We start from the raw sequence: 128,531 nt of genomic DNA, 5'->3' as shown, positions 1-128,531 counted from the left end.
AAGATAAAACCTGGAGAATCCCAGAAAATAGTGGCCATCACCTTTCAAGCCGATGTGACAATATTCGCCTTCTTCGGAGCAGATTCTCCGGATGCAGTCTACTGTTTCGACTGTTCTTTGGTGTCTGGTGTGTACAAGTGAATCCATGTTTCGTCGACGGTCACAAAATGACGCAGTAACTCGTTCATATTATACGCTTTAGCAGCTTCAAAAAGTGATCTCACGTACGTGCTTGTTGTCCGGAGTGAGCAAACGTGGTACCCATTGCGCAGAAAGCTTTCTCATACCCGAAATTTCATGCTGGATATGACCCACGCGGCATTTTAAGATGCCTACTGTCTTAGCTATCTCACGCACCATCAGTTGGTGGTGTGCCAGTACGAGGTCGTAGATTTTCGCCTTGTTATCGGCTGGGGTAGCTAATTACAGGGGCGAGGCTCAACAAAAACTGACTTGCGACCACGTTTGAACTCGTTGAATCAATTTTCGACGGTTGCCACCGAAGGAGAAGATTTACCGTAGATGGCATACGGTCGCTGTTTGATTTAGCTGCACAACTTCCCTTCCAAAAACAAGAATCGAATCACCGACCGATATTGCTTTCTTTTCATTCTTTAACGGCACAGGAAAATCGTCTGCTTCCTCAAGCGGTCAAAACAAAACTATGTGCCCGATTCGTCTGGACCTCTGCGTGTGTCTCCCTAAGAAAGCGTACTCAACGTCAGTATATCTCTCATGCGATAGCCTCGTGCTCTCACAGCGAGGTTAGGTACTTATCGGACCACTGTCGTATTTACTGCGCCCTTATGGCAAGTTTTCATAGGCATTGAACGGGAAAAGTTAGGGATAAGAGTTAAGGAGAGTACCTAAGTAACATGCGCTCCGCCGATGACGTCGCATTGCGGAGTAACTCAGGGGAAGGATTGCAAACCGTGGTTACTGAATCATACAAGGAGAGCAGAAAGGTTGGTCTTAAAATTAATCTGCAGAAAACGAAAGTAATGTACAAATACCTTGGAAAAGAACAGCGCTTCGAGATGGGTAGCCGTGCACTGGAAGTTGTAAAGGAGTTCGTCTAGCTACTTAGGATGGGTAGTAACCGTGGAGCCGAATCACGAGATTGAAGTAACTAGAAGAATAAGAATGAGGCAGAGCGCATTCAGCAAGCATTATCAGATCATGGCTGGTAGATTGCCACTATCCCTCAAAATGAATGCATGTAACCGCTGCATCTTGTCGGTACTTACGTATGGATCGGCTAATACTGGAAGAGGATAAGCGCAAGGGATTGTCGTAGCTGTTGGAAAGAAGTGGTCGGTGATTTCTTCTGCCAAAGTTTGCAAATCGATTCTATTATTTAGCTGTATTACTTCCAGGTCGTTCTTTCGTTTGGGTTGCCCGAGCAAGGTGTGAAAAAGGGACTATGCTGTGCTCGTGTGTAAGCTGTTGCCTGCGTGCTCACAAATATCCAGCCAATTGTCGGTAACTAATTTTTCCGCATACTCTTGCCCTTCTCGCTTGATCTCTTCTATGTTGGACTTGAGACGTTTGCTTAGTTTGTTACGTTTGCATCTCCTAATTAGTGCATGCCTTTTGTTCCAAAGCGCTACAAGGTGTCGAGCTGTGAATGGCTATCAGCGCCTGTAAAATGCAGAAAGCGCCTGGCCCGGATAGCATAAGCAATAAGATGTTAAGAAATTTGCCCGAAACACAGCTGAATTTTCTTCTCGACAACATCAACCAAGATTGGGAAACAGGCAATATACCCGCAGAGTGAAAAATGGCCGCTGTAATTCCCATTCCCAAGCCCAATAAGGCATCAAACGAAATTGGGAACTTTCGCCCGATTTCACTGACATCGTGTCCAGGTAAACTGATGAAGCACATGGCGCTAACGCGACTACTCCTCTGGCAGCAGGACAGAGCCTGTCCAGTTGACCCGCCCGTCATTGGTTTCCGAAAACACACGTCTACGCAATGTGCGATGCTTGCTTTGCAGGATGTGTACACCGTGCACAGCTCCTCGCAACTGCCCGCTGTAGTTGGCCTTGATATTAAGGCTGCGTTTGACCACGTAACCCACGCAGTGGATCTTGAGGGCCTCAGGGTGATTCGACCGGGGCAAAAGCTATACAATTACGTCCAATTTTTTTTTTACCGACCACACAGCGCCATGCAGGTAAACGAAGTAAAAGCACGCACGTGGTACTTCCAACGAGGCGTTCTGCAAGGGTAAATTCTGTCACCGACACTCTTTTCCCTCGCTCCCAATCGTCTGACGCGGGAACTCAGATCTATACCAGACCGTCAGTTTACAATATATGCGGATTACACCACCCTCTGAGCCGGAAGGGGTTCCCCATCAGAAATACAGCACACGCAGCAATCGGTCATTAATCCGACTGCTCGATACCTTGAAGAAAGAGGGCTCACTCAATCCAGTGTCAAATCTGAGTTTGTCGTCGTCACAAACGGGGAGCTTCCAAACGCTCAGAAAGACCGGCAACTCGTTACGATATCAATACAGAATGGCCCTAGCTATTCCCAGGATGCCCTGCATCAAAGTGCTAGGCTTCTGGTTGCAAGATGACGGCAAGTCGAATGAGTGGCTCCGACATACAATACAACAGTCGCAGCAAGTACACAGTCTTTTGAAACGCACAAGGCGCAAGTTGAGATGCATTAAAGAACACCAACTCAAGCACATGACCCTAGCTTTAGCCATTCCCCGCGTCATGTATCAATATCCATATATTGACATCACCAAGACCCGAAAATCGAAGCTCGAGACCCTGCTTCGTCAGATTTCTCGCACGATACTGAGTACCCCTCATTATGCAAATTCTGATAGGGTTCAAGGAACTGCGATTCTACCAAACCTCGACGAGTTGGCTCAAATTCACCGCGAATCACAATGCACGTACCTCAAACATTCTGCACAAGGATACGCCCTGCTTTGCGAATTAGGCTACGACATTTCTCCACCTGTCGCATTTGAGGCAACCCGGCCCCCATGGGCGACGTTGGACCAGATCACCGTCGAACCAGTACCGCAGCACATGGATCGAGATACCCAAACAGAAAGACGTGAATCACGAGTGCAACATCTCCAAGAAACCACAGGAGAGTGGATCTTGTACACGTGGATGCATCTCCGTTTCATACCGGTGAGGGCTTTCGAACGGTAATAGCTTCCAATGGACTACCACTGTCATGGGGCTTTCATTACAACCTTAGTATGCAATTCATTGCAGAAATATCGGCCATAGTAGAAGCAGTTATACTATACTTAACACGAATGCCCGTAATTTACTCATAAGCACAGATAGCCAAGCAGCCTGTCGAGCCCCCGCGACAGGTGATATTCCAAACGCGCATTACAGCAAACTTACGAAACACTTAGCTGACCACCCTTCGTTGAGTGTTCGTATAGAGTGAATACCTGGTCACTCGGGGATCAGGGAGAATGAAGTGGCACACGCAATGTCCTTCGTAAATCTCCCAGGCTCTCCTTTGTGGTGCTGGATTCACTGAAGCGCACCGAATTACTTGCTATGACACGTTTAGACAGGCGCGAACGTTTAGATGAGATGAACAACAATCGCAGGGTTTACCCCGCTCCTCCTCACTCCATGACGAGACGTGAGGCAGCCCTCATAAGGCGAGCCCAAACTCACTCTTTATCGACACCACACATTCAGCACTACATACAAGGCAAGGACGGGTCTCCTGCTTGCATGGCCTGCGGTGGCTTCCCGGATAATGCTCACGTTCTGTGGGACTGTCTGGGTGGTCGCGCAGCCATGGGCGAGAACCTCAAGCAAATACCTATAAACCGAAGACCTGCCACACTGGAGGAGTGGCTGGCAGACTCCTCCCCGTACGTCATGAAGACACTGTTCCAGCATTTGCAACTTCGAGGCCTGTCTGATGGGTAGGCCTTTTTTTTTTTTAGTAAACCCGGACTGGGTTCTTTTAATTTTCTTTTCTTTTTTAAGGTCCTTTAGGTTCCCTTCTCTCTCTATGGATCAGAAACCTAAAGGCTTACAAAGAGGGTTCAGTTGAAATTGAGGACGACGGAACGAGCGATATAAAAGAAAACGATCCATGGGCGTAACCATGAGAGACAAGAATAGAGCAGAGTGGGTCAGGGAACAAACCAGGGTCAAATATATGATAGTTGAAATTAAGATGAAGAAATGAACATGGGGTGGGCATGTAGCGCCTAGGCAGAATAACCGATCGTCATTAAGGGTAACTGGCTGGATTCCCAGACAATGTAAGCTGTTTATGGGTAGACAGAAATTTAGGTGGGCTGATGAGATTAGGAAATTTGTGGGTATAAAGTGGGAGCAGCAAGCACAGGACTGAGTTGACTGGTGGAACATGGGAGAGGTCTTTGCTTTCAGTGGGCGTAGTCATGCTGATAATGAGGATGATGATATAGAAACCATATTGATGGAGTAATATGGTAAGTGTAGTCAACGCCAGTCATTGCGTTGCTACGTCGGGGTGGTTAGACTCGCCAAGTTTTCTAACAGCCGAAAGCAAAATACGAATCTGAGCCTTTCCTTGAAGATATTTTGAGCATTCTGCGATGACTTAATGAACAAGGTAGGATAACGCGTCACACGGGACATATTCGAATCATTGTTATCAAATGAAACAAAAACGCGTACGAAGTATCAATAGTGGAGGTTTATGAAACATTAGCAAGCTTGAATATCTTGAGGATCGCATCCTCTGGTGTCAGACGGCGTTCAAGTTAGTGACAGCAGGAATGCCATTCCCGGCAGATTACACGATAAAGTACATTACGATAAACCTCTCTACGCGAATGGAAGTTGTGTGTTGGCATCATGAGCTCCTTTCTGTAAACGACATGCTAACAACATGTCTGCCACCCGAGAGCAAGCCTGAACTGTGTTCCTATGCAATTTGAAATACGAATACCTCTCCTCCCGCTTTTGCTATCAGAACATGTGGTAGTCTTCCTGCAAGATTTTATTATTTTTTAGAGGGAAGGGAGCTTTTGGATGCCACGGTTTTCTTGATTATAATGCACAAAAAACTTCTTTTCCCTGCTCCTTATCTGCATTTTGCTTTTTAATTGAAATATTTGGGGAATCCTTCAGCTTTCCCTTTAAGAGTTCAACGCAAAAGCGATATTCTTCTTATTATTACTACTTATTATTATTGCTTCGTGGCTTGCGGATGATGGCCACTGCTGCTTTTCCGCCATAAAGCCTAAGACAACCAATTGCTACCCACTTTGAGGCGAAATTCCTTTATGATCGACCGTATATGCGTGATGTTTATCGCCAGAGGAGACAGACACTCCAGCATTACGTACTTTTTTCAGAATAAATGTCGGCTCTGGAGAAGCTTTTAGGACATTCATTTTCAATTTGCGTCAGGAGACCCCAGTGCGATGAACGCTTCACTTCGGAAAGATTGTCTACAGACTTCAGCTAAACCGTTTCAGTTGTTGCTAAGACAGCACATTTACTGGGACTCATCCGTTGCAGAGGTCACGAAACATGCCCTATAGGCACACATGCGGGTGCACTTCCTCGAACTACACGTTAAGTATTCCGGCCCAGAGCTCTACACTGATGAATCAATGTCACCAGCGACTGTCCTGTGTGCAGCGCTTGGGCGAGTTTTCTGAATCCGATGCAATGCATCCGGAAATCGCTATCGTTATGTTTTAAGTGTGTGCAACATAATATCAGCTCTGATTCAAACCAGAAAAACGAAAATACAAAAAGTCGGCATGCTCACCGGCCCTCTAAGTGTTCTGAAAGGTTTGAAGGCATTCTGTAGGTTTGAATTCATTCTACAAAAGTAAAAATCCTGTGATAATCCATATTTATTCAGTGCACACATACATGTAAGAGCACCATATCACATTCTGCTGGGCTCTTGGAGACAGAGGCCTACAAGGTAACGTGCCGGCCGACCAATGTGCCGAAACAGTGACGACGTGAGGCAAACGATGCGCTATAGCTCTTTTTTTTACACAGAATTAAAACCGTGTACACGAAAAGGGTTTAGAAACAACGGGGAGTGTAGTGGGGCACAGCATCACAATGTAAGGCAGCCATAATATATCACTTCTACCACCCGGGAATGGTGTGCGCTCACCTGGCATATTTCATGGTCTGACATATTAGCTCTCCGAAACACCCCACGAAAGCACAGACAATCAAGTGTAGGTGATTTTGATGCTCCCGCAAGGGCCAATTGTGGTCCAAAGTGTGCATTAGTGCCCGGAATCGACAACAACAGACAAAATGCATATATTCTTCATTGAGGAAGTAAAAAAATAATTCGATATATGCTCACTTGACAGTTTTTATCAGAATAATTTTTCGGAGGGGTAAAGACACTTAGTGGCACACATGCAGAAGGAGAGATGTCCAAGAACTCAAGCTGTCCGTAATATTGACCAATATTGTCACGGGGTTGTGAAGTGAACAGAAGAAGAAGATTTGATCTTCAGATGAAACTTTTCATTCGGCCGAACTTACAGCTTTCGGCAGAACTTCCAGAACTGATCTTCGCGCCAGATCTGGAATAATTTCAAGTATTCGCGTCTTGCTGGCGATCTTAACAAAACGATCTACAATGTTCGCGAACGTTCTCGAACAATGATGCGCAGTTCACGCTGAGCATTTCTGATCCAGGTTTTGTGGGCGAAAACCGAATCAAACAAAAGTGAAAATAAGAAACGCGCGTGGCAATATGCTTGATTGCAGCCAGAAATCCATGGATTTTAAGTAATTGGAATCCAGCTAGACTGTAGTGCTGCGAACATTTTGTTCTACCTACACGTTGCTCATACGTTGTTGTTTCCTAACACACGCTTTCGGAGACATCATAATCGCTGTACACGTCTGCAAAGTAACACTTTTTGCAGCTGTCTGCTTATGTTTCCCCTAATGGTTGTCGCGATTAGAGTGGACAAGGAGCAACCTTTTTTTTTAGACCTTAAGATTAATTCGAATTGTCTCCAAGGCACCTGTTTTCTGCCGCACTAGCACAAATCTCAAAAAGCTCATGCTTGGTGAGCTTCGGGTGAGTTTACCACCAGACTTTGGTGTCTACACATCTAACATTAAAAAAAAAATGTATAGCGAAATTTTTAAACCGTGCTCTGTAAACGTGAACATGTGTTATGTGTCACAAAATATGCTTTTATAATGCTACACGTCACTTCCAAACAAAATGCAATGAATGTGATGCCCATCATAGACAAATATATGGTGAAAAATACCGAGAGCTCGAACACTTGCGAAATTTTCTCTTTGTTCTCGCCGCTATAAGGAAGGCCCATTTTTTCTACAGCGCAACGCTTTCTCTTATCATTGAATGGGTCGATCGCTGTCTCAAACATTCGCTGCAGCAGCTGGCGATAAGGTTTAGCGAGACGGTGACACTTCCTGACAGGTGTAGTCATAAGAACCATGTTCAGTGGATCTCTTGACTCTGCGTAGTCGCGCCTTATCTCATCTGAAACGCAATAGTCGGCACCGCGTAGGAAGCAGGCAAAACCGCGTTCGCCGGCACATTTGAGACACTCGGCTTGACGATCGAATACGAGGCGACTAGTTTTAGGGCGGCGGTTGAAGGCTCTCTTCAGTTTCAAGTCCAGAGAACGGTTTCCGTGCGAATATTCACCCGCGAGCATAGCGTCCAAACAACCATGTTTGAGAATACAAGGCTCTATCTTATTTTCATCCAGAGCTGCTTCCAGTTCTTCAAGCGTATCGACGATATCTGGCAGGACCTGCACACTAAGACGAGAGGTTAGTTTACTCCGGTAATAAGCGCTCAGAGGTAAAATGCCCAGCATCCAAGTGCCCAATATTATTTTACGCCTCAAACTGTGCAGGCTTGGTTTCTCATTTCTGTCTTGGTTTCTCATTTCTGAAATGGTTTCTCATTTCTGTCTCAATGGGCGCAGAGGTGGCAAAAAAGGACGCAACCAGGAATGTTGCCGAGTCTAGCACTGCTTCCATGCTTGGGGCACCGCAATTTGCACAATCGCCCAGCGTAAGCGCTGCCCACGCGGCAAGCATCGTGACTAGGAGAAAACCGAATGCGCACTCAGACTGAGACAAAACGACGAAAAAATCTACGCCTATTTCGCGGTCGTTTTTCGACACATAGAATGTTTCGTAAGTGTAAATTAAAGGGTGAGCATATGATACATAGCTGAAGGTCTGCTCTTCCATCTTTGCGGGCACGAGGAAGATGTCAGCATCACCCCAGATTATGGAACGGAAGGCAGTTATTAAATTCTCGTAATACTTATACAGCAGGGTCGAATTAATTACGTGAAGAGCGTGCAAAACTTGGATAAAATTATTCACTCCGCAACTATTTCTTCCCTTATTAACGCTGTCGGTGATGCAAGCGATCATAACATTCTGTCCGCTGAAGGCAGAGGGGAACCAAGTGCTGTGTTCTTTCTTAAGGCGTCCCTTCATTTCAGCTGAGAACGTTGCCCCCTTAAAGAACAAACACTTCTTCCCTGCTTCGTGGAAAGGTGTCCTGTGAGACGTGCGTATGCACACTTCTGGTACCTGCCTTGACGCGACAGTGGGTCCTAAACTCGAGTGATTGTGTTCGGTGGGAACGGTGATCCATTGCGTCATGTAATTCATGAACACGCCTCTGGTAATGACCTTATTGCAGTTTGGCTGTTCCCGCGCAGAGTCTACAAATACGAAGACTGCCGACTTCACGTTGAGGGCAACGTTCCGCCTTAGCAGGGCGTGCAGCCCTGAACATTCGCAGGACCACCACGTCGCCATTTTGGGAAACGCCTCCGCTATTCGGAGCTGCTGCATCATGGCTCTACCGTTGGTCGAACAGGTCACGAAGGTCAAGTCGTCGTGATCGTCAATCCAGTACTGAAGTGGCGTCGAGCCGTTATGTGAATATTCATGCGAAGTGACGTTACCGATGTCATGTGTGCCGTAAGCCAGCAGTACAAGGCGAAGTACAAGAACTGACACAGGGCTGATCATGGCGGAAATCTAGAAGAAACGCTAGAAAACAAGACAAATTGAAAAAGAAAAAAAACGCCAACAACTGTTGCAAAAACGATCACAAAACGAAATTAGCACTTCTTAGATAGTCAGATTCTTGGTCTTCCTAAGAATATCAAATATGTAATAAGCAAAATATCGCCGAATAACATAAGGCACTAAAGCCCTCGATTGAAAGAAGATAACAGAGATGAAATAATTGAATTAAGGTGCTCGAATAGAGTAGATGGCCCAATTAAGAAAAAAACCTAATTCCAGCAGAATAATGTAAATGTAACACACGACTCCGATGCTCGATCAGAGTGAGCTACCGATCTGACAAACCTCGATGTATACCCAAAGCAGTTGCCTTTTTCGCTGTTCTTCGCCGTTTTCACTTGTAGACACAGTCCTTAAACAGCCTCACAACCAATCACTGGATACGCTCCGTTATCTCCTGCGAGCTTGCCAACAAGACTACTTTTCGCACTAAACTTTTACGATGTCTTTGACTCCACGCGTATTGCTGAAAACACATCCATCGCAGGCTTTGAAGAGTCCAATTTTTACACGATACACAAAATGCGCGCCCTCTAGGATGTACCAGAAAGACAACTCTCGTCTGTACACCGAAGTACCGCATGCAGGTGAGAAGATCAGCTTGCGGTGAAAATTGGCGCGCACATGCTGCAGAACTCTTGCGATGCGAGCGATTGCGTGAGATGGCAAGTGAACTGTGAAGCAGGTTGCCCCCAAAAATGCGGCCTCAGTCAACAACAACACCGTCGCTTCTTGCGCATTCATTTATTTGAAAGGTTTGGCGATATTATCGCCTGGTGTGCGAAGCAGTGAGGACGTCATATATAGCGCGTGACAAGTACTTTGTTTTGATCGAGTATCTATTGTTTCATTTCGCTCGAGAAACAATTTCAGTATTCGCGGTCGCTATGTATAAAGCGCACCAGTTGGAACCAACGAATTCGGATGTGATCGAAAATCGCCCAACAAAAGAGTTCAACGAAGTGTTCGCATAATAGGGCAGGACAAAGCGGGCACGGGAAATATCAAGCTGCGTGTTTCACGGGTGCACCGTATAATCACGAGAAATTTTCATTTGAATGAGGTGCACGTACTTTTTCTTGTTATTTTAATGTCTGCTTGCTTCCGAGGCCAGCTGAAGCAGAATCACGCAACACACAAGAGCTGCTCACCAACAACGCAGCCAGATCCACACTCGACACTAATGAAGTTGCATTAACGACATTACATTAACTAAATAACTTTTTTTGTGGTAATACAATCATACAATAAACTACCTTTGTAGACTGGTAATTTAATAACGTTGCATTATTTCCCGCCTATTGTTCCAGCCATTTCGACGATAATCTTAAATGTTCCCGAACAAAAAATATTGTGCTAATTTATTGCACTTAAAACAGTGAATTGCAAGAATACTACAAAAATTAAAAAAATGATCACGTGGGGGCGGGGCTTCCGAATGTCGCAGAATGTTGTCTGTGTTATGTTTGTTTGATGTTCGCATTTTTTTCTTGTAAAACTGTGAAATATGAATAACGAGTAGTCATTATATACCTTATGTACGACATGTATATCTCGTGCTGAAAATATTTCCAGGCTGCTGAAATTGTAAATTTTACGCAACAAAAAAAAAACGGAGTTGTGAGAAAATCATTTTGGTCCACACGGGGACAGTCTTTATAACATGCACTGCTGCAATTAAAAACAGGCTTACATTTAAACCAAAATTGAACTATATTTAAACAGAAAACAAATAAGTAGTTATTGTAATATATGTAAATTTCAACACTAAACTTTCATTTCAAGCAAAAAAAAACATTCTGAAGCACGTTGCTGGTAGAGCTGGTTCAGATTCCTCAAAGAATCAATCAATCAACCAATCAATCAAAAAGGAATTTTATTGCAGTGTAGAAAATGTGTACAGAAATATTTGGACCCATAGCCCAAGCTGCTAGCGAAGGGTCCGACACAGAAAGGTTGTAACAAAAAAATAATAGCTGTCTTTTAGGAAAAAATAAACAAATGTGAAAGCATCATACTTGAGTGATCTAGTACTATAAACAAAAAAAACAAAATAAACGACAACGGTCACATAATACAGCTAACACACATGATTGATTGATATGTGGGGTTTAACGTCCCAAAACCACCATATGATTATGAGAGACGCCGTGGTGGAGGGCTCCGGAAATTTCGACCACCTGGTGTTCTTTAACGTGCACCCAAAGCTGAGCACACGGGCCTACAACATTTCCGCCTCCATCGGAAATGCAGCCGCCGCAGCCGGGATTCAATCCCGCGACCTGCGGGTCAGCAGCCGAGTACCTTAGCCACTAGACCACCACGGTTTTTTAGGGGCGAAGCTCCTTAGGGCGTGGGCTGTGCGTCCCCTGTAGCCCGTATGTAGCCACCTCTAGTTTAGTTCTTGCAGTGTTCATTAGATGGCGGTACCGTCCCCTGTATGTAGCCACCTCTAGTTTAGTTCTTGCAGTGTTCACTAGATGGCGGTACCGTCTCCTGTATGTAGCCACCTCTCGTTTAGTTCTTGTAGTGTTTACTAGATGGTGGTACTTGTAGCTGATGATGAAAAGATGCAAGATGTTATAAACTAGAAAGCGGTACTTGTAGTTGATGAAAGACGCGAGATCTTATAAAATAGGAATGATGTCACATATGGCGCGTGTCATTGGTTGAAGGCAATCGTTCGATTTAGTGCGGCGACGTACGCTAGGGGGAGCGATGTAATAAAATCGAGTGGGCAAAATGTACAGAGGATTCATGGTTTACCAGGTTTACCTCCGGAGCTTCGCCCACTCATCATCATTCACTTCGTGGATATGGCGGAAGGAGTTTTTTTTTCTTTATTGCCCTAGACCACCACGGTGTGGCAGCAAACACACATGAGAACAATTATAAGAATGCGAGAAATCTCAAGAAAAATGGGTGGTTAGCAACAGAATATCGTTTGCAGCAGATGTCAAAGCTTCTAGCGTATTTTGTTTCCAGAGGTAAACTGTTCCAAAGCTTAGCACCATAAAATTGTATTGATCTCTCACCGTATATGTTTGAACATAAAGGAAATCTAGGATTATTAACGCTGGCGTGTCACATATTTAGCAACGAATATGTAAAAAAGGTGTGGTGAAGAAACGTGTTTGTGTTTATTGTTTTATTTACTAAAGAGGAAATCTTGTAGCTGCGTACGTCTGTAAATGGCAGTATACGCAGTCTCTGGAATAGAGTACTTGAAGGATAACATTGTGACAAGGTCAGACAAAACAAACACACATATACACCCACACGCACCCAACCATACCTGCAACTAATTGTTTTATTTGCGATCACACATGCTACTTGTACAATAACAACATATTACTAAAACTGAGGCAACAGCATGCAAATATACAACACAGAGCGCACGCACCTGTCATCACTACTTGCTCGCATCTCTCCCATTCGTCTCTTCTATCTATCTATCTATCTATCTATCTATCTATCTATCTATCTATCTATCTATCTATCTATCTATCTATCTATCTATCTATCTTCTATCTATCTTCTATCTATCTATCTATCTATCTACCTATCTATCTATCTATCTATCTATCTATCTATCTATCTATCTATCTGTCTGTCTGTCTGTCTGTCTGTCTGTCTGTCTGTCTGTCCGTCTATCTATCTATCTATCTATCTATCTATCTATCTATCTATCTATCTATCTATCTATCTATGACTCCACTCAGGCCTGTGCGCTCTCGCGATCACTCCCTTAACTTGGCGTTGTTACGAATGAGTCTGAAGGAGGAAGTTCGCTGATGGCATCCCACCGCTGCCACCAGTTGTTAAGGTTGAAAGAGGAGGAAACTAACGCTGACAAGAAGAGGATACGAAAACAAACAGGTTTATGGCACTATTTACACGTATTTACAGAAAAGAAAGGTTAGGGGTTTCACAAACCACGATCGTGGTGGTTGAACCGTTGCAAGGTTCAGAGCGACGTCCAGCACTCTGCGGCATCGTTTTAAGCCCTGTCGGGCTCCTCCTCTCCGAGTGGAACACCAATCACACACACACACACACACAACAGGTGAGGGGGACGAGCATGCACGGTCCACGTGCACGTCCAATATTCAGTCGTGATCACTGCACTGTAAGGTGGCGCCAGCAGGGCTATTCTTCGTCGTGTGTGTGCCGCTAGTCGAGAGGTCCCACGATCCTGACAGCATACATCAAAGGGTCCGCCGATTTGTTCGCTTAATTAGCGGGGCGATTTGCGGTGGCCGCCACCGTCTCTTCCAAGGAAGATGCTGTCTTTGTTGTCCTCTCTGGAACTGTTTACGATGTCGTGGCGACTCGACTCCGGCTAGCAGGGACAATGCCTGGCGGGCATAGGCAGCCGGCCGGTCGGCTACGTGATTGAGGATTAAAAGAGCGCCGCTCCCCTGTCAGCTCTGGCACCGGTGACAACAGCTTCCCCATTGCCAGACGAGTCACCGAGGGCATCAGTCACCGCTTCTGCTCGAAGAGACGACGAAAGGGTCCGTAGTTGAAAGTCAGGAACTCGCCTTCGCTTGCCACATGGTCTGGGTAATTGTTCAAATCTTCGACAGCGTCTGGCAGATTGGGCTGCTGCTGCTGAAAAACATTTATTTACAGATGTTATTTACAGGGAGGGTGGGAACGGTCCTTAAGTGGCCGCCCCGTACGAACACTAGGTGGGCTCCCTCTTACGGGAGCCCCTTGGCGTTGGCCGCGGCCCGGGCACGCTCGACCAGGGCCCGTTGGGCCGTCAGGTCAGAGCAGCCGAGCAGGGCTGCCTCCCAGTCCTCCCGCGAAGGGTTGGGTAGTGGGGTAACGTTTGGGGTTTTTTGGCATGCCCACACCATGTGGAAAATGTCAGAGGAATTTTCCTCACAATGCGGGCACTTCTCCGTGCATGCGGGGTCAAAGTGTTTTATGATTGCCGGGCACAATAGAGTTTTAGTGTAAAGGCGAAGGAGGATTCGCTCCTCCGCTTTCGTGAGGCCCTTACGGGGTTTTGGATAGACGTTATGGCCGGATTGATAAAATTGTGTGATCTCCTTAAAGGTGTAGGCAGGATTGGGTTCGAGTTCCGGATCGGTAGGGGACGAGGATGGTGCCCGGAGAGTGAGCGCGCGGGCAGCGGCATCGGCCGTCTCATTACCATCGAGGCCCGTGTGAGCCGTAGCCCATATGATCGTTCGGTGCGCGGGGGCACCTAGGTAGCTGCTGTTCTGCAATATTTTATAAGCACGGTACGGAATGTATCTCTGTTCAATATTGCGACAGGCACCCCTTGAGTCGGTGATGATGACCCTCGAGTCCTGATCTGCGGCGGCTAGTGCGATGGCGATCTCCTCCGCGTGCGTAATGTTATGTGCACGGAATGTGAGTCCGTTTACAACGGTGTTTTGGTGGACGACCGCAGCCGTATACCAACCACCGTGGTGCGGGCCGGAGGCGTCCACGTAGAATACCCCGAATTTGTGGCCGTAGTGTCGAGCCAAGGCTTCCGCCCGCGCGAGGCGTCGGCCAGTGTAGTCGTCTCGGGTCATGTTAGCCGGAAAAGGCCGCACGTGCAAGGAGTATCGCCAAACTTCTGGAATACGTACGCGCTCTTCCGTGTGTATTGAGTGATTGATGTGTAGCCGGGCAAGGAGGCGGCGACTCGACGGTGTTTTAGAGAGTCTAGTATATTGGTTTGTCAAGTGCGCCTCTCTCAGCTCCTTGAAGGTGTTCACCATTCCCAAGCCCAAAAGGCGCTGGTTTGAGGTGCTGACAGAAAGGTCGAGGGCGCGCTTGTAGATTTTGCGGAGAATGACTTCGAGTGCATTCTCGTCAGATTTGCGTAGGGTGGAGGTATGGAGCCGAGTACAGGACTCGGCTGGTTACGAATGCATGCGCCAGCCGCAAGGCATCTTTGCATCGTAACCCCCCGCGCTTGTTGGAAACCCGGCGGACCATCCGGCCCACCTGGTCCCCCACCTTACGCAATTTGGCCAATGTTGTGTCTGCTCTGCGATTTTTGTGTATAAAAAGCCCCAGTACTCTAATCTCATCGCGTTCGGGTATTGGTCCACTGTGAAGGGAGAGGTCGATCTTTGCGGTGCACTTTGGTGAGGGGCGTATGTGCACGAATTCCGATTTGAACGGGGAGCACTGAAGGCCGCAGCGACGGGCATAGTCATCCACGATGTCCGCCGCTTGCTGCAGGCTTGCCTCCATGTCTCCTGCCGAGCCGTGTGACGCCCATATGGTGAGGTCATCGGCGTACAGCGCATGCTGTATGCCTTCGACTTTCGCCAGCTGAGCGGGGAGTCTCATCATTGCCACATTGAATGGGAGGGGCGAGAGGACCGCTCCCTGCGGAGTCCCTCTCGTGCCTAATCGGTAAGGGCCGTGTTCAATGTCCTGAATCCGAATGTATGATTGTCGATCAGTGAGGAATTGTTTAATATAGTTGAAAGTGTTTTTGCCGCAATCCACCTGTGAGAGATGTGTTAGAATAATTTCGTGGGTCACGTTATCAAAGGCCCCCTTCAGATCCAAAGCGAGCACAACTTTGTCATTCAGGGGATACTCGACTGGATCGAGGATCTCATGGTCGAGCTGAAGCAAGACATCTTGCGCGGACCGGTGTGGGCGGAACCTGAACATGGTGTGTGCAAATGCATTTTTGCTCTCCAGGAACGCGGACAACCTGTCGCGCACCATCGTCTCCATTAATTTTCCCACACAAGAAGTAAGGGAGATGGGGCGGAGGTTGTCCGTGTTAATGGCTTTGCCCGCTTTGGGTATGAAGGTGACCAGGGCGGTCTTCCACTCAATTGGTAGGCTTGTTTTCCCGATCCAAATGGAATTGATGTAGGCAAGGAGCATGGTGTAGGCCGAGTCAGGAAGATTGGCAAGTAATTTCACGGTAATTTTATCCCTTCCCGGCGCCGTTCCTCGCCTCATTTTTGCTAGGGCTGCCTTCAGGTCGTGTAACTGGAACAGTTGATCCAGCTCCGCGTTCTCGGTACCTGCATACGAGTACGCCGGCCCTTGGGAGTCCTGCTGAGTGCATAGATATTGGTCTCGGAGTTTACATGCCAATTTGGCTGTGTCTCCGTCGAAGCTGTAAAATGCTCGTTGCAGATGCTTTTGTGTCTCTGTTCGAGTTTGGGTCGGATCAATCAAGGCGCGGAAGAGGCGCCAGATACTCCGGCTGGACATTTGTCGAGCGGCCGTGTTGCAACGGTCCACCCAGTTAGAGTCAGCGAGCTGGGCCGCGTACTCTGCTGCTCGCTGGGTGAGCTCAGCGATGCGAATTTTGAGCTTTCGGTTGTGTTTTTGCCGGCGCCATCGGCGGACGAGGCTGCGCCGGGCCTCCCAGAGGTGAAGGAGATGGTTATCCACCGCCGGAGTCGCCTCGGAGAGTTTAATTTGCGTTTCTGTGGAGCGTAATGAGGAAACCAGTTGCTGGGACCAAGCATGGTATACTTGCTCCTCAATGGGTGTCTAATTGGCGCTTATTTGCCGAAACTTCGTGTAATCGGGTAATTTTGCCTCTCCGTAGGGTCTTGCCAAAGGGTATGTGCGAATGGTGGTGTTGAGTATGCAGTGGTCGCTGCCGAGGGTCTCTTCAGTGTTGACCCAATCCGCATACTGAATGTTTTTTGTGAGGGTAAGGTCCGGACATGTGTCCCGGGTCACGGAGTTACCCACGCGAGTTGGATATGCAGGGTCGGTGTGAAGAGTTAGGCCCAGCGTGGACATAAGTTCCGCCAATTTACGTCCACGTTTCTCTTCACGTGCATACCCCCAGAGTGTGCTGGGGGCATTAAAATCACCCACAATCACCAGAGGGTCCCTGCCCGCAGCCTTTAAAGCGCGGCTAAAAAGGTCTGCGAATGTAATGTTGCTTAGTTTCGGTGAGCAATAAATGTTTAGCACGTGCAGTGGCGGGTCCTGTTTACGCAGCGGAAGGAGTGTCACCATCACGTACGAGAAAGCTGGCTTAAGGTCGAGATCAACTAGGTTGGCCGTATAATTTTTGTGCACGCAGATGCAAGATAAAGGGTCCTGCTGAAACGTAGTATAGTTTGTGAGTGTGGCAGCACTCCCTGGCTCCTGGAGGGCTACCACAGCAGGAACGTTTTGAAATACTGCGAGGAAAAGCCGGAGGTTGGCGCGCTTAGTGTGAGCCTTAAAGCCCCGACAATTCCACTGGGTGATTTGGATGGGAGTGGCCGTATTGGATGGCAGATTGGGCGCCGAAGGGATTGAGAGCCTCCCCAGTAGATCGGCTTACGCACAATGGCGTCTGCCCAGACGAATTTCCAGGCCAAACTTAACAGCGTAAACCAGAATTTGTACGGAAGGGTAAGGCGGTTGAACGAATATGACGCGCTGGTCAAGACGTGAATAATGTCAAAATCCTGTCACGTGCGTCGTCAAAAAAATGGCAGCATATCCACGGAGTGAATGATGGAGAGTGGGCCAAAGAATTCGTCCGTCCATTTGTTCTTGCTTCCGTCCATCCATGCGTCCGTCAGTGTGACCGTCCATGCGTCCATCAGCCCGTCCGTGCGTGCGTCTGTTCGTGCGTCAGTCCCTGCGTTCGTCCATGCAGCCGCCCCTGCGTCCGTTCATGCGTCCATCCATGCATCTGTCTATGTGTCCGTTCGTCCATCTATTCAACACTCCAAGTACCACCGTCTCGCATCTTTTCATCATATATTCCCCATATAGAAGCACCGTCATCCAGCGGACATTTCAAGGACTAAACGAGAGGTGGCACACGCACACTTTCTTACGGCTTGCGCTTCGGGTCCACTTCCCTTCTTTAACCACCTCGAGTTCATGGTATATACTAGTTCACTATATTCATGGCACTGCGGCCGAATGCTCGCTAAACCTTTCGAAAACCAAGGAGGTTACGCCCAGCGAGTATGACGTAGCAAACTGTTTCAGTCAGATAGTGCTCAATGTACATGCCACAATGGCTGCTAATGGGAAATGAGAGGCGGAGAATTCGGCTTTTACTTTCTTACGGCTTGCGCTTCGTATCTACTTCCCATTTTTAACCACCTCGAGTTCATTGATGGTATATACAAGTTCATTGTATTCATGGCACTGCGGCTCAACGCTCGCTAAACCTTTCGAAAACCAAGGAGGTTACGCCCAGCGAGTATGACATAGCAAACTTTTTCAGTCAGATAGTGCTCAATGTACATGCCAACGGCTGCTAATGGTAAATGAGAGGCGGAGAATTCGGCTTTTACTTTCTTACGGCTTGCGCTTCGTATCTACTTCCCATTTTTAACCATCTCGAGTTCATTCATGGTATATACAAGTTCATTGTATTTATGGCACTGCGGCTCAACGCTCGCTAAACCTTTCTAAAGATAAGGAGGTTACACCCAGTGAGTATAACGTAGCAACGCTTTCTTGTCAGAATGTGCTCAATGTACATGCCAATGGCTGCTAATGGTGATCGCAGCCTGCGCGTTAACTGAAAGCCGAATGCTCCTGCCTCTCATTCCCCATTAGCAGCCTTTGACATGTACATTGAGCACTATTTTTTATTGTTCAACAACGCACAGAAGATGTCTCTCACCGGCACCACCTTGGAGGTCAAAATGTTATACTTGTTACATGCTACGGAAGACGAACGGGTGCCGCTATAAGGAGCTTCGCCCTTAACACTTTCCGCCAGATAGTGACACATACATGCGGGCGGGTATGTGCCATAGGTATGCGGGTATGTGCTGCAGGTGATCTAAACTTATCACCTACCCAGGAACGACGTTCACGTGCTACTTGATGCCAAACAAGCAAATAAAGAGTGTTCCCCACTCGCCACCATGACTACTGGCAGCGCTGAGTGACGCTCCCATGTTTAATGTACATATATACCTCATAACGTGGAAAGGGGGATATCCGTCATGGTAGTTGAGTTGCGGTAGCGCTCGGACTCGTTATTTAGGGGTCGCAGGTTCGGTTCCTGTCCCAGCAAGTTATGTTCCCGTCCACTTTTATTTCTTCACATTCACATTACAGGTACTTCTAATAACATCCCCTATATTTTTCTTGACATGACTGTCTGTTAGATCTACGTTAGATCTAGAAGTACATTGTGCAAAGCCTGCCCTCATACCAGGAAGGACTCAGCAATAATTCATTATCGTTAGTGACAGATGAGAATATGTTCCACTACGTAGTGAACTTAGCCAGCAATAACAACCATAGTCAAAATATGTGTGCCGGCTTACTGATAAAGATCCACCACGAAAAGTCATACTAAAAAACACAACGAAGAGGACTAGGCCGCACGGAGTGCTGAATCAAGAATGTTAACCTTCCTTCAGGCGCAGGCGCCTCAAGTGAACACCTGAAAAGAAATAGAAGATTAGTAGATAATTTGTTATCTGATTTCTTGATGTATTACGCACCATAACCTTGACTGCAGACCTAGAATACAACAATACTAAGTCGGTTTGGTGATGGAAGGTCAATGATTGATATGTGTGGTTTAACGTCCCAAAACCACCATATGATTATGAGAGACGCCGTAGTGGAGGGCTCCGGAAATTTCGACCACCTGGGGTTCTTTAACGTGCGCCCAAATCTGAGCACACGAGCCTACAACATTTCCGCCTCCATCGGAAATGCAGCCGCCGCAGCCGGGATTCGATCCCGCGACCTGCGGGTCAGCAGCCGAGTACCTTAGCCACTAGACCACCGCGGCGGGGCCATGGAAGGTCAAGGTGTTTTCTCATTCACCTGTGATGTCCATGACAGCTCGATCCCATTGACCGAACTTCACCTGAGACAACATGAGCACATTTAAGGTGATGACTGTCAAATACCCTGTACCGGTGTAAATGTGGGCATAGGACAGCTAGCCGCTATAGGGTAGTGGAGTTGGGAACTGGCACGTGCACGAGTACCTTAGCTGATATATACTTGCGGACAGAATAAAGGCTAAGTTTTGTGGAGGAATATTGGTCGCTGGGACGGACGGAAGTCAACACATTTTCACTTAATGTCCCCTTGCATGGAGGTGTCCAACCACGAAGTGTATTTGCAGAATACATATACCGAAAACAGGCCACTGCTCTCGGGTCAACTTCTGTCCTACCTTTTTTTTTTGAAAATTGTGGTGTTACCCGTGCATCTCAGCTGGCCCGTTTCGTCTTTCTCTGTCTCTCTTACAACAAAGCAATGTGCAGAGCAGTCAGAGAGCATGGCACGGAAGGTGGATATTATTGAGTTGATCGAAGCAGGTGAAAAACTTTTCTCAGAAGGTGCGTAACTTAAGGCATGGCCAGAAACACAAGCAGAAAGAGTATACGTGTCGGGAGGGCACACGTACATGAACTTATATGCAAGGCGCTTATTGCTGAACGAGGACTGCTATACATTCACCACACGTAGCGTCACTACCATCGCTCCGTTAGAGCGGCGGCCATTTTGCGTGACTTTGTTATTGCGCTCCGCATCATATACTTTCAACACGTTCGTCAAATTGAAGTTTTGGGGGAGTTTTTGAGACCTTTTTTGGGCCGTGACGATCACTGCAAGTGGAGGACCCCTTCTGTCCTGGTACTACAGTGACTTAATTTATTGGATCGGCGCGCATTCTATATGAAGAAAAGGTGAGAATGTGCGACGGAATCAATCCGCACACGCTGCGACCGTGCACCGACACGACGACGGACATCCGAACACTACCTGATGTGACTCACGGAGATCTTGTGAACTACTTAGTGTACTCTTCGAGCTTCGCGACTATTGAGGAAATGAAAGACTTCCGGTCCCTTGAGGCACATTATTATTCCACAAGCGGCTTGGTCAAGAGCTTATCAATGAAGTGGCTCCAAAAAGGAAAAGTGGTCCGGTTCGGGAAGGCAAGCGCAACGCCCACGTATTAAATGCTAAGTCACTAAACGTTGCATGACCGACAGTGATATATCGATGGCTCACGGTGTCCTACTGCTGCATGCGCGAGATTGCGGATTTCGAACCGTGGTTGCGACGACCGCATTTTGGTGGGTCAGGAACACGAAAATGCTGGAATGCTCGAATTTTGCATGCGCTTTAAGGAAGTCAGTGTCGCCAGGAGCACCACCCGGCCCCGAAAGCGTTTTTCACAACATTCGTAATGTTGCTTTGAGCTGTACGTTAAACGCTATAAATCCACAATGAAGTCAAAGTTTCAGCTGCATGGCTGAATGCAGCTGTGGGCACTACCTGTCGAAAGTTTTGTAGCATCGACTGTTGGTGCTCCTTCTTGTCGTTATAACGCTTTGTACGTGTTACTGTCTTCTTGACCCCTTGATTGTGGCACTCCTGTGAAGTGTTTTTGTTCATAAACGCACGAGGGACTTGACGTGACAGGCAACGTACCATTCTGCGCGAGAGTGCTATGAAATGACAATGCGAATGAGGCTTGTACATTTACCTGCTTGCTCTCGTGCTAGTAGCGCCTTATATAGGTGCCGTGAATCAGAGCTAAAAGTAGTTGTTATTCCAAATAATCTGTTCTAGCTTTTTGAGACAGTGTGTTCTCTGCGTATACATAGAAATTGATCATGTTTGTACTATCGTTGCAGGTTAACCGTTCTCAGAGATTAGGAGACCACCCATGGAAGGTGTGGGCGCCATGCAAGGCAGATGGCGTTGTTCTCACTACCCTTGCACCTGCAAGGCAAGGGTAGGAGAAGCGTGCTGGCACATTGGAGCGTGGCTCTTTGCCGTAGAGACTAGGTGTAAAAATGAAGGATGTAACATGCACCGAAAAAGAAAATGCATGGCTGCCTGCACATGTTGAAAAGATACAGTTTAGACGTTTTAAAGACGTCTTCGAAAACATGAAAAAGGCTTATATATATGGCAGCCGAGCTGATGTCCAGAAGAGCAAGCAAAGGATGGACATCCCTTCACGCTCACCGGAGGAGCTACAGAATCTTTATTTTTCAATAAAGCAAGCGGGAACAGTACCTGCTGCACTCTTTATATTCCCCCAGCATTGTGACGCATTCAAATAGCCTGAAGAAATGCAGGAAGCTGACTTCAGAAGCTTACTTTGCGAAAAATATGCAGCCTGCTCCTACGATCGATGCAGTTGTACAAAAGGCAGAGATCTTTCTGCCGAGTTATGTGTTGATTGATGACACTCTGGAACGCGCCGAACTTTCCACAAAAGAGCAGAACAGCTCTCAGCAGTGGTTTCTGCACAAGGTCGGCAGAGTGAGCAACTCAGTAGTGAAAAGGATATATGTCACACAAATGGGGACAAACCCATTTTTCGACGTCCTAATCCATGACGTAGCTGCCACGCGCTTATTGTGGACTTGCGCAGGTCCACAATAAGCCTTCATTGTCACCTTCGTGCAACAGCCCTCAGGCCTGACCGACCACCCGTCTTTGACCACTGGATTTGGAAACCTCAGCACTGCTCCTTATGCAGGCTTTGTACTCGAAGCAAAAGTCGCATTTGTATTTTCTAATCAAACGTCTTTCAAAAAAAGAGCACAGGATTATTATTATTATTATTATTATTATTATTATTATTATTATTATTATTATTATTATTATTATTATTATTATTATTATTATTATTATTATTATTATTATTATTATTATTATTATTATTATTATTATTATTAACATAATAAGGAATGAGTGCGGTCGTAGTGAACCTTCGAAACCCAGTTTTATTCACTAACATCAGAAGTCTTATACCCAAATGCGACCTAGTTTCATCCTTCCTTGATGACAGCTCTCCAAAGGTCGTAGCACTTACAAAGACTTGGTTGTGCCTTAATGTCAGGGACAACGAATTGGTGTTTGATAAGGACTACACCATTTATAGGCGTGGACGTGCACAAAGAAGAGGTGGAGGGTTACTGCTGGCCATTAAGAACGGCATCGCATCATTCGTAATTGATACGTTCTCTGATCTGGAAATAATATGGGCAGCATGTAAGGCTCACACCAAGAACATACTAATAGGCGTTTGTTATCGTCCACCCGATGCTAGTCCGCTATTCCAAGATGATTTGCGAAAGAGCATCTCGGCCAGGGATGTCCTACGGATCACGTGTACCTTTTCGGTGACTTCAACTTACCCAATATCGACTGGCCCATATATCATCGCCCTGCCAACTTTCAACTAATTTCATCAACCTTTCGTTGGATTTCAACTTTTCACAAGTGGTAAATAAACCCACACGTGGTACTAATATTCTTGGTGCTAACCACCGCCCCTGATACGATAGGCGCAATCGAATACTGTGATGGTTTTTGGTGACCACAATATCCTACAACTCGCCATCCACAAACCGGTACCAAGTATATGTTCCATGGCTACGAAGTTCATTCGTAACTAGAGTAAAGCGGACTACAGAGGCATGAACAATGAATTAGCGGTCTTCTTCCATTAGTCTTTTATACAATCTTTCTCTCTGCAGTCTGTGGCTAAAAATTGGCTTGCATTTAAGAAAAATATCAGATTTAGTGGACAGGTATGTGCATCTTATCTCTGTTGCCCACGATAACAAAAATCTCCGGTTCAGTTCATCACTACGCAAACTGCGAAATAAAAAGAAGCGCTTCTACACAGCATCCAAACATTCATCCAGCGCGTCTTCCTGGGAAAGGTACAAGACATGCCTGAAAGAATATTCATCTGCTATAAGTTCCGCGAAAAACAAGTACTATTCACATGACCTAGCCTCCCTGTTACACTCAAACCCACGAAAGTTCTGGCAAACCATATCTCCTGTAAATGAATCGCGACAAATCTGTCTTTTCAATGACGACAACACAACACTAACGGATAAGCAATGCTCACACGAGTTCAACAAATTTTTCTCGTCGGTATTTACTAAAGAAGATCACCTAAACGTGCATTATGTTCCAGATTTAGGTTACCCTTATATGACACCAATAACGGTCACTGAAGACGGAGTTGCGTGTCTCGTAAATAACCTTAATCTATCAACATCGCCGGGTGCAGATAATTTAAACGTTAAGATATTGAAAATACCCTACCGCCTTCAAGTGAAATACTGTGCAGAATATTTAATCAATCAAACCGGACAAGATTGGAAAGTTGCCAGGGTTATTCCGGTATTCAAAGATGGAAATAAAAAACAACCAGACAACTACCGCTCCATTTCCCTAACTTGCATTTTTTATAAAATGCAATAGAACACATAATTGCATCGCACATCTACCGTCGCCTGGAGACTAAAATTTCTTTGTCATTATTCAGCATGGATTTTGTAAAAATATGTCATGTGATACGCAACTGCTTGAAGTTACTACTGACTTGCACTTTAACATAGACAACAATTCACAAACCGATGGCATTTTTCTTGACTTTTCCTAAGCTTTTGACCGGGTGGCTCTCTGTCGATTGTTTTCCAAATTAAATTCCTTCGGACTGGACTCTGCTAGCTTATCTTGGATTGGAAATTTCTTATCATCTCGCCAACAACTCACCGTAATTAATAACTGTGTTTTTCCCCTAGCTGATGTAACATTTGGAGTCCCTCAAGGTGGCGTTCTAGGCCCTTTACTCTTCCTTATTTACATTAATGGCCTGCCCAATACCATTTCCTCAAATAGTAGATTATTCGCCGATGACTGTATTCTTTATAGAATAATAACGACTCCCGATGATCACCACATCCTGCAAAATGACATTACCCTTATAAATGTGCGGTGTCAAAAATGGCTCATGGTATTGAACTCTGTAAAATGTAAACTCATTTCTTTCACCTGCAAACAATCGAACTCTGATTTTTCCTACGCCATTAACAACTCTGTCATATCTCGTGTTCAGTCATTCAAGTATAGGAATAAACTTGACTCACAATCTTTCATGGCACCCCCACATTTCCCCTCTCTGTGCTAAAGCACCACAGACGCTTGGATACACTCGTCGTAACCTTCGTAAATTGCCACCTAACATTCGCAGGTTAGCGTATTTTACCTTCACTCGCCCGCAGTTAGAATTCGCGTCATATATTTGGTCCCCTTATCAAGATTACATAATTACTAACTTAGAGCTTTTTCAAAACCGTGCCGCTCGTTTTATTACCGGAAATTACGGACGAAAACCCAGTATAACTAAAATAAAGCTCGAACTTTCGCTGCACCCTCTTCAGGTTCGCCGGCGTGTTATGCCTGCTTTTATGCCTGCTTCATGGATATGTTCAAAACACCAGGCCTTTGAGAACCATACTGCGCATATCTAGGTGGCTCTATAACCAGGGCAGTTTCGAGCGCATATTCGGCAATACAAGGGCGTTTAATTGTTCTGTGCTGCCACACGCCATCCAGCTTTGGAACGATCTCCCTGGCGATATCACTTCGATCACAAATCGCAAATCCTTTCACTGCCGCCTACTCGAACATTTCATGCTTACGTAGTTATTTCTTATTTATTCTCTCTAGATGTGTTATCTCATGTTTTAAATTGTTTAACGTTGTATTATGTCACATTGTAGTATTGCAAACGCTGCCAAAATTTTCTTCATTTTTCAACCACTGACTGTCCATGTTAATTAAGTTCATGTTTTGTGCACGCTCTTCCTTTGTTTAGTTTATTTACTGGGGTGTTAGTATTGCTTTTCTGGCAGTCGTTTACATCCCAGTGCACTTTCCAGATTGTATTGTTTTGATTTCGTCTTTGTCTATATTTATCACATGTCATATTTTACCTTGTATCGCCCCGCTTACACAATGCTCCGATAAGGAGCCTGTAAGGTATTGTGAATAAATAAATAATGTTACAGTTCCGGCTGTACGCATGGTGGAAGATGTGCGCGTAGCGCCTAGTTTAAGTCAACGAAGAGGGAAAATATGTGAAGTACTTTTGCGCAGCTGCCGTTCATTTTAACCGGGCGGAAAAAACTCGTGTTAAACTTCCCACTGGTCTGTTTCAGGCCAGGATGTTGCTGCGCAATGACATGGGTGACCCCAAGGAAGAGATCACGTCAGTCCGCAAGCATAGTGCTTATGAGGGCTTCCACAATATCTAACGAACAAGGGCAATATGCTGCGCCAAAATGCAAGTGTGTTTTTACTTTCTCTTCCTCCTCATCTCTGCTTTATCTTTCACGGGATTTCCTAACCCTCGTCCAGACTGCATTTTTTTCGATGTATCTTTTCGACCAGTGTGGTCACTGAAAACGCCACAGATTTCAGGAAGCTCGAGACGGCATGCTTCAAGGAAACTCGATGGGATGAAACGAAAAAAACTTTATTTCTGTCCTGTAGGACGCGCTTAGCGCGTAGCGGGCGTCTCCCACGTAGGGACCGACAGGGAGTGCCTGGCGGCCGCTTCGTGGGCCTGCTGGACGGCCCATTGCTGGTCGGCGAGAAGTGAGCTCCTGAGGGACCTCTCCCTCTTGCTTGAGATAGAGTCGGGAGGAGTTGTTCTACACTCCCAAAGCATGTGTGCGAGTGTCGCTGTGTGTCCACATGATGGGCATGTGTCGCTGGGGTATGCATCGCGATAATAAACGTGAAGTGTGGCAAGGTTTGGGTACGTGTGTGTCTGTAATAGGCGTAGGGTTAATGCCTGCGGTCGGTTAAGTTTCGGATGTGGGAGTGGAAAAATGCGGCGTTCCAGGTAAAAGTGCTTTGTAATTTTATTGTACGTAATTAGTGCATCCCGATTGGTATCTAAACCAGCAAGATTGCGTTGCCCTGTGGCAGTGCGGTTGGTAAGTGCGCGCGCTGCATCAAGGGTGATCTCGTTGAGGTTGGATAGGGCACCCGGCACGTGGCCGAGATGGGTGGGGAACCAGATGACAGTGTGGTGCTTCAGGGCACTCGGGTCCGCATTGTGCAGGATACGTAACGCCTGGTCGGAGATGACTCCGCGTTCGAAGGCTTTGATGGCCGGCCTGGAGTCGCTGTAGATGAATTCCCGTTTGCTGTCGAGCATAGCTATAGCTATAGCTACTTGCTCCGCTACTTCGGGGTTTCGGGTGAGGATTGTGGCTGAGTTAAGAGTCTGCTGCGCGGATGATACCGCGACCGCGGCGAAGGCTTGGTTGTTGCGATAGGCAGCGGCGTCCACGAACGAGACGTTGTCTGCTTCCATGTTTATGCGCTTGAGAATGGCGGTCGCCCGCGCAAGGCGCCTGCCTCTTTGTATTCGGGATGTAGATTTCGTGGTATGGGAGCGATCGTGATAAGGTCGCCGATTTCACGGGGAATTAGAGCCAACTCTGGGGGGTCCCTGGACCTCGAGGAGAAGAAGCCGAGCTCGCGCAGAATATGGCGGCCCGCCTTGGTGGTAGTGAGTCGGGTCAATTGCACGCGTTCCTGAGCTTCGGCGATCTCTTCTAGCGTGTTATGTACGCCAAGCTCGAGGAGTTTGTACGTTGGAGTGGTGATAGGGAGGCAAGGGCTCGTTTGACCACCTTGCGAATAAGCGCATTGAGTTGATCGCACTCAGCACGTAGCCATTTGTGTATAACGGCAACGTAGGTAAAATGGCACAAAACAAACGCGTGTACGAGACGCAGCAGGTTGTCTTCTTTGATGCCATGGTGCCTGTTGGCTACTCTGCGTACGAGTCGTATGGCATTCTCAGTCTCAGTCCTGAGCTTGTGTACTGTTTGGGTGTTGGTTCCGCGGGACTCGATGATCATGCCGAGGACCTTGATGGTGTCTACCCTGGGTACAGTACGACCATCTCTGGTGTGGAGGGTGATATTGCGTTCCGCCGGAGGTTTCCACCCTTTGGGATTGGCACCCCGGCGTTTGGGCAAATATATCAACAGCTCCGACTTCGCAGGTGAGCACCTGAGACCGGTGTGGTCGAGGTAAGACTCGGCGGTGTCGATAGCCTCTTGCAGGGCGGGCTCAATGAAGCCATCCGACCCTGTGGAGCACCATATGGTTACATGATCCGCATAGATAGTGTGATTTAGCCCGTCGATTTTTGAAAGTCGTTCGGAAATCCCGATCATCACGAAGTTGAAGAGCGTGGGCGAGAGGACGGATCCCTGAGGAGTGCCCCGCTGTCCGAGCTCCACTTCTTCCGACACTAGGTCTCCTACGCGGAGGACGGCTCTGCTTCGAGTGAGAAAAGAGTGGATAAAGTAGTAAAATCGATGACCTAGGTCGAGGGCTGCAATCGCTTTAAGATTGACGAGTTCGTTATTGTATCGAAGACCTTTTTTAAATCGAGACTGAGTATTGCACGAGTGTCCCGAGTGTTTCCGCCATCTAGAATTTGATGCTTTAGGAGTGACATGGCGTCTTGAGTGGATAACCCTGGTCGGAAGCCAATCATGTGGTGCGGGATGCAGTCGTTATCTTCGAGGTATCGACCAACCTTGTTGAGGACGACGTGTTCAGCCACTTTGCCCACGCACGACGTGAGAGATATGGGGCGTAGGTTATCTAGGCTCGGCACCTTTCCCGGTTTGGGTATGAGAACCGTGTGAGCTAGTTTCCAAGCATCGGGTACCTCACCCTTTTTCTATACCTCGTTGATAGTGTCGGTGAGGTAAGTGACGGAGGAATCGTCCAGGTTGCGTAGGAGCTTGTTGGTGATGCCATCGGGCCAGGGGCTGAGCGGCCATTGAGCTCATGGAGAGCTCTGCGCACATCTTCAATAGAGATGTCGGCGTCTAAGTTAGTGTTGTCGCTGCCAGAGTAATCAGGGTGAGGGGTCACAGGGCCCGTGGAAAGCGGGAGATAATTTTCCACGAGGTTCTTGACAACATCTTTCGGTGACACTGTCCGTTTAGCTTGATGAAGTATCTTAACGATCAAATGACGCTGATTTGTGCAGGTGTTGGTTTCATTGAGGAGGTGTTTGAGTAAGTTCCACGTTTTGCCATTTCGAACCTGACCATCAATCAAATTACAAATTTCGTCCCACTGCTGTTTTGAAAGGATGCGGCAGTAATTCATCATGGTCTTGTTCAGCTGAGATATGCGTTTGCGTAACCTCCGATTAAGGCGCTGGCCCTTCCACCGGGCCAATAGAGACTGTTTGGCCTCTAGTAGGTGGGCGAGACGACTGTCCATCTTTTCGGTTGGAAGGTCTGTGCTGATAGGTTTGGTTGGCTTGTTTACATCAGCTTTGAGCTGGGCCGTCCACGTCTCGAGGCTCGGTGGAGTATCGGCAGGAGGTCGTTCTGCGCGGGTCTCACGAAGGAGGTCCCAGTCGACCCACGTGTACGACTTGGTCTTCCTGCTTACTGTGGGGAGGTGTATGGCCAATATGAAGTGATCGCTACCGAGATCTACCACGAGGTTGGACCAGCGGGCGTCGGAGATATTCTTGACGAAGCATAGATCCGGCGTAGTATCTCTTCGCGTGGACGTACCAGTGCGAGTGGGGAAGGCCTTGTCCGTAATGAGAATAAGGCACATGTCATTCGCATTTTTCCAAAGCTCGTTACCTTTGGGTGTGTCGTACGTGTAGCCCAAGGCGCTATGCGCGGCGTTAAAATCGCCTGCAATAACTAGCGGGTTAGGCCCCGCGAGACGGACAGCTTTCTGGAACAAGCGTGTGAATCTTTGTCTATGGTGGCTGGGACTACTGTATACATTGAGCATGTATACGCTTTGTTGTGATTTGTTGCCAGGGAGAATTTCGGCCATAACGTGTTCAATATCGGGCACATTGAGACTGTGCGCTGTGCAGGTAATCTTGTTAGCGACCAGGGGGGCGATACCGCGTCCTCCCGAGGGGCCGGGCAACCACTGGTATCCGGAAAACGTGGCGGTTGGTACTACGGTCTCTTGTAATAGCATGAATCGAGGTCTGGCTTCGTGGCTACGGAGGTATTGCTGCAGGAAAGCTTTCTTGTGGGTGAAGCTCCTGCAGTTCCATTGCCAGATTCACAACTCGTCAATTGGCCTGGCCATCTTGAAGCATTTAGGAGTCGGCCTGAGCACCCGGCGGGTGCATAAGGGCCGCGTGACGCGGTGGACTGGGCATGGCTGCACGTTGCGACAACGGCTTACCCGCGGCAACGGCAGGGGCGACGACGTGATCAAGATATTGCTCCACTTGGCCCAAACGATTACCGTGTACTGCGAGAGTAGACTGCACGAAAGCCATGCTTTCGCCAAGAAAGCGAAGGCTTTCCTTAATTGCTGATAGCGTGCTCTTAATGTCGTCTAACTCTGCCTTTAAAGCTGGCTGATCGTGGGCGACCGCGCGTTTCTTGGGTGCGCTCTCGGCGTCGTCGTTACCGGCGCCTACGGGTTGCGGCTGCAACGGGGTCACTGCATTGTCGTCGTTGTCGGTTGTGGGCGTAGCAGCACGTGCGTTTCTGTCAGTTTTTAGTTCGGCAATTGCGACTGTGAGTTTGCGTATTGTTTCTTTCATCACCACAATTTCGTGCTTTAAGATCGCTATCTCAGATGTGGTGTGTGTAACATGCTCTGGGAGTGAACCCGACCCTACCTGTGATGTAGTGTTTCCTTTTCTCCGGACGGCGTCTGCCCAAGTAAGAGATCGCCGCTTATTCTTGTTGGCGTTGCCTGGCGATGGTGGTGCCGATGGGCTCGGCGATCGTTGACGCGAGACCCCGGTGAGACTGGGATGAGGCCTGGAACCGGCGTGAGGCCCGGAACCAGAGTGGGAGCCGGAGCGTGACCCGGGCCGGGAACCTGAACGGGAACCGTGACGTGAACCAGAACGAGACCTGGAGTAGCCTCGCGATGTAGATCTGGTTGGGGTCCCACTTCGCGAGCGGCGGGAATGGGTCCGAGGGTGGCTCCGGGACCTCGATACACGCATGGTGCGGTTCCTGGGACGACTCCGGGATCGGGACCGGGATCGGCTGCCATCGGATCGACCATCTGTAGAAAGCTTCGAGGCCTGGTGGTCATCAGCGGTTGCGTTTAACTCGGTCATTGCTTCAATCTGCTGCCGAATTTTCCATGGACAATGGCCACAGATCTTTTGATTCGTGACATCACCCAAAGAGGTCGGTTGGATCCCCTGGGTTCACGTGGCGAAAATGCGATTTTTCCTGAAGGCGCATGTGTTTACATGTGACCTCTATGATAGAGTTCGATTGAGATCAAAGACAAACAATGCTTCTTTTAAGCACCCATAAAAATGAATTACTCGATTAAAACACCACGTTGGAAGCAGTTAACCGACCAAAGACTATATTAATAAGCGATTAACGATTAATCGATTAGAAATCGTAATATACCATCCCTATAGTGGTCACATTACCCCAAGCGCCAGCGTCGCTGATAGGATAATCCACACCAGATATAGCTATGCGTCCCCTGGCTTAACTCCGAGTTCTTCACTTGCGCTCGCCCCGCGCAAAGTCGCGGCCTGCCAACGGAAAGCCAGGACGCACATTGCATTTCCCTTTGCTCGGGTAGTGGTGTTCAATAACTCCAACATGCCGTGAGTATGCGATCTCAGCCCAAGTTCGGCGTCCAATCAGCAACGCTATCTGACTGTCACATCACTTTCTTTGGCTCCGCTCTCGCCAGTAACTACTACAGATACCATAAGCGCCCGTGTCCACAAATGATGGACGTTAGTCATCGGGATTGAAACGTATGACAAAGCGTCAACGTTGATGCATACTCGTAAAGCGGGGCTATAGCCGTCAAACATCTCTATAGACATTTCGCAAGCTCTCTTTTGTCAATATGTGGTGAACATTAAGTTCGTTCTGTAAAGACTCGTTCTCCTTTCGTGTTTTGCCGATTTCTAGGGCGGAGGGATCAACCATGTTTATTACGATGTGCGACCTGTGTGCCTAGTGGACTTTGTCAGGTAGGTTGTAAGCATGCGCTAGGGTGGAGAATAGGGGTTTATAGAAGCGACTTCTGCTTACCTATCACCTCGAACGTTTCCAGTTAAGTAGCAGGCGATGCCGAAAACAAGAATATGAAAACGTGAAAACAAAGTGCAGCTGACTCATAAGTTGTGACCCTCATTGGTCGATGCAAAGGGTGTTTGGAGAGCCTGCCGGCGACCAATATTGCAACGGCTGCTGGTACTGGCCCTTTGTTCAGAGGTAAAGGAACCACGCAACGTCAGACAGGCCATACCATGCGCTTTTTCATCCAGTGGTTGTGCATAGGGTGTCTTAATGTAGCCGTGCCCATACATTGACATGGTAGGGAAGGGGGGGGGGCGAAACATACTTGTGTCGTGCATGCAATGTCTGTAGAACACTCAGCGTCATTCTCGAAGCAGCATGCAAGTTGAGCACGGCTTGCTCCGAGCATTACAGCGCGTCACAAGAAAGTAATAAAATCGGTCCCCATGAACTGAAAGGAAACGAGTGCGCATCCCATTATGAAAATGGGTAAAACATCGAAATAGAAAAAGCTGAATGTAGGAACAGCGCAACCTAGAAGTAGTTACTTCGTAACTACGGAAGTGAAAAAACAAGGACAGAAAAGAGCGCTGACTTTCAACAAAAACAAAAACTGTAAGACTAACACCAAATGAATATAAAGTATAAGTGAGCGTTGCATGCTCGACTGCTAGGTCACTCTCACCACCCAAGTAACCACGGATATCCGTTAGGAATACGTCGGGACGTCCGTCTCGGATATTGCGGACATCCATCAGATATCCGCGGACGTACAATGTACATCCAATGGACATACTGTGAATGTACAAAGGTAACAAATTTGTACGTTCGCTCGTCATCCGTCTTGGACAGCCGACACGGACATTAAAAGGACCATCAGGGGATATATAATACATATACACAGGTACATATATGTTCATAATAGATATGTATATTGATTTCTTATTCATTGTGCATAAATAATCTACCCCCTAATGGTCCTTTGAATGTCCATGCGGCCTGTCCGAGGCTGATGTTGAGTGAGCATAAATACCTAGCTATATATATATATGTGTGTGTGTGTGGTAATATCGAGGGTCCTTGAGGTTTTGTGCACTCTCGCAATCGATGCTTGAACGTCTTTCACAATAACGCTTTTGCTGCAGATTAAATATCAAAACGCTAAAATTATTTCTGGTGCAATGCTAAATTAGAACAAGATTCATGGACACAAATAAGATGACGACTAGGGATCCGGAGTGCCAATTACCAACTGTTTATTGATGGTATAAGCTAGAAAAAACTTACAATCATGCACAGGGACGTGAAAGAGTACAGCGAACTTTCATGCCACTGTGCATGCTTAGAAGCTTACTTGTTTTCAAGCTTTTACCATCGATAAAACAGAATAACATATGTTTGGCAAACTTAGGCATCAATTGCCCAGGAACAAGTGCTAAAGCGTAAGAAGATTGGGCTCACACAAGGTCTCATATGCAATAAAACGTTTATTATCATTAGGTCAAATCATCTACTCTGGTAATAATGAATAAATAAATTAAGCAAACACTAATTAAATCAAGTGCAATGTTCAAGTTGAAGTGTGAACACAATGATGAGAATAGAAGCACAGCTCCACACATTTAAGAAATTCTAGCAGTGAAGGTAATACAATGAAAGAAGTTAACTGTGGTTATTTCATTTTGTAATATCAAAATTGAAACTTACAGGGTCATAAAGACACAAGCTTTGGTACAAACAAAAAATGTCAAGAACATTTAGCAAGAAATAAAAAAGGTTTAAGTTAAAAACTGACAAAATCCAGTATGATGCAAAACACCATTCCAATACAATACTGCAGAACAGGCGACAAATATGACTGTTGCAAAAATACAAAAACAAACATGAAATGGTAAATACCAAAAAAATGTACAAGACAAATTCACATCATGGAAAGCACAGGGCTCAATTCCATCACACGCTGAAAATGGGTGACACAGTTTTATTGTTTATTAAGTACAATAAACATTAATCATACATAAAACTGTCATTCGCCCAGAAGCATTTTAGAGCTCTACATAGAACAATGCAATGGGACAATTAAGATACCCTTATGACATGGATATCTCTTAAACACTATGAACAGTAGTCATATAGACATCAGTTTTAATTCAAGCACAACCAATACACCTCTTTATCTTTGGAAAATGTGAATGTTTATTGCACAATAGTGGCTGTTTCGTTTCACTGCTAGCACAATATGGTGACCAAATAACTCATATTAAAGGGGTAGTGACACCATTTTTTTTGAAGGACAGTTTACTCTGCCCTACAAATCTCCTGTGTACAGAGATAGCTCGGAGCAAGTGTAGTACAGCAAATGCCGAGATAGATTATTTTGGAATTAAAGCCAGAAGGGTGTCTTGAAGGGCCAGTTGATACACGATTTGCATGAGCGCATGACTCAAACTATGTACCTAAGAGACGACAAAAATTTATTGTCCTTCCTGTGTTGAGCAAAGCACCAGGAAACACCCAGCACAAGACAAAAAATTTCCGCCATTCCTTACGCACGCGGTGCAAGCCATGCACTCAAGATCGTTAGCAAAGCAGGCGGGCAGCCTATGCGAAAAAGTAAAGTAACCCCGAAGAGCATGCGCGCATAAAGAAGCACAGGACACAGTACGAAGAATGCATTGACAATGTATTACGACATTCCGTTGTCATGTGGCTACACCTATGCTGGATAGACCAGTCAATGTTTGAACGATCACCTGAATGAGCACCCGTTCAATCTCAAGACTTCAACAAGCAGCATCTTAGCAGCCCATTGTTCCTCGTGGAGCTCCACCCAGCTCTTCCATAATTGAAAGATGTTTTCACAATATCGTAACAAGATCGAGTGCGAAATCAACGAAGCCTTCCATATTAGGAAGAAAGTACACGTGTGTCAGTGAGCCTCCACTTGCCCTCCTCGAAAAAGAGAACATGTTTCTGAGCTGTTAACTTTGGACATTTTGACTCGTGAGAGATTCATCTTGCTTTTCATCTTTATGAGCAAGTGTTGTAGTCCTATTTGTTTTTGCAGCTCTATATTTTCCCGTGTAATAAACACACACACAGTTGTTCCTCAGTTTCATTGTTCCTCAGTGTTGTGCGGTCATTTCTTCATCCCAATTTAGTGCTATTTTTCCCTCAGTACTAGTAAAGCCAATTTTCCCAAGGTGCACCTCGCGACATCGACACTAGCTTGACGTCAGGCTACAGTACTAATTCTGGCGACATCATACAGGATACTCGCCTGGCCATGGGAACGTCACAATTTCTTGCTCCAGCATGTGAAGAGCTCATATCGCGACTTGAGAGTACAGTAGGAACCAAGACTAGTTTTTAATAACATGTTGTAATTACTTTTTCAGAGAGCACTGACACCTATTTTCTAGGATCAGCAGGGCTTGGCTTAACATTTAACGCAACGGTGGTCTAGTGTCCAAGGTACTCGGCTGCTGACCCGCAGGTCGCGGGATCAAATCCCGGCTGTGGCTGCTGCATTTCCGAAGCGGAAATGTACGCCCGTGTGCTCAGATTTGGGGGCACGGTAATGAATCCCAGGTGGTCGAAATTTCCGGAGCCCTCCACTACGGCGTCTCTCATAATCATATGGTGGTTTCGGGATGTTAAACCCCACATATCATTTAACGCAAGAAAACAACAAATTAAAACTTTCATGTAACAACCACTTAAAGGGGAACTCCGGCGTTTTTTCGATATTAACTGATTTCAATAAAACTTTAAACATGTGTTTTCATTGGTACCGTGATAATATGTGCCAAATTATGCACCCTAAGTCATTCAGTTTCTTGGAAAACAAATTTTAAAATTAGTAGCCGATTCTGCAATCACACTAGTAAACGCAGGCCACCCTGTGCATGTGACGTAAGGGCCTACTCTTTTTGGAAAACCCTGCATTTCCCAGCAGACAGGTGCAACGTGCGCTTTCTTCTACGAGGTGACAACGCTAGCACAGTTCAGTTTTGTCAGCTGTATACAGCGTGTTCGTTATCGTTGATGTCGGTCTTACAATATTGAGCAACAAGAAAATTGATTCGGGGCATGTCAGATGCTTCACGCGCCGGCGGGTCGAAATCAAAAAGCGATGCTTCTGCGCTGAGATAGTAGCTGCAATCATTGCTGAACTTGTCACTAGTAAGTTCAGACGCTCTGGCACAGCTTGCTTTTGCATCGATATCGCCAACTTGCTTTTTGCGCATCAGAAGAGGATTGTGAGCTATGTGTGCGCCCTGGCAAGCCGTGGCGGGGTGTAGCCGATCTCGTGACGTCATCAGCGACGAATTCTCGAGACGTCATCTGATACCCACCATGGATGACAGAGCAGCTTCCCGTTTTGGTCTTTGTTTTGACTTGTTGCTTATTGCTTAATTAAAATTACTGACGAGTGCCTGGGCAAAATTAACCATCTTAGCCTTTGCAGGATTGTCAATACTATTTGAAAACAGCATTATCTCAGTATGATCGAAAATGCACCGGAGTTCCCCTTTAAGAAAACAAAGCATCTCTTCATAGCAAAGCGGTGTGTCAAAAACTGTTGAAGGGTAATCTATCCTAAATGCAATCAATTCTTCTTTTAGTGCTCTCAAGACAGATGAAGCAGTGGAATAGTAACAAATTTTCCGTGCCAGGGTAACCTAGCAACCTTGCGTACATTTCTTAATGGCCAACATTTAACACCAGAAATCTGTGAAACCACAAAAACATCAATGGTGCCAGAAATAAATGGCTTCTCATACAAGTTTACTTTTACTTTGAATTCGCGGCCAATGATGCAGGACACCTGCATACCTCTCAATTTTGCAAAACTCTCTACAATAATAACAGAACAGAACAGAACAGAAGGTTTATTGTGCTAAATGAAGAAGAATACATGTGCATGATATACAGAAAGAGGTCCCATAGTCAGAGACTGCAAGGGGACCTCTTAACAGAAGAATCTATCATGCAGCAGCTGTTAGGAACCTCTACACTAAGCATGAAGCTATCAAATGTAGCCTGTTTGTACAAGGGTGGTTCACAGGCAGGTGGAAGGGGTACATCTGAATGTTATTTTGAAAACTTAATTTTGTCAAAAGATGGAAGATCAGCTACCTCTCCATCTCGCTCCTTCAAGCGATTGTATAGTTGGGCAAGTGGAGTTTTGTGGCTTTTCAGAAGCCGCTTGAGGAACTGCATATTGTTCTCGAATGGAAATGCACTGAAAGTGTCCAGGGGTCCGTGCTTGCTTACATCATTTCCAAGATGTAATAAGCAGTGAATATTATAGGAAACCTGATCACTTCCATACAACTTTGCAAAACCTTTTACAAAGTGCTGTAGAAGGGACTCTGCATAATCAAGATGCTGCTGGCACAGGCTGGCATTTGAAACAATATAAGTTGCACAATGTAGTGCCATGAAGTTCCTGTAAAGAGAAGGAGCTAGAACAGGTCTGAGCACTAGAGGCCCGCTATACAGGAGGAGGAGCCTGAATTCTGTAGCTTTCCAGCGGTCAGCTTCAGATAAACTTCTTGGCTTGCGAGCAAATTCTTTCGGCACATATGGTGCTAACAACACATTAAGGTGAGAGAATTGTCTGCGCTTTGCAGGCCCAAGGCGTTATGTCTAAAGGACCACTTAGCCAAGCATTGAGCAGCTTTTTCGTAATCCCCAAACACAACAGGTGCATATAGTCCAGTGGTGCAGAGGTCACACAGTCTATGGGCAGTGATGTTAATACTGATGTGCCCCGGTGATGGTCAGAGTCAATCTGACGCCTGAAAGAATCATCCGTATGCAAAGTGGATGACGTAGTAGGGAAGCTGAGTCGACTGTTTCTGTATGTGCCCTCAGCTGTGCACTTAGGACACCCAGAATAACCTGTATGTCCTTTAATCTGAAACACAAATGATCGTGCTGGGGCATCCAAAACAAAACACTTCAAAGAAACATCAATTAGGTGCCCATGAAAAATCATTCCTTGGGAAAGAAGCTGTTGCAGGTCACTGACAAGTTTGTTGAGAAACTCATTGGCTGAAGCAGGCTTTCCTGGGCCTGCGAAAATTCCAACTACAAAGGGTGGTATTCTTCGATCTTCACGGATCATGCACTGTATGGGCCACAACTGCATGGTGGAGCTTTTGGAAATTGGCAGCCTGTCAATGTTAAAGGCAAGAGAAACATGACTGCCTTCATAACGTGCTTTTGACAAAGCATTCTCGAGGCTTTTCTGTAGCCCAAAGTGGCAGTAATGTCCCGGTACCATTCAACTGACAACAGGTGCACGCTGTGTATCTCTAGGCGTAGCGAGAAGAGTATCAGCGTCGCTAGGCAGAGATGAAGAATCGAAAGTACTGACCTTGAGAATTTTTAGAATAGCGGACAAAGCTGTATGAGTAACATTTTCTTTGATGGCCCAACTGCGCAGTGACACAACAAAATCTTTGTGCTTAGACAATGCATCAGTGAAAGATGAACAAACAGGTACCTCCAGGACTCCGCTTACAGGAGAAGGCACATCGCTGAGTTGCATTGGCGAGCCGTCGGGTTCAGTGTGCGATGCTCCCCTGGACGAACAGGGTGAACATTTTGTGGGCGATGTGTCCAATGAGTCACTTTCGGTGACGCAAGGCGAACTGCCCTCAGGGGGCGCCGAGCTGCAGCAATCCGCCTGAGTAGCTGCTGATGTAGCCGCAGTGTTTTCGTCAGCCCCAGGCACGCAAATGCTCGCACACTCACTGGCACAGCATGCGTTACTGCATGCGCGTAGTGTACCACACGCACTACTGCATTGTTCGAAGTTCCCGATTCCTTCAGACGTTGACGGCTGGCTGCCGGCTTGAAATCCGAAATCCCGAAATATTGCCTTTGTTTGCAATGACGCTTTCTTGCGCGTGTAAGACTTTTCCTTCGCTTTAGGCATGCTGGCACCTACGACGGAAATACATTGTAGTACTCATATGAAGTTCTGAAGTCTTTGACTGTATTCTTAATAAATAAATAAATGTAGCTATCTTACCTCCGTAGCTGGGGAAGAAAATACAATCGTATCTGCACTGGCACTGCAAGCACGCCGCCATTATCCACAGGACTAACAGAACGAATCCAGTGGCTTGGCTTGACTGGGCGATGGCTCGACAAACAAAACTTTTTTTTTCTCCGCTGTTTGGATAGATCACCGTCTATATAAACAACGTCGTTAAAGTAGCTTTATTATATTTAACAATTAGGCGGTGTATTACAACCGTTTTTGAGGATAATTATTATAAAATAACCTAAATTTGAAACGCCATTTTTGTGACTTGTTTCAGTTTTTGAGAGAGACATTTGCGACGCGGCAGCAGTGTCATCGCTAGCACCGTGCGTATCACCTTCCTCCGTGGTGTACCGCATGTAAATATTACATTTGTCGGGTTGTCGGGTTGCGCTCGCTCCGTGGCATTTATTTACCTAAAGTATTCTTACACGTGATTTGTAATAAACGTTCAGCAGTGAAAAGTTAGTCTATTCAGTGATAGATTTAGTGTATGGTTTCATTTTATATCTGTTGCTACAGTAGTCAACGGGATAAAAAAATTGAATTGATTTCATGGAACAATTATTTTTAACACTGTTTGTCACTTTCGACTGACAAAAACTAGCAAGATTAGTGCACGATATACTACAAGCAATGCACAGTATACAACATAAATTATACGAGCACATATATTTTTAAACCTGACAAAAAGTGCACATGCCTTAAAAAAACCCTGAACTAGATGCTATATTTTTTTTTGTTTAAAAATAGGATTGATATGTGGGGTTTAACGTCCCAAAACCACCATATGATTATGAGAGACGCCTACGTAATGGTGGGTTCCGGAAATTTCTACCACCTGGGGTTCTTTAACGTGAGCCAAATCTGAGCACACGGGCTGACATTTCTGCCTCCATCGGAAATGCAGTCGCCGCCGCCGGGATTTGATCCCGCGACCTTTACGTTTCAAATAACCGTCGCATTCAGTTCAGAATGCCTTGAAAATTAAAAAAACAATACCTCATGCTTGAAGGACTTTCTGGTTTCCCCAGCGTGTGTGTTGGCCTGGGCATCGGCATGCGAGTCAGCTCATGCCATTTACGGAAACTGTCTGCTCGCAGATACACACATTCGCCACTACTCCGGCCGCTATACAAGGAGAGATGAGCTCTAGATCTGAAAGCAGATCACTTGTGGATCACCATACGCAATTAAAGCCCCACTATTATCACAAGATTTAGAAAATTTCTGATGACTGCGAGCATAAGATATGCTCATACACTGCAGTACTCCAAAACTAATTTCAATTCCCATGTGTTCTTTGGGGCCCTTTGATGGATAGCCAGTGGACATTCGCAACTGGCTGTCCCACTGAAATCCTGTTCGGATATCCACCAGAAAGCCACCTAGTACATCCCGTCAATGGACCTTCCTTGTACGTCCAGCGAATGTCCGTGCTGTGTCCGCTCTGGATATCCGAATTTTTCGACCTTTGGATTCATAACGGACAGCCGACGGATATCCGTGGTTACTTGGGCACTGATCAAGAGGGTTCGATATATCGTACCGCTTCAAGCAAGTGAATAGAAACTAGAACGCTTGACTCACCATGAGTCGTCAGTATTTCACTACGCCGTCTGTTAGAACTCATTCTCTTGTTTTCGGACGTTAAGCGAGTTAAGCGCCCAAATTTATGCATTCAAATGTTGGTGAACAAACGTCTAATCTAAACATACCACGCTTAGCGCTGTTATTGCGATTGCGCTTGCTTGGTTTTGTAGAGCACAAAGACCATGCGGCCGTGACGTATTTTAGGCTTGCCAAATTGGACTGGGTGCTTTCGAAAGTGTAACGCTCGGTATTTGTAGCAGCATAAGTATAGGTTATAATTGGATTAAAAGAAGCTTTGTTCATATGGGAAGTAATTATCGAAAAGGTCCAGCGGTGCGCCCTCCTGAACATTAGATAATCACATTTAGGACACTAAGTTTTGTTTTGTAAAACTGTAAACAGTAAAATATTTGCGAACACCCAAAAATATATACAAGGACAGCGTGTCTAAAATTTGGCAGCCTGAACGTACTTCACAGGCTCCAATAAACATAGCCTTTGACATAAGAAAATGTCACTTAGAGTAAATTTTGGTGTCTGGGTTGCATGTTATGATGCGGATATAAAAAGAGGGTGGGAGCACGACCTTCTGTATTTTACTGACCTGCCCAGCGAGCGAAGCGCCAGCACGCCCTTTCTGGCATTAGCGCCTGCCGCTATGCGCCCTGTGGTGCTGCAACTTACCTCATCCGCATCATTAAGAAGTCCGCACTAGAAATCTATCGAACTTTTAAGCAGGAAACAAGGAGGATACATAAAACTTGCTGGAGTGGAAGCCGCCTATGCTAGGCCCTTCTAGCCACCCTACCTATGCGCCGCTACGGGAGAGAGTGAAGCCGCGCCGAGCGTGCGGCGGCCATGTTGCCAGTGGCGGAAAAGAGCCGAGCGCTGCAAATTTAATGCTTCACCGCGCTGCGGGTGAAGTTACTCGTGTGTTTATAAAGCAACGAAAACAAGTAACTCTGGTTGTAAATGTTTATTGCGACTTGTACGCAGCCAAGTGGCATGTAGAGAACTCAATTAAAGTGCATATGCATCAAATCGCGATGCCTAAAGCAAACACATAATCGAAAACATAGGTGCCCTACTGGTGGTTGAAAATTATTGCCCTTGTCAAAAGTGGTCCCACCTTACTTTTGACCGATTCTCGGTTTTTTTTTTCCTTCGTCATGTGTTGTATCCTCACTTTTACGTATTGTTCAGCGATTTGCCTGCACAAAGTGTAAACCTGATTATCAAGCGTATCAAAGTCTAGGACGTGCTGCTCTAGTTTATGGAACCAGTTTTTCTCGGAGGAAGCTCATAGATTTTTCAGGATGAGGTGTCTTGCTCTTGACTTCACCGTTGTGATGGAATCACATTCAGCCTGTAGCCACCTCAGTCCTCGACTTCTTTACAGGGGCTAATGACATCTCGCGACGGTGAAACAAGACCACCTCGCCTCTTACATTTAATTAAAGGTGTGAGCTCATCTGAGTGCATGGCTGCTATGCACTCTTCACAGGTAGTTGCAGTTTGACCTTTCGAACAATGAAGCCTGCTATGTATGGCACCACGGAATTGACAAAAGCAGAAAAGCTTTCGGGCTAGTCAATGCGATGCGTATTGTCGTGGTCATCGAGCTGCAGGACTGGGGCCTAGCGCATGTCAGTGAGATTGCTTTTTGGATGTACCATGGCTGCAGGAGTCGTTGCATTCAATACGGAGAGAACATCTTGGGAGCAGTGTCCAGAACTTGAAGACGTGACTTCCGTCTGAACCAATAGACGCTTGTATGCAGCCATAAACTGCGAAGCTGTTGGATTGTTGTTATGGCCGCCTCATCCACGTATTGATTCAAAGAAGTTTTCGGCATAGTCTTGACTGAGTTTGCGTGTCAGTAAGTATTTCAGCTGACCCTGGCTGACAAGTCTGTCAAACATTCTTTCGGTGCTTGCCATGCATATCCAAAAACCAATGAATCCATTTTTTTAGTCCTTCTGTCACTGCCGGATCTCTCAGCCCGTTTATGTACGTTCGAGTCTCCACACACAAAAAAAAATAATGACTTCCAGAATGCTTCGTTCCCTTGCCGAAGGGGCGCTTTGTACGACCTTGCCAGCGGGTTCCTGGAGTTTAAGATGTCAAACAAGCCATCAAAAGTTCTAATAAACGTAGATCTTGTGCTGGCACCCTTGAATTGTGGCAGCTTTAGCTTTTGTTCGCAGAAGTCCAAAGCGTCGGCAACTGAGGCACTCGTTCAGTTGTACAGCATATCACACCTTCATTTTCTTGCTTTTCCCATTGGACGTGGACTTTCGTAAGTTTGTTTCCGAGCCACAACCCTTCTTCACGTTGAAGTGCCTTCAATGCCATTTCATAACCCTATTTCACATGCTTCCCTTCAATGTCAAAGAGGTGGTCAAAGCACTCTGGCGCGAAGTGCACAGAGCGAAGTGATCTCAGTCTTTCGCATTCTACTTCTCACGGTGAACGGCCCACTCCCAGAGGCTCCGAGTTACGGGATTTTTAGTAAATCTGTAAAACAAATCCGGACTGTTATGTTTTGCCCGCTTAGATCGCGTCAGCTATAGCTCCCTTTAGTAACGAGCGCGGAATGGCTATGTCAAAGACGTTTTCGTGTACGTACAGGTGGAATGTGAGGCCACAACCTTTTTTCAACCTGTTGGCACATCCGTAAATGACGCAAGAGGCAACCATTGTAAACCATTTGTCTTTACATGCCGACAAGGTGAAACAAGAACGGACGAAATGAGCAGCTCGTCATGGCGCTGAGCACGCTTTTTGCCACTGGCAAGATGGCGGCGGCTGGCTTCACTCGCACAGCGTCCCTTCCACTCCAGCAAGTTTTATGTATCCTCCTTGGCAGGAAATTGCCAACGAAAGGATCTATGATAATACTCGGGGTAGTTCTCTACTGTTTGAGGCAAGGACGGGAGTACTGCGAACCAAGACATATCGGGCCAAATACGAAGGGGTAGACACGGTATGCAGTGCGTGTGGAGAGGAAGAGGAAACTGCCGAACACTTGATAATGTTCTGTAAAGGGCTTCACTTTATAGTTCAGGATGATGGCACAGAGTTTTTCAAAGCACTGGGGTTTAAAGAAAGGGAGGGCAAAATAGACTTTAAGCAAGTAGACTTAACTAGAAGGAGGTTATCTGATTGGTGGCTAAAGTCAAGGCACGAGTGAAAATTAAACTCTTCACTGCAAAGTACGAATCCTCAAACTCACTTTTTAAGGGGAAAAAAATATAGTTTTGGGTTCATTAAGTATTACGGTTTGGTGGCGCTAGCCACCGCCCGATCTAAAGGGTGCAGCCATATCCATCCATCCGCACCGGTTGCTGGCGGCCAAAACATAGGTCGCTGCACTTTTTTTTTTTTTAGTCTGCTCGCGTGACGCTGGGAGAAAAGCAGCAATGTTTACGCGTGCATACACTCTAGACAATTAAAATGAATAAAAACCTCTTTTTGAATAAACTTAAAAGTATAATGACGATCTTTCGCTACCTGCCAGAGCTGCGACAAGTAGCGTGCAGGTCGGTGCAGTTTGTACATTAGCGAAGCGAGGTTTCTCGAGGCAAATGAACCATCACGATGGTGGTGTGCTGCGTGCCTTTCTGCGAATCAAGGCAAGAGAAGACTCCTGATGTGACTTTTCATGAGTTTCCAGTGACCAGGTCCATGAAAAATGGATCAAGGTGATTTTTGTGTTGTAAAGGACTACGTCTCTCTAAAAGAGTGAGTTGCTGGGCTGGTTGGTGGTGCATGACAGACTGAAACGCATATGAGCGCAAAAAATAATAAACCGACAACTTCAAGAAAGTAAACAACGACGCGCTATACTCACAACTGTTTATTAACAACAACAAAAAAAAAAGATGACATGAGTGCACATATGGAAACCATGTCACCGCATGTGGTTATGCAACTAGGTTTTGAAACACGCCCATTGTGTGAAGAATTAGCGTTGAATAAGTTATTTTAAGTGTTGTGTCGCTTCGAAACAGTTGCAGAGTGTCTTTCATTGATTATTCATGTACCTGCGATCTACATTTGCCATTTCATACGAAGGTATTTATGCGCAAAATTATCTGTATTGGGTTGTTTCCTATGCGCGCCGGATGCCGCGGCCATTGTCAAATGTCATAGCCCTTGCCCTTTCTTGCCCACACAGTAAATGCAAGCCAGCTGAGTGTACTCCAACGGCAACAAGTCTACCATTGTATACACATATAGCTGGTATCATGAGTGAAATAAGCATTTGGTGGCCAGCGCTTTTTACAACCTGTCTACGTCGTCATTCTTTCTTGTTTTGCACGCTGATACATGTGTTTGTACCTGATTTGCGATTCTATTTGAGAAATAATGCACTGAATTGTCAACTAAAATGCAAAAGAAGGTTCTCAAAGTCACATGAAATAAAATGATTCAATATAGCCGTCACATTTACTCAATGCGTAGGCAGGTCCGGAGACCGCCGCCAGCTGGGCAGGTCAGGAGTACAGTAGGTCGTGGGTGGGAGAACGCGCAAGTTATGAGCGTTTTAGTTAAGACGCGTTCTTTTTGTCAGGCAACAACAGCAAAAGTTTTGCTGTTGCTGCTTGAGAGGGGGCTTCGCAAGCTCACGACACTCTGCGCACGCTTTGACAGAAAGGTGTTGAACGTTTCTTCAAAGTAAAAAGCAGAAACCTTTCTCAGTGCCATGGCACGAGAACGTACTGGGGTCTTGACACACGGAAATAATAGACGGCACACGCCAGCTGTTGAAAAAAAAAAAAAAAAGGATATGCAACTGGTGGAATTCGGAACAAAGCCGCCTATGCCGTTGCCCCAATGTCTTCAGTATTTGTAACGACACTGCTTTGAACTTAATTCGATGGGGGCGAAATGTCGGAGGCCCGTTTACTGAGCGATGAATGTATGAAATGCACGTTAAAGAAGACGAGTTGGTCGATATGTTTCCGGAGCCCTTCACTATATACGACGTCTCTCACAATCAAACTGCGCTTTTGGTACCTAAAATCACAGGAAACATAATAATAATAATAATAATAATAATAATAATAATAATAATAATAATAATAATAATAATAATAATAATAATAATAATAATAATAATAATAATATTTCGCATTCATGAAATAACTGCGTAGAACTCGCACGCGTTGGTCCGTGATCGTAGATGATGGCTGTTTGAAATACACTTAAGATACGCAAGACACATGATGCGTTAGCCAAAGAGCTCTTTCGAAGCTTTCTTTCTGATTTAGCGATTTCTTAATGATAGCAAACTTGCTAACCTGTGTGAAATATCAATACCATATTTGGAACAATTCAAACAAAATCGTTTAAGTAATAATTTTATATTTCACCGTCACATGTCAGAACAATTATTTGTCAAAGTATCAGGCGACATGATTAAATTGCTTTAGCTCTAGATACAAAGCGTTGCAACAATTGAATACGTGTGCTTTCGATTAATGGCTGCAGACGTTAACAGCCGACCTTTTGGTTTCATAGTTACGAGCGTTCAAAATAAGGCTAAAAATATTTTTTTCTGTACATTTCCCTGCCCCGTTTGCTCTAACATTCAAGACAACAATCATAATGACAGCCCTACAAACACTTGGAAATTGTCCAATGCTCGTCAAAATCTGTGCAATGTTTCTGAACTCGTTCTAGCTATTTTCAAACAGCGCTCTCGCGCGCGGCTTGACGTTCATTGGCATTTGCGCGTGTCTTCGTGACGCACAACTTTTTGAATACGCGCTTCCTCAAACGTGACATCACCTCTCTTTTTTGGTGACGTCACAAACAAATTTCGCCAATAGCAGCATTGTGGGCGAACGACGCAGCGTGCGGGCCTATGGGATTGCGCGATGTCCGTGACGTAAAATTTGTCGCGTTGCGATGGCTACGGGCGTCAGCGCCGTCAATGGCCAGGTGACTGAAGCAACCGGTCCGTTCGGATAGGCCTCGGTAAGTCCGCAATGCCACCGTTTTTTCTGGATTTTCTTCCCAGTATTGACGCTTGGTTAGTCGAACGCGACATTGGCGAACGACGTAAGAGCTGTGGATCTTGTCGTGTACAACATAATGATGAACCGCTGCGGTTTTGTTGTTAGGAACGAGAAATTTATGTGATGCGCCGCGCCGGTTCGTCTTTCCGTGCGACTGCAAAGCTACGGTGACGTGAACGCGATTGAATGGGATTTCGGCTATCTGCATTTCTGATGACCGCGACTTCACGTTTATTGAGTCGTCTGATCAACTAAGTGACTAATTGGCGAAGAATGGAAACTGGCGGGCGTTTCCACCACTTAATGGGGACAATGTCAAGCTAACGGTACTACAACCAGCAGTACGCATGGCAAGGTTTCTCGCCGTACGACGTGTCCGCGGTCATTCAGCTTATCTCACGTTATTTATCGCCGCAGCGTCATCCGTTCGCTTGCTCCTCCGGATGCGCGGAGGTCAGAGGTGCATGCCCATTCTTGGCGGGGAAAAACCCCCGAAAAGTCGTCTCGTTCTTCGTGGCGTAGCCTGCCCGGGCATGCGATGGTCGGTCGTGTCGGTGACCAGCGGCGCGCATTTGCGCAACAGTTACCCCTGGATCGGGTGAACTGAGCTCGCTTTCTTTTATCGTCGACGCCGTACCTAAACAGAGTCTTTTTACGGCGCTGCCTTTGAAATCGAGCCTCCGCAGGCAGCGGAGAGCGCTCGTTTTGTTTTTTTTCTGTTGCTCCTGCATCGAGTTCGTGTGTCTGCGGCCTCCTTTGACGCGCCACACGTGAGAACTTGACGACTGAACTGTACGGCTACGCAGATGGTGCTTTGTGTCAATTTATTATTTCGTTGGTGGTACGAAGTTAAATGCAAACAAAGAGCGAGTCGATGGAAGGAGAGCTCGTGTGGAAAATAGATGCGACGGCGGCGATGTCTTTCTGCGTCATTTGGAGCCACATTCATCAACCGCGATTCATGCTGACGCCTCCTTTCTGTTGCGTTTCTTTTTTCACCCGCAGTGTCTGGATGAGGTCCCGCTGCGCAACTAGAGAATTTGGGCGCGTGCTTGATTTGACCCCTTTTTTTGCGCGTAGTTAGCGAGCGTCGTCTCACACTTCCTCCCCATCCGCGAGTCTCTCTCATTCGTTCATTCATTCATTCTCGCGCAGCGCTCTACGGCGGACATGACTCGGGAGACGAAAGGAGTGCTGCCTCGAAAAAAAAAAAAAATAAGAAAGGAAAGCGAACTGGCACGGCCTTCGCGGTTTCTCTAATCCAGTCGTGAAACGAGGCAACCGCCTGGAATGACGTGAGTTTTGTGGAAGAGCCTGACGACTCCACTGCACGACATCGCCTCCCGTCTCTCGAGGCCTTTCATGCCGTGTCGTGACAGGCGTCGTTGCGTTTAGTTGCGGCGCATTTCGCAAACGGGGACCGAGTCCCTTTGCCCGTGTGTCGTGGCCCACATATGTTATGTCGCGCTTCTTCTTCGGCTTAAAATAAAACAAACAGCGCGAAGACGGGCGGGCGTCTCGGCTCTCTTCTGGCGCGCGTCTTATCATCTTATTTGCCGAAGCACTCGACTCTTCGAGTGCTGTGCGGGTTTCCACCTTGTGTTCAACTGGAGAGGGCATCTCATGCGTACTGGGCCGATTGCCAACAGCTGCGCAATTTTATTTGTTGGGACGTGCTGCCTGCCAGGGGCCTCTCGCAGCTGTGCAGCGCCCGTAACATATTCATAAGCGCTAATGCGTCAAAGATCCCCCTCCCCGTAAAAAGCCGGCCATCTTACACTGCGCCCACTCGCCGCTATAACAGCTGTCATTTTTGAAACAATGCCTTCCTAAAATGCGCGCACCACGTTAACACGAAGGTCACCGTACGCCTTTTCTTTAAATATCTCTGACCTTGGAGCTGAATTGTCATGTTTACTTGAATCACCGAGGTGTTGCGTATAGAGTCCTTTAGCAGCAGGTCTTAATCTTTTACGTCTTATTGTGACCTGTGTTCTTGCCCGCATGTTTTCTTGTTTCTGGATTTAGACCAAGCAACGGATGAGTTGAAAGAAGGAGGGTAGAAGGATGAGGAAGGAGGGAATGCAAAGAATGCGTTTAAAAATGCTGCCTCTTGATAACATACCAGCTGCCTTCATGCTGTTCTAAGAAGGCAGGAATACTCTGCCTTTTGTGCCGTAATGAAGCGCTGTGGCAACAGCATCTCAATTTAGTGGCTACTATGGCATTGTTCATTTGCCGTATTGTTATTGTCAGCATTGTTGCACCTTTGCTGATAACACGCTGTTCCAGAATGCATTTGCTGCCTGGAATTACAAAATTGTATTTGTAATAAGGCACGATTCGGCATAGCACACCCAAGTTTAGGTGGAAGTGAAGCTGCCAGGGGCTTATAAGCTGCTTGAAGCATCCTTTGTAGCAGTCCAAATCTGCTACTGTATTCATACTAGGGCGGTTGCAAAGGTTTTGTGGTCGAAATAGATGCGTAAGATTTTTATGAAGAATGTTTTAGCCCGCCTCTATTCAGAGCTCCGCCTCCATTTTATTTACTTCTGTGGCACGTCAGTGTCCAGAGGTGCCTGTTGGTCGGAATGTGGAGCTTGGTTCTAACGTTTCATTTGCATTTAAGCAACACTTGCTCTCCTAAAGACTTGGAAAACAAGGACTACAAAAGGTGTGCGTATCACTGGCATGTATGACATTTACGAGCGATTTGATAACACATTGCATCTTTTGTGCAACAGAAACCTCCGCATTTTATTGCTGGATGTTTGCCCCGTAGCGTGGCTGAACGTCTTATCAGTGAGGTTGAAAGGAGAAAATTCTTTCCTTTGGCAGGCAACCATTGCCTTGTGCAAATATGCTTAGATGATGGTGTTTTGGGCCATCTGAAAATACATTGCCAAATACATCTGAAATACATTGCCAACCTTTGCTCTGGGGAGCAAAGGTTGACAAAATACAGTAGACTCTCAGTATACGGAAATCTGATGAATGGACCTGCTGCTTAAAAGGAACAGGTGCTTCCGGCAAGATTGGTATTGTTCTTGTATTCTGTGCCCTTGTTCATCTCTCACTAAACGAAACACCTCTTAAATGTAACATATTTTTCCAGTCCTTTCAGACTCCGTTTAATGAGATTCTCCTGTATTAACATTTAGAACAAACAAAGAAGGCGAGCAGAATGCTTCAAATTATCATTGTAGTCATTGCTTTTTCTGAGGCAATGACTATTTCAATTTGGGGTGCAGTGGAACTGCTTGCCTTAAAACAGACCTGGTCATAAGTTGGAACTTGGCCATATTTGAAGAAACTTTCACGCATTTACAACCTGGCTTCTTGCCTGTAAGGTGCTTGTTCATCTTCATCAGCAAATCTTTTTCTAATTTACGACAATTCATTTCGGCTTTTTGTAGGGAAAGAGGAGTCATCGAGGCTAACCGCGTGGCTTCTGATTCACTGCTCTACAGTAAAGCAGAATGAATAGGGCATAAGATAAGGGCAATTAAAAAAAAATGAAAGACGAGAACACGTGTTACACACTGACACAACGCAGCTCTCATCGGGCAAGTGCGGAAAGTAACATCAGAAAACGTTTGAATGGAGCCCGATTCCTTTGAGATAGTCGTTGTGAAAGCGAGGCAATGAATGCTTTGCAAACCATCGAGGTCTAAAAGCACCCTGTCAAATCAGATTTTCGGCAGAGGTATAGTTAAATTGAGGTGCGGCTGTGACTTCGAGGCAGCGTGTATAGCCGTAAATCAGTTGATAACAGGACTTTTTAAACAGCGTTGTGAAGCGAATAGTCTGCAAAAAAAAAAACAAAAAAACAACTGCTTTACTAAGGACAAACCTGGGAACGCGCGAAGCACCGGTGTTTCCTCTAGGAACACGTCAATAGCAACGAGAGAACAGCGTTCTTCCATGGCTGCAGACAGCGTGTAAGACTATGTCCAGCACCCATCACAGAAACAGAACCTTTCCTTAGCCTACTCGCTGCCTTATTGGCCACCCATAAAAGCACTGCTGAAGTCGTTTCGTGTGCGTGAACATATCTTTTCACAGGCTTTTCCAGAGTGAATGTTCCGTCTTACTTTCGGCTTGCTTTACTGTGACAGGCTATAGTGACAGGAGATGCCAACAGAGGCAGAGTGGAAAAGATGCTTCGCAACTAAAATATATCCGTATTGCAACTTGTCACCTTGATAAGCTGGTCAACATTCTGCAAGTAATAACTTCCATCTGCACATCATTTCTGCTAGTATAGCAGTGATGAGATCTGTCACACGAACAAATCTAGCTTGAGGCGTGAATTGTGCACTTCCCATCATTTGTAAGCTCTCGTTGTGCTGTCTATCAATCGCTGTGCTTTGTCAATGCTGTCAGCACCATCTAACCTCGAGGATAGAGCTCATGAAGTTGGCATCGGTGACCCGCGAATGAACGGATTGGCGGTGTTATATTCACTAGTCGATATATGAAGAGAGCATTGTTTCGGCAGTGACAGTCCGTCACATCACACGAACACTGATATGACAATGAAATGAAGGAATAGAAGCTCCGTCTTGATGTGGCAGCTGACTCTTGGCATCAAGCATTCTTATCTACGTGCCGTCTATTTGAGACTCGCGTGCATGCTACTGCTCAAACACTTTGGTATCTTTTTCATACGAATTCCTTGCCATATTCATGTTTATGTGGGGCTTTTTGAGCATAGTATTCAAGGCTGTCTTTTTTTATTGTATATCAAATTTTCAGTGTTCATTGGAGGTGCTACTTGTTGCTGCCGTCAAGTCTGAGGTCTGTAAAATAATTGCAAGTTATGAAAATTGAGAAATTGACTAGCATTTCTCTGACTACATTAGTGCCCGTTCTAACATTCCTTCTTGCTTCCTTGATTGCTACTAGCTTTGTTTAAAGGTATAAGAAAGTAGCGAAAGGCCAAAGAAAAGTGCCTGAACTCTGCAGCTGAGGAGTTGATCAATTCATTAGCAGAATTTCACCTTAAAGCAATATTGGCTGAGCTCGTTAGAATTGTGATTATTTAAATAGAGTTCAAATCCTATGAATGCCAATATGGTGGTACTAATAGTAGCGACAGTTACAAGAGTGCCCTCAGGTATTTCAACAAAGGCTTGTTGCTGGTAAGAAGGTAAAGCATGGCAGCAATACAGAAAGCAGGACAAGTAGGATTAGATGCATACTTCAAATTTGCATTAAAAACAATCGGCACACTCGTGTGGGTAGAGAGGAAAGAGCTCAAGTGCTAACGACTGAAAGTCATTAAGAAATACCCCCCCACTAAAATAAAGAAAATGAGAATACGGACTCGTCATTTCATCATGACATGGCAACTCGATTCATTCCCACAATTTTCGCAGCTGTCACAAACCCGTTACATAGCACTTTTCTTTATGACATCGTTTTTTCCTTTTATAATACCTCTGGCAAGACAGTTGTTTGTTAACCTTGGGGCTCAGTATGTTGGTACATCGTCACCATGGTTATAACACCTCTATATTGCAATAACTAGACAGCAGCAGAGTTCTTCAATAAAACTTATCAAAAGGCTTTGGTGGCAGTTCAAATGTAAAACATTGTTGAAATTAGGGCTCGTAGGTTGAATATTGTATCGTAGGAATGGTGCTCTGCAAATGCGAACAGATTGCAGAACACACTAGCTTCCAGCAGATTCATTTGAACATCACAACATCTGCCATAGACACTACATCAACGTAAACTGACACACAGCCTTGCATTGGTACTGCATGACATACAAGCGAAAACTAAAACCAAGTACTTCATCACCGGGAATAAATAGATGATGTTCTAGTAGACTCCGAACCTTGGTATAGGATAGCTCCAGTTTTAGTAATTGGACATAACTCTGTTTTGTGTTTGATTAATAAAGCATAGCGCTGTAGTTTTGTTAGAGTGCCTCCTATGCTATGTGCATTCAAGCTACACTTAAGTAATGGTCATACTGCCACAAAACGGCATTGTAATGTGGCTTTAATTGCCATCAAGCAAGCACTCTTGGCAGTGCCACAGTTTTCATGACCATTTGCAGCAGACTGCATGGATTTCGCAGATTCTAAAATATAAGTTAGCAGCTTTTAAAATATGCTTTCAGCAGTTCTTTAAGCAAAGTCTGTCGTACTTTATAGTGCCATTTACAAAATCTGTGCTAGATGCTACATCAACTTAAACTGATCAATTGTGCTGTCAAAATATCATTTGTGCATGTTTATTAGCCAGAAATATGAAAGCCACATATTTTTCATTTGTATTATCGTGCCCCAGCATATTTTTCTTGTCACGCATTCCCCATTAGTTGAATTTACTTGGGTCATTTGTATGCAGCAGATCTTTTTCTAGGCTATTAGACTGAGTCACAATTATTTTTCAACTCAACTATATCACTCTTATCAGCCAACTATTTTCAAACTTTTGTGCCCATTCAAGCCTGCTAAAATTTTGCTTGTGGTATGACTGGCCTAGTTTCAATTCTAGATCTACAGTCTGAGTTAGTGAAGATGCTACCGATTGAGCATTCAAAGTAACATCTTTTTGAACTACACCTGTAAGACTTCAGTGGGCTTGTGTCATGTACTTTGGCATCAAGGAATGCCAATTTAAAAGGAGTACATGTTCTAAAAATATTTGTGGGGTTATTTTTAATGTTAAGGACTCTCATGCTTTTTCAAGTAACATGTCTTCTTTTCTGTTAGCTTCCAAATAGTTGATAAGCACTCTTCTACTCTGAGCTTTCTCAAGATAAGACATGCTTATCTTGGGACAACGAGCTCTAAAATCAAACTGCTGTGCTGTAGTGCAGTATATCAAAAAATGGAAAAGTAATAAACATGCAAGTTCATTAATAAGCTCACCTTCTGTACTAAGGTATAGAAAAATACGTTTCTTAAGAAAGTGAACCATTATAAAAGAATAAGTACTCCTAAAACCATACAACTTAATAGCGATGGGCACATTGCAAGTTTTTCACTTGCAGTTTGCGAAAATATATTTAGGCATCTTCCAGGACCCTAAAATTCTTTTTCAGGCTTTTGAATCAATTTGCACTTCATTACCTTCGTACCTTTCCTGAAACCTTTCCTGAAATCAAGACAGTGTACTATAGTGTGCCCTCAAACAGCTGCCGTTACTGTAGTTGCGCTTCATTACTAGTTTTTTAGCAACGTAAGCCAGAATTCACAATTATAGGCTTGAATTGGCAGCTTTTCATTATTGCCCCCGTTTCTTATTGGCTTGCTTGGCCCAAGGAGGCACAAGTCTCTGACACGAGTCGAAAAATGAGGCACTTTCTACCATGTGACAACAGCTGACTCGTAGGGATGTAGTCTTCAGGCTGACTGCCGGTGCAATGCCTTTTTTTTATCATGCATTGTTGCCACAGCAAACGTAGTGCTTGTTCCAGCAGCTGTTTTGCAAACAGCTGGCATTTCTTGCTGCTTAAAGGGTGCTTGCTCATTCCATGTAGCGTTTTTCTGTGAAGGCTGCTGTGTTTCGTGTTCGTGTGAACCTCGGGAATATGGTGTGGTGATTAACTCTGTCTCTCTGAATTGCAGACGATTTCCCGAGCTTCATAGAATGTACGTCAGTTTGCTCACCAAAGGTAAGTCAAGTTGGCATCCCACCATAATTATGAATTCTGAGTAAATTGAATTCTAGGGGTTTCCATGTACTACAACCACAATGTGAACATGAGGCACTGTGTTGTGGGGGACCACAGAATAATGTCGACTACCTGGAGTTCTCTTGCGTGACCCTAAATGTAAGCACAAGCATGATTCTGCATTTATCTTTGGCGTAAATGTGGCAGCCATGACCCGGAATCAAACGCGACGAGAGCATAGCGTGCTGCATATATGAACAAAACAAGAAAAAGAAATAGTTTCCCACACTTTTCAAGAAAACATATGGTCTAGCATGAAGCAGTGAAGATAAGTGATGATAGTGTTTGCGATACACCCAACACGCTGGTAATTGGTGCCTCATACTAACTGGGTCGATATGGCCAAGTCTCAAGAGTCGTAACAGAAAAACAGAAAAAAATAGCGCTTTAGTAGAGGTTTTTGAGAATGAAGTCACGCAGATTTGCTGGCACCATTTGTAATGTACTATTCTCGACGAGTGCTTAAAATTTTTGAAGCTGAGTTAGCTTCTTCATGCAACTCTTGTATATACACAAAAGGCTCTGGTCAATTGTGAAGCTCGGGAAATGCTAAAATGTTTTATTCTGACACTTAACTTTCGTACGGTGCACTCTCTAATGTTCACAGACGTGTTGTCAGGCTACAATATCATCTGCTGACTTCACATGCCAATATCGTGAGTTGAGATGACATCGGGTGCCGAAACGTACAAAATGTCCTCTTGCACATCACCAATGGAGACATGAAGCAAGCGGCATGATATCTTGTGCAAGCTCATGACAAGAAGCTCATTTCATGTAGTGGTTGCGGGGTATGGTAGACACTGTAACAGGCTTTTAAAAACGAGTAATTAATATTTTATTGAGTATTCACACCTGCCAAGACATTTTATATTAAGGGCTTGACTTTTAATTTGATGCAAGTTAGCAACAGAAAATGTTCACGTTTGTGCCCTTTAAACGAAGGCGCAAGCGGGCTGGATAATGAAAATTGCTTGATAATTGCTCGAAAACAAAATACACCGTAAATCTTGTAAGCAGTCTCCAGATGAAGAAGTTGTTTAGAGGCAGTGCATTTCTCAGTACTTCAGTCAAGTTTATTGTACCGTACTACTTCACTTGATCCTGGCTGCAGTAGTCGCTCTTCGATGGAGGCCCAACAGTAGAAGTCCATGTACTGCGTGACGTTAGTGCACATTAGAGAACACCAGATGTTTGAAATTTCCAGTGCCCTTCACTATGTTCTGCCTTGAAATGATCCTGTCGTTTTCACCAGATGATACTGTGGTAAATTCTCAGATGTTATCATTAGGTGCACTGTTTTGAAGTATACTTCAAAGAGGGAAGTAGAATAGAGTGGCAAATGTTTGTTGTCTACGTGCAGGGCTGTGTGAAAGCTACTTCCCTCCGACCTGTGTGGCGAGCCAGCTGCAGAGGCTGCCAGACAGCGGTTCACTCGGCCACCACCATGGCTGCAGGTCAAGGGAGCACCACGCCCCGTGAAGTCAACCCTGCTAGGGAGCACCCCCTGGAAAGGTAATACTACCTCCTCCAAGGAAGAAGTGCCTGCTTCTCAAGCATAGCTTGCAGCTTCTCGCAAGTGTCGTAGGCGTTGTAGATGCGACTGGAAAGAAACCTGACACTCACAAGCGCAAAGAAATGCACCCCTCGAAGGAGCTCTGGTCGCTTGCGTATTTTTATCCACAGTCATCCAATAACTAATGCTCTCTCGATTGTAGACTTGTATGCAATCAGCATTTCAGATGCGGCCATCTGATCTTTCATTTAATTGATTTGTGGTTTCATGTTGCCACATTTGACTGTTGGGGCCTGGGTGGCCATCGTCACCTGTGGTAACGGAAGTGTCGTGTCGCACAGTACAGCACGTGAGTGAAGGTCCAATTTCTGGCTTGGAGGAAGGAAGAAGTTACGAGGGAGCGTTGCGCAATATGTTGTAAAGAAAGAAATGGAGTGAGCCACGCATGCAGACAAGAATCTTTGCTTGCCACCGTTTTTCTAATAGCGTAAGCTCTTTTTTTTTTTTCACGGAACAAGCAAAACTAGCAAAGCTGTGTGAGTAAGTCAGCCTTTTGCAGTGCGGGAAAAAGAAACTCTTGTTGTGAGAGGGAACTAGGCAAGTCAGAAAAAATGCGATAACTAAAGTAGGGCGGTGGTCCTGCTTTGAAGTTTTCGTGCCAGCTCACGGGATCTGTGGCGACAGTTAAATGCAGCAAAGGTGAATTCCCCTTCCTTTTGCGGTAACAAACGCTAGTAACTGCCTGCATTTTGTTTTAAATACATAACATACCAGTACAATAAACATTTAGCACAGCAATGACCAAGTGCATAGCAATGCATATTTCAGAAACATCCTGTTATCATTTCTAATGAATTGAAATTGGGAAAACATGTTTGTCAACATGCAAAATGCATAGTAGATTTCAACGGCATTTACAGGGGCCCTCTAAAATTTTAGCCAGTAAAGATGGGTAACATTGAACTCTGAAGTGCTCAGATGTGTGGGATGTTTTGAGAGCTCTGACTGCAGCGTTTGACCGTCATGATTCGCCGCGGTGCTTACCCGGGGAAAACTAGAAAAGTCAGGTTTGCGAAGCGCGACTGGTACTCGCGCAGGGTGACGCCTGATGGACTGTCCCTTGGAGGAGGCGTTGCCAACGAGGGCTTCAGCCGCACCCCGTCGGAGGCCCTGTTTGCCGTGGTGCCAGCGGCGAGCACCCCCGACGGCAGTCTCTACTCGGAGAGTGCCACCCTGCTCAATGGGCAGCTGCCGCGTCTCACCACCCTCGAGGGCAAGCCCCGCCCCGAGCTTTTGGACGAGAAGGACACCGCCTGCCCGTCGAACAAGGTCGGTTCACACTACATTTTCGGTGTTTGCTGCTTGGTTTATAAAAAGAAAGCATCGCCAAGAACAGAAGAACAGCACATGTTCATATTATCCTTGTTTTCTTACTTGTTTGTTTATATTGTACTGTTCTTTAGCAATGGATCCAGGCCAATTGTTTCACATGTGAGTGCTATTGTTTTTTGTCGCACCACATTTCATATCATTTTTTGTTCGGGTGTGAGAAGTCATGCTAGAAAGATCTACAAAGGTACAAAGATCTGCCTTTAATTAACCTTGACATTGAAGGATAAAATGCATTTAAGAAAGGTTACAATGCGCACATCTGTGTGGCCTGTAACTTTACTAAGCTTTTATACCAGCTAGCCCACCGAGTTATTCTCGTGAGAAAATGTGCACTTGCTGGCAAGCAAGGATAGTGTAGTCGATGAATAGGTGACATCTCAGAAAACAGTGCAGTTGAACTTTTTTATAAGAGGCATGCACTGGGGAGCTATTCTTGTATTTTATATGAGGTGTCTCTTAAAAGCAGGGTACCATGCATGTCCCTCAATAGAAAAGTATAGAACAGGTGCAGCTTGCCGGTACAGTGGAACCCCGATTATACAACTTTAAGGGGACCACGCAAAACCGCCGTATAACCTGAGCATCGTATAATCGAAAAACTAAGATTACTGAACGTGACACTCAGCCTTGCCCGAAAGACGGGTACAGACTGCATGAATAAGCCCACGGCACGACCATGTGCCTCTGCAATGAGGGTAGATTGAATTATTGTTGCCAGTGGTAGCTAATGGCAGCAATAATTAGTTGAAGAAGATGTGAGTGAATCTTCATTGTCAGCCTTAAAAACAATCAAATCCAACGCACTTCTTTCTACCGACAGATAGAGTCCGAAAATTGCCTGTGCGTGAAAACGAAACCGTGTTGCCGTGAGCCTCCCATCAGGAGAGTCAAGACACAGTGCCACCGCTATCGCATAATGGTGACGGACAACAAGTTTATGTACGATGCGTTCGTGCGCGACTGAACTGTGCGGGTTGTATTTTGTTGCCTCGTGAAGTGCAACTAGTGATGTTCGCTGTTGTTATGAACGTTGACGTCAAGTGAAAGTAATTTTGCATGGCGAAAGCAGCTGCGTCGTGCCCCAGTGCGTGCGCAAACCAGTGACTGCGGGTGTGACAGAGGCAGGAGATCAGCCATATGTCGACCAAGAAATGTTTCCACGGGCCGAAAATTGGAAAATATCAGCTTTTTGGTCGGCTGAACCTACTCTATGTGGATGGAGCTTGACTAGGTAACGACACCGTATACGTATGCATGCGATTGAGGCGTATGTAGATGTGCATGAACTTTCCATTCGGTGAGGATGACTCTACTTTTCCTGTAGTCCTCCTTGCGGTATGGAAGTTCATATTTTGCACTCCTGAATATTTGGTCGACAAGTGATTCGAGCAAAAGAGGTTTTTTTTTCTTTCGACTGAATCTGAAAGTCATCGTGAGATGTGGAGTCAGCGTAAAACTGCGTCGTATTACCAAGGTTTTCAATACATTGTTTCTATGCGGGCTTTGCCAGGACCGAACCGATTCGTCGTAAAATGCAGGTTGCCGCAACAACGGGGAATGTATGATCGAGGCTCCACTATACTTACCTACGAAGCAGAAACCTGGACTCTTACAAAGAGGGTTCAATTTAAATTGAGGAGGACGCAGCGAGCAATGGAAAGGAAAATGATAGGTGTAACCTTAAGGGACAAGAAGAGGGCAGAGTGGGTGAGGGAACAAACCGGGGTTAAGGACATTATAGCTGAAGTCAAAAAGAAAAAATGGACATGGGCCAGGCACGTAGCGCGTAGACAGGATAACCACTGGTGATGAAGGGTAACTGGCTGGATTCCCAGGAAACGCAAGCGGGTGAGGGGGAGACAGGAAGTTAGGTGGGCAGATGAGATAATAAATTTGTCGGTATAAAGTGACAGCAGTAAGCACAGGACGGAGTTGACTGGCGGAACATGGGAGAGGCTTATATTCTGCAGTGGGCGTAGTCAGGCTGATAATGATGATGATGACTGCGTATGTACTTTGTTATCAACTCCTACTTTAATATAGGCACACTGGTGTCACTTACACCCATTTTTCTACTACATTAGTGTGTTTTAAAAAGGGGTTCAACTGTACACATAGTCTTTTCGTGGTTGTACAATAACACTAACTGTGAAGCACACAATGCGGTCTTTTTAGATGAGATCTGTGGTGAGCATACAGTATCAAAAATGTGTTGAAAAGGTCAGATTGAGGTAGAGCAGAATAGAGTGGGGGCTATTGTCACATAGAGCAGAGTAGCCAAAGTTATCAGTATTGAGCTCTTTATTGGGCAGAGCTGTGCCCAGTAATAGAAACACTTGTGGTAAAATGGTAGTGGTAAGGTTTGTCATTGAAATTGGATCTACCAGCCGAACACACCGACTGTCCCTATGTGCATTCCAGTTTTATCTCTGGTGCTCTCTTAGGTTCTAGAATGCTCACTTTAATTTTCGTCACGCACACAGTGTAGTTATAGCCAAGAGAATCGGCAGTAACATCCAAGTTCCTGTATAGAAGTCTGTCCTGCATCGAGCTGTAACTTTGTAGAACTTGTTAGCAAGGGAATAAGGCTTGCTGGAAAAACATAAGCACATGTGTTTGTCTGTCTGTGCATGGTGTGGATGTTAATTGGCTGCTTGTTTTCTCTCCAGGTGGCGCTTGGCAGCAGTGATCGACCACTGTCTCCTAGCGGAGCCATCTGCTTGGACCTTGTGGCTGACGTATCTGCCGATGCCACCGAAGAAGAGACTGCCATCACCAAAGAACGACTTCGCGTTGTAGCAATTCAGGTGCGGGCTGTGCTACTCTGAAACAGCGGCAGCTTGAAGGCTTGAAAACGACTTAAGAGGCAGTGGTTGTCAATAGGTTCTGTAGGCAAAAAAAAAAAAAAAAGCCACTCGTAGCACCCTTTATGCACTCACCTAAGATGACTCGAAAGCAAAAGGGAGAAGCAAAAGCCACTTTGTCATCATTGTTCGAGCTCAAGAGGTCGCGTGAGTTTTGTTCTGCACGCTGTGTTTTGAGGGGCAAAGCTTCTTCTTCTTTTTTTGTTCTCCTTTTAAACTTTACTGTACTCTCAAACCTTGATGTAACGAACCTGGATACACTCATACCTCGATATAACGAACCCAGATATAATAACGAATTATTGGTTACAACGAAGTAAATGAACAGCTCTGTCATAGACAGTGCTACAAACATATGTTTAAAATGATTTTTAGCATATAACGAAATATTTTTGTGGCAGGTGTGATTTTGTGATAATGAGGTTCGAGTGTATGACGAAATATCGGTTCTACCAAAGTAAGTAAATAGATATATGGTTAGGAATGTGCCTTTATAACAAATTTTTGGATATAACAAAGTTATTTTCATGTTATATGCAACTTCATTATAGTGAGATTTTAGTGTATATGCACCACATTTCTTCAAGCAGTCCTTTCTAAATTTTAATTCAGTAGTGTCAACCGAGTCTCCAGTTGTTTCATCTCACTCTCTACAACAGAACTGCAGCTGGTTTTGTTTGGAAGTTGCACACGCAGTCTGTTGCTTTTGTGCAGGTTTTTGTTCCGTTTCTGACGGCCGGCTTTGGTACGGTCGGTGCCGGCCTGGTGCTGGATGCAGTGCAGCAGTGGCCGGCATTTGAGCACGTCACCGAGCTGTTCATCCTGGTGCCAGCTCTGCTGGGCCTCAAAGGCAACCTGGAGATGACGTTGGCCGCCCGCCTCTCGACACAGGCCAACCTGGGCAACATGGACACCGCTGCCGAATGCGCGGCCATGGCCGCCGGCAACATGGCCCTCATCCAGGTGTGACACTTGTTGCCTGCAAGCATGCTGTGTCTTTGGAATTACACAATGCTGTACAGTATAACCTCAGTACAATGGATCTGCTTACAACAGACATTCAGATACTATATACCAATCGGCAGCGTAATGCCGACCTCCTGATTTGTTACATTGATAGAGATTCGTTTACTACGGATTCTGGTACAACTGACATTTGGATGTAATTTACTAAAATGTGAGGCCAGCAAGGTGGTCAGGACTTCCTTACAGTGGACTTTTCTACCACAGACATCCTAAATTCTAAAACTTCCTACTTCAAACATCGCTTGGCATACTTTTGGAGCGGGAATAGCGCCGCGGATATCGACGTATCAATTTAGGAACGAAGGCTGCCTATCTCCGTTCTGTTAATGATTAGTTATGCCTAGCTGCAATGACGAAAAACCAGTGCACAGCGCTCTTGGTTTTGTGTGTTGCGCCCTGACACACAAATCGCTGGCCGCTACTACCGCTGTTCTGGGCAGTCGGTGCGTGGCGAGCTTGACTGGAATCTGCTACTGATGCGCAAGATGCCTATTTTCAGTTCTTCGAACCAGCTGCCGATGCAGTTTTGCTTGCGAAAAAGCACATTACAGTTTCTTCGCTTTCGCATATCCGCAAGTGCTACGATCTTGTCCGCCAAGTTTAAGCCAGAGTTAGGCCTAGCCATCCATGACTTCTAGCAGAAGGCGCAGCTGTGACGTTCATGGCCGCAGTGCTCAATGTTTCAATGTACAACATGCTCAATCCCAAGTACAAAGATTTGTCCCGTGGTGGTCTTCGTCACACAGTCCGAAGAGCTGATAAGCAGAACCTTCCTGCCAACGTGTCAACGCTATGACACTGGGTTCGAGATGCACATGTACAATGTTCGCAACAAATATGGCATGCGATCGTAAGCTGATGACTGAACTTCTGCTTGCAGTTGTGTCAACTAAGGCGTAATTGTATCCTGAATTATCGTCGACCTATGAACATAGAACGAGTGCAAAAGCGTCACTAAGTAGCGTGATTTTAGACAGCCGTGCCCTCGCGACGCACAAGATGCAGACGACGCTATCTCAGACGCATATCTCAGAACGAGCATCAGACCAGTGAGGCTTACTGGAGCAACATGGCAGAAGCAGCGAATCGGAAGTCTCGAAATGAATTTTGAACATCTGCTTTTTGAACACCGAAGGCTTTACGAAATACACTGAACCTCATTATAACAAAGTTGCACCTTACACGAAAACAAGTTCGTTATATCCGAAAATTTGTTGTAAAGGTTTTAAAGGTTTAGTCCTAACACTATATCTATTACATGACTATTTTTCATTCACTTCGTTATAACCAATATTTCATTATATACGGTTTCATTATATCGAGATTTGAGTGTACTCTTACGATGAGCCTAATGTGGTGGTGGGCAGTTTGTTTGTTTGTTTTGTGGCTTCAACAATAATTCCCACCACCTCGGCGGGCGCAAAATTTTTTTTACAGCACTTCTACTTAGTTTTCAGCGAAGATATTTGGAAATCAGATAGAAAAATGGCTGCAGAAACAGAGGATGTGATTCTCAAAACAATTTTTTTATGTCCCATCATAATTCTCTCTGTGTTTAACAGAACCATTCAGCATTTTCATAAAGGTCTGTTGTAACAGTAGTTGGATTTTACATACTTTAACGAACTCCTAACTATGGAGGTCTATCGTAATGAGATTATACTGTGCATGAAAAAAATCGATAAACAGGGTTTGTATGCTCGAGCCAACATTTCGACGAGTGGACACGTCTTCAAGGTCAAAAGGTAACCTCGAAGAAAAGTCTAGTTGAAGCATCAGCTCTAGCACTCAACCTCTGCCTATGGATGGCTTTCTTCGCAAGCTTCCATCTTCCACTTTCTGCTGTTTTATGGATTTACGATGGTAAAGTTCTTTCATGGCTTTTGCCAGGAAGGGAAAGCCTATGTGCATGCATAAAAATGCTTGGGTCACGGGGGCTGATTTTTGTCTCTTATAGGCCCAGTAAATAGGCTCCGACTTTACATTTGCACCCCTTGCTCCCCCTCCAAACAAGCTCGTTAATTCGTACAGTAGATCGCAGCAATCACATTTTCCAAGTACAGCACTGCGCAGCTTGCAAACCCTCTACTTTGAAACACACTTCCCGCGCCTCTTTTCGTGCGAAGTTAGACTTGTCACACGCTGCAATCCCATTCTCTCTTCTCTCGTCCCGACGAAAGCGCTGGAAGCTTAGCAGGGAGGGATGGGAGGGGCAAACAAAAAACATCATGCTCGCCTCATGACCTTGAGCACTTTTCTTTCTTTTTTTTTTTTTTTTCATCGTATACGTGGCATTTTCAGTGCGACCGTGTGCGCACGCGTGGACACATGATGGCCTTTCGTGGCGATTTCTGTAACAACCGAGTACGCCATGCTCAATTCAGCCAATGGCTGATAGATGGGTCATCTACGTCTGATTTTTGGACATATTCTGGGATTTGTTGCGGGAAGAGAAAGCAATTTTTAGCTGACTGATAATTTATTGCGAATTCCAGGCCGTGTGCTGCGCTATAACATTTGGCTCACATGTTCTCGGAAGTCTTTACTACTGATCGGCAGCGCTTTCTGACCATGCTCAAAAAGTGTTGCGGAGACCCTTTAAGAGTGAGCATTAGGTGACTCAAATGGCGATTTTGATTTGGTGCAACCGTGATTTTCTCTCTCTGTGTGCTGCAGTGCCAGGCGACGGTGGTGGCATTCCTAGCGTCCCTGTTTGCCGTCTTAATGGGATACCTTACCGAAAGCCACTTTGACTCGGCTCAGGCAGTCATGTTGTGTGCAAGCAGCATGGTCACGGCCAGCGTGGCTAGCCTCTTGCTCGGTGAGTGCTGAGTTTTGTTTGCTATGACCACCGAGAAGTCTATTATAAGACTGCAAATTTCCCCTTGGTTACATGCCATAGAGTAAACCACCATCCCTTCACGATGTGCATTTGCATAGTCGCTCCCACAACCTACCCAACAGATTTCTTGCTGAAAAACTATCAAGGACTATTTGTGCAGCATGTTGACCTCTCTCTAGTTTAGAGAAGTAGATGTCGTCCTAGTTCTTGTATCAAGGTTGAGTTGGTTATTGCTTAGGAATGCATATGCCTTTCTTTTCGAGTGGTGATTTTAAATCGTTAGTTGCCTGAATCATCTGCAACAGTTCCAAATTTATAGTGATGAAAATGCTCGCGTTTAGATACGACAAACCTTATGGAGCACGCTGGGTCACTGTGGAATCAATAAAGAAAAAAATGGCCTATAGTTGTCATTCTGCCTATTGTGAATTCTGAACCCAGCTGTTTAGGTGTTTTGATTTTGTGATAGGCTGGGGCACGACTGCCCTGCTAACTGGGAGACCGTGGAAGGCAGTGCGTGGGTGTGTTCCACGAGAGGTGCCGCAGACAGGCCTTTGTTCAAGCAGCGCCTCATTTCCATATGTGGCATCGGTGGACGCTCTCCTTACATAACGTTAGTGACGACTCCATTGGCGACTACACGAGGTCATTCACTGTTGTGGGGCCATGCAACCTTTCTTCTCACCACAGTTGTTCCCTTCTCTTCACCGCTCTCCTAGCCCTTGCACATTCGCTTTGTTGGTCCCACTGATCCATTTAACGTAGTAACGGGTGCCTTAGAGCTGGGCCCTGAAAAGTTATGAAGGTTACAAACATATTAAGAAAAAGGAACGTGATAACAGCACATGCTGTTCATGGACACTGGTGTTCAGGGTTATGGTAGAATGCTAGGGCATCGTGATATGTCTGCACGCGGAAGCTCTAATGACAGATAAATTTTCTGAAGCTATCTGCTATGTTGTAATCTAGACGACTCCCACCTTCCAGTCATGCTTAGAAAAAGCAGACATTATTGGCCATCAAAGCCACAATATGTAAGTTTTCCTTGCCTTTAAATGAATTGCTACTAACTTCAATGAAAAACCTTTGCTAGGCGTTTTGTGCAAATTCTAAATGCAAGGTTTATTTTTGTGAAGACGTGTCGGAGAGTCTTCAGGATGCCCTTGCTTTTTTTGAGGGCCACCAAGGCCTACCCAGGTGTATCTGAGGAATGATCTGGAAAACAACCTTCGCCTTGTCTTCCTTCCGTTTTTTAGGATCCCTGATGGTAGGCGTGGTGATACTGGCTCGCAAGTGGCACCTTAATCCGGATAACGTGGCCACTCCCATCGCTGCATCGCTCGGAGACCTCACCACCTTGGCTCTGCTCGCAGGTGTCAGCAGCCTACTCTTCCATCAAATCAGTGAGTACTGGCATTTGCTCTTTCAATCACGTTTTGCAATAAAAAACAGATCCAAATTTATGCTCGTGGCAGTGTCTACAGTTGGATACAATGTAAATTGTATTTGCCTATAGACATTCTGCTACAATGGATAATGGCTAATCACCATTTTAGCAGATGCAGCCACATCGAAGCTGTTCACCTGCCCCATGCTCGGACCATAGCTCATTTGTCTTCTATTTCCGTGAGTACGACAAAGGACGGACGCTTTGCAGCCAGCACCATGCAAAACTCCAGCTTGATACTCCTCTAGAGTTGTTGTGAAACGTGGGCAATGTTTAATTGTTGACCACCATGTAAAAACCCTAAACAGTAGTCTTTGAGGCATTTCAAAATAAAATAAATAAATGCCATGAGAAGTGTTGATGACCGAAGTGTTACTGTTCATAGCCTCAACGACTAAATACACTAAAATCTCTTTACAGTCGATCCCAGATATATCAAACTTAGATATATAGAATGATTGGCTATATTGAACAGTCGAGAAATCCCCTTGAACTTCCCATGCAAAAGTATGGGACCGGTGCACCCGTATATAGAACTCCCCACATCGCGACATCTGCTATTAGTCCTGAGAACGAACACTGTCATCGCTCCGGTCGCGGCGATGTGACCTCACGGCGAGGACTCGCCTTCTACGCTACCGCTTGTCTCCTTTTACTGCGTCCTGCGCTCGCCGCGTACCCACTCTTTAGCGATACGTTGATGATATCTCCTCAATTGCGTGATGCAGATTTCTCAAGATACAAAGTGAAAGGTTTCATAACTAGTGAAGCTTACGGAGGCTGTAAAAAGTTTGCATAATTTAGCTTAGGATAGGCAGACTCCTGTTCGAACAACAGAGTTTCTGCAAAAATTGTTGTTTTCGTTGCGTTAGCCAAGAAATCGGTGCTATAGGAAAATAGGCTGAGTGGTGCGAACGTGTTTACAGCTAAGCATAGACTCCGGGATGGAAACATGTGCGTGCCGAAATATCGCAAATGAAATTAGCATGTTTGCAATTTTCTGTATACATTGCGCTTTACTGTAAAAGTTGCGTATGCATCTGCGAATAATCTAAATGATTTGAAAGAATGGAGCTTTCTCCAATGGGAGACTTAACATGAATCTGACTGTCATAAGCACAAACTTCACATATTCAGAAAATAAACGAAATTGTACTGCCACACATAAAGATTTCGGAAGTTTTTAGATATGTCCGTTTCCTCGGATCATATACAGTAGAATCTCGATGATACGATTACGGCTGATACGAAATTCGGGGTGATACGAATTTTTTTGTGTTCCCGGCCAAGGCTTATTAAATTACTATGTGCTAGAGTATGGTTGTTACCAACTGATTTTTTACCTGAGTCATTTGATACGAATAAACGCCACCCCACCAACGGCAGCAGAAGTAAGCAGCGTGCACGCATGCACTCAAATGCTTGCTGCGCCGCCGGTTTGGCACGTTGCTAGCGCCGCCTGCGAGCGGCGGGGGACAGATGCCAAGATCTGCGCGATCTCGGACGCCGGAGTGCGCCACTATGCCTTTCGCTTTCACTTTAATGCTTTTCATGGCACTGGCATCGGTGGAAACACAAATCCAATCCACTGTTTGTTTTGCTTGGTGGTGGGTGTTCTCTGGTGCGGACACGTGGTTGCTGTAGTGCAGCGGCTGTCGACACTGTGTTGCCCAGTCGAGCACACGTATTTGCTTTGTTGTGCCTTTTTGCGGAGTCGCAGCAAGCCATGTCCCGTAAGCGGAAGGCTCTGTCTTTTAAGGAGAAACTGCACATTCTTCGAAAGGTCGATGAGGATCTGAAAAGAAAACGCACGGAGTTGGCTAAGGAGCTAGGCCTCGCTACGTCGACATTGAGCACAATTGTTGGGCAGCGGGACACAGTAATGAAAAATTCGCTTTCGTTCAGCGTCAACGTGAAGCAAGCGAAAACAGTCCAACACGTGAAACTTGAAGAAGCTTTATTGACTTGGTTCAAGGAGGTTACTGCAGCAGGTGTTAACATTGATGGCAAAGCTTTGAGTGAAAAAGTTGACGAGGTGGCACTTGCTCTGCACATCGACTGATTCCAGGCCTGAGGTGGGTGGCTGCATCGAGACAAGACACGGTCCCGTGTACAAAAGCGTCTGTGGGAAAGCCAAGAAGGCTGACGAGACCGTTGTTAGTGACTGGCTCGCAAAGCTGGAGTCTCTTATCCTGGGGTATAAGCCTTGTGATGTTTTTATTGCAGATAAGGCAGGCCTGTTTTTTAATCTTCAACCCGAGAAGAACCTTTGCTTAAAAGGTGAAGCGTGCCAAGGAGGCAAAAGAAGCAAAGAAAGAATAACGGTTCTTCTGTTCTGTAATGCCGACGGGTCGGAAAAACTTAAGTTGACTATAGCTGGAAAATTTCAGAAGCCTTGGTGTTTCAAGCGCGAGAGCAATTCGCCATGCATTTATCACGCAAACAAGAAAGCGTGGATGATGGATGACGGCGGCCCTTTTCGAAGAATTTCTGTCTCTCCTTGACAGAAGAATGGCCTGCAAGAATCGGAAGATTGTTCTGATTCTTGACCAGTGCGCTGCCCACCTGAAGCAAGTGACGCTTCAAAACATGAAGCTGGTTTTTTTGCCCGCAAACATGACGACGCACTTGCAACTGCTTGACGCTGGGATTATAAAAACGTTAAGCACCATTTCAAGAGCCTTCTTGTGCGCCGACTCTTTGCCCAAAATCGACAGAAAAGACAAAGGTGGCCTGCGAATAAGCCTTTTGGACGCCATTCATTTTATCTCAATGGCTTGGGATAGAGTAACGCTGACTACCATTGCGAACTGCTTTGATAAATGCGGCTTCTTTAGGATTCCCGAAGAGGTGCCAGAGGTCCTTTCAGACGATAGTTATAGCGCAAGAACAAAACGACGACACAGAGACAAGAAGGACACGAAGGACGTGAGCGCTCGTGTTCTTTGTGTCCTTCTTGTCTCTGTGTCATCATTTTTTTCTCACGCTATAACTATCGTCATGCCATACCAACTAGCCCAAGCTGCCACACAGTCCTTTCAGAGTCGGAGAAGCCCATTGAGGGTTGGGAGTGCCTTGATGCCAGGTGTTCGGCTCACGACTTTTGCACGGCGGATGACGATCTTGCCACTTGTGGTGCGCGCACGGTGGAAGATATTGTCAACGAGGCCACAAGTGAGGTTGCCGATTCCAGCGAAGATGGCGAGGAAATAGACAAGTGCAACGGTGAAGGATCACCACCGGCCGCTGAAACTCCGCACGTGCTCGACGTCCTGAGGCGTGCTATGACTGCTGAAGAAATCGGTGACGACACCTGCACGCATTTTTACGTATTCCAGAAAAGTCTGTTGAGTGACTTGACAAAAGAAAAAAGCACAAAGACATCAGAGATTTTTTCTCCAAAAAATAATTTTTTTTTCGAGTGCTGAAACTGAGTTTGCCTCCGACTCAGTGTTAATTTGGCTAATTTTGCACGTGTTCCGATGATTCGAATTTCGGCCATTACGAATATTTTTTGTGACTCCGCCAGATTCGTATCATCGAAATTCTACTGTATACTGTTGACGTCAGATTTCCCGGACCCTCGAGGGACCGGGGAAACATCTGGAAAATCGGGCAGTCCGAAAAAACGAATGCACATGAAGATGCAGCTTTTTTGTAGGTATTTTTCGCTGACGGAGAGAGTAACGGCCGGAGTACAAGATTACCATTGCAATTCAGCCACTGCATCGTTTAGGTGGCTCTGAAAAAATCTCTTTATAAATAAATTTAAAAAAATTTGACGTGGCTGGTGCTATCTCAGAGGTCAGCACTTGGGCGCAAAGAAGTCACCTATTTTCTTTTGCACGGAGTTCCGCTTGCCCGCGATGATGTCTGCCTCGATTTCAGTCAACGCCATGCTGCCGCTGTACAGCGATGACAGTGTCATTAGTGCTCACGTCAACTCCGAGCTCGTTGGCTGTGTAGGAGATGGCTCTTCGTTTTTGGTGTCAGAGTTGTCGGAATCCTTCGTAACTTGACGAATGATTTCATCAACGGTCAAGTCTGCACATAGCTCAAGGTCTTTGTCAGCGTTGGCTAAACCCTCGAAAGTTATCCCAACTGGAATTGACACGCCAGCAGCGTGCAGATCGTCGAAGGCTACATCCGCGGATGGCAGTTCGTCACACACACTGTCCACTTGGGTTGAGACAGCCGTCTCGGTGTCGAATGTGAAGCCCGTGTGGCGAGAACAGTTTCGCAGAGTCTCTTGCGTTACCGCCTTTCACGATTCCGTTACCATGCCAACGGCAGACCTGAGGTCAACAGCGCAGCTTTTCCCATCGTGAGCCTACGAGGGGGCTTTGTGCGCTTCGAAGGCGCAGACGAAGACCAAGGAGCACTTGGTGCCATTGCTATAAACAGTGAATCTATTCAATGAAAAGCGCAGCACAAAACAGCTAGGAACTTGGTGGATGCTGAAGGTCGGGAAACGTGATCTCGAAAGATAGCGAGCAGCAGCAAACGATCAACCGCAGACATGATCGCAGAGCTGACAAAACAACACGTAAACAAACACAGTGAGATTTGGCTTGGCTAAGCCGCTAAGCTACGGCTGGCACCGGATTGACACGTGCGGTTTCGTGGTTACGGCAGCCGCGGCGGAAGGCGGCGGTTGGCGACGCGAGGATATGAAAACAACCAAAATGGCGGCGTCGGTGTCGACTTTGGGTTGGCAGTTAACAGTAAAAAGTCTGGGAAATTAGATGCGGAAGGCTATAAGCATCCAGAACTTCGGACTTTTTTTATAGATTGACTCTATGGGGAACTTGACGGTGCCACAGATGAGTCCGGGAAATCGGGCATGTTCAGAATTTCGAGTGTCCAGGAAATCGGACGTCGACTGTACATGTTTCTTCTCAACAGTTGCCAGGGATTGTGTAGCCGTGAACCCTGATTGAGTCAAATGCTGGGATGATCTACCGCCGCGTTATAAGCAGGAATGCTCACTTCACTCGGCCCGCGAGCACCGCTGATAGCAAGGATTCAAACACAAACGCCAGGAAGTCGAAATGAACATTTTCTATGGCACAGTCAGTGACGTGGCCCAAGTAATGACTGGTCTTTTACGACATGTACATGTACAGGTAGTCAGCTGCAAGGAAAATAATTTATGAGGTGGATATCTAAATTGGTAGTTCCGAGTGCAAAAGCACCGTTGCTACGATTCTGCACGAAGATAGAATCTGACAGTAATGAGAATTTCCACACAAACCTCAAACGTACTTAACCTCAATAATTTTGATGAAGTGAAGCTCCAAAATTATTGCAAGAGAAACATGAGACTGAAGAACGGGTTGAGTGAGCAAGTAGACGAGAAAAACGGACAACAGCGGCGGTGGTATTTGAGGGCGATTGCATACGATATATTTTGTGACACTTGATAATGCAAGCGAGCGCGTATCTTGGCCCCCAACGAAAGCAGTGTCTGTAGATACATGTATTCTTCCAATACGAATAACCCTAGATGACGGTAAACCCTCATATCTTCCGTAGGAATAACCCATGAACGCCTCAACCTAATGATGTAAATATTGTCTTGTGTCTCAAGATCACATGATTATGTGCCGATAAGTGTTGTATTCAAGCAGATATGTGTGTTTTTGCTTTTCACACTCGTCGGAATGAGGCTGCCGTGGCCAGGAATGTAATCCAGCATCAGGGTTAGCTGTGTGACACAGACCTTTTCACCCTTTTCACATTGCCTACATTCTAGTGTGCGATTTTGCAGAAGCAAAAGTAAACATTTATTGTTTTACCAGGAAAATTACTGATTCTGTTTTCATCATTCGTTTGCAGCTTGAGACGAGCAGAAAGCGAACGCAAACAGTGGAATAGCGCACGAAGTGAGCACATCATTATGTAGGCGCGAGGCGTCGGGCATCGGAGAGTCCGTGCTGTGAAGTCACCCAGGCCTCCCACCAGGAGGCGCCACTCCAACTTTTTGGGGCTAATATCGAACGCTGCACCACGCCGAAGCCCAGAAAGTGAATTTTTCGTAACAAGTATTAATCAATTTTTGGCTGCGTTCCAGCAAGTTCCGATCCCTTTTCACGCACAGGTGACGAAAAAGCAGTGTTATTTAATCGCACTGATCGAGTTCATTGCACGGTGCTTGCAAGTGCACCGATATGTTTGGTTTGCGATCTGCAGGTCTTAACGTGAGGCTGTAGTGTTTTTCAAGAACACCAAGTGCCGAGAACACCAAAGCGAGAATGTGAAGTGACTCAGCGATCTCGTTGCAATGTTCGCATTCTCTTCCTTGTTTGTTAGTGCACACTGGCATGCGATGAGCATGCGAGCTCGAAAAGCATGGCCTTCGAGATGTGCAACCTAGTGACGTATTTTTACTGTTTTTCATTTTAAATGCATGTCTCCGCGGAGGCTACATTTTTTCTGACTTTTCACACCAAAGCAGCTGATAGCAGCAGCTCCAGCTACAAAGTCACAAGTGACATCGATATCGCCAACATGTTGACAGTGGGAACCATAGAGTTAATATACTTGCTCTAGAGGAAAAGCTCCCCATAGGGCCCATTCATTAAAACCTATAATCGCTTGTGTGCCACCACGATGGAACGATACCAGCTTTCGGGTGACATCCACTTGCAGTCGCCACTGCTTGTTGCTATAACCCCTGGCATGTTTTTTTGTTTCATGGATCTCTGTTGCATCGCAGTAAGAGATTGCCACATACAGTCAAGCTCATGGCAACAAAAACATGGACAACGAATATACAACTCACCTGGAGCGCGAAGAACCCGGCGCGATCGGCTGCAAGGCCACGCTTTCAAATGTTGACACGGTACCAGGATTGTGGCGCCATGGAGTTATAAAACTTGCAATCGCTTCTTTTCATGCGCCTTAAATTGCATACATAAATGGCCATTGTATCTTTCCTAGAAATAGTTTATACAAACATCACGCGATTTTCATCCACTTACCGTATTTACTCGATTCTACCGCGCCCTCGATTGTAACGCGCACCCGGTTTCCACGAAGAAAAAAAAAAGAAAGACATCGATTGCGACGCGCACCCATTTTTCTCGTTGGCCCGCACGATCACACCACTCGAAAAAACAACTCCTTTCAGGAGCGTCTTCCATTTAAATATGAGGTACGGGGAAAGCTTGTGCCCATCTGACATGTAACAGAGCATTGCCGTCACTGTAGTTTTACCGTGGACCGATGTCAGCACGCGAACTTGCTTCGCCTCCTTCTTCTCGACGGTTGTGGTGCCAGGCATGTCGAAGTAAAGAGGCGTCTGATCGGCATTCCCGATTTGCCCAAGCAGGTAGCCGTTGTTGTGCCGCAAGTTTAGGACGAACCTCTGAAAACTGTGAAGCTTTTCATCGTACTCCTCCGCGAAACTTTTCGCATATGCCCGTTCCCCTTCGGAGGGAAAAGCCTTTCCTCTTCATAAAGTTAGTTAGCCAGCACCTGCTCGCTTTAAACTGGCTCCGCATTAGACATTTTTCTAAGGCTAACTGCATAACCCACCCTTGGAGCAGTTCTGTCGTCACGAGCCGCTGTGCCGCTCGCTGCTCAAGCACATACTCGCCGAGCAGCTCTTCAATTTGCGGAAACCGACCCTGCTGTGGTCCACTGAAGCCTTTGCGTGAAGCTTTGCTGTCGACAATCTGCTTTTGTTTCCGCCAGTCCCGCACGCACGTTTTGGGAACTCCGAACGATTGCGATGTGGCCCGATTTTCGTCCGTTTCTGCACACGCGATGACTTGTCTTTTAAAAGTGGCATCATGGTGCACTCGAGTTTTTGGAGTCGGCCCATCTATGCCGTCGATGCTAATGCACTACAAGATGACGAACTGCTCAGCACACGTACGAAGTGCTGCACATGAGAAACACATAGGCAGAAATGGCCGACGCGCCATGCCGACGCGCGGGCGGCACGTAGGGGGCGGCCATTTCGGAAATACTGATGGCAATAGAATGATCGTATCCATTTTTTTTCGTACTCGATTCTAACGCGCATGCGATTTATGAACTAGCCTAACCGGAAAAAAGGTGCGCGTCAGATTCAAGTAATTGCGGTATATTATGTGTGTTCGTGAACATCCTTGTTTATGATTTTTACTGTGAGAATTTGAGTGCTTTAAACTGCCATATTTAGCGCTTTTCCGTAATGGCAACAATAGCAACGTTCAAGATGTCAGCACTTTGAGGGTTGTAGCTTTTTTGGCTCAACTTTTCTTCTGAAGTCTGTATATTAACTCTATGGTGGGAACTCTGCGTTGTCTGTTGCACCTTGTGAACTTGTGTACTTCTCACCTTGTTTCTGATAAATTTTTATTCAGGAGTTGAACTGAACCTTGACCTGCACGTAGCAATAAAAATCATGGCTGGCGCATAGAGCGCGTCAAGCAAAGCACTGTTATAGATGGACATCGGTAGTTTACGGCATGCCAGTTTCAGCAAAGCACCATTCAAAAACCTGACATCGGCATCATTGACCCAACAAATGCAAAGAATAAATGTCACGGTCCCAGCAGAAATCGGACTTCAGCATTCTGCGTGGCAATCAAGCATTTTGCCACAGAGCCACGCCAGGTCTTGGAACTACTTTTCAAGTGGACCATAATGTACGGCAAACGTGAATTGTGGCTGCAGTGCTGACTACTCAATCTTATAAGCATTACATATGTACAGTAAAAGCTCGCTAATTCAAACCGCAAGGGGAAGACGCCTCAGTTCGAATTAACGAAAGTTCGAACTAACGAAAGTGAAGAACAACAATAGTACACTGCGAGTAGGGCATAACTTATTTTTTTAAAAATCTGTGATCGCGGTCTGCCTTCTTTCCTTGAAGGCGACAGCCAGCACTTTTTGCTCTAACGAGCGAATTTGGCAGAAGGCCTCTTCTCCGCCTTCTTCAAAACTTAAGAAGAGACTGGCGGCATTCAATCCGGCCATGACTTCCACAGCAGAGGGCCGCACTGGTGCTTCGTTCTCCTCCTCATCATCGTCACTGGCAACGACAGGTTCTGAACTTCTCACCTGGCATATTATGTCGCCATCCGTGAGTGCACCACACACCACTGCACTTGAGTCCACATCGACGTAGTCTGCAAAGCAGACGTCTTCCAAAATGTCCGCCATGGGGGCAGTGACGCCGTGTTCGAGCACTGGTGGCTCGTCAGCTTGCAGAGCTCTGGGGCTGAAGCCACAGTGGCGAAAGCAATTTGCTATCGTAAGCGCTGTCACTTGCTCCCAAGCACGCACAAGCATGTGTGGTGCACTTAGGAGCGTCACTTGGTAGTTATTGCACAAAATAATTCGTTCCAAGATATGGCGCCGATAAAATGATTTGAAAGTTCTAATTATACCCTGGTCCATGGGCTGCAGTACCGCTGTCGTGTTTGCTGGAAAGAAGGCCAGCTCAATGGCTTTCGTCTCAACGTTGACTTTATGAGCCGAACAGTTGTCCACAATAAGCAGGACTTTGCGGCCACAGCGTTCGAACTTCTTGTCAAGCTTCCCTAGCCACTGCGCGAACAGTTCCCCCGTCATCCAGGCCTTTTTGTTGGCCGCGTAGTCTGATGGGAGAGACCGGATGTTCTTGAAGCAAGGAGGACTTCTCGATTTGCCTATCACAAACAGAGGCAACTTCACGGTCCCGGTCATATTGGCAGCAACCATCACAGATATCCGTTCTTTACTTTTCTTCCCTCCCGTGCATTTGTCGTCTTTATACGTGATAGTTTTGGCGGGCAGCAATTTGAAAAATAAGGCAGTTTCATCCGCATTAAATATGTTCCTCGGAGAATACTTCTCCATGTAGCCTTGAAGCACTTCGGAGCGCCAACCTTCACACGTTTCCATGTCGACGGCGTTCATTTCACCCGACACAGCACTGAAAACGAGGTCGTAGCTCTTGCTAAAACAGTGCAACCACCCATCTGAAGCAGCGAAGTCGTCATAGTCTAGCTGCAGGGCAAAGTCCGCTGCCTTTGCCAGTATGACTTGGCCACTCAGTGGTATGTCCTGCGAACGCATTTCCTTTATCCAAACGAGAAGCGCTTTCTCGAGGTCAGGACACTCTGCGAGTCGCAACCTCCTCCTTTTGCTCGCAACGTCTGTCTCTAAGGCGTCTTCAATAGTCCTCCTATTTTTTATATAAGTAGATAGCGTCGTTTTCCGTATCCCATGCTTTTTCGCGATATCTTGCTTAGGCAAGAGTCCGGCGTCCACTTCTCGCAGAATATCAGCTTTCTCCTGAAGTGTTTTGGCACGGTATTTGCCGCGGGCACATGCCATCAAGTCGGAGCAGCAGAATCGCGACAGTCGGAAGCTACTCCCAGCACCAACAACCGAGGTGTACGGCGCAAGCCCGAGACAGACTGCAGAGAAGGCCGGGCGAAGCTACGACGCACCTGGTTTGCTGTGTGCTGGTCATGCTATCTGTCGTCTAACAGCGACAACTACGCAGGATTTTCAAAGGCTCCGAGATTGGCGCTTAAAAAAAAAACAACAAATCTTAGAGGTTACGTAAAACGGAGAGCAGGTAGCCGCCGAGAGAGAGAGATTGTGGGTGAGGGGGGTGAAGAGTAAGTGGCGCAATTTTCTGCTCTATGGCCTCCCTCCGTTTTTCTCTCCGCTCCCTGTCCACGCCGCCTTGTAACTCAGCAGTCGCCCTATCGAGTGACTAGCCAAGCCGGTGGCGCGTAGTTCGAATTATCCTTGGCGGAACCTACTTGCATTCGAATTAACGGGCTTTTTTATTCATAGGCTTGTATGGAGCTTGGTCGGACCATAACTTACAGTTCGAATTATCCATAAATTTTAATTATTGAAGTTCGAATTAACGAGCTTTCACTGTACTCTTGTGATACAGCCATCACGTCGAGTTAACGTCACTTGTAGTTCGGTGCCATGTGCTGACGTTGATTTATATAGCAGTGTTCAGGGCTACCATTCTCGCGAGCACCAGTGCTTTATATGAGCTTATCACTTCTGGTGTTGCTAATATAGTTGACCGATTCCCCGAAAAACTCGTCATAAAGGATTTCGTTATATGCAAGTTTGGTACGAAATATGAAAAATGAACGCACAAGTTAAACAAAGGGGGAACTTAAGGCAGAGCTAACCCAGAACACTTATCTTGCTGTAAAAAAAACTGTGTTACTATTGCGATTGCAGTTATATAGGCACTCTCAGCGGGTTTTCGCCATCGTGTGTTTCAGCACACACTGAAGAGATTTTGCATGCTGTTGTTTTCTGTGTAGCATAGATGTTTGTTGGTCTGCAATGCCGACTTGTGTGCTTGTATGCACAAGTGGCCATAACACTAACAAGTGTCCACGACACTTCTGGGCTCTGCGTGATCTGGCTCTCCATGCTGTGTAGGATCGCGCTGTTCCCCGTCCTTACAAAAGGCTGTTGGATAAATCGTGAGTCTGCGATGTGCATTTTCATGTCGAGGACACGTTGAAAAATTACAGCCACTTTGGCGATGGGGAAAATGTTGAAAACGCTCGCGGTAATGAAGTGGAGTCTTGAGCATGTGGGGTCTTCAAACACGTCACAAATACCGATCTCCTCGCTCTCAACAAAGCACACTGACGCTAGCAAAGAAGTCCCCCTAGGCCTACTCTACCCCGGCTCTAACAAAAGCTTGTACCGAACCGCAAAACTGTCGTCCGATACTCCAAGAGCCCCACGTTGGGCACCAGTGTGGGGTCTCGAATTGGCGAGCGCGCGCCACGCCACGCCCTTGAAGTGAACGGACACAGTAGACACGGTCGATACAAACCAAAGAACAATACACATTTATTTAACTAATTTATAACGATGATATCGTCTGCCGAATTGATACATAACTCGCTATGTAATACGTTAGGACATTGTTACACAATAACACGACAAACACACAACGCGACAAACACACTAACACACCCAAAGTGGCGTCACAGCCTGCGGTGCCACGCCCCGAGGACCCACGCTAGAGAAAACCGTTCGCGGCAACCGTCACGCGCAGAAGAGGCTCGCTCAACTCTCGCCCGCCACCAGGCCTGCCTTCCACCAGTGGTCACCGCTGGCGCTACCACTCTACCAACAGTGGTACTCAAAGCGAACACAACGCCATCTATCGCCCGGCGGTTTTCTCCACCAAAATACGGCTTCTGTGCGAGACACATGCGTCACGCGGGGCAAACAACTTTATAGGGGGTGTCAGCACCCCCACAAGCCGCAAAGTGTGCTTAAATTTTTTTTAACCTTCTGTGATATTTTTGGAGGTGCAAAAAAGATTCCAGATCGAAGGAGGATGGTCGAGGAGAAATTTTTGAAGTGTGTTAGGTCGCCACGGGAGCCTGAAAACTGTGTGGATATGGCAAGCCGTGCACCCACTTTGAGCAATATTGAAACTGTTCGTTTGCAGTCTGCGAGTTGGCGCGGCATTTACAGCTCTGATGAAAATGGTCGTTTTGTGGTCTTTTGTGCATAAAGGCTGAAGAGCACACACTAGTCATTGAAAAATGCGTCATTGTCGCTGGAGATATGTCAGTGAATGTTAGTGTGCATGGGCGTGCTGCAAAGACATTTAAATCTGACACTATTACCGTGATTTCACAACTGACAAAATCGCTTGCACGCCCTGAAGGACTGAGTGTATGCCCAGGCTACGAAAGATCATGCGCAGGGCTGCTACTATGTGAAGGAGATAGCAGCTGCTCCAAAGTATTAACCCAGATTTTATAAGCTGCATACATTGTTCGCATGTGAGCCTGCTGACCTGAATGAGCTCTTTTTCGCAACTTGCGCAGATGAGCCAGCGAAAAAATTCAGCCGCGACTGGGCTTCATCGCTATCGAAGTGTGCATATCCACAACTTAGCAATGCGCTTGCGAGGGTTGATTTCTGCCAACTCGCAGTGCCGTATAGCCAAGCTGCACAACAACGTTAGCGATGTTACCTCGTCTTCTTGGCGTTTTTTTCACCTAATAGAAATTATAATAATGATATCTAGGTTTTTTCCATAGTGATGGGCGACTGACATTTTGGCTATCTGGTGTTTTTTAATGGTCACTGACATTGCACAGTACACGGGCCTCTCGTATTTTGCTTCCATCGAAATGCGGCTACCACTGCCAGGATTGGACCCATGACTGAATAGATATGTTACATACACATCTAGACTTGACACTATCACCGCACTGTCACAGCTAACAGACCTGCTCACGCTTTTTTGAGTCACTGAATGTGTCCCCGCAGGCTGCGAAACAAGCAGTTTCTGTGAAGTATTAACTGACAGTATAGATCCTTTTCATGTTTGCAAACAAACCATGCGCACGTGCTAGTGGTGTTTGCGCGACGCTTCCAGTTAAACGAGTTTTGTCCGACTGGCTTCCCTCTCAAGCGAGCATTCCCGTGCAGGCGGGCAACAGTGTTTGTTCTAAGATCATGGAGCATGTCATCTTCTCTCATGTTGCCAGCTTTTTATCATCTGCAAGTTTTTTTCACCCAAACCAGCATGGCTTTCGTAAAGGTCACTCCTGTGAGACCCAACTAACATTATTCCTGCATGACATCCATCTCCACATAGATCGTAACATCCCAGTTGATACACTGTTTCTTGATTTCGAAAAAGCATTTGACAAGGTGCCTCACTCTCGTCTCCTACTAAAAGTCTCGCGTCTAAGCCTTCACCAGTATGTTTTCAACTGGATCAAAGCATTCTTAACAAACCGCAAACAATTTGTGCATGTTAATAACCTTTCTTCCAACCTCTCCCCAGTTCTGTCTGGCGTGCCCCAAGGTACCGTCCTCGGGCCTCTCCTATTCTTGATATATATTAACGACATTCCACTTTCTGTTCAATCTAATATTCGTCTTTTTGCCGACGATTGTGTCCTTTACCGTCCAATACATAACTCTACCGATGTTTCTTCCCTACAGCATGACCTCTTACGCATTCAACAGTGGTGTAACACTTGGCTGATGTCTCTGAATGCGAATAAAACATTGCTCATTTCTTTCCATCGTCGCAGAAACTACGCGCCGGCTACTTACACCATCAACAACTGTCCTATAGCTGCTACTAACTCAATCAAATATCTAGGTGTCCATCTTACGAGCGACCTATCATGGGGTGACCACATAGATCACATAGCTTACTCCGCTAACCGTGCCCTTGGTTACGTACGCCGCAACATTTTCATGGCACCACCTTCCGTTAAACTACTCGCTTATATCACCATTGTCAGACCTAAACTTGAATATGCATCTGCCGTCTTTGACCCCCACCAAACAAATCATATTAAAATTCTGGAATCTGTCCAGAACCGAGCAGCCAGATTCATTGCTTCAGATTACTCCCGTTACTCCAGCATCTCCAACCTAAAAAACCAGTTAAAGCTTCCTACCCTCGCTTTTCGTCGTCATATTGCACGTTTGTGCCTTTTTCACAAATTCTTTCATTCAGCCACACGTGACAACCAGCTCATCCAACCAGTCCATCGAGGCCATCGCAGAAGTCATCCAAACGCTGTAATTCCGCCACGTGCTCACACCACATCATTTCAACAGTCATTCTTTTTGCGCACCGCCCGAGACTGGAATGACCTTCCGGAAGAGGCGGCTATCATCCGGGATTCTGCGCGCTTCAGGAATGCCATACAAGCAGCAGACTCAACTGCATCTTAACCATTACTTTTGATACCGCCTTTCATCGCCCACCCCTCATGTAAAGTTCCATACGGAACCTTTGAGGATATAATAAATAAAAATAAAATAAAAATAAACATGTGCCTCTATGCTGTCTTTTTCGTAGTGTGCATTATCGTTTGCACCTCAGCACAGTCTGACAACCATGAGAAGTGGATACTTGACCTTTTAATGCTGCATTTTCTAAAGTAAGAGCAGAGAAGTCGGCCATTGTGTCATCTCTGTGGCACTTTTGCATGTGTGTTTGGCGGGATTCCCGTTACCAATGTCATGGTCTGCTATCAACAGTGTTCAAGGTTCACTTCTCGATTCACTTCTCGATTCACACAGTTGCACTAGTGCTTCTTTTTGGGCGATGCTGGTACTGCTGAAGCTTCTGATGCATGTTGCCTTGATTGCAGTATGGAAATACAGTTCACACGTAGTCTGGATGGGTAGCGTCAAATGATGGCTTACCTGTAAGATGAAACAGACAACTATGAAAAAAAAAACAAAAAAACATGCGGGGATGAGCGTAGTGTTTAAGGGGGCCCTGCAACACTTTTTGAGCTTGGTCAAAAAACACTGCCGATCGGTAATAGAGGCTCCCGACAACATGCGAGCCAAATATTATAGCACAGCACACGGTCTGGAATTCACAATAAATTATCAAAGTCAGCTAAAAATTGCTTTCTTTTCTCTCGACAAATCACGTTATGTATGCCCAAAAATCACACGTCCACGACCCATCTATCAGCCATTGACCGATTTGAACATGGCGCGCACACTCATTACATAGATCACCGCAAGAGACCGCTACTTGTGCACACGTGCGGGCGTGATCACACTGAAAAAGTTGCGCATTCAAAAAAGAAAAAAAGAAAAAAGTGCTCAAGGTAGCGAAGCGCATGTGACGTTTTTCTGTGGCCCTGCCATCGCTCCCTGCTTAGCTTCCAGCGCTTTCATTGGGATGAGAGAAAAGAGAATGCAATTGAACGGAAAGTCGGAATATCTAATAGTGAAATAAGAATTAGCACGGCAAAAAAAAAAAGGATATTGAATGCGAAATACAAAACGCATCGCATGTTGTGTGTATTGTCATGTTTCAACCCCCCCCCCCCCCCCCCCCCCGTGCATTTTTTTTTTGTTACTGCCCTTACCACATTTCAACTAACATTATGAATGTATCCCTCAACAAACATTGTTAATATTCAAAGCAAGTACTTTGCCAAAATTAGTTATCTAATTATGGCGAAGCACGTTAAGTTCAGATTGGTGCCAATTGTGCAAGCTATGGAACAGAGTACAGCACATTCGAGAATGCTTATTCGGATCGGGCTCAATCGACAGCGGCCTTGTGGTACCGGCATTTGGTATACTAGCAACAATACTTTGCTGTAGCATGGTTACAAGTCTTAGTCTTAGGTTACAAGTCTTCCAAAAAATTTTAGCACATCACTTGCGAACGGTGGAGGTATAAGCGTAAACATGCCCCGGTAGTCCACATACGATTCTCGCATAATGTCTTCTAAAATGCGCGGTTAGGGACAAAAATGCTCACCTTGTATGAAACGAGTCGAACAAAGCTGGGAGTTCTTCTTAGGCACCCAGTTACCTTCTTGCACGGCTGCAATTGAATCTTTCACATTCGCTGCAAAACATAAATGTTCGAACTTCCGAAAGGACTTTGGGGCCAGACCGCCGGCTGCTAACTTTCAGGCACAAAACAAAGCATTGCTCTCGTTGCGTTTGTGCAAGCACGCGTAGCATTTCTCGACGAGCAGAAAACATGAAGCGCCAACCGCCTCAAGAAAAACATGCAGCGGGCAAAGCCGCCGAAATGTTTTTGGGAGAACTTCCTGTTTGTGGCATGCTGGCGCGACCTGGTGGCGGGCCTTCGTGAAAAATGTCTATAAGCAGCATACCTTGTTCAAAGCTGAAGCTCTCGATCCCGATTGGCTCCTTTCCGTAACTTGTGCAGATGAGCCAGCGATAAAACGCGGTCCCAACTGGGCTTGATCGCTGCCGAAGTGTGTCGCGACACATGTATAACTAATTTCTACGAATTTGCTGTGCCACATTGTCGATCTGCTTGACAATTTTAGGCTATGTTTTTTAGCCATTTTCTCAGCTTTTAACACAGACTATAATGGGTAAAGCGAAGGATGTGAGCGCATCCCACTGCACGATTCGCACGGCTTCAACAAAATTCTGCCATTAGGTATTTTCACACAACCTCCCAGAACCTTTGGAGTCTTCCCTGTTACCTGAAAAAAAAAAATTGTCGTCACAGCTGGTCGCTTAGACAATGAGCAACACTAATGCCTATCACGCTGAACTTGATGAGAGCCGCACCATCCTCCATTCATAGGGTGCCTGCTATAGTTCGCACTAGATAGAACCTCACATAATGTGGTTTAAGACATTTCTGCTAATGTCTTAAACCTTCACGATTACCTATTGAGAAAAACTAGTCGCTCTCGTCGTTGCATTTTCAAGCCATTCAATATTTGTGCGGATAGCATCTGCACACGTCATATTCGATCGTGCTTCGTGTGCTACGAGGAGTCTACTGCTGCGGTAGCACCACCTGGACCGGAAGTATGTTTTGTGCCGCTTTCAATGTATGGCACAGGCGTAGAGTTTGAGAACTGAACAGGTTATATAAACGTTGTTATCTAGGGGGTGCCCCTCCCGAAATCAAGGAGGTGCCCCCCCCCCCAAAAAAAAAAATTTCTGGCTGCGTGCCTGGCAATGGTTGCCTTTTGACATTAGCCAGCATTCAGTGAATGTCTGCCGCGGCCATACCATGCTTGAAGTCTGCTCTAAGGGACGTTTGAGGCTTTGAGGTTTGTGCATTTGCGTTGTCCGTTGCTTCTGCGGCTAGGCTTGATCAGCATCTTGTGGTTTGTGGCTTGCTCTCTGGGGTGTTCGTTTGCACGCGAGCTACTGAAATGGCTCCAACACCACCCGTTCCATCTGCACAGTCAAGACTAATGAAGTAATGTGGCCAACGCAACAACTACAGGACACTGGTGCTGGCAAAGAGAGCACCGATTATTTGCCAGTTGGAAGGCAGCCGACCTTAATCTGATATTGCGGGGGAGTTCTCAATTTCCAAATAAACCGCCCTGGACTGCGTAAAGCAAAAGGTCAAGATTGCGGCGGCTGACAGAACGTCTGCGCGAACGTAGAACAATTTCTATGATGGCAGTAACCCGAACCATGAAGAGGTGCCAAGCATGTGGTTGAGTGCCGTGGTAGCTGGGAAAGTACCCTTGTCTAACAATCTGAAAAAATAAAAAAAATTGGCCCCGTATCTTCATGTTGCACTGCAAATGTCGTCAAAAGACGATAGTCTTGCGTCTGGAGAGAGTGAACAATACATTTATTTGATGTTTTGCGCAAGAAAATCGGTGAATGCTATTCTAAAGGCGCTGCGTTAGAGTGCCTCAAGCGTGCAGCAGAGGCGAACGAGTGCATCGTCACGTCACACGTGAGACATAAGCGCTATCTGATAGTTATCTTGGAAAACGAAGCGCGTGGCGTGCGCGCCCGTCTAGGAGGTGATAAGGTGTAGAACGCAAGGTGACGAGTAGGTGTCACTACCGTGTCGTCTTAGCAAAACATTGTAAACACTTGCTGTTTTGTTGATAGCGTTGCATGACCAGCGCAGCGTTATAAAGGCTACGATCCTTAAAATTACTTATGTATGCCTTTTCTAGTAAAAATACACATACATAATATTGGTGTGTTATTATGGTGCCTCAGATATACACAGTAATTGCTTTTTAATTGACAATCGCACAAGTATGAACGCTGAACCTTGAGCAATATTGGTGGGTGCTGCGAATGGGGTCGGCCGTTTGGAGTATTGTTTAGTCACTTTGGTGCCCTATAAGGTATTGTTAAGGGCGGACAAACAGGCATATAGACAGACAGACAGACCAAAATTTTTGCGTCAAAGGTTCCCAAGAAAGACTATCATCTTTAAAAAAGCGGAGTTGCTCACCCTGCGCATGGATATTACTGGCTGCAAATAAGGGACGGCTGGTTGCATATGTAACGTTGAGGAAATGTACGTCCCGATTTTCAAGTAAATGTGCGACTACAGTGTTTCAGTTGACCTGACCCTCTTGAGTGACTACTATGTCGACAAGCTCTCTGCACAGCTGCACCAGAGTGCACTAGAGGATGTCTTTAACTGTGATCACTCTGACCTTTTCGACAAAATTTGGCCCAACCAGACACTTGCTTTGTCCAGTGAACCCTGTCATGAGGGGATGCGAAGAGTTCAAAGAGCGAATGTCTTGTTGTGGGAGGCAAACTTCCGCTCCTTGTCATAGGAAAATCAATACATCCAAAATGTTCTAAAGGCATCAAATAACTCTGTCTGGTATCAAGTGAATTCTAGGGCGTAAATAAGGCGAGACCTCTTCTAACAGTACGTTTGGAACTTGACGGTTGTTCAACAGAAAAGTATTGCTGTTCATCAACAACTGCGGTGCTCACGGTCACAGCACTAATCTTAACCACCTGAAATTTTTGCCACCAAACACGACTAGTGCTTTGGGGCCCGTGAACCAGGGTGTAATTAAAGGAGCATTGACGTCAAATTCAGAATTGAGATGTATCCTTCATTTGATTGCTCAGTATGCGAAGATCATTTTGGCGAAATTTGAATTGCGTCCGTTGCATGGAAGTTGTTTTATGTTGAGGGCAAACAGCATACGAGAGCTCAATGGAAAATGGAGTGCCCTGTGGCATCGACACTAGGGCTACGTGTTCGGTGTGATAGGTTTCACACATACCATTCTGAGTGACAATGTGCTAGTAGTGATACCGTGGTCAGAGTGTTTTTATTGTGGTGCCAAAGCCTGGAAACGCACTCACTCTTCATGTGAGATCTTCATTGCACCGCTTTGAATTATTTCGTGGAATTGCAACACGCAGAATGAAAGTAAGTTTAGTGCAACTCGGAAGTCCCACTAACACTCACGCATTCACACACACACTTCCACACAAGAAGCACACACCACACGCAGCGCTACTAAATTTACTTAATTATGACGAATTATAAACTATCTCAAGAACAAGTTTTAACGAGCCATACAACACGCAAACTACATATAAGGAATGGCAAAAAAAGAAAGAGCATGATTCAATGTGTGCTCACCAGTCAGCATGTTGCGATTCCCCGACATGTTAGGATTGAATATGACAGTCGGGGAACCGACTGTCCTATTCAGCGTGAATCGACACTTTGTACTGCGACAATGGCAATGCATGACATGGCATGACTGAATGTGTGCACTGAGCAGATGAAATGTTTGCGGAGCAGCTGAGCCTCACGTCACTCTTTTCTGTTTAGATGTGGCCAGCTGTACTCAGCTGTGCTCAGCTGGGGCACGATCTGGAGGTGACCGCAAAAAAGTGTGAAAATGGTGGGCTTACTGGCCGTTTTGGATTGTGCTGGATAACACCGATATAAGTATATAAAAGTGATAGTTATTTCTCCCACAGTTTCATTTTAGGTCACGAATCGCTACTAGGGGGTCGCTAGCTCCTCGTTGATGTAAAAGTCTTGACATGTAAATTTTATGTCAGTGCTTCTTTAAAAACTTGAAAGTCCGGTCACACTTGAATCATGTGCTCTTGTGCGTCGAGAGTGGGAAGAACTAAGTTGTAAATGTGCTGTCGGCCATCACCATCTTGTCCGATGCCAGGAAAGCAGTGACTCAGAATACGATCAGAGACTGCTTTTGCCACAGGATTTATTAACGATTAGACTGGGGATCAACTGCTATCATAGTGCTTCATAAAGAAAGCAACAGAATACCAATCAAAAAGGGTGTAAGGCAGGCGGACACAATCTCCCCAATGCTATTTACCGCGTGCTTACAGGAGGTTTTCAGAAGCCTAGAATGGGAACAGTTTGGGATAAGAGTTAATGGACAGTACCTTAGTAACCTGCGCTTCGCCAATGACATTGCATTGCTGACTAACTGTCAGTACTCAGAAAGTTACAGAGGACGAATTGCAACTCACGATTACGAAGTTAGACAAGGAGAGCAGAAAGGTGGGCCTTAAAATTAATCTGCAGAAAACGAAAGTAATGTACAACAACCTCGGAAAAGAGCAGCGCTTCAAGATAGGTAATAGTGCACTTCAAGTTGTAAAATACTATGTCTACTTAGGGCAGGTAATAACCGCGGAGCCAAACCACGAGATTGAAGTAACTAGAATAATAAGAATGGTGTGGAGCACATTTGGCAAGCACTCTCAAATTATGACAGGTAATTTGCCACTATCCCTCGAGAGGAAGGTATATAACAGCTGTATCTTGCCGGTACTTAGCTATGGAGCAGAAACCTGGAGACTTACAAAGAGGGTTCAGCTTAAATCGAGGACGACGCAGCGAGCAATGGAAAGAAAAATGGTAGGTGTAACCTTAAGAGACAAAAAGAGAGCAGAGTGGATTAGGGAACAAACAAGGGTTAAGGATATCATAGCTAAAATCAAGAAGAGGAAATGGACATGGGCCGGGCATGTAACGCGTAGACGGGATAACCGCTGGTCATTAAGGGTAACTAACTGGATTCCCAGAGAAGGTAAGCGGGTTAGGGGGAGACAGAAGGTTATGGGGGCAGATGAGATTAAGAAGTTTGCGGGTATAAATTGGCAGCAGCAAGCACAGGACCGGGTTAACTGGCGGAACATGGGAGAGGCCTTTGTCCTGCAGTGGACGTAGTCAGGCTGATGATGATGATGATGAGACTGGGGATGAGGGCAGTGCCGCAGCTGTGGAACCCGTGATTGAGAATTCCGCCTACTGCAGCAGTGAACATTTTGAACCACTTCCGTGCTAGTGGGATCGATGTAGGGGCGAGTATGTTTGAGGAGTTCGCGAACTTTGGTACTCCTGTCCTGTCTTGCGCAGAGTTGGATGGCGAGGAAATTTTACGTCAGGTCTTAAAGCCAGCACAGGTGAACAGCGACTCTGGCGATGATGCACCACCTTCACCACAGCCATCAAATGTGCATTTAGCGCAGTCTGTAACACTGCAGTTATCTACATATAACAATGGCCAGACACTGGTTGAGATACAGGCCAACTTGGTTGCACATAAACGTGCCTGTGTGCATTTGTGGATAGATAAGTTTTTATGGGCATTGAGCTTTTTTTTTCAATTGCATCCTTTTTTCACTCTCCGTTATTTGGACTTTTTGGTTGTTCCTGCCGAGTCCAACAATTGGCGATTGTACCTAATGAATTTCATGTGGTCAAAATCGGACTGGGATTCCCCGCTCTGGTGTTCTTCATAGTCATGCCACGATCCTGGCATGATTTACATTTTTTGTCTTCACTGCTGCAAGCATTCTGTGATATTGAGTGACTACTCTTTTCCATTGTTGCAGATGTGGTGTGGTTGTCACCCCTGGTGGTGTCTGTGTTCCTGGCGGGCATTCCCATCTGGGTGTACCTGTCCAAGCGAAACCCCTACACCCGGGAGGTGCTCTGCACCGGATGGGTGCCCGTCATCTGTGCCATGGGAATCTCCAGGTGAGGCACCTCTCTCACTGGCTTTCTTCTTGGCATCAGGGAGTCGTAAAAGCTTGCTGGTAACTGTACCAATAAATGTTTGGGGTTTTAGGTCCACAGAATGATTATTATAGGTGCTGTTATTAGAGGGCTTTAGAAATTTAAGGTGGTAACTGTACTTCTAAAGTCTTAGTTTGTCGGCAAACATTTTTAGTTTCCAGATTGCCCTGTTATTAGGAGCGATATTGCAGGTAGCCTTGATGGCAATGCACAGTTCTGCTAGACGGACATGCATTCTATTAGACAAGGCTATTTTACTTTGCTGCTAACATAAATTTTCAGCCGTGGTGGGAGCCATCGACTTGTTGCCTTTTTTGTAGGGGCGTGCAAATGTTAGGACTTTCAAATATTTTTCTAATAGTGAGTGCTATTCGATTTGACTTGCCGCGAAACTTTACTACTTGGAGTGTTCGAACTTCAAGGAAAAAAAAAAAAAAGATGTAAAGGTCTATAATGTAAACATGTAAAGGTCTATAATGACAGAAAGTAAAACGGTGGCAAATTGGTGTGCAGCATGCTTTGGCCTTGCTTTTGAGGTTCCGACGGGCGAAATTGCTAGTTGCTTCCACCGATGCTCCAAGCAGTTACTGTGTAAAGAGCTTCGCCAATTATACTGTGAATGTGTGAAATGGCCATCGATTTTTTTAGACGAGCCAGTAAGCGTTATCATTTGTTGCTTAGGACAAGGTACATTGCGGCTTCTTCGCTTTCAAATTGCTGCTAAAATGATTTCTTGCTCGCGAAGTTCGGATTCAGGCCATACATCACGGTGGAGTTAGGCCTAGTCACGACTACGAAAAGTAACAACAAGGGTTACAATGTGGGCTTGTCTGTTGCGCTATACATGAAAAGTTTCTGAGAAGTAAGCTTGACTGTGGTGTGCTTGGCTACGGTGCTCTGTGTTTCAAAGCATGTATGTCATGCTGTAGCACGAGCACAAAGTCATTCACGACGGTCTTCATCACAAGGTCCCAAGTGGTAATAAGCAGGATGTCTAACAGCGAGCCAGTCCAAGACACGTGCCCGCTATGTTTGTTACGAGCAGAGCACCTATCGTAATGCGAGGATTAAGCTTTTGCTTGCAGCTGCCAAATTAAAGCATCATTATTTCTAAACTATCATTGACCGGGGATCAAGGAACAAGGTGAAAACACATGGTCTAAGTCGCACAATTTACGACAGCTGTGTTCTCGTGATATGCTAGCAGCAAATAATGTTCTCCTGAAGCATGGAATCTGGCCAATGGTGGCGTGTGCTGGAGCAACTTGGCCGGCGAAATTACTAGGAAGTCTTGAAACGGAACATCGAACTTTTGTTTTATGCTTGTTTCTGAGGGGAGGAGCAAGCTTGAGCAGGGAAATTCAATAAGGAGAAACGCTCTTTCCAATGAGTGAAAAATGGCGGCACCCGATTGTGTCGTTGCAAAGCTTCAATTTTTTTAAATACTTCTTTTTTTGTTTTGTTTTTGTCCCCTAGCAAAAATTCTGTGTACCAGTCTATCAGTGTACCAGTCTATCAGTGTACCAGTACTCGTGTGCCAGCCTATAAGTGTAGCATTCTACTCCGATAGGCCCACAAGCGAATCGGTGCTTAGCCAACTGGCAGGTGCACCACTACATCAGAGCAAGCAGGACACAAATATGAACACAGAAATCAAACAAAATATTTTATTTTATGTGCCATTCCTTGGTTAATCTTTTGATTTCATAAAGTCATTAATTTTGTTTGCCAAAGCTTTATTGAGGAGCTTCTTCATTTGCTCAACCTCTCCAATCAGAACGGTGTGCTTCAAAAAAATGGTTGAAGAAATCTGCATGATCAAAAACAAAGCAAGTTACAGGCACTCATTAAGCGACAATTATGTGCACTCTAAATACAGGAGTCAATATGACAAGGAAATAAGTAGGAGTGCTCCCAGTCTGCCTCTCTAATATTGTTTAAAATTAGTTTGTGGATTCTTGCATAAAAGTATCCAGCTCCAGCAGGCAAAAGCTACACTTGAAGTTTTAGTAAGTAATTATAACACAAGTTGGCAGTGAAAACTCGGCTGATTACGTGCAAAAATAAAGCCACCAACTTCCATGAATTTTGGTCAGATTGCAAAATTTCACCTACCTGAAAACACAGCATATGTTTCTTTCTCCTAGGGAGATTTCGCCTCCCCTTTAGACCGATTGGAAGCTGCGCCAGTAACACTTCTACCGACGTGCCTCACGAACAAAACGGGTCTGTCTTTTCAAGCCCATGGGGTGATTGTACAACCTCTTGGGAACGGCAATTCCTTTGCTCTGATGCACCTATAAAACAAGTCAAAGATGATGTGCACACATTAGTTTGTCAATGCACATTTTCTCATTAAAGCAAAGCAATATATCTTCAAGACAAAGCATACTAGAGTTTTAAGATACCTCTCTGTCAGTGGGCACATAATTGATAAGCGGTGCAGCCTCCCTCACACTTGAGTGGGCTACTTCAGGGCTGTCCGTGGTCGCTGTGGTGGTTCCAGCGTGGCAGCACATAGTGGTGGCAAAGGTGCAAGTCGTTTGTTTTTGAGGCTTACGGCTGCAACACCCGCAAAGAACAAGGTTCTTTGCTCCAATGAAAAAGTAGAGTGTGCAGAAATAAAGTATATTGCACCCTTAATTGTCGCGGTAGCATCCTAGGTGTGCATGGTCAAATAATATATATGATAAACATAGCATGCAGTTGAGATATGCAATTAAGGTGTAATGATACGTTGCATGTCACGTCTCAAAACCATAGTGTGATTATAGGGGATGCCGTAGTGGAGGGCTCAAGAAATTTTGACCAAGTGGTGTTCTTTTTAATATCCACCACACTGTGAAAGTTGTAAAAGCACATTTTCAAGTGATTATAAAAATATGCATGCATCCATGCCACCCATGAGCTTACATTGCATTCTGCTTTTCAGCAAAATTGCACGCTACAAGAATAGGGCAACTTGCTGCTGCATACAACCCTAGCAGCAGTGCGTTACAACAGCTTATGAAGAAATGATAAACCTGTTTGGAAATTTTTGCTGCGAAGGGCATTTTCCAGTAGGCTTATTCTTTCTAATGCTTTTGTATTTTGAGCCCTGAGCATATATATCCACTTCTTTCAGAAGCTCTTTCTCTGTTCTTTTTTTCAGCATTAGCAAACAGCAGGCCTCCCTGCTGCTTCTTAAAACGGTTGCTGACGTGCTTTGTCTTCTGCTTAACAGCAGCTTGACGTCGTGTTTCTTACAACTGCAGACAACCCAACACACAAATTTCACTGCTAGTTCGCAAGCACAAACAGGGCGTATATCCGCACAAGCAAAAATAATTTTAAACCAGTCAATTGTACAAAAAAATGTGACTAAGCTGCGCTCATACTACGATAGAATAAAATAAAATACCTATTCAGCATACTGCAACTTTACTTTTAAATACGACGTTCCGGCGCCCGCGCAGTAGTGGAGCAGCGATGCTCTGATATATTCGCTAAGGGGGCGGGGAGTATATCAGAGCATTGGTGCTTCATGTGTGACACGGCACCACGTGCAGAGCAAAATTGGCTGTCGATTGTAATTGCGCCGCAGTAGCACATCAGCCGCAATGTCAACGATAGCCAAACTTGGCTGTCGGTAATAATTACGCTGCAAGTAGCATATCAGCTGCAGTGTGACCAATTACAACGTACTTTTTTAAACGACTCATTGTCCACTTCATTTGAACTGCAGCTATCGGTGAAGTCGCAATCGGGTCTGCGGAATGGAACCTTGCCCGGAATGGCAAGGTCGGAATGGATGCTCGTTTTTCTGTTGCATTCCTTGCATCATCCTCGGTGCCTAAGAAAATATGACCAGTAAATAACTTCAGAACGACTGTTTCTTCCTCTTTGTTCTCGTATTGGGAATACAAGAGGCGCGGACTTACCGTAAAGCTTAATCACTTGAGCGTGATAGCGGCCGCAGTGTGTGTTATCCTTCCAGAACACCCGGTACCATTTGTGAGGATCAAAATTGCCTGTATCCTTTGGATTGATGTACTTACATGCACTTACCGGGACTATTAATTTTAATTATCATCGCGAAACCAAACATCTTGGAGAATTGCGAGTGTACAGGCGCGATACTGAGCAATTAAGAGACGCAACAATGTTCACATGCACTACACACGCACCAACGCCGCCACGAACTTGCTATTGATGACGATGGCAGTGCCATTTGTGGATCTCCCAAGTAGTTTATGCAACCACGAGTCCACGACTTCTTCCTCAACACAACGCAATTTAGTTTTTGAAAACAAAAACATTTATTTGCAAAACATTTACTTCACGTTTATACAACTTTAGAGGGGAGTTTTTTAGAGCTCACAGCAAATAATATATAAACAATGAATGCAATTACTGTAAAATGGTGACGTTGTGCATAGCCTCCAAGATGGCATACGCGCAATGACGGGCACGCAGTGGCAATTTCAGAGGTCATGCGCTGTGTCGCCATATTCGCGTTGGTTAGGCTAGGTGGCGTTAGCAGTTGCCCAATTTAAAGGGTACAGCCATATCAATCCATTCATCCATTTATCTATCACATTAATATGGCTACAATCATCTAGCCATAATGGCAGTCAGCGACCACCATGGCGACGACCACCTTCCTCCGTGGCGACCACAGTACAATACACCTTCACCACGCGAGGGGTTCTGTAGAGTCACTACCTCGCGCCGTGATTTCGCGGCACATGTTATAGTTTTCGGCAAAATCCGCGCCGCGTGCTTAACATTCAAGGCACAGCAAGTAGGTTGTGAATGTGAAGCCTTGGTCGAAGTAATCGATCTTTACCCGTTCACTTATTATCAGTCCCGCAGCCTCACTTTGCGTGGACACCGTCAAGTGCGCTATTTGAAGTTTCTGTCAAGTTCGACGATAGATGGATTCAACTTAATTCTAGCCTCGATCAAGAAGAAGAAAAAAAAAAACGCTATTTCGAGCCTGGATCGCAATATGTAGTACCTCGAACAAGGAGCGGTGGAGGCGCAGTTGGCCAACCAGCTACACTCAGCAAGAGCACTCCTCAGTCTTTAGCTGGTAATTGATGTTCTGGAGTAGCGGCCTTCGACACGTGAAGTCTGAGTGATGCGCATGGTGACAGCAATGAAAATCCTGATCCCGACGACACTTACGGCTTCGAGGAAAACTCGCTCAGCGATTCCGACCGGACTGCAGATGCGGCTCGCGACAATGTTGGCATGAGCGACACTTTTAAATGCAACAATGGCATGTATTTTACACTGGTGCATGTCAATAAACTGCCAGGCTCTGTGTGTGTGCTCATGTGTGTGAGGCTTACATCAAAACTATTCAAGAACCCATCTCACATTGGTATTTGCTCAGAAACAAAGAAAAAAAGTTGTGCTTGAAGGATGTGGCCAGTGTGTTTGCACATGAAAGTTGGATGTGTTTGCTATGTTGCTGATGTACCAAACTTGTTTAAAACTTGTGACATATATAGCCAGTCTAATATGAGTTTAGCAAGGTAGGACAACTAAATGTTGGCTCGATCCTTTCTATTGTTGTTCTCTTCACAACTGAACTTTTCTCATGGTAGGGCAGTTTCGTGTGTGTGTGTGTGTGCGTGTGTGCGTGTGTGTGTGTGTTTTGCAGTCAAATGCTTTAGCCTTAATTAGTACATGGTTTTTGATTTATCAATCTTGTGAGGATTACAGGCAAGTAATATAGCAGGTCTGTGCCACCGCTTGAGCTTTGTGAAAAGACACACCTGTGAATAACAGATGCTGCTATCATCATATCAGCCAAATCTTGCAGCTGCAAGTGACTTTCTTCATATAGATGACTGTGCTCACTTCGAATTTTCGGACGCCTGTATGTGGTGTAAAACAACTGAAAGCATGCTATTGGCCTATAGCCAAAATAAATCAAGAGCAGCGTTTTAATCGAATGTGCTTCTTGCCACAGTGTGCTGCCACATGCTGGCACTGCTGTACAAAATCTTCTAACATTGTATAGTCACACTCGCACATGGGAATGGCAACAAGAAAAAGCTACAGTGTTTCTTCTAGCATGTTCTAGCTCATAATGTGTGCTTACATATCGCACTTCTTTACTGCCATTCCTCCCTGTAGTTTTCGGCGCAGCTTGTTGGGACCGACGAGAAAAAAAAGAAAGCGGTTGAAGTGCGCAATAAACCCCTCAACTTGCTTTGAAATATTTCTGGCAGTGGATTTGCGAGGCATTAAGTTTTGATGATGAGGTCAAATAATGATTACTCAAAGAAGCATTTCATTGTTTATTTAAATTATCTCATCCAGTATGGATTATGACACTAATGTAGTGGCTCGTCATTAAAGGCAAAGCACTATGTGGGAGAGACAGCTGGGGTTGGCTTGTGTTGTGAAAGGGAGAAACTGCAGCACCACCCGAGGCTTTCGAATCCACGCCGTTTGGAAAAATTATTGTATCAGCAAGCTCATTTCACAGTAGTGGACTGATTATTAAGTTATCTCCCTTGGAATGTTTACTGGTCCTATAACTTAAAATTCAGAAATTATGTCAATATTGCTCTGAGATGAGAAGTTTTGTTTGTATTGTTTCAAGTTATGTTTATACTGTCATCTGATAAGCTTTGGATACTAGTATCTTGAAATTTCTAGACGTCATCTATCATTGTCAGCATTAACTGTGTTGCTATCTGGCACCTGCAATCCCATTTGTACACAGAATAAAGCGTTCATCTAGGCTGAAAGCTGCTTTGCATATTTAAAGCTCAGTTTGTCAATTATGCACCACCATGAAACATTGTACATTTTATTCTATGCATCCAAAAGCTGCCAGTTGCACTCTTTGAGTCATCATAATATTTCACACAATGGTCGTCAAGTGTTCAATAGAAAACACTGATACACTAATATACATGCAGAAATGACCAATGACATATATGTGGGCAGTGTGTTAAAAAAAAGAAGTACCGTTAAAATGACAGTAATGCATCTTGAAGATCCGATAAATGAACAAAAAACTAAAAACCTAAAGACTAATATATGCCATAGAAATGACCAATCAAACTTATTCAAAAGCTGGTAGCACTGGTAAGACTGTGTATCAGTCTGATATGAGACTGGTAGCACTGGTAAGAAAATGTATCAGACTGATATGAATGTCTATAAGAACTGGTAAGACTTTGTATCAGTCTGGTACAAGACTGGTACAACTTATAGGAAACTGTATCAGACTGATTCGGACCTCTATCAGAGTTTTTGCTAGGGTCTCCTTATTTCTTTCTTTTTTTTGCGAGTTTCACAAGTGATTTTCACCGTGCCAGCAGGTGAAATAAACTTTTGCTGCACCTTGAGGTACACTCAAAGCTCAATATAAGGAAATATCGGTTATAGTGAAAAAAATGAAAAATATTCTTACAATTTATACTGTGTTATGATTAACCTTTATAAAAAATTATTTGATATGATATAACGAGCTTATTTTCTTGTAAAATGCAACTTTGTTATAATGAGGTTTGGGTGTAGTTCTCAGTGAATATATTTTGGATAAGATATCGAAAGTGCTACATTAGCTGAGAAATGTGATTTTGAAGAAAGTGTTCCTGTTTTCCACGCACTCTCATTACTCGGTGTACTCGAAAGCCGTGCACAGAAAACAAGTGACCTCTCCTGCAAACACTGATGCAGGCTTCAACATGTAATGTGTTTTTAACACCACTTTCATTGTGCCAAATCACGTAAATAAGTGTAATTTAACCTCTGCATTTCCTCATTATTTATTAGACATGTAAACCCCTCCAGTGCTGTATCAATCTAGCCAAAATAAGCTCTTTCATGTTTATACCACATAATAATATGCTTAGGGTTGCTCTGCAGCTTTTGTTTTCGTGTAATTTGGCTTCAAAGTATTGAAAAAATATTCAGGAAGCATTAGAAAATTATTTCATTTGATTTTCATTATTCAAGTTCACTTCTCACTCAAAATTTTGCTTTTTGTACAGCTCTCCTTTTTTGATGTTCTGCAATAGAAGCAACACTCCTGAAAAAAGGAAACGTCTTCAAGGGCTATGGGGTATACATAGTGTCGAGAGATGTATGTATGAGCATCTGGCAACCACGTCTTGTGCTGATGCATATACCAAAAGCTCAGGCTCCCTAAACCTCTCTTAGGTTTCCACAATGCCGGAATACTGGATAGTTTTATGGCAGCAGCAATGATGGTAGCAACATATATGTCGCAGAATCGCACACACAATTCACATAAATAATGCAACTTGAATGTAAACATTCGACAGAAATCTGTCTAAATGGGTATGAAACTGGGAGATGATTTAGACTCCAACCAAAAGTTTTAATGAAACCCGACGTTTCGAAACCGACTTGGTTCGTTCCTCAGGGGGACTGTGGAGACTACATAGCAGCGGCGTCTTCAAAGCACTCGCAGGGTGGATAATAACCCTGTTCTCTTTCTCTCGTTTTGCCGTGGAGGGCAGTCCATGTGTATACACTGGGGGAAGGGTTACGACAGAGGTTATGGGCTGTCCTCTGCATGTGCCACGACTCGAGTAATAACCTTCTCCTCCAGTCGAAACGTCGAGTTTCTTCAAAACTTTTGGTTGGAGTCTAAATCATTTCCTGTGTCTTACTAAAGTGATGGCATAAAGCATTTCAATTAAACTTCTATATGACAAACTCTGTAAAATTGGCTATATTTACTTTATTGTATTGCCACTTCAATTTAATACAACCGTGTCTGCAAGGTATAGTTGTCAAAGAATCCAGTTTTGAATGGGAAGTGCTGAAAGAATGTCTAAGTGATACGCCAGTAAACAAGCTCATTTCATTAGGAATTCAATTAAGTAAAAAAATTTTTTTTTTTAACTTAAGTTACGGGGACCACGATTTCATAGTCCCTTTTACAGCAGCGATACATCGCACGCAAAGCCGGAAGATATGCAGGGTCCAGCATATGCTGGTAATATGAGTTAAGTGAAGTCATCTTGCCTGTTCTGCTACTGCGATTTTTCATCAAAACTTCACATGATGTACCCGTCTAGCACAATGCCGTCTGTCACATCCAGTGAACTGAGCAACATGTTTTCTACATGCTCTAATGAACATGCAATGTCAAAAACTATGACACACCTCAAAATCTAGGAAGCTGAAGTCCAATGTCCCTTAAAAGCAAGGCAAAAACATAGAACACCTTCGTTTTGGCAGCAATGTTTTTTCTATTTTGTGACATCATGCGTGTGTATGTCTAAAGAATCGAGCCAAGGCCTGGTACATTTTGCTGCAACTGTGCATTGGTTCAGCAACAGTCGGCTTTATTTTTGGACAGCCGCATGATTTTATAGAGTAAGTGATCAAATGGATTGAATTAATCCATGGATGGCTAGTGCGTCAGATTCAGTTAATAATCATGCTGTACTTCAAGTGCCTCGTTTGTGTCATTTGGAGACCAATAAATGTATTGTGAATGCCTTCATTGAAGCTCGGCCATTGGTTGCTTGAAAGTCACCGGTATAGGCAATAAGCAGCCTTCAGTGAACAATAATATGAAGAAATCAAGAACCACTTTCCCATCATTTTTGTCGCAGCTTTGATCAGTCCAATTCTTCTACATGAAAGATTCTCCTAAAAAATTTGTTGTGGTGCATGTGTCAATCTCTTTAAGACCAGTATGGCAAGGAAGCATTCTGAATCCTCTGAAACAGCCTCTTCGTTTTATTTTTGTTGGTTTCAGTGTTGGTGGATGCATCCTAGACGCTGCTGTCACTACATACCATGGCCTTGCAGTCTTTCAGCCTGTGATAAATGGTGAGTAGAGTGTGCAGTCTTGAATTACACTTGAATGTACAGTGTAGACCACTTTTTAGTATATGTCATTGCAGTTGTGAATGTCTGTGCTACAAGTGGAAAAGCATTACAACCAAAAAGACCTTTGTTAAGGCTGTACAAATGCCATACAGCAGCGCCATCTTTGCTGACGTCAGTGGCGGATTCAGCGAGGACAAAAGAGAGCAAAAAAGCGATTGCCTGGAAGTGTTTTCCAGCATGAGAGCCAGTGGACTGCTGTGTTAACGTCTGAAATGCCTCATGCCTGCTCGCACTTCTTGTGACATGAGCGCATGGTTCTCGGGCAAAGGCTTGGGAAAGTGGGTTGACCTGTGAGACTTGGCAGAAAACGACGTGCATTGATCGAAGGGACTTTTTGCGTGTGGATTGCTCTGGCGGGCACCCTTTATAGTCCCGCGCAGCTTTCTCGTCAGCCACGAAATCTGGCCACACCATATTTAGCACGTCACATTCACACGAAAATTGATCATTCTTATATACCAGCTCATGCCAGGCTGCATCATCCTGACCCATGTGGGTTTGCTCAACGTATTGCAAAATCAAAACACCTCAACAGCTGCACTCGAAACTCGAGTTAGGCAGTATTGTAATCATTGGTGAATTTTTATCCATCAGCTTGTCGATTGTTCGCTCAATGTCTCCTCCTCCCTCAGTTCACTATTGTTGTGACCTCTACGGCTGGAATGTCTTCGTTCTGAAGTGTGCTCGCCATCCTGCATAACAACACTATTTTGCCAGCAGCTACAGTGTAACCAATTTCTCGTCATTAGGGGGAGCGTGTGCATTAGTCAAGTACGTCGACTCCCAATAATTCGAAGTCGCTTAATTGAAATTATCGGTTAATTGGAAGTGGAGTGGAGGTCCCGTCAGTTTTGCATGCAGTTCAACAGGAAGAAATTCTCGGTAATTGGAAGCTAGAGTTCTGAAATTTCGGTTAATTCGAATTTATTTTCAATCGAATTCCCGGAGGAAATCGTAATGTTTGTTAAATTTTCTATTTTCATAGTGCTAAACAACAATGCGTGTCTGACTGGCACCCAAGGGCATAGCAGTTGACCACAGCGCCGCAGTTCAAAGCGTCAGCTGATTTCACCGCAGTTGCATGCAGCGCTCCAGATCACGAAGCGGCTGCTCCGGCCGTTCCGGTTCCGGGCCTCATTGTTGATCTCGTTAAGGTCGTGTGCGGACTCAGCATTTCCACGTGCGATGAAGCTCCACGTGCATTTACTATGGCAACTCGCGGGCCTTATCAGACGCTTGACTTGGCGACGAAAGTCAAAATTTTGAAAGGAGTTGAACAAGGAGGCACCGCCAAGCAAGATATCGCGCAGAAATACGGCATCAAGCCTAATACCCTGTCTAACATCCTGAAGAACAAGCGCTCGGTACTGGACGCATTAGAAAATGACCAGTTCAAGATGTCTCGCAAGAGAATGCGCACCGGCGCCCCCCCGGAGTTAGAGCAAGTGCTGCTCATCTAGATTCGGGAGGCTCGAAGCAACAGACTTCCTCTCAGCGGCGATATCGTTGCAGCGAAAGCGTCATCGCTTGCGATTATGCTAGGTATCGAGAACTTTGCTTCGTCCGATGGGTGGCTCACACGGTTCAAGCAGCGCCACGATATGGTGTTTAAAAGCGTTAACGGGGATAAGGCTGCCGTCAACGCTGAAGCATGTGATACGTGGAGGGAAAATCAGCTTCACAAATACTTGGGAGTATATCGGCCGGAAGATATCTTCAATGCCGACGAGACAGCACTTTTTTACAGAATGTTGCCCGAGAAGACCCTGACCTTCAAGGACGATGACTGTGCAGGAGGGAAGTGTAGCAAAGAAAGAGTGTCGGTGCTTATAGCGGAAAACATGATTGGCACTGAGCGATGTCGCCTGCTCATTATAGGCAAAGCTGCTAAGCCTAGTTTCAAGGGCGTGAAAACGCTGCCTGTTGACTACGCGTCTAACAGGAAAGCGTGAATGACTGCAGAACTATTCAAGGTTTGGCTGACAAAATTGGATCGCAAGTTCGCGTTATCTAAACGCAATGTATTGCTCCTTGTGGACAAATGCAGTGCACGCATGAATGTGCTGCCCTTGAGTGCAGTACGTGTCGCCTACCTGCCAGGGAACACTACATCGGTGTTACTACCACTGGACCAGGGGATCATCAAAAACGTGAAAGTACTGTACAGGAAGCATCTTGAGCGGATGCTGTTGTGTATGGACAATGCAAGTCAGTATTAGGTGAGCCTTCTCAGTGCTATCCATATGCTGGCGCGAGCGTGGGGTCGCGTAAAGGATGAAACCATTGCGAACTGCTTTAGGGCGTGCGGCTTCATTCCAAGTGGTGCAGATGATGACGCGTCTTGTACAGTGGGGGAAGAAGACACAAGTGAGCTTGACGTTGATGGTCTCCTGCCAGCTCTCGGCGACGTCCCTTTCGAGGAGTACATTGCCGCTGACAGTTCGGTAGAAACATGTGGTGCACTGTCGGGCGCTGAGATCGTGGCGATGGTTCGGCCCTGCGAGCCTAGTCACGAAACTGAGGTTGACGACGACGACGCAAGTGAGCCACTACCGCGGGCTGCTGATGTAGCCGCAGGCCTTGCCCTCGCGCAGTGGTTTTTCACTGCTGAGAGCAACGCCGAGGAAGCACTCGGGCACATATACAGCCTGCAGGATTTGTTTTCTGCTGCAAGGTTCAGCAAACAGAAGCAAACGGCAATCACAGATTTTTTTCACATAAACTGCTTTGAAATAAATGTATTTTTCGTTCATTGTTGTTAATTGGAGTTCTGCTTAATTCGAAGTTTTTTGCGGTCCCCGTGAACTTCGTATTAACGAGAGTCGACTGTAGTACGGGCATACATAGAGTTCTATGGGAGAGCAAACGGGAATAGGAAAAATCGTGCTACAGCCAATCCTGCACTTTGAATGGTTACTTTAGAAGTTATCTGTACTGTACTGTCAAGTGCAGCAGTAACAAATTTCCTCTGTATATTGAAGGACTCATCTTTTTCTAAAATAAATTTTTGTTTGCAAACTTGGATGACAGTCTTCAGAAAAGGCTGGAAAATGGTTTGGTGCCAGGTCTTGAGTCCTGGTTGAGAAAGAATTTTTCTTCTACAGTTTCTGAAACTTTTTGAGCAATCTTTCTAAAAAAAAATTAAAAGTTTTGCACTGCACAAAAGTAGGCTCAGTTTCTTTTGCCAATGCAGCAGCTTGATCCATTTCATCGAGCAGGTTGCCAACTTTGTAGGCACACATGTTTGTGTGATGGCCGGCTTACCACTTGCGGTGCTGAACATTGCTCCTGTGGAATTCAGTGTGATGAGAATTAGTGGGATGGGCCACAAAATGCACAGCAACCAATTGTTCTTCATCCACTCAGTCATTGTAGTTGTGCTTGAGAAGATGCCTGTGCGCCTGTGTTTCAGGGGTTGGGGGCAACTTGGTGGCCATCCAGTCATGCAAGCTGACCACCCTGTTGGCCCAGCGCTCCAAGTTGGGCAGCCACCCGAGCTCAGACGCCAAGAGCTGCATCGACCCGTGCTCTGCGTTCTGTGGAAAAAGTGAGTGGAGACGTTTTTTTTCTCTGTAGCCGCCACCAATGTTATTTTAGATTGCCCTTTGGAGATGCAGTAAAACCTTATTAATTCAGTTCTCGGTAATTGAGAATATCTGGTAGTTGAGAATATCTGGTGAGAATATCTGGTAATTGAGAATATCTGGTAATTCAGACATGTTCTCTGGTTTTAGCAAGCTTGTTTGTGTTGTTTAGTGGCATAAAACTCTTGTTAATTTATTTGTGTTTGGCCACGACCCGGTTTATGTGTACAATCCTTGAGTATTACAAGCGCAAAGCGCCTCATATGTGCAGTGCAAAAAAAACGAAAGCAGCGTTTGTGAACAGCCGAAACGGCCATAGGCTTTCAGAAAGGCATGGCTGTCATCTACAACCACGTCATTGACACGTAATAAGGTACACTTTAGGGCACGCTTTGGATTAACACGAGGCTCTTGAGCCAGCTTCATTGTGAACGAAATTGCAAATGATGAAAATGCTTGTTTTGTACTTCTCTTACACAAAATAATTATTGAATTCAAGTATTCCTCAAGAAAATGATAGTCCACCAAATCGAGAGAAACATTTTATTATTGTTTTCTTGATACTTTTGACAATTTGGCCTTCGGTCAATTCGGACAGCTTTTCCAGTCTATTGAAATCTGAATTAACAAGCTCTTACTGTACAGTCGAACTTTGTTATAACGGACTAGCATTGAGACGACAAATTGGTTCATTACACCTGATATTCACTGTAACTGCAGAGACGAAAGTCAGGTCTCTCAAATCTGCAATCCGGCTTATACCACGATCCCACATATAAAAATGCATTATTTTAGGTTTCAAACCTGCTCTTAAAGATCTTATCGATCTCATTACCGTCACATGAGCTTTTAAGGTTTTCCTGTTTTGTTCATACGGAGGCGCAACCAGTGCAATCAGCTTTCTCATTATTGTCCTGGAAGACCAAGATTTCCACAACTTTTAATAACAATTAGTATTGAAAAAGATGCGGTTGGGACCTGTGTTTCACTATTTATTTTGTTTTTGATTTGCTACCTTTACAGTTTGATGCTTCCACAAACCGAATACGTCTTTGTAAAAGCCGATGTTGTCATCTGGGAATACAGTAGACCAGGGGTATCAAACTTCATTCCAACTAGTGGGCTTAATTAGTCTTCAAACTTAGTCTCACAAGGCCCATAACAGCGAAGAAAGTCTAGGCGGGGAGGGGGGGGGGGGGGAATTCGAACGAAATGTCTCGTAATGTTTCCATTTGAGAGAATGCTTTTTCCATATCTCACATGCGGGTCATGTCCGCAGGGGAGTTGACGTACATTTTGACAAAGATATGCATACAAATTTGCAGAATGATTAAAATACCAAAAGATAGTTTTTTTCTCTACAGGGATGCTTTTTTCAACACATGTTGACTGCACGGGGTCTCAGGACAAAAGTAGGCAGGAGATCGGTTCATTTTTGTGGCTCCTCTGAACAAAGTGTTTTTAATCGCGACAGTTGAGGAAAAAATGCAGATATCATTGAGCAAAGGCGTATACGAAATCCTTGTGAAGCCGTGGGCCGCATGTTTGAGACCCCTGCAGTCAGTCCGCCGTGGTGGTGTAGTGGTTAAAGTGCTCGGCTGCTGACTCAAAAGGTCGCGGGTTTGATCCCGACCATGGCAGTTACATTTTGGTGGAAGTGAAACGCTAGAGGTCCGTGTACTGTGCGATGTCGGCGCATGTTAAAAAACACTAGATGGTAGGCTTGTGCGAATAGAGAATTTTAAGTTTGAAGGGAATAGTGATTTTAATCGTATAATCGAATTCGAATAGTACATATGATACATAAAAGAATGGGTATATTTATCATGGCGTAACTAACCTGCACAATACTTTTTAAAAATTGAAACAGGGCCTCCATGCGAATGCCATTTCTTTTTTCATTCAAAAGAAGTATAAACAACTTTGAGTACTGCCAGGACTTGACTTTCAGCATGATGAGAGTCAGCATGATGAGAGTTCATAACTCTCAAAATACGTAACATTTAAAAATATATTATATTCAGAGCATATAAGCTGTCATGACAAATTTTTAAAGGGTTCGTAAAACACCAACAGACGCTCGAGTGCTGCTCTGCATGTTTTTCCTCTATGGAGAACAGCTGTCGTGACGTCAAGTGACGCGGCGTACAATACAAATGACGCTGCGGGCCAGAGACGCTGTCATTAGGCGAAAGAAAGCCCGTTTTCTGCTAGCACATGCACGCGCCTGTTGCGTTTTCACCATGGACGCTGAGGAAGGGCACTAGGAGAGGTGGTCAAAGGGCACTAGGAGAGGTGGTTACTCGTTTCGCTCTTTCCTTTGCTGCCTAGCAAAGGAAAGAGCGAAACGAGTAAACGGGTGGAATTACACTAGCATTCACTGCATACTCGCACACAACTGCAATGCCACATGTACATTTCTGCCTCTGTGTGGATTAAAGGCCTGTTAAGCTTAATAAAATAAATTGATTTGAGGGTGATACAGTCAAATCTCATCATTTCAAGCACGCTTAATTCGAACTTCCGGTTAATTCGAACTCACGATGAAGCCCTTCAAAGTTATGTGTATTCGAATGGGCGAAAACGCCCGGTGATTCGAACGCCCAAGCACTTATGATGGCTAATTCGAACATACCGCTCTCCGAAAATGCTCTCAGCACACTGCCCAATCCCGCGGCATCACCTGCCACACCTCAACGCTGCTTGCGAAGGAAAGAAAAGGCTGCAGTGGAATGTTTGCTCTCTCTCAAATGCCGACTTGGGACGCGCCTGTGTCATGCTTCTCCCTTTTCCGTCCCTGCCAGGTAAAGACCCTGCGCCTTCCAACGTCGCCCGCGAAGTGAGAGAGGAAAAAAAAGAAAGAAAAAGAAAGCCGTTGCTGGGTTTGTGGTTGAAGGAAAGGAAAAAGGCACTATCATTGGCAGCTCTTGCCCCTTGCAGGAGCACGGCTCTGCGCCTTGAGGGGAAGGGGGTCTCTCACACACCTGTGCCACGCTTCCCCCTTTTCCTTCCCTGTCACATAACCCTTCTCCTTTCAAATATGCGCGTGAAGACAGCAAAAAAAAAAAAAAAAAGCTACCGTGGAGTGTTGATTTTCTCTCAAGTACCGATCTGCTTCTCTCCGCGTGGAGATGCTCCTCCTTTCCCATCACGGGCTGGCCATGCTGCGGCTGCATAGCAGAGAGCAGGAGGCTCTGCTACGCTGCAGTCGTTGTTGTCGTCTTTTGAAAGTGTCGCCGCTGGACATTTCCGCGCGCAACTTCCCTTGCCAGGAGAATGCTGAAGCCGAAGTAGAAATGCTTTGCAAGCTGCATGCGAAATTGATTGACTCGCTGCAAGGCAAACGTGGGCAGACGTGCATCACCGATTACTTCAAATAATAATGGATGTCCTGTGATTTGTGAATAAATGTAAGTTTTCCTAAACATCCCCCTCGTGTGTTAGCTCAATGCACATGTGCCACTGCATGGATAGCCCACCGTTTATTTAGCTTTCTTTAATTCGAACAAGTTTTCGTGTCCCTTCGAGTTTGAATTATCGAGATTTGACTGTATTTTCATTTATAGAGGCCGTCTGACTTTCAAGTAGCCATGGAATGGATTCACTAAAGAAGCTTATTGCCTCATGAGTTCACCGCCGCCAAGATTTTTAGAATTCGTCTTGTACATGCGAAGTTGCACAGATTTATTGCACGTTGCAAGTGCATTCTCTCTTCTTGTCCCGACGAAAGCGCTGGAAGCTAAGCAACGACTGATGGCACGGGGAAAGAAAATACGTCATGCGTGCTTTCTGAGCTTGTGGAGTCATTTGCTGAGAGAAGGCAGCAATTTTCAGCTGAGTTTGAGAATTTATGAATTGCATGCCGCCTGCTACGGTATAATATTTGGCTTGTGTGCCCTCCGTCTCCTCATCTACCGATCGGCAGCGTTTTCTGACAGTGCTCAAAAAGTGTTCCAGGGTCCCTTTAAATTTGTAAGGGGGCGTCGTGGCAGAGCATATTTTTCTTGGATAGGTGCTTTCACGGCTTAGCACTCACACACTGCGTAAAGCTACCTTTACAAATCGAACATTCGGATTAATATGGATTCATTCGTTTTTTGCAAATACTTTGAAATTTTCAATAATTTAAATTTGAATTGAACCAAATTCGTATACCCTACCATTCGTTCGAATATTCGAAGCATCTGCATATCCGTACAAGCCTACCAGATGGTCAAAATTTTTTAAGCAATCCACTTCAGCGTCTCTCATAATCATATCATGAACTCATCGTGAACTTACAGCGCAACACCAGAAAAAATACAGGACAGGGAAGGAGCAAAAGGGAAAAGAAAAGACGGCGCCCTGTCCTGTATCCTTTCTGGTGTTGCACTGTAAGTAAGTTCACGATGGATCCTAACCAGCTGGCCCAACTTACCGTCTTACTATCATATCATGAATTTGGGATGTAAAACCCCAGGTATTATTATTTGAGAGCCCTGCAATGGACCCTTGCTATACGAAGCCTGAAGGAGCTGGGAAAATATGTTCCATAGAACAGGAGTTTCGTTTACCGAGAGGAGAACGGGACTGCAGAATATGAGTACCAAACCAATCGTATCAAGAGACAGTTGTTCCATTTAAGCAGGAGTTCCACTTAACAGGTTTTCATTCACTGAGAGTTTGCTGTATAAACAATAAATGCCACTGAAACGAAGGGTGACCGACCAAACTTAGCACACTATATACTGCTTGTAACGTATGTCGCTGGAGTTGTGAATGTCTGCACGATAAGCGGTACTTTGCTATAACCAAAACAACATTTTTCAGAGGCTGCTCTAGCACAAAAGGTGTTCCGCACGCAGCCGCACATATGCTATGCGGGGTACTTATAGTCAATTAAATTTAGGAATGTTTGACAATCAACATCCAAAGACCCACACTGCAAACAAAATAAATGCAGAATTAACACTAGGAAAAAACTAAAAAAAAAAAACCACCGTCGCGGAAATTCGACTACATTTCAGACCAGCGTTATTATGGTCATTACACAGAAACTATGTCGAATCATGGCTGAAATTCTGCGCGCTGAATGGTACTGATAGTTTGATTTCAAGGGCGCACACACTGCCCCGCCGCGGTGGTCTAGTGGCTAAGGTACTCGGCTGCTAACCTGCAGGTCACGGGATGGAATTCTGGGTGCGGCAGCTGCATTTTCGGTGGAGGCGATATGCTGTAGGCCCGAGTGCTCAGATTTGGGCGCATGTTAACTATTTCGTTTCTGCACGAGAATAGTTGTTTTTCATATGTCTCGGGAAGATCGTTTTTGCCAGTTTGAAAAGTACTCCAGCACGCATTGCAGCATACCAAACTTTGCAGAATTAAATGCTCTTTTAAAAAAATATAGGTTGTAGAGCAACAAAGGTATTTTAGAATGAATAAAAATGTGAAAAGTGTGAAATTTTTTCTCACCAGCTGGTAGACAGTGGAATAAAAAACACTATATATGCATGCAAAAATGTTTGAAACAAACGAAAATTCAGAATATAAATTTTGTAGATAAATGATCTAGGAGCAGTATAAAAATAAATAATGTTGTAGAAAATGCTTCTGTTCACATAGACAAAGAAAATCAGAACCAAGAAGCTGCTTCATTGCTCATGCCATGCAGTGAAGCATTGCATGGTAATTCGGTAGACACAAGTGTATTCGTACACTCCTCTCAGTAAATTTTCGTTGCCTTGCGATAAGAGTCTCTTGGTATTACAATATAGATGGATACCTGTGGTGTGAATAGTCCCTCTATAAATAAGGTGTCCTATAAATTTCGCTATTTCATCTAGCGTCGCCTCTTCCCATGAGCCACCTCACTCCGCATAGGTTGGCGTTTCAATATATGCATCCAAGCATATTCCTTTACATTTTGCGCATATCATAATAAAAAAAAAGGACAATATCGCGCGCAGTTTTAAAGTGTTTTGCACTGCTCTGTAGTCGGGACCAAGATGTGCTCCGGGGGCTTTCTTGCCGCTAGGAGAAGCTCTACAGTCAGCGCCACCACACTGCGCCAAGGCGAAGTGTGGACCACCATGTAACCTGAGCAACTATAAGATTATGCACCAAGGTCAGAAGCTATATACACTTGCGGCGGAGGAGATAACCTGAGGATGTTAACAAAACAAACCCGTGAACGGCTACGGATGTCTCAGGCTGATGCAAAACATCGTCCCCACAAAACTTGAAGCTGAGGTACTGCCATCCATGAAATCTCAGCTCATTCTCACTCAATTTAGGTGCGGTCGGAAGACAGTTTTAAGCAGCGCATGTGTTATTGCAGCGCTGATGCGCATCCATGCGTGCGTGACGCCCGTGTAATAGGACCGACTAGTGACACTAGATGTAACCCTGTGTCTGATATAACAAGCAAAACCAAAGCGGCTGGAAACTGGCTGTGGGAGCCACCTGCACACTTTACACATGCGGCGGACCTTGGGGAGTATTGTTTTGTAGAAATAATTTTCTTTGCCTGCTAGCAACAGCTCTCTATTGATTAGGTGGCATAAATTTTCGACAAATATTACTGCTCAACTTGGTCAAATTGCGAAGGTAACACATCGATTTGATATTTGGCTTGCAAATTTACTTTTCAGTGCAGAACTTCGATGTTACTGTAGCACAATCACGAGGGGCACGCACTTCTGTCAAGTTCGCCGACCTAGTGCATTTTTGCAACTACACACCCACATTGGTTCGCGCAAAAGTCTGTAAAACATCGCTATGTCCGAAGTCGGCAAATTCAAAAAAATTTTGAAAGTTGAGTGCCTGAACTAACTATTAAAAAGTTCTAGGTGCACGAGAAAGAAATTTAACATGCCAAAATCGATGACCGAAAAGCGTCGATCACTGGTGATCAATTTGAATAGGCATGGTAACGAAAGACTTAAAGAACCCCAGATGGTCGAAAAATTACCGAAGTCCTCCACTACGGCGTCTCTCATAATCATATGGTGGTTTTGGTACGTTAAATCCCACATATTAATCAAGGGTGCACATATCAATCAAGGGTGCACACCCTATGTTCAAGACATTGCAATAAACTTGATAACCACTATTCGGGTGTTAAAAATATGCCACCTATGCCCTCATTTTCATAACTATACCATTCCCTTCAAGTGCAGCCACAACAGAGAGCTTCATTGATTCCACGCCAAATTGTAGCCTTGATGAACCACTGCAGCAAAGGCATCCAAGGCCGATTAGGGTCAGCCTGCGGGTAAGCATGTGTTTGCAGGAACTTTTCCAAGACAACATGAAGATCAAATCTCGAAGAGATTGCACTCGAGCACCAACCCAAGAGCAACAGGTGTGATTCGAAGTACAAACTTTGGGTTCGCAACTGGCAGATTAGTTGCGACAAAAGCCTGCCAAACTTGTTTAAGTCCATGTATGGCTGGCAACAAAGGAGAGAGCTCGCGTCATAATGCTTTTAAATTTGTAGACGAGGTCACAACCGTGATATCTGTAGCACTCTACGACGACTTTTTCGGCAACAGGAAATCGCACGTTCCATTTGAAGCAGTGTCGACCGGCAAGTGGTTGGAGCTGCGCTGGCACCGGTCGGTGCTAAGGCTTCTTTGTCACTTAGGCAACTGCCCTCCTTCCTCACTCAGTGCACCCGCGATAACTGCAACATGCTGCTGCCATGTTTTTTTTTTTTAATTTTCTTTCACATGTTCATTTACTCTGTGTACCCTCCTCCTTCGTGACATCTTCGCTTTCTACCCAGCGACATACCTCATCGGAGAAGCGCACTCACTACCCCGTTTGTTAAAAATACTTATTCAGTCAGCTGCATTATAACCAGTGTTGCATCATGAAGGACTTCACAATAAGCAATATATGCGTGTACATGGGGTTCCATAGGAGGGCAAACGGGAGTCGAAAAAGACCGCATTGTAACCGATCCTGCACTCGAAGTGGTTGCGTTAGAGGTGGTCTGAATTGTATTCAGTGGGCCATTACTAACATTTTCAGGAAGATTCAGCTGTAGCAGACACTTGCATATATTGAAGGTAGGCCAATGTTTACACTAAAAGCTGTCGTGCGTGCATTACTTTTAGTGTACAACTAATTCTGGGTGATTCTTGCAGGAAGCGGGGAACCTAATCGAGTTGTAGTTATTGCTGAAAGTGATGAGCGTCGCTCACTTTGTGGCGTTTTCTTGCATCCTTACACATTTGTGACCTCTTGCAGACTCTCACGCTCGTACGGCACGGCTCCTGATGCTGATGGTGCTGCCAGGGCACCTCATCTTCGTGTACACCATTCGACTCCTCACCTCTGGCAACACTGTGATCACCCCTATGTTCCTGGCGTGCTACATGACGTCTGCCCTCATTCAGGTGAATAGCGCTCTCATCCAGAAACTTGCTCGCATAAAGTGGAGTGGGACACCCTGTTAACATTGTCGCATGGGCTCCGACGGTGCAGAAAACAGAACACAGCCAGTGAGGCTCTTTATTCCATTAACCTGCACCCAGTAAAAGAAGTAGCCCTCATAGCGCACCAGAAGTGACAAGCACAAATGTCAGTCATCGGCAATTTCATTCTTGGTAGAACACGTAATCTTCTATTAACAAATGTTAAGGAATTCTATTGTTATCACAGGGGTTCGCATTAGCACCAGAATAATCTGCTGCTCATATTGGGTGCACAATCTTATCAGAATAGCCTAAAATAATTCCTAAGTTTTTCAGACATATCAACACTGCCTGCACCGAGCAGTGGAATCGCTTTTGTGGGTGAAACTCAACCACATCAAAATAAGCATGGGTGAAAATGTGTAACACCCAGTGACTTGGTCGGTGCTGCCCTTCTTAAATGTTCACATGTGCATTCTAATGCTTCCATGTGTCGTGTGTATGATCGCTATGGAAACTGGATAGCATTTATGTGAAAATAACTTGTGCTCCACAAACTTATACGGAAACCATATAGGGTTAATGGAATAGCTTTCGGAATGCTTCAGCACTTTAGGGTGTGTGCGAGTGCTCACCTGGACAGGGGCTGCATGTGCCATCTTAGCGTATGCTATCGGGATTGGCCGGGACTAGGCTGTTACGTTGAATGATGTTGTAGTGGGGCGTTGCAGAAAAGTCAGCAGGGAGGGTATGTGGGGTACAGTTATGTGGGGTACAGTTATGTGGGGTACAGTTATGAGGGGTACAGTTATGCGAGTAGTCAGCCCAGCTACACTGTCTCTGTAGTTAGTCGTAGTGTATGAGCGTACAGGTGCCCAGAACAGGTGATTTGTCATGAAGGATAATTCACTCACATCATATGTACTTCTCAAAGTGCTAAAATTTATGGGCAGCTCAATATCCAGGGCAGTGTTAGCTATAAACAGTGAAATTTCACTAATTTAGTCATTCAACATTTTAGAATGTCCCGATCGTGAAATCAGTGCACTATAGTGATGCAGAATTTCTCTCTTCGGCACACTAGTTCTGAAAAATATGTCCCTGACGTCTGTTATAATATGTCCACAGTGCTTGTCTTGTGGGCTTTTTCCCTTGTTCGCGTTTTTGCACTTTCAGAAGCTATTCCATCAAATGTATTAGCATTAAACTCAACAGGTACTTGCACTGCCTGTTGAATTAACTTGCAAGATCATTGCAGGTGGCGCTCCTGCTGTACACTGCGCGTTGCATGGTGTACTGGATGTGGAGCCGTCGAGTGGACCCAGACAATGCCGCCATTCCTTACCTGACGGCCCTGGGCGACTTGCTCGGAATCGCACTCCTAGCCGCTTCCTTCTGTCTGCTGGATGCGCTTGGCGACGCGGCATCCACTCACCCGACTACAACCACCACCACCACCACGACCGTCACACCAGTCACCGTCACCATGCCATTTGCCAGTACAGGAATCTTCGACTAAAGACATGGAATGCTTAAACAATTTGGATCTGCAGTGAAAAAAAAAAAAGAAACAGCATATAAGAACACATATCTGCGGATTGGATGCGTCTACTCATCAGTCGGGGCAGGCACGAACCAGTCGGAACAACTTTACGTACGTCGGTGGATGTGGCGGTCAGCGCCATGCACGGCTCAAGTCAGAACTGGCCGTGCATTGTCGCGTGACTTTAGTCACTGGCATGTTGAGTGCGTGTGTGTTCTCCCGGATTCCCATGTCCCTTGTGCACTTTGGTTTTTCGGAAGCGTTCCTGTCGTCAGGTGGAATGCTGAAGTTTCCTGGAAAAAGCTGTTGTTCCGGTGCTGGTGTAAGTGTTTCCGCGTTACTTGCTTCCACTTAGAGCGTAGGCACTCTCCCAGCTGTGCGGTTGTCACCGGTGAGGGTTGATGTGTGTTGTGGGGGAGCGCTCGAGGCAGAGTCCAGGTTTACGTCGACGCTGATGGCAAGGTCAACTGCGCTATTGGAAGATCTGTCTGGCACGGAACCTTCGTCATCGGGTCTGTCATGACTTTTTGTCGAGGTGGACGAATGGGTCGGGATGCGGTTTCAGGAAATCATAACAACAGGAATTCTAAGACTGTTCTGGGTTACAATGCCTCAATCCCGGTGTGGATAACTTAGTGCGCCAGTATTTAAAAATGCTACATTGTCGAAAACGATCCATTGCTATCGGTGAGGACTAGCGTGCCATGCATGAAGGCCTCCGTGGTTGAAGTCCATCATGAGAGGCTGTCATGGACAGGGTGGTAAAATTCCAGTGGTTCTCACGTCTTTTGTTTTGTTGAAGGCTACTGGCTACATAAACGAAAAGCTCATGTGGAAACGGCCATTGAAATCTCGTAGGTCTGAGGAAGCTTGGAAAGCGATGTAAATTGGTGTGGTCTACATGATAAAAATCAAATAGGAAACATTTATTCCAGTTTTTAGCTCTATGTTTGAGTACTCGGTTCTTTTCACTGTCTTGTGGCATGCATCAAGTTTGTTTGTTGCTGTGTTACTTCGTGAAATTTCAGTAGTGTGTTGCGTGCCTTTTTTGAGCACGTTGTTATGAGAGATAAAAATGATGTGTAATAGCTGGCCTTACTTGCCGATTTTGTGATGTGCACTTTTCTGGCTGTTGTGACACATGGCCGGGGAAAGAAATCGATGGCCGATCGCTTCTGTCCAGTTGCAATCTCTTGGATCAAACGTTGGCTAGTCTGAGCACCCTGGGCTAACATTTCACGGACGTGATGCCGGGGAGTTCAAGATCTTGTGTGAGAGACTGAAATGGTGGGAAGTTTTGAAATATGGTGGAGCTGAAAACGGGAAGCGCAAGAGTTTTCAACATTTGCCAGTCAGTTCAGCAAAACAGTTGAAGTAGGTGTTGCTGTCCTGATGCAAATCGGGGCTGGACAGGACATACTATGCGCCTTGTTAACAGCCTGTGGCTGAAACCAGGGTTGGGCAGAGCATGTGGGCAACACTTTCTGTAAAAGGACAGTCTAGATTCTCAATTTATTATTTTAAGTGTTCACTGAACATTTCTTGTGTGTTAGCTGGCCCTTAGTGGCACAGCTATCTCTACTTCCTTTTTTTCATTTCTCTTCTGCAGGCATCTAGAAAACTTGATTGGCACTTGCAGTTAATTTTGTGTTAGTCATAGTTCGAGGTTTATCTATTGCTAAGCGGCACTTTTAAGTAAAGAGAGCAGCATAGCTTGTTCCAGTTTCATTTACGGGGCTTGCCTACATAGTACAGCCTTTAAAGCATGCTTGTTATACCCATTGCATACTTGGTGAAATGAGTTACATATGTGCACCCTCAATAGTGATTCTTCATTACTTCTATACTCTGGTTCTCCAAAAGCTGGTGAGCTGGTGAACGAGTTAAATGTGCACAGCGCTGAAATGTTTTGTATTTTAATCTGCATTTTTCAGACCACAGGTTGCAATATAAAACACGCATGCAAAACTTATGTACGCATTTTGAGGGTGAATGCTAAGCACCCTCAAAAAAACGGGTGCTGTTTCTATGGATCTGTTGGAGTTTAATACAGATACATATTGCGCGCTTGAAAAGATTTGTGGTGAGTACCAGATCTGTCGTGCATTGTATGCTGGCAGCCTTCTTTTGACTGGCTGAATCTCTTTTCATTGCTTATCGGCTGCAATCGCTTTTCAGCTTCTCAACTTTTCGTTACTTCTTGTGTCATGGGCAAAAACATTTGTCGGTGTGTTCTTGGAGGCATACGAGTTAGGTTTGTTGGTAAAGCGATGACTGGGGCTTATTTGTTCATGTTGACTTTGAGTGTGGTCTGATTAACAGTATCACAGTATGAAATGACAGACCTGTCTGTTAACCTGTTGCCCAGGTCTCTCAGAGTTCTTTTGGTGATACTTTAAGCAAACACACTTTAAGTCCCCTGGTTAGTTTCTAGGATTGCTTTAAGACGGATATAATGTGGGTGATACCGGTGACAACGCTAGTACCCATCTTTGATATCTAGACTACCTAGTTTTGTTGTGTGGAAGAACAAAAAGAATGGGCCACTTTGGCACTTTTTTCTTGGGAAAAGAAAAATGAGTCCATGCCGCCCGATGTTGAGCTGGCGGCGAGGTACACAACAAGAATTATCCTGCCATGTGTGCTCCTCATGTACAAACATAGCCTTTAGGAGAATGGTGTTTCTAGGCAGTCAAAAAGTTTTCAATGTCGTGTTGGAGCCCAAAGCTCTTGCTGTGTTCCTTAGTTTTATGTACTAGTACGGGCCTGTGGTTTTTGACCCAGAAAGTGATGATTCATTCTTTGTAGTGCCGTTGTTCTTTCTTTCCTTTCGTTAGGTTCTCGGTCACTTCGAGAATATGAATCATGAGAGCATACAGTGGCATCCTAGTTCTCCCATGCGACCAGGATGGGTCTGTTTTTTTATTTCTTTATTTGAAATTGTTGTCAAGGGTTGCCTTGAAACGACTGAAGTTTCTCACAGCAATTATAGGAGTATCGCCACAGAACTTTTGTGAACAAGGAATCATGTGCAAGTTTTTCGGCAATGATGACGTTAAGAACAAACATAGGCCTCTGAAGAATCTAGCAGTAGCAGCAAGACTGCTTTGTTACGCTTGTTGCCATTATTGGCAAATAATGCAAAGTTTCAATGATAACTCTAGTTTTGTAAATCCAGGCTCATGCTTTTTTAAAAGCAATCAAATTTATATGCCATGTACCATGTGCAGTAACGCTATGGTTATCTTACTTTATTTGTGGCTTGTTTGGAAGCTTATCTCTACATGAAGATTAGCGTGTTTGAAGCTGGAGGATTAACGCCACCCACTGTGCGCAGTAGTTCACTAGTTTTTATTTATTTTGAATACCTCAAAGGCCCCAGCTGGGTTATTACATGAGGGATGGGTATTAATTACAGAATAAAAAAAAGTGATTCGAGGGCAATCTTGAATTGATGTGGGTCGGAGTGGTGCACGGTAGTTGCAGGCAGACGATTCCAGTCCCGTGCGGTTGTCACAAAAAAGGAACGAAGATGTGCGGTGCTTTGGGCTGGTGGAGAATACACTGCGCTTGAATGGTTTGTGCGGCTTGATGAGCGATGGACTGGCAGGATGGCTGGAGCTTCGATGGGGGCATGATAAAATTTGTGAAAAAGGCATAGTCGAGATATGGGACGCCGTAATTCTAGATTAGAAAGGTGAGCACGAGTTTTAAGTTTGGAAATACTGGAATTGTAGGTATATTCAAAGTAGGTAAAATGTGCAGCACGGTTTTGAATCTATTCGAGAATGTTGGATAAGTGAGATTGGTGGGGATCCCAGACAGAACATGCATACTCTAATTTTGGACGAACAAGTGTGACATACAATATTAGTTTAACTGATGGGGGCGCAAGTCTTAAGTGTCTACGTAGAAAACCCAGAGTGCAATTTGCGGAGTTGGCTATGTTAGTCACGTGGGCTGACCAGGAAATGTTATTTGAAAATGTGACACCAAGATATTTGTATGATTCAGCGGGTGAGACTGCAGTGCCGGAAATGGTGTATTCTTCTGACTGTTGACGGGGCCTGCGATGAAAAGATACCAATGAAATTTTTTTTATGTTTAAAGACATTAACCACTGATCACACCAGGATACAATTAGATTGAGGTCGTTTTGAATTGCAGTAGTGTCTGCGCTGTTTGCTATGGGACGGTATACGACGCAGTTATCTGCAAAGAGGCTGTTGTAGCTGTTGCATCTAGGTTGGTTACAATACTGTGTAAATCGTAAGTGTTGTTGTTTGTAGCTGGTTATTCAGTGCACGTTGTAGTACTTCAAGGTGAAACTCATGTGTAAACTGAGGTATAGAGTCGGCAACATCCTCACATAAGTAGTTGTACAAATGCTGCAGCCATGGAGGTTCATTTAATGCTTAGTCTATGTTTAAATTCCTGAGGAAGTCATAGTCTCGTCTTAGAAGAAGCCATTCATTTGCTTGGCATTCATTTGCTTGGGTGTCTCCAACAGGGATTATGTATATGTTTCAGTACATATGCTGCACCTAAATGCATGCTATGCCTGTTGTTTTTCTCGTGCAGCAGCTATTGTCACCGTCCTCTTGGTGGTTTTCTTTCTCCAGTGCTGCATATAACTGGAGCTTTGCGAACGGTCACTCGTGGTCATACGCATTGGTATCAGAGTAAAAGTATAGTGCGAAGAAGATACAAGTTTTAAATACAATCATAAGGGTGCCGTTTCAGCAGCATCCGAGGGGCGACCACTGCCAACTGGTGTTGCTTGCCAGTGTGTAACAATGCACGCATTCTTTGTTATTTCTTTTTTTGTAACACAAAGGATCAATTGCGAATGCAGTCAGATGCTTTGCATCTTTGAGAGGTATTGATAAAGGTGAAGTGACTGTAGTTTTTAGTCGGGAAATCTTCTCTCTCATTCTCAATGTGCCTCTTGTATTTTTTTTTTTATGTTTTTGAAGTGGAGAGGCTACTTTCAACTCTGCTTCCGCTCGTAAATTTTAGCGCAGTCCCTTTGAACCGGAGTGATGCTGTAATGTGATACTAGTTTGACAAGAAAATATGAGCTTTTTGAAATGCTGAAATTGTAAAAAAAAAGAAAAGTGGTACCATTACTTGAGGCACTAACCTATTTTTATGGTTGTCTGTAGAAAGTGCTCAGTCATTTGCAGATTTAGGCTGAATGATTTTTCTATATTCCATTCCGAGGTGGTCACACTAATCCAATATAGCGTGAAGGTGTGGTAATTTAATCTACCATGTCGAAGCTACTTTACCGTGGTTCTCAAAGAAAACATAATTGAGCCTGTGGAATGTGTAGCATCAATAATAATAGCCATGCATCGTTGTCAGCAAGAATTGAGGTAGGAGTGTTTGAAGAACCAAACAAGACCTGACATCGAGGAAGGGTGTTGGAATTTTGCAGCAGCACTTTTGGCTGTGGAGTCGGAGGTCGGAAACAGCGATGCTTAAGGATTCACAGAAATAGGTCTGCACACTGCACTGATAGGGCGTTTTCAATAGCAACCATGTGATTTTGCGTGGTTTCGTTTTGTGGAGCTGTGGAGAGTGAGAATGATGTAGGAGGCGTAATTGGGGTCGGTACAGCTGACACGAAACTGAAGTCTTTCAATGGTGGATGCAGCGCATCCGCGTCCCGTTGTTGAGTGCCTCGTTGCTTATGAGAGTAATTGTGCAACGTTGTAGCGGCGACATCAGTGTCAAAGAGGTCGACAATCTGAGAATCGGTGGCGGCCGCTGAATTGTGGGAAGCCAGGCAACGCTTGCGTGGTTAACCACTTTGCCGAGTTTTGCTCGTTACGCGTGCTGTAGTGTGAGTGAGTCCAGTATCTCAATGTGCGCGTGCTTTAGCAGTGTTGTGTAGGAATTCAGTCAACTCTAATACTTTTCAGTGGTGCGATTCAAGTCTGGCGTATTGCTGGTGTGTTTGAGCATCTGTATGCGAGTTGACGAAGCATTGTGTTTGGTCAATCTCTGGGAAGATTCTGGTCACCCCCTATGCAGCCATCTGCTTGTAATGTCGGAGATTGCGTTTGTTGTCCAGTTTGCCCATGCTATACTGCTGGTGCGAGTGCTTGAAACGTGCCCCGTGCTTCTGAGTGTGTTTTTCTTTGTCGGATGATGCGCACTATTTTCTTTCCCTTGATGCTGCTGGTTGCTACACTTTTTCATCTTCAGGTGGAAATTTCATACGCGTTGTGTTCATATCATTAGCTTTCCCACGAAGGCGTTCCGCAATACCTTTACTAAAGCACGCCTTCGTGGACACTCTTTGGGCAAGTCGTGTTGTCACTATTATACTGATATTTGCATTTATATTGGGAGAAGCGGAGGCTCAAGACTTTTTTAGCAGAACCCAGGAATTGGCCTTGTGTTTGTAAAGTGATAGGCGGACATTTGCCATGTTCTGTACCGCTGGGTATCCACAACTTCGAGCTGGAGTTTTGTTGAAGCGTGGAATGTTTCAAACAGCAATCTGTCAAACAGTCCAGACGATCATGATATGCTGTTAGTAGTCTTGCTCTGGACAGTCTTCTTGGAGACTGCGCTGAAGTATTGTTTTTCAACACTTTGCTTGCCTCGACTTCGTACTCCCAGCTGTATCATTTTTGCATGCCAGGCACCCCATTGGTGCTTTGCCAATTGTCTCCTGTAGCTGGCAGTACTCAGTTCGAGGACGCGGCCCAACGGCTTCCTTCCTCGACATTAGCGCAAGTGGTGATTGATCGAGGTGAAGCCGAATTTACAGAACGTACTTGACCACATGAAAATTGGCCAAGCAACTAGTGTTCCTGCAAGCAGGTAGAATCGCAATGCATAAAATTTGCTCTCACACTGAGAGCCACACCTTATGGATTTTTACAGTAAGTATTTTGTGTAGCTGTTTTCACGGGCAACGCGGTGGCATTCAAAAAGAGCGGCGTGTGGTGACATGCTGTGTTGTGTCGAGGTCCATATCAAGGTCGTTGTGTGAACTCTTCGTCAAGCTTGAGGCACTGTGTCTCCTCTTCAGGATTGCCCAGTCGACTTCTATTGCTCGTTTTCTCCATAGCGATGTTTGATTTAGGTTTGTGGGAATAATGGTGGCATGACACTGGGAGTGAGCGCTGGCACAAGCCTGAATTCTAGTTCATCTCCACTCGAATGCCTTTTTTTTTTTTGCCTTTGGGACTTTCCCATGTAACTTTGAGACTGAGATTCTCAAACGTGTAATGTTACTATTGTGCACAACCAATACCTAATCTCTCTTCACTAGGCTAATGAATTGTCATATTCAGTTGTCCGTGTTTGTGCTGATACAGAGTACTTATATTTAGTGTTCCCTTTTGGAATGTTATTTTGAATACAGCCTGGAGGGAAATGAGTATTGTTTTGTATTTAGGTATTTTTATGTTGTGTGCTAATGCTTTTTTTAGGCCCAGTACTTGTATTTAAAGAAATGCCTTCATCTACGAGCTTGATTCACATTTGCTGCTTCTATCTCATTTGTCAAAAAAAATTTTTTTTAAATACAGCTATGACTCTTTAAAGAGCTGGCAAGCGTTCTTTCACACTTTGTAAGTGTGGTGGTGTTGGTATTTGCGTTAATGGAAATGTGTTGCTGCGAGTTTTTCTTCATCTTCTGACTTGCTCGTGTACAAGATTGTGTAGCCATCTGTTAAAACCTCCACTCCTATCTCAGTGCCTAGGCATTTGAGTGTGGAGTATATTTGAGGAGATCTCTGTCTTGAGGCAAATGTGTGGAATGGTAAACCGAGAAAGTGCGTGTTGCACTTACTCGCACGATAGTTTTTATTGATCTAGCATGGCTCTCAAAGCACGTGCAATGTCTGGTCTCAAAGCACTGATCTATGAGGTACAGTTGTCTCGTTTTCAGTGCAATATGCTATTTGTTGCCTATGGCCGTCTCTTACATTTTATTTTTGCACAAGTATTTCATCTGTACTTTCACCTTTTATGTACCATAAATTTTAGATATAAGCCCTCTGTCTTAATCTTTTAACAGTTATTGTAAGCATAGCAAGGCAGACCGCTTTTCCTGTTTTTGCCCCGTGGTTTTACTAGTGTGTTTTTAAATGTCATTAGCCCCGTGAACACATGTTTTCATTGTTTTTCTGTCTCTTTGTTTTATTTTTGCCTCTTGCTTAGACTTCCATCGGCCACTGTGCTGCGAAAAATTTCTGAACTTTGCATTTAACAATTATCGTATGCTGTGAACCAGCCAGTTTCGTCTTCTGGCTAGGTAAGCATTGCATTTTTAAACCTGTTTTATTCGTGTAATCATCGCTATTGACGGGTGTTCAATGCTATTTGAGAGCGTTGTCTTGGCGTGTTGTTGAGCTTTTGTCTGTTTCAGACTATTTTAATTTTTTTTCCATAGAACTTTTATATGTTTATGACTTTCATTGAGCTGTGCTCTGCTGCAATGTTTATGTATAAAGACTGCCTGTGCATTTGGGAACTGCATTTTTGCCTTATTTGTTCAACATAACCAAAGTTCATGAGGTTTATAGTTATGCATGAGGGGCATGAAAATAAAGAGTATGTTGCTATAGTGCCATGAGTTTGGTGTAATGCCAGTACAATGCTGGGGTCACAAGGGCACATGCCACTCCAAGGCTGAAGCTCTCCGGTGTTCTGTTTTCTGAACCTCTGATTTATAACTGAAACTTGAAGCCATGATTTTGTAACTTGTGGCTGTGACATGGACAGAGGGGATCTTTTTCAGATTCTAAAGCCATATGAAATGTGCTAACTCCCTGTAAGGCTGACATGCCTCTGAAGGTTGAATTCTGAAAAAGAATCTCCTAGAGTAAAAACCAGGCACTGACACTCTGGGGGAAGGGGGGGGGGGAGGGGCTGGTGCTTTTAAGAGCTAAGGAGAACTTGTATTGCTCAGCCTGGGGATCTAAAAAACAGCAGGCATTCAAAATGACAAAATGCACGCTGTTGATCTTCATTTAAGGCGTAGTCAGATAAGAAGATCTTCATGTGGGCATGTTAAAGTTTCACAGCTCCTATGGTAATTGTAACAAGCACTGGATTTATAATAGAGAAGCATAATTGCATTTGCTGATGACGTTAATGGCCAATGTTCTTGGTTTCCTCAATTATCAGGGCAGCCTTGTTCTCGGAACCCTGGGCTTTACACATTCAACTCGTGCACCTTGTGCCCGAAACTTGCGTCTATGCCAGCAGCCCGCTCTGCTTTAAACCTATTGATCGTCTCTCTTTTATTAATTCTTGTCAATCAACGTGTGTGTATGTGCTTGTGCTGTGATGTCGACCGCTCCGCCGCATTATGTTGCCTTTAGGCCCTTTCGCGGGACGATCGTGGGACAATGCTGTGGTAGTCGAATGGCCTTGTACATGGAAGGGTGTGGAAAATGCAAGTCTTTCAACTGTATAGCCTGTGTCGGTCATTTTTGCTTCTCCTAGGCCCTGTGTAACGGACTTGGGTGATCATACAACCGTCTACTTGTGTACTTCTGCTCTTTTGTGTCCGTCTTAAAGTGTTTGTGTAGTGCACGTCACTCTTAACAGGAACTTTATCGGCATATGAAGAGAGTCACTCGTGGTAACCTTTATAAGTGTACACATTTTGACACTTATACAAGAGCCGTGTACTTAATTGCCTGCAATATTTCATATTTTTCATGTGTACTGCAGTTTGATATGAAGCAAAATTTTCTGGAGTAATGTATTAGGAACTCTGTTGTTAGGATTCAGTTGATTGGTTTTATAGTGCTAGATGCTTGGTCATGCCATGTGAAGCATTTTTTCGTACCATGGTATTAAAGCAAACTAACCCATTATACGATCAAAATGTGATTCGCTGTAAAAGTTGCCAATGCAGGTTAGAGCAACATTCCTGCAATTCAACAAATATTTTTAAGAATGTTGAGGACGTGTTAAGCAGGCAAACGTTGTAGACTCACCACCAACATCTGTATTTAGCCGAAAACCTGTTAAGGTGATCATGTTGCAAGCGTTTCTAGTAAGTGTGATTCGCGATGTGAGTATGCGTCGAGCGTTTCCTCGTTGATGTCTGCCTTTTCGCTTCATGCGATGTATGGCTGCGCCTGTGGCATCAGTGCTTTCAGCGCAGCCATCGCCGCCTTGCTCGAAGTCTGCCTTGTGGTGGTTGCGGTTCACGTGACCGTTAAATCAGTGCAAAATAAGGAGGATAATGGTGATTGAGCGAAGTTACAATAAAAGTCACTGATTGTGCGTACACAGTTGATTGTCACTTTATTTGGAGTGCGCACATCGTCACACTCCTTTCCACTGCTATGTGCGTGCCATTTTACTCTGCAGATGCTGTGGTTAACACTCATTTACAGCTGTAGCTCCACTTCAGGGGCAAACTCAGAATACTTCTCGTACCGTTAAATGACTTTCAAGCCCAGCCAAAGTCATATGTGGACTCCACGCGCCTAGCATGTCAGAGCAACAATGGCTGAATAGTTTGTTCGAAACACTAGTGCGATTTCTTGGTTTGCATGTTTATTCGCACTGCGCAGAATGCTTCGAAGACTGTAGCTGCACAAAGCATCGCTAGATACCGATACCATTTTGTTTCTAGCTTTTATAGGAAGAGTGTAAACTCGCAGTGGAGGGAAACTCTGAAGCCACCAAGAGTGACTAGTATGTGGCTGGCAGTGTAAGGGATGTCGCAAGAAATAACGCTCAGCGAAGAATCTTAGATTGATTGAATAGCAGCTACTATATATATGTATATATAAGATAAAACTGGCTTTAAGGGACTACCAAAATGGATATCTATCAATTCAGAAGGAAATTAAGTGTTTCATGAAACACGGGGAAGTAATATCTGGGGCAAGCCTTAGTACTCGTTACAAAACAAGGCTCAGTAAAGATGATGCATGTTACGTTACTGTGGAAAAGCTTGGGAAGTGGTTGTTGGAGTGTATTTTATTTGAATGTGCAGACTTGGATTTATCTTTGATTGAGCCTATATATGAAACTCTTGGCTTCAGGGACAGTGCTGAAAAAAAAAAATGTCCATAACAAAGCTTACTCAAACATGGTTGATATGAGCAGATTGAGACCGGTAAAGTACGAAGGGCAAAATCAAAATGTATGAAAGTGAAAATTAAATAACTGCAAAATGCAGTAAGTTAATTTAAAGAATACACTCATATGGCTGCTCCAAATAGTTATTCCTCTACTCTAACAGTGCTGATTGGGGATCATTTGGAGATTCTCCCGTCCTCCAGCTCATTTTGAGACATAGCAAAAGGTACATTTTCCACTTGGTATGCAGTGTTAGCATTCCACACAGCGGAGTCTCCCAACACGTTTAAATTACTTTGATATTGAAGTTTTCGCCACTGTGAGCATCATAAGGCCAGCATAATTGCAATGGACATTATCCTTAAAATTGAACACAGTTTTATTCATCCAGCCAAAATCACATAAATCCTTGTCGGGGTCGCTGCATAATGTACTCTTTGTTGTTTTCGTGTACAATGAGCAGAAGGCAGATCTGCCGCTAGTACGACGTCACACTGCCTTGACAAGTCCGAAACAAACCGCCCCCTCGATACCAAAACTGAAAGTGTCCTTAAAAGGCTTTTTTTTTTATTTACAGATTCTGCAGGCCCTTCTCGGGCCCATGCAGGAGTGAAAACAAAGAAATACATTGACAGAAATTCGACATACAACTTGGCAATATATTAGTGTGGCTTGACGTAATTTTAAAACGTACAACACACATAAGGGGAGGCGTAAATATGCTTACACAATCGCGTGTAAGCATATGATACCGTATGTGTGTTGTACAAATATTTAGAGACGTGAGGGCACCAGTGCATATTTTAATTGGTTTATAATACATATAACACGGAGACAGATTTAGAAGGAAAATTTCAAGCAGATTATCACCAGGTATGAACTGCAGAACCTTTTTACATATCACGTGACTTCTCTGGCCCTCATAACAAACATGTGAAATAATATTTAATAAGAAAAGTTTTTGTTGAAGACTAGGTTCCCGGGAAACATTTAAAAAGAGAAAAAAAAACGCATCAGTCAAAAAGAAATTCAGAAATTGTGATTACACAACACTCTTGATTACGTAACAGTGGTACTTCGCTTAAAGAAAAGCCCGACATGATAACGTCAAGAGCTTTTAACAGACAACAAAAGCGCGCTGCGCCGCCGTTCGCTGCTACGTGCCGAACCACCTTCAAGATTACAGCGCTGGATCCAAGAAGCCTCGCTGCACCGACAATGTCGTAAAGCGCGTGCATATATGGCACTAAACGATAAGGGAATGATAGTGATAACGTCTATCAAGCCAGCAACCACGCGTTATTAATACGGCACATGGTAACCAGCTTTTTTATCGTAGGTCATCGTCGTCGATGTAGAACTTTCGTTAATACAATGACTTGCGATTGCCGCTCCGCGACTCCCGTAAAGCGCTCGCGCAACGCAGATAAGAAACTCGAGTCCAAGCAAACGAACCACCGAACGTACTTTATTGCATAAGAATAAAAGAAAGGAAAACGAAGTCACACTGCTGCCGGCCGAAACACAAATCGAGCTAAGCCTAAAAAGCATAGCCCAGAGCCGGCACGCATGCAGCGATGCCTCTGTGCTACTTTCCAGGTCTATATGGGCCTGCCATATAGAGTATCTGGATCTGAAGCCAATTTGGCATAGATTAAGATTTTTTTCTCATTAATAAAAGCTGATATCTGAACGTTTAGGATTCTCTCAATCAATATTACAAAGTTTCAGGCTAGCGCAATGGACCAAATGTTATGCAATGCATATACTATAGCCGGAACTTTCAGTAATAGTATTATATTTGCTATTTTTAATTCTAACCTTCCGACTCTCTATGGACGCTCAATCGACACGCCAGAAAATATTTTAAATAAAAAAAAATGCCGCCATATCCACGAAGTGAATGATGATGAGTGGGCGAAGCTCTGGAGGTAAACCTGGTAAACCATGAATCCTCCGTACATTTTGCCCACTCGATTTTATTGCAACGCTCCCCCTAGCGTACGTCGCCGCACTATATCGAATGATGACACGCGCCATATGTGGCATCATTCCTATTTTATAACACCTCGCATCTTTCATAATCAACTACACGTACCGCCGTCTAGTTTATAACATCTTGCATCTTTTGGACGGACGGACGGACGGATGGGCGGATGGATGGATGGATGGATGGATGGATGGATGGATGGATGGATGGATGGATGGACGGACGGACGGATGGACGGATGGATATGGCTGTACCCTTTAGATCGGGCGGTGGCTAGCGTAATAATTAGAACTGAACGAGAGGTGGCTACATACAGGGGACGCACAGCCCACGCCTTAAGGAGCTTCGCTCCTAAAACACGGTGGGCATTGCCTTTAAGAAACATACTAGAAAGTGTCGACAGATCAGCATTGCATATAAAAACGAGGTATTTTTTTAGGAAAAGTGGACAATGGGTGACATGTGCCCACTACAATCTTTAAATTGGCTGCGAAATTACATTTTTAGCAATAATGTCTTGAGAACAACTTGAGGTATAATCAGGATAGCTTGAACAATAATGTTGTGAGGACAGAACCTTTGTTTTGGAGACGATGGTTACTGCTTATCTTTTAACAAATATCAATATCTGTAGCTGTAGAATGATTTGTGGAGCTATAAATTGATCAATCATGTGAATGGCTATAATTAAAGGTATCCATGTAAAATCATGTATAACCTTATATGAATGTTCAATATAAAGAGCTCTATAAAGCTCTATAAAGGTTGTTGCTATATATATATATATATATATATATATATATATATATATATATATATATATATATATATATATATATATATATATATATATATATATATATATATATATATGACGCCATGATGAATGGGCGACGTGGCCTGGCTCATACCCCATGTTTATTCCATTCTCCTTTCTTCTTCCTCTACCTCTACCAACTCCTAACCATCACTACCTTCTTACGTTACAGGATTCCCCCTCCCCCGAAAGCATGCGCGCGTTGCATATTACAATGCCTGATGAACAAGCAGTCTTAGAACACACACACACACAAAAATGCTCAAATGGGCTGTAGTTCCACGTCAGATTGAAGTTCCGTAAAGTCGCACAAAGATTTCACAGGAGAGAGCAGCAATCCGGGGTTAGTACACCTCAGGTGGGCGAGGCTGACTGTTGCGTTCTGGAAAACACAAGTACACCTTGGGCGTAGAAACTGATGAAATAGCTGCCATTGTTGCGAGGAGTGGACGCTGTTTGAAAGCGTTGCAGTAGATCGGTCTTCGGCGTCGTTGTCCTTGCTGCGTGCGTGCTCATTGTCGTAAAATAATGGGATGGTGTCTGAATCCTTGCGTGGTGGAACTGGTGGCTTCTTGTCATGTTCGGTGTTTCCTGAGGTTTCGGAGCTGTAATCTTAGGCGCAGTCTTGATCTTTTGTGCCAAATTCGTTTCTGGCACCGATACCTTATGCGAAAATGCCTCGCTTCTTGAATTTGTTTTAAGAGGCTTGTTTTGCGTCGTCGTCCTTGTTGGTGTGTCCGTTGTAGTTCCTGGAGTTTGTGGAGTTGCCTTTGTTGAAATTGCTCGTCTTGTTGCGAAAGTTGGTCAGATGGGCATCTTTCAGGAACATTTGTCTGCTTTTCTTTGCATGGTGATGGGATCAGTAGATAGCTGGTAGTCGATATTGTACTAATGGGCTTGTCTTGCGATGAAAGGAAGCAGTTGACAATACGCCGGCGTTGGTGGATTCGAAATTCCTGCAGTGCTTTGACTCACATGTGTGTTATCACTTGACGAGGAGAGCACAACAGACATGGCTTCGGGTGGTTCTGATGGCATATGTTTTTCTTTTTGCAGCGTGATTAGGCTGATAATGTCTGTCGAACGACCCTGGTCCGGAACGTCAGGGTATGGGCTGGTATTGTGAGAATTCACCAGCTCGTCACGCGTGCATTCTGTTGCACATTAGAAACTGTCTGGGCCTTGTGTGTGACACGAAGCATCAAGGGATTCGGGTGGTTCAGTAAAATGTGAAGTGTTGTGGTGCAGTGAACACGTTGAAAATGCCGATTTCATTGCTCTTGGGGAAGACGGCTTTAGGTTTAGTCTTTTGGCAAAATGGTCTAGATTCCTTTCGGTATACGGAGGCTTTACCTTGTCTGTTGCGACGTGCAAGTTACCAGTCCGTGTCTGAATGCGTGACGTTTTTTCGGAAGAGTCATATGATGGTGCAATGGTGGTATATTTTCTCTGAGGTCTCGTTTGGAAAATAGGCTTACTGCGGGAAGACTTCGCGTAACTGTGATAAGTGACTTGAAAGGCCTTCCGCTGATGAGGTATGGACAGATCTTCATCGTATTTGAACCAAACGATCATTTCTTGTTTGATCTTTTCCCATGACTCGTCGTTTTGAAATATGTGGGTGAGGTAGAATTTGATGGCCTCACCGGAGACGTAGTCGGTAAAGTTGGCGACCATTTCCCGTTCCGACCATGATGCAGTGGTAGTGTGGAGCTCGAACAGGTCGAACCAGTCCTGTACAGGTCCATCGTCCGCTGCTCCGGTGTACAGGTCCGTCGTCCGCTGCTCCGGTGTACTTGGGGATGGGAAGGTCTGTCGATGGTTCTGTCATGATGTCGGTGACTGCATGCGCCTGAGATCACCTTTTCTGTGGTCGATATTCAGTTGAGGCGTACTGCCAGCGGCTTTGTGAATGATGTGAGGTTGATGAGCGGTGGCCAGGTCTTCATCCTGTCGACTAGTGTGACGCTATGATGAATGGGCGACGTGGCCTGGCTCATACATCATGTTTATTCCATTCTCCTTCCATTCCATTATATATATATATATATATATATATATATATATATATATATATATATATATATATATATATATATATATATATATATATATATATATATATATATATATTTATATATATATATATATATATATATATATATTGCAATTTTCATATGTGGGTAAATTAGCAATGGGTACATCAGGCTGTATAAGGCCTATGTATGGCATGTATGGCTATGTCAGGAATTGGTCAATCAGGTTATATAAGGCCCTTATATGGCGGTTTCATATAAACCTTGATATGCCCAATTTCAATGGCCAGGTCTTCATCCTGTCGACTAGTGTGACGCTATGATGAATGGGCGACGTGGCCTGGCTCATACATCATGTTTATTCCATTCTCCTTCCATTCCATTATATATATATATATATATATATATATATATATATATATATATATACATATTGCAATTTTCATATGTGGGTAAATTAGCAATGGGTACATCAGGCTGTATAAGGCCTATGTATGGCATGTATGGCTATGTCAGGAATTGGTCAATCAGGTTATATAAGGCCCTTATATGGCGGTTTCATATAAACCTTGATATGCCCAATTTCAATGTAGCCATATATGGGCATTTTTCTATAGGTCCATATATGCAATTTTCGTAAGGGGAGCCATGACATTGGCATTCAGTAATTGTTACATCCAATGGGTACTCTTGGGAATATTTATGCATAATTTTCAACATGACCGACGCAACTTCGTTAGAGTCAATGGCCGCTAATAGAAGGTTAGCTAACAGCTGTGACATTTCGTACCTGGAAACCTCTGTGAAGTCATCATAGCTTACTGCGCGTGTAGGAGCTGGCAATAATTGGTAAAAAACGTTGCTCCAACCCCTCCCCAATTACTTTCAACGAAGCCTCTATTTATTTGGCAGACAAAATGATAGAGTCTGCATTGATTGACCGCAGAATCAGTTTTTAACGTAGGTAACCTTATAACACCCTTTTATTGTTGCATTTAAAGGATATTTGAATTTCAAACTTACGTTGGTCGTAATCTTCTTTTGACTTAGCAAATGTACTTTTAAAAGCACCTGCACAGAACTGGTAATCTTTACAATTTTAAAGGGGCCCTCAAACACTTTTTGAGTAACCATAGAAATTATTCACTGGGAAAACATATTGCCTCACAAATTCTACTACGCAAAAATTTTAAGAATCCGCCAAGTAGCAGCGGAGTTTCAAAGATTTGTCGCATGCTGCAACCGCATTCTCTCTTCTCTCGCCCCGATGGAAGCGTTGGAAGCTAAGCAGGGGGGGGGGGGAGAGGCAAAAAAAAAAAAAAACGACACGCGCACTTCGTGGCCTTTTTCTTTCTTTTTCTTCGAATACGTGGCTTTTTTTCAGTGCGATCGCGCATGCGCGCGTGAACAAGTGACGGCCTCCTGCGGCGATCTCTGTAACGACCGAGTGCACCATGTTCAAATCGGCCAATGGCTCATAGATCGGCTTACTGCGAGTGATTTTTC

General features: G+C 45.0%; 1 protein-coding gene and 2 long non-coding RNA genes across 5 annotated transcripts; 1 reads left to right on the top strand and 2 right to left on the bottom strand.

The window, feature by feature from the left end:
* Window positions 1-33,402: 33,402 nt before the first annotated feature.
* Window positions 33,403-39,094, bottom strand: LOC142817970 (uncharacterized). The gene is made up of 2 exons (XR_012895447.1): window positions 38,982-39,094; window positions 33,403-38,893 (listed from the first exon to the last, which is right to left on the bottom strand). It is a non-coding gene; the product is annotated as an uncharacterized LOC142817970 (long non-coding RNA).
* Window positions 39,095-46,478: 7,384 nt separating this feature from the next.
* On the top strand, window positions 46,479-121,379 carry LOC119174179 (solute carrier family 41 member 1). 3 transcript variants are annotated; one of them, XM_037424999.2, is made up of 13 exons: window positions 46,479-46,574; window positions 54,205-54,251; window positions 55,675-55,826; window positions 56,925-57,156; window positions 59,889-60,026; window positions 60,798-61,046; window positions 63,786-63,930; window positions 65,208-65,354; window positions 87,518-87,662; window positions 97,450-97,523; window positions 100,996-101,130; window positions 109,400-109,548; window positions 110,825-121,379. In XM_037424999.2, exons 3-13 carry the CDS (start codon window positions 55,759-55,761, stop codon window positions 111,083-111,085), a joined length of 1,743 nt encoding a protein of 580 aa, XP_037280896.2. In that variant the 5' UTR covers window positions 46,479-46,574; window positions 54,205-54,251; window positions 55,675-55,758; the 3' UTR covers window positions 111,086-121,379. The 3 variants fall into 3 exon arrangements, with proteins under 3 accessions (XP_037280896.2, XP_075752161.1, XP_075752160.1); XM_075896046.1 differs by lacking the exon at window positions 46,479-46,574 and adding an exon at window positions 46,588-46,658; XM_075896045.1 differs by lacking the exon at window positions 46,479-46,574 and adding an exon at window positions 46,725-47,910.
* Window positions 89,355-89,907, bottom strand: LOC142817969 (uncharacterized). Its single transcript, XR_012895446.1, has 2 exons — window positions 89,817-89,907; window positions 89,355-89,511 (listed from the first exon to the last, which is right to left on the bottom strand). It is a non-coding gene; the product is annotated as an uncharacterized LOC142817969 (long non-coding RNA).
* Window positions 121,380-128,531: the final 7,152 nt, after the last annotated feature.

The sequence above is a fragment of the Rhipicephalus microplus genome, chromosome 5 (genome assembly GCF_043290135.1).
Source record: "Rhipicephalus microplus isolate Deutch F79 chromosome 5, USDA_Rmic, whole genome shotgun sequence".
Taxonomy (NCBI): Eukaryota; Metazoa; Arthropoda; class Arachnida; order Ixodida; family Ixodidae; genus Rhipicephalus; species Rhipicephalus microplus.
Note: the sequence above shows the minus strand (reverse complement) of the source record. Positions and strands in the feature narration are given on the sequence as shown.

Excerpts from the sequence above, each read along its gene's own strand:
- LOC119174179 (XM_037424999.2), top strand. The coding sequence starts at position 55,759 with ATGGCTGCAGGTCAAGGGAGCACCACGCCCCGTGAAGTCAACCCTGCT. Across the intron at positions 87,663-97,449 it reads TGTGCCATGGGAATCTCCAG|TGTTGGTGGATGCATCCTAG; the intron begins GTGAGGCACCTC and ends TGTTGGTTTCAG. Across the intron at positions 101,131-109,399 it reads CTCTGCGTTCTGTGGAAAAA|ACTCTCACGCTCGTACGGCA; the intron begins GTGAGTGGAGAC and ends GACCTCTTGCAG.